At 37.7% G+C, this 143,417-nt stretch overlaps 12 protein-coding genes across 15 annotated transcripts in view; 1 reads left to right on the top strand and 11 right to left on the bottom strand.

Annotated features, from left to right (window-relative positions):
- LOC113049571 (sodium/calcium exchanger 2-like) overlaps positions 1-9,572 on the bottom strand; it is a 15,552-nt gene extending 5,980 nt beyond the window's left edge. Inside the window, exons 1-7 of the mRNA XM_026212011.1 lie at positions 9,466-9,572; positions 4,952-5,197; positions 4,218-4,355; positions 3,260-3,487; positions 2,178-2,432; positions 1,166-1,609; positions 1-26 (exon numbers count right to left, since the gene is read on the bottom strand). The exon at positions 1-26 is cut by the window's left edge and continues 324 nt beyond it. Of these exons, the coding sequence (XP_026067796.1) occupies positions 1-26; positions 1,166-1,609; positions 2,178-2,432; positions 3,260-3,487; positions 4,218-4,355; positions 4,952-5,062 (1,202 nt within the window). The 5' untranslated portion in view covers positions 5,063-5,197; positions 9,466-9,572. The remainder of the gene's footprint in view (positions 27-1,165; positions 1,610-2,177; positions 2,433-3,259; positions 3,488-4,217; positions 4,356-4,951; positions 5,198-9,465) is intronic.
- Positions 9,573-14,833: 5,261 nt separating this feature from the next.
- On the bottom strand, positions 14,834-17,457 carry LOC113049570 (F-box only protein 50). The gene is made up of 6 exons (XM_026212010.1): positions 17,202-17,457; positions 16,294-16,380; positions 16,023-16,119; positions 15,723-15,818; positions 15,235-15,373; positions 14,834-15,139 (listed from the first exon to the last, which is right to left on the bottom strand). Exons 1-6 carry the CDS (start codon positions 17,344-17,346, stop codon positions 14,990-14,992), a joined length of 714 nt encoding a protein of 237 aa, XP_026067795.1. The 5' UTR covers positions 17,347-17,457; the 3' UTR covers positions 14,834-14,989.
- Positions 17,458-23,044: 5,587 nt separating this feature from the next.
- On the top strand, positions 23,045-27,075 carry LOC113049569 (creatine kinase M-type). Its single transcript, XM_026212008.1, has 8 exons — positions 23,045-23,211; positions 24,598-24,806; positions 24,921-25,075; positions 25,311-25,443; positions 25,682-25,853; positions 26,051-26,174; positions 26,264-26,453; positions 26,558-27,075. The coding sequence occupies exons 2-8, from the start codon at positions 24,614-24,616 to the stop codon at positions 26,734-26,736; spliced, it is 1,146 nt and encodes a 381-aa protein (XP_026067793.1). The 5' UTR covers positions 23,045-23,211; positions 24,598-24,613; the 3' UTR covers positions 26,737-27,075.
- A 519-nt stretch (positions 27,076-27,594) lies between these two features.
- mark4a (MAP/microtubule affinity-regulating kinase 4a) lies at positions 27,595-45,070 on the bottom strand. 2 transcript variants are annotated; one of them, XM_026212007.1, is made up of 18 exons: positions 44,369-45,068; positions 41,927-42,124; positions 40,241-40,294; positions 38,261-38,309; positions 38,086-38,151; positions 37,792-37,862; positions 37,558-37,614; positions 36,887-37,123; positions 35,748-35,867; positions 35,402-35,501; positions 35,150-35,259; positions 34,847-35,021; positions 34,564-34,775; positions 34,159-34,262; positions 33,783-34,067; positions 32,262-32,344; positions 31,797-31,841; positions 31,230-31,429 (listed from the first exon to the last, which is right to left on the bottom strand). In XM_026212007.1, the coding sequence occupies exons 1-18, from the start codon at positions 44,417-44,419 to the stop codon at positions 31,365-31,367; spliced, it is 2,082 nt and encodes a 693-aa protein (XP_026067792.1). In that variant the 5' UTR covers positions 44,420-45,068; the 3' UTR covers positions 31,230-31,364. The 2 variants fall into 2 exon arrangements, with proteins under 2 accessions (XP_026067791.1, XP_026067792.1); XM_026212006.1 differs by lacking the exon at positions 32,262-32,344 and having other exon boundaries at positions 27,595-31,429; positions 44,369-45,070.
- A 12,321-nt stretch (positions 45,071-57,391) lies between these two features.
- Positions 57,392-69,635, bottom strand: exoc3l2a (exocyst complex component 3-like 2a). The gene is made up of 13 exons (XM_026212005.1): positions 69,466-69,635; positions 65,620-66,149; positions 65,116-65,336; positions 64,004-64,778; positions 62,565-62,679; positions 62,346-62,456; positions 62,112-62,212; positions 61,778-61,888; positions 61,218-61,353; positions 60,834-60,956; positions 60,599-60,754; positions 60,259-60,380; positions 57,392-58,504 (listed from the first exon to the last, which is right to left on the bottom strand). Exons 2-13 carry the CDS (start codon positions 66,132-66,134, stop codon positions 58,186-58,188), a joined length of 2,805 nt encoding a protein of 934 aa, XP_026067790.1. The 5' UTR covers positions 66,135-66,149; positions 69,466-69,635; the 3' UTR covers positions 57,392-58,185.
- A 1,446-nt stretch (positions 69,636-71,081) lies between these two features.
- On the bottom strand, positions 71,082-75,293 carry LOC113049566 (protein phosphatase 1 regulatory subunit 14A). 2 transcript variants are annotated; one of them, XM_026212004.1, is made up of 4 exons: positions 75,025-75,293; positions 73,857-73,974; positions 73,131-73,163; positions 71,082-71,636 (listed from the first exon to the last, which is right to left on the bottom strand). In XM_026212004.1, the coding sequence occupies exons 1-4, from the start codon at positions 75,072-75,074 to the stop codon at positions 71,472-71,474; spliced, it is 366 nt and encodes a 121-aa protein (XP_026067789.1). In that variant the 5' UTR covers positions 75,075-75,293; the 3' UTR covers positions 71,082-71,471. The 2 variants fall into 2 exon arrangements, with proteins under 2 accessions (XP_026067789.1, XP_026067788.1); XM_026212003.1 differs by having other exon boundaries at positions 73,857-73,931; positions 75,025-75,292.
- A 431-nt stretch (positions 75,294-75,724) lies between these two features.
- Positions 75,725-80,729, bottom strand: dlb (deltaB). Its single transcript, XM_026212002.1, has 7 exons — positions 80,477-80,729; positions 80,124-80,363; positions 79,491-79,557; positions 79,125-79,382; positions 78,271-78,632; positions 77,654-77,870; positions 75,725-77,147 (listed from the first exon to the last, which is right to left on the bottom strand). Exons 1-7 carry the CDS (start codon positions 80,525-80,527, stop codon positions 76,495-76,497), a joined length of 1,848 nt encoding a protein of 615 aa, XP_026067787.1. The 5' UTR covers positions 80,528-80,729; the 3' UTR covers positions 75,725-76,494.
- Positions 80,730-87,936: 7,207 nt separating this feature from the next.
- LOC113049562 (nuclear apoptosis-inducing factor 1) lies at positions 87,937-92,504 on the bottom strand. Its single transcript, XM_026211998.1, has 4 exons — positions 92,308-92,504; positions 90,938-91,106; positions 90,340-90,807; positions 87,937-89,188 (listed from the first exon to the last, which is right to left on the bottom strand). Exons 2-4 carry the CDS (start codon positions 91,065-91,067, stop codon positions 88,746-88,748), a joined length of 1,041 nt encoding a protein of 346 aa, XP_026067783.1. The 5' UTR covers positions 91,068-91,106; positions 92,308-92,504; the 3' UTR covers positions 87,937-88,745.
- Positions 92,505-92,700: 196 nt separating this feature from the next.
- capns1a (calpain, small subunit 1 a) lies at positions 92,701-100,101 on the bottom strand. Its single transcript, XM_026212000.1, has 11 exons — positions 99,976-100,101; positions 98,199-98,271; positions 97,717-97,753; positions 96,694-96,786; positions 96,551-96,608; positions 96,400-96,464; positions 95,916-95,984; positions 95,587-95,665; positions 95,158-95,274; positions 93,269-93,327; positions 92,701-93,167 (listed from the first exon to the last, which is right to left on the bottom strand). Exons 2-11 carry the CDS (start codon positions 98,243-98,245, stop codon positions 93,141-93,143), a joined length of 651 nt encoding a protein of 216 aa, XP_026067785.1. The 5' UTR covers positions 98,246-98,271; positions 99,976-100,101; the 3' UTR covers positions 92,701-93,140.
- A 121-nt stretch (positions 100,102-100,222) lies between these two features.
- On the bottom strand, positions 100,223-104,666 carry alkbh6 (alkB homolog 6). The gene is made up of 7 exons (XM_026211999.1): positions 104,523-104,666; positions 103,408-104,222; positions 103,267-103,335; positions 103,105-103,165; positions 101,069-101,220; positions 100,897-100,995; positions 100,223-100,812 (listed from the first exon to the last, which is right to left on the bottom strand). The coding sequence occupies exons 2-7, from the start codon at positions 103,468-103,470 to the stop codon at positions 100,543-100,545; spliced, it is 714 nt and encodes a 237-aa protein (XP_026067784.1). The 5' UTR covers positions 103,471-104,222; positions 104,523-104,666; the 3' UTR covers positions 100,223-100,542.
- A 9,126-nt stretch (positions 104,667-113,792) lies between these two features.
- Positions 113,793-132,487, bottom strand: LOC113049561 (RNA-binding protein Nova-1-like). 2 transcript variants are annotated; one of them, XM_026211996.1, is made up of 4 exons: positions 131,760-132,487; positions 124,315-124,458; positions 121,062-121,228; positions 113,793-120,189 (listed from the first exon to the last, which is right to left on the bottom strand). In XM_026211996.1, exons 1-4 carry the CDS (start codon positions 131,914-131,916, stop codon positions 119,170-119,172), a joined length of 1,488 nt encoding a protein of 495 aa, XP_026067781.1. In that variant the 5' UTR covers positions 131,917-132,487; the 3' UTR covers positions 113,793-119,169. The 2 variants fall into 2 exon arrangements, with proteins under 2 accessions (XP_026067781.1, XP_026067782.1); XM_026211997.1 differs by lacking the exon at positions 131,760-132,487 and adding an exon at positions 128,424-128,961.
- Positions 132,488-132,877: 390 nt separating this feature from the next.
- On the bottom strand, positions 132,878-142,536 carry micu2 (mitochondrial calcium uptake 2). The gene is made up of 12 exons (XM_026211995.1): positions 142,282-142,536; positions 138,515-138,650; positions 137,832-137,863; positions 137,646-137,721; positions 137,402-137,449; positions 136,367-136,449; positions 135,767-135,820; positions 135,568-135,662; positions 135,081-135,252; positions 134,416-134,524; positions 134,114-134,271; positions 132,878-133,820 (listed from the first exon to the last, which is right to left on the bottom strand). The coding sequence occupies exons 1-12, from the start codon at positions 142,474-142,476 to the stop codon at positions 133,719-133,721; spliced, it is 1,260 nt and encodes a 419-aa protein (XP_026067780.1). The 5' UTR covers positions 142,477-142,536; the 3' UTR covers positions 132,878-133,718.
- Between the last annotated feature and the right edge of the window lie 881 nt (positions 142,537-143,417).

Raw genomic sequence — 143,417 nt, 5'->3', positions numbered from 1 at the left:
AACACATCATCATCGATAATTCCCACCTACAAAACATACGCACATCCATCTTAAGACAACTGAATCATATTAAACTCAAACGCAAACACTACTGTTCAAAAGTTTTAGAATGTTTTTGAATAAGGCCTAAATTGTCATCACTTCAAAACAGTAATATTCTAAAATATTATTATAACTTTAAATAGTTTTCTATTTCAATGTATTTTAAAGTCTTCAGTGTCACATGAACCTTTGGAAATTATGCTAATATGCTGATTTGATGCTTATAATTAATCACTGTTGATAACAGTTGTGCTGCTTTTTAAAATTCAAAAGAACAGCATTTTATTTAAATATACACCTGCTCGACCCACCGGTCTCGAGTCCCACGGAGGAGATGGAGGGATATAAAACCGGAGCGTCGACAGTGACGGACGAGAAAGGACCAGGCCTGGGTTTTAGTTTGTTTGGTTTTTATTTGTGCGCGTCAGTCATCCGTGAGGGGCTGACACACTGTTTTGTCTTTATTTTGATTATTAAAGTTTCTATTTGATTGTCCACCGGTTCCCGCCTCCTTCTTCCCATGATCATGGAGTTTTAATTCGTTACAGGTGCTTCTACTAAATACTGAGCAAAGGGTCTGAATACTTAGGACCATGTGTTATTTCATTTTTTCTTTTTTAATAAATCTGCAAAAATGTCAACAATTCTGTGTTTTTCTGTCAATATGGGGTGCTGTATGTACATTGAGGAAAAAAAAGAACTTTAGCAAATGGCTGCAATATAACAGAGTGAAAATTAAGGGGGTCTGAATACGTACTCACTATATATATATATATTGTTTTCACTTGCTCTTTAAATTTTTATATTACCATTTTATGTTATAAAATATTTATTTAAATATTTATCAGATTATTTTAAAATTTTAAAATCACTTACAAATTATTCACTTATTAATCTGAATTTATGATGAATATTTTAGCATCATATTCTGTTTATTGCTGTGTTGGACTATATTATCAATGTGTGTGTTAACTGAGAAAGTATAGATTCATTTTCAGAATACAATATGTAATAACATGATGATTCACTCTGCACATTGAATTGGTTGAATTAATCTAAGAGATGTATTTCAAAATAATATTCTGTTCATGGATCAGACATCGCCACTGTGTGTTTCTCTCACCTTTATTTCTTTGCGTGTCTCTCCAGGCTGAAATATGATTGTTCCCTCACAATACTCATAATCTGCCCCAGAACTGGCTGATCCGTTCTCTGTCCTGTAATCGACATGGAAGGTTCTGGTGCCGGTTCCCCCCTGTAAGCAGACCCACACACTTACGTTCCCACAGTTCTCACTGCACTGGTACTGTGCCTGCTCAAAAGCAATGTGAGAACAGGTGGCCAGGTCATTCTCCGCTGAATCTCCAGCGGCACGTTTTGCCTGTTCAGCTGCTGCATGTTTCTTCAGTATGTTCCCGGCACCGATCATCATGCGTGTTGCCTGCACCCTGTAAAAGGCCCGGCTCTTACGTTGTTTCTGCATGGTGGCGTAGTTTGCCATCTCGATTAGCTGGTCCAGGTCTTTATCTGGATGCTTCTCTCTCAGTTCCTTAAGCATGCGGATCACCTGCAACCACAGACAGTCATGGTTACCTCCAAACCCTTTTTTTTATTTCATTTTCTGCTCATCATCTTTAAATGTAAGAGACCACATCCAACTGGGTGACCAAGTCTGGTCAGGTGAACAGGATGGTATTAACCTGTTTGTTTTGCAAACTCTTATTATTACAGACTGACTGTACAATATCCCAATTAATATACGACTACAGTAGTACTGCTATTACTATACTAAAAACTGCTATATTGAAAGAAGTATCAAGTATTTATTTCTTTGATCAATAATACAAAAATCATTAATAATTGGAAGTATTTGTACAATTTAAATAATCGGTTTCTATTTTATTTTAAAAGTTATTTTATTCCTGTGATGGCAAAGCTAAATTTTCACCAGCCACTATTCCAGTCTTCAATGTCACATGATCTCTCTCTATCTCTCTCTCTATCTATCTATATATATATGTATATGTATATGTTTATTGGAATTATGCCACTGGAACACAAGAACATTCACCAAAATTTGACTCATAGAAGAAAGATCTGATTAGGTTTTGCTCTGTTTTGATTTGCTCTCTCACCTCCTCTCTGTCCTGTTCAGCTTCTTTGGTTTTCTCCATATTGACGCTTGTGGTGCTGTTTTGATATTTTTCTCCCATAATGGCATCAATGCCTCTGGGTGCTAGCTCACCCTCCATCTCCACAATGATACCATGACGTTTATCAGCACGGTAACGCTTGTGCAAGTACTTGTAAAAGAGCAGGCGCCGGTCAGCTACCCAAGCCATTAAGACACACACAGGGAAGAAGAAAAGAGTGACCAGAGCCTCCCAGACCTCTCTCAGACACACACACACACACACACACACACATAGACACAAGAAAATAAGTTAATTGAATTGGCCTAGAGATTTACCTAAAAAAATATATATATATATTAGTGCTGGGCAACCATTAATCGTGATTAATAGCATCCAAAATAAACATTTGTGTGTACATAATATATGTGTGTGTACTGTGTTTATTTATTATGTGTATATATAAATACACACACATGCATGAATATATATATATATATATATATATATATATATATATATATATATATATATATATATATATATATATATATATATATATATATATATATATATATATATATATTTAATGTCAGACCTACGAATCGGACTTATAACCTGAAGGTCGCAGGTTCGAGGCTCAGTGCCAGCAGGAGTTGTAGGTTAGGGGAGTGAATCAACAGCTCTCTCTTCCATCCTCAATACCCATGGCTAAAGTGCCCTTGAGCAAGGCACTGAACCCCCAATTGCTCCCTGGGCGCTGAAGCAAATAGCTGCCCACTGCTCTGAGTGTGTGTTCACGGTGTGTGTGTGTGTGTGTGTGTGCGCACTTGGATTTGTTAAATACAGATACTAATTCCAAGTACAGGTTACCATATGTGGCAAATGTCACTACTTTCACTTTCATATACATGTAAATATTTTCAAAATATAAACTGTATGTGCATGTCTTTATGCATACATAATAAATAGACACATTACACACGCAAACACACACACACACACGTATTATATAAAAACTTTTGGTTGCAATTAATCACGATAAATCGTTGCCCATTATGCAAACATATTCTGATTACACACACCTGTACAATGCCAGGGCTTATGACTGCCAGGATGAGGTAGAGCCAGATATAGGCAAAGATGCTCCAGGATGCAGTCACAAAGAAAACTCTGAGGTGTTTAATCTTCCTCACCTCTCCATCAGGTATCACCCACACACACACCCCGATTATCACAAACATGTTAAATGCAGCACTGCCGACAATGGTGCCGGGACCCAGTTCTCCTGACTCAAAACCATGTCCACACACCTGTCAAACACAGAAGGAGAACAACACTACCATGTTTCGCAAGTAATAATGTGTAATTTAATATACAATATGTTTTCAAGTGACACATACATTTCAGGTGTTAGTTATTAATTTAGGAAAAACTGGTCCTTGACTGATGTAGAGCCCTGGCTCAAAATGTTACCTTTGGTGAGAACAAGTGGAGCTATGGTGTGGCAACTTTTTCTACCTTTTTTATTTTATGTGGTTGAGCACCCTTGTCAAGCTTTTTTGTCTGCTAGATGTGTGAACTTTTTGTTAAGTTCTAGTAAGCATTTTAGGGACTTTTTTAACTGGAATTTAAACCAATGGCAGTTGAATGCCACTGAATGATGTACAGTAATATTATTTTTACTACACTGTATGTTGCTATATTTCTTAATGGTTTAGGAAAGACCGAATCTTGCAATAATGTGACATTTCTGGGGAATCATTTCTTAAATCTCCAAATGCAATTACAAAGAATTAAAAAGAGCCCTTTCTGACATCTGAAATATTTAACTGATGGCTTTGGTGTTAAACCACATCGAGTTAAATTATGCTTTTAAATGGAAGAATAGCAGCTGAAGTCATCATTGTGATGAGGTGACTTTGTGTGTGTCAGTTGTTTAATAATTAACCCGAAAAAAAAAAACCCCTCACACTTCACGCCTCTTGTGCTAAACTACTGGATGATGGGAGTTGCTGGTTTGTTTTGGAAATGTGTGCGTACCTCTATTACTGACAGCAATATCTCAGGGGCTGATGAACCCAGGGCCATCAGAGTGAGATTGGATACAGTTTCGTTCCAGATTCTAACTGTCATTACTGTCTTTTCTCCATTTGCACCTGTCACAGTCACCTCTTTCTCCTATATGACACATCAAGTATATAAAAACATAATATTTTGGTCATTTTGGCCACCAATATATCACATCACGCTACAAGTCAATTTAAGCAGTCAATTTAGCAGTCTTTTTAGCTGGAAAATCATACATACAAAAAAAAAAAAAAAAAAAAAAAAAAATTATATATATATATATATATATATATATATATATATATATATACATAAAACATGACGTATTGCCTATTTGTATTTAAATAAACTAATACTTTCATACAGCTAAGATGCATTAAATTGAACAAAAGTGACAGTAAAGACATTTATAATGTAAAAAAAAAAAAAGAAAAAAAAAAGAAAAAGATATTTCAAATGATTGTGGAACTTAACACAGATTCCACAAAAATATTAAGCAGGACAACTGTTTTCAACTTTTATAATAAGAAACACATTTCTCTTTAGCAGTAAAACAGCATATTAGAATAATTTCTAAGCAATGTGATTTCTATTTTTTGGCAGAGCATTTTTGCCTTATTGTTATGATAGGACGGTGAGTAGACAGAGACCTACCTACCTACCTGTCTATCTATCTATCATTGTGTCTACTTTGTGTTGCTGTGCACCTGTGAGGTGATGACCTCGATGGCAGCCATGAAGCGATCAGCAATGATGGACACACCCAGGAACATGTAGAGAAGACATGAAAAGTAGATCACTGCTCTTACTGACTGCATTGCCAGGGAGGGGTCTTGTGGCAGCCACACAGGAAGTAAAATCCCTGGTTGACATTTGACTTTCTCGGCACAGGATCTTTTGGGGCCATCTGCGCTACTGTTGCTGTTCCCATGAGCACTTCCACCCGCACACACCTGTGGAGAGAGGAGGAGGAGGAGGAGAAGGTGGAAGAGTAGAGGAGGAGCCATGGCCAGATATGGTGACAAGAATGGCTCTCCTCTTGAGGTTGAGAGATTGACAGACATAAAAAAAGAAGAGTGGTATTATTTCCTACAAAGCATGCTCAATCAATTATGATATGTATTTTGTTATATAATGCCACAATTAACATAAGAATGGTTTTACAAATTATTATACAGAACTTTTGCTTTGCTTTTTTGAGCTTAATGCCTATATGTGGTTACCACATGGATAACAACGTGAACGAGGCCATCTCAGTCCTAATCTAAACCACAGGCCTTACCAGTGGTTCATTAGTCATGCCTGGCCTACACTGGACACAAGCAGTCAAACCTAGTGGATGCAGGAGACTTATACAACTACAACTGGACTGGCAGCAGTGGTACTATTAAAATGAAAGAAAGACATAAAAACACACAGCATGCTTTCAGATTGAAATAAGTAAGACATGTTTAAGCTAATAAATAAAGTAAATGCCAATTTTTGAAAATCGGAAAAAGACATTTATTTTTTAAAAAAATGACCATAAAAAAGTAACTTAAATCCAAACAGAGGGAGAAAGAGAGCAACCGACAGTAATATTAGGATAAAAAAAAAAACTAAGGGGTCAGTAAGTTTTTTTTTTATTATTAATGCTGAAAAAGAGTTCAAAGACTTCTAAAAAAAATGCACTAAAATATTAAGCAGCACAATTATTTTCAACATTGATCATACTAAGAATTGTTTCTTAAGCACCACATCAGCGTAAATGATGTCTGAAGGATCACGCGATTCTTCAGTTATAGTGTCACAGAAATAAATGTAAAAAAAATCTAATAGAAAACAGTTATGTAACAAATGTTTCCAATTTAATCTGAATTTTCCTAAAATGTACATATTAAACAGATAGAATGTGAAGAATTTTTCAATAGAGTGCTGACATGCATCAAAAGCTCTGACATAACATGTCCATTTATACATTTTTAATCTTGATTTCTCCCTTTCTTATTTTCCTGTAATCGTTTCTCCATTTCACCCGTCACCTGTGTGGTGTGTGGTAGAGATTGAGAGTGACATGCTGGACTGAACCATGTGGTCATATTTCACTTTCTTAGCTGTGCTATGGTTACCTGGACATCAGCTTTACTGTGCTACTCTACACCACTGTCCAAAAATAACCTGACCATCACATCTGGCCCTACAACACAAACACAAATGCACGTGTATGAAAGTATTTGTATGTTTCTGTAGATGTTGGGTGATGGTATATGTGTTTGTTTGGGTGTGTGTCTAAGTGAGCATGTATGCATTTACTCCCTTACAGTTATGTTTGTAGGTAAGAGTGTGTGTGCCGAAACTGAAGTGTCTCCGATTACCACGATGACACTGTTTCAGTCTGTCAGTGCTGCTGATAAGTGATTGGCCGTATTGGCTTACACACAGAGCTCTGACAGCTTAATAGGAGTTAGCACCTTTTAGTGGTTAAGATTACCACCACCAGAGAGAGAAAGTGACAGACGGAGACAGGGAGGGAGAGGAGGAGAGGATCCGTTCTAAGAAACGTGAGAGTGACAAAGGAGAATGAAGAGGATGGTTAGCTAAAGTGAAAGAAGAGGGAACATCCACAATTTAACTAAATCCCTCATTTTTATATTTAACAATGAACTACTTCAAATAATAATACAAATAATTAATTAAATTACAGTTGAAATATTGACACCACTCTTAGGTATATATATATATATATATATATATATATAAAAGGTAAACCACAATTCAGTTAAACTTAATTTATCAATTTTAAGTTTAGTCAGCATCCATCAGATCTTCAATATAAATTCCATGAATTAATTTAAATTTCTTAGCCTCAGCATCCATTCCTGCACACTGACAACTACTGAGCTGCTGTTACCCTGTGGATTGAGAGGAGTTTATGAGAGTGAGTGTGCTTTAACACCTTCTCTCTCTTTAAGAGGCTCTATCGTATTTGCCACCCAATACTGATTACACACACTCACAAGGACTTGGCTACATAATAGTGGAAGGACAACGTGAAACAGTTGACCTCGAACTGTGTAAGACAGCCACATTCAAACACAAACACTCACAGAATACACTGTATATACCTCAACCATAGGATCAATGATGCAGTGATTTCCTTTATTAAAACTTACACAAATACAAATCCAAACAAACAACAACAAAAAACTCAAACTAATTTTATGCAGTTACTATGATAGTTAGGATCAGTCCAGTATTCAAAGATACTGTATAAGTCTGCCAGTATTCTAATTTTTTAACCAATTAGTCAATAAAGAACCCATTCACAGAATTCTTTCATAACATTTATCAGTCACAATAGCAATTAACCATAGCCACTAGCCAGTCAACTTTACTTGAACCTGTCCATGTGTGACCCACTAACAAAACAGCATTTAAGCCAGTCTTTTAAAAGCGAGTCCTAGAACAGTGTTCCAGCTGTCTCCAAGGAACACACATACACACACACACACACACTCACAAACAGACACACACACACACACACACACACACACACACAGTGATCAGAGATCTGCTTTCAGTATCAATACACTATAATCTCAGTAAATTCCCCTAGCTCTTTTCTCCACTCTGACTATTCACCACTAGCACACACACACCTCCAGTTAGCACCAGCTTATGGTCATCTATAGCTGTCATTAAACACACTAAACTAAAACTGTAACAACTTACAAATTTCAAGAAGGCAGAATTGATATGCCACAAAACCTATAAAGTTTGTTAGATACCATAAAATATAAATTACATTTACAATAACATTCTGGGATCAGTATGCTGATGTGACTCAGAATTTTTTTTTTTTTACTACTATAAATATTAAAAACAGCTGTGCTGCTTTTTTTGTGTGGAAAGCCTGATATAATTTCAAAAGAACAATCTTTTGTCCCATTATAAATGTCTTTACTGTCACTTTTAATACATTTTGAATCAATTCAATAGATCCTTGCTGAAGTGGGGGGCCTTCAGGACCACTAATGAGAACCTATGTCCTAGACAATAAGTGAAAATAGTGTACATATAATGGTATATAATAGTGTGTATGTATATATATATATATTTTTTTTTTTACATGTCTTTTAATACTACAAAACAAACATATGAAAGTTAAATATGACATCAGCTTGTAACATTGTCATTAAAGATTTTTTATTTATACATTATTTTTGATACATTTTATATACATTATACAAATGTCTGCCCTTGGGCCTGTGTGACCTGGTATTTTAAACAGAACACACAGTCACGTGTACACTCACTGGAGCACATGCACACAGACGGTGCAAGTGACTGATACACTAACATGGGCATTTGGATTGAGAAACTCTACTCTTGCTTTCATGGTCTCCATCCATGCATTAAATAATTAAAATGTTGCAGATCGATCTAAGATCAGGTGGTTAACTAATGACAGGTTTAGATCAAGTGTTCGGATCAGAGACTGTGTGTGATCATTTGACCTGGAATCACGTGATTAGCCTGCTGCAGTTTTGCATGTTGCATATTACATGCTCCTCTATACGTAAAACGTACCAAACCGAGACCAGCAGATTACTTTACAGATCCAACATAAGACAAAAGCAAAGTAGATTGACAAATGTGTGCACATGTGAGGAGGAATGCATGCTCACACATACAGAGAGACAAACAAACCAGACTGCATTAGACTGAGTGAGACACAGATGCATACACACTCATCAGACTGCAGTGGGAAGGCTGAGAGCTCAGGTCTTGTGGTGTGTGTTACAGTGGCCCCTCATCCTGGCCTGCGTTACTCTAGAAGGATCCGCAGTCTCAACTTCACCCGCCACTCATCACGACACAGCCGTTATGCAATATTTAGCACAGCACACACATACACACACAAGATACACGCTATTGCTCAAACAAATGTTGTCTAAATCATATTTTGTCTGACCAATACACATGAACATAAACACTTCTGTACTGGAAGTTTGAAAGGACTGGAATAATAAAATATACTAAACATCTGTGGTGGGATGGCACTTTTTAGTGAATGATGACTGCGGATCTAGGCTGATATTCATTTGCACCTATACAGGAGTTGTTGACCGTTTCGTTTAGAGGACAGACATTTTGATTTCCTTTCAAATTCATCAATGAAACATAGAATATGTGAATGCAGTGTAGGCAGCTCAAGTCAAAATATTCTCAAATGACGTACTAGTGCCTCATGGGGTGGTATTTTGAGGTGGGTGGACTCAGGTGACCTCAGGAGGCCAGATTCTGATAGAGCTCTGTGTGAGAGCCAAAGCGATGGCAAGTCTTCAGGAGCAGCTGGAGAGCTTCAGCTCAGGACCTGCAGAGTTTCGTCATTATCCCACTCTGAAAGACATGAACTCAAAGTCAAAAGTGTGTATAAATATATATATTTAACCAAAGCCTGCATGTTGAATACATTGTAACAAAGAATGATGCAGCAAGAATGCATAAAATTTATCAAAAGTTACAGTAAAAGCTTTTATTTTAAAAATAAATTCATTTCATATAAACACTATACATTTGAACTTTTCTGAATGATTTCTATAGGATCATTACTTGATATTTATGTAAAGACTGTTGAAAATTTAGCTTTTTAAAGGGACAATAAGTAACTTTTTAGGTATTTTATTATCTAAAATCAATATTTTTATTCATAAATATGCCCTCAATGGTGTACAAATACCTAAGCCAATGTTTAAACTAACCCTTGTAAATGAAGAATTTATTATCTTTATATACATGGGACGGGTAGGTCGACGGAGGCTTCCATGTAGTTCCGCCATCTTGCAAAACTATAATAGCAGAGAGGGACAAAAAGTACTAAGCCAACGCGTTTCCACAACGCGTTTTCGGTCAGAGCCAGAAACGCAGGTGCAGAGCAGTGAGAGGCGCTTGAAACTGCACCGGCAAGTTTAAAAGTCTGGATTGCATTCTTATTATGGACCATACATATGCCGCGCCACAGGAGAAGAAAACATCGTTGCCAAAACAGTCAAAAATAGAACGTAAAAGGAAACGTGACCGTAGATTACAGAAAACAAGAGTTAATGTCGGGGAAGCTTTTTCTAGGTGGAAAGAGCTAATGTTTGATAAAGATTTCAAAAGAGACGCTGAAGTGGCCAGTTTTCTTCTCGACAGGTAAGTCAGTGTTACAATCTATATTACAATATTTTTTTATATCTAACAATGCACATTATTCAGAAAATATAACGAATAAAGAAGACATAACTACTAATTACAATATTTCATGTTTTCCACAGTCAGTAATTCATACTGTAACATTCGTTTGTTTATGGTCATGTTGCTGTTTGTTTGAAATAACACACCTGTTCACCTGAAGGAAAACTCGACGAAGTGCTATTAGAAGACATCCCGTCAAAGCTTTTTGGTACATATCGCCTACCGTAGATGCAACGCGCATTTGAAAAAAGCGAGGCGCTGGAGAGCAAAATTAGTTTGAATGCAAAATACAATTTCACCACTAGATGGGAGTAATTCCTACTTAGTGTCCCTTTAAATAACAACTCTACAATATATCAGTTTTTACTGTATCAAATAAAGCCTTGCTTTAAGGGACTTCTTTCAAATTTAGTACTAAGCACGTCTCTCCTTCTCTTTAAGTTAGTGCCGGATAATAATGTTCTATGTCTGGAAATAAGCAGAAACAATTAAATGTCCAATATAAAGTAAAAGTAGTAAAAAAAAAATCCCATTACAGACAGATGTAATAACTGTAATTTAATAATAATAAAACAGTCTTCCTGACAATCATATCTATAGAAGGAGCACAATTCAATAGTAAAGACTATCGCATTCATCACACATGCAGACACACACACTTCTTCGACAACAAGCATGGTGAATCACAGTACACAAATTCTATCACAGAACACCATTTTTTCATGTATTTTTATTAGCTATTTGAGTGTATTTTGTGAGCCAAACCACCACTGATGTCCTCTCATTTATACATAACATCTATCTCAACCCTTCTGTTCATATTTCTTCCAGTGCAAACCAACTCTACAGAGTTACATTTCACTCTTACCTCACTCCAAGAGTATCACATTCTAAAGGCAATGCAAACACTGCATTACCTGTCCAAAGAGCAGAAAAAACACCTGTCTGGCTGTGTGCTCAGGGCTAATTAACAAACCACATCCCATTTACCAACCTGAACACAGAGAAATGAGGAGTGTGTGTGCAAGTGAGTGAGAAAGAGGGAAAGAGAGAGAAAAGACTATAGGAGATTAGTTTTGTGAAAGCATCAGTACATAGAAGTAGTAAAACATCTGCAGCATTGTTCAAATGTATTTAATATCATAAACCCTTTTGTACCAAAACAGATACATTTTTATTGGTTAAAAGAAAGCAAGTGAAATTGAAACTAAAGCAAAATACACCAAACGCACACCAAATGAACATATATATATATATATATATATATATATATATATATATATATATATATATATATATATATATATATATATATATATATACTGTAAAAATGTGTTTGTATATATTTATAATTTGAAATGACTGTTTTCTATTTTACTATATTTTCAAATGTCATTTATTCCTCTAAAGGCACAGCTGAATTTTCAGCAGCCATGATTGCAGCCTTCAGTGTCATATAATCCTTCAGAAATCTTTTTATTATACTGATTTGCTGCAAATATGCTGCTCAAAAAAACATTTGTTATTATTAAGTGTGTTGAAAACAGATGTGCAGCCTTTGAATGCTAGTGTCTGCACATCCTTTACTCAGCATGTTTAATGTCAACATGCTGCTGTAAAGCTGGTCTGCTATACTGAACTCATGCCGAGTCTCATGTTTCAGTCTCTCACATAACTTCATACCCCTCCATCCCAGGGAGGTTAACCTCTAACCTGTGTGTTTGTTTGTGTGTCTGTCTATGTACATGCACCCATTTGGGAGATGCTGCTATTAGATAGTCTCTGTTGTGCTTGTATTTCCATGTTATTGCTCTGTATACATTTTTGAGAAACAAAGCAAGGAAAAATGGAAAACAGAACATTCAATTGGGAATGCAAATTCTGGGATTGGAAGATGTTGAAGTAACAGGAGTAGGTGAATGGATAAATGAGTTACTTTCTCCTGCATGGATCTTCTGTCACGTGATCCTGCATTCATTTACCCACACTTCTGTAAGACTCTCTCTTCAGGACAGAAACACCTCTGCTCAACCTTCATCATTCTCATCACCATCATCATCATCGTCATCATCATCACCCTCACCTCTACACAATAATGTGTGCATTCTCCCTGCAGACATGTTTACCCACATTACTGACTGCACCAAGGATTGTAACTAAATATTCTGTTTCTTTTTTTCCATTTCGAAAGACAACACCTATTCTGTGCTAGACGGGTTACCGGTTAATCAGTTCCACTTTGACTGCACACAGACTTCCACCAGACATTCATGACTTTCGTGTAATCTAAGACTTTAAGTATTACTCTGCTGCAGAATTTTTTAACAGTCCACTTTATCAGATGATCTATTGAGACTAGCTGAAAGGACATGACGTGTTTTTTCAGTAGATAATAGCAGAATATATAATATGAATACATTTAAATATATATTTTTGACATATTCAATAGTATTTAGGTTGTGCTGGTAAACCTAGTAAAAATGTGTTACAAATATTGGTGTGCCAGTCATATTATTTTTATTCTCTAAATAAGGTAAGCTAATAATGTGCTTTAAAGATAAATGATCTCATTCACAGTCAAAACAATAGCCTATAAATTTGATTGAATCAACCTAAATACAGGTTATAGCACAGAATGTTATTTTTAAGAGTCGGCTCAGTTAAAGTTATCAACTGCTGATTTTCAGTATTTACATTGTAGTTTCAGTTGCATTTACTATCATTAAGATCATTATTGTATCACATTAGATCGCATAGAGAATTAACTTGGTGGACTGAAAAAGGTAATTTGATCTATGCTTTTGCTACAATTAAATTATAATAGATTAAAAGGCAAGCAGTGAGTGTCAGAGCTGAATGGGGGTATCTCAGGCCATCACTGGGTCTGAAAAGTACTATTAAGGGAGATGCATTAAACACCCCTCAACTCCTGCTCGTACTGAGACTCGAAACCTTGACCTTCGGGTTACAAGTCTGACTTTCCAACCATTGGGCCACGACTGCTAAAAAACATTGGATTAAGGTAAATAACAGGTTATGCCTAGTTACACGTGTTTACATCACGATTTTTTAGAATCAATGCCAGGAGAAATAACTGCCCTTTTGCTCTTTTTCCTGTAGACTATAATCCGAATCCTAAATAACACGAAAGAAACCTAACAGACCTAAGATTGTGCGGCTCATTAATAACTTGGTAAAGCGCCACAGACCGAACTGCACATGTGACTGGCAACAGGTGCGACTTTGTGAATTAACAGTCCAAAAAAAAGCTAGACACTCACAAACATTCATTTTATTCGTCAGTTTACGATAAACACATACGTAGATGCTGTCAAGAGCGTAGTCGGTCCTGACAGATAGAGTGGCAATTAGTCAACCAATGTGCATTCCAGGCATAATCCCCGGTAAAAGTATTACTCTATTTTATTTAACAAAACTTACCTCTATGGCAGAGCTCAGAATTGACAGACATGGCCGGGAGGCAGCAGAGGATGTTGCTCCAGTTCTCATGAGACTCGTGCCATTAGTTTTCGTGGTGTGTCGGTTTCTGTCCTGAACTATGCGCGCATCCCAAACAAGCGCGCATCCTCCGAACGCACAGCACGCGACAGACTGCGCAACAGCTCAACGCGACGCCCTGATTGGTGCGTCAATGCATGTCGCCCTCAAAAATACCCATAAAAACTGGAGCAGAGCCATATCGTACATCATCTATATTCAACTGTAATAATTACTTTAAATAATTAAAAACCATAATGATAATAATAATAATAATAATTAAAAGCTTTTGAAAACAGAGATACTTTAAAGGGATCGCTATTTTTTTCTTACCACAGCATAATTGTTGCATGCAAAAATAGATACAGCTATATTTATGGTTATAAATTAAAGGTTAGATAAATGTTATATAGTAATTATATAGTTTAAGTGTTATTAAAAATTGTTACACTGTTTGTGAATTGCCCTTAACAATAATTTACCATAGTTACCATAATTACTGTCGACACCAAAAAGTCATACAAAAATAAATAAAAGTCATCAAATAACGCAAAATGATTACTAGTTCTGAATTAGGAACAGAGTTCTGATTCCATATTCGCTATGATTTTACAGTGGTAAAATAACTGTTGGAACTATTGTATTTTCACCGAGGTTTTTTTTTTTTTTTTACTTTTTTTTTTTACCAATGTGTAAAATTTACCTTTTTTTTTTTGTAATGTGTAATGTGTACAGGTCACAGCGTCTTGTTTGCAAATCAGTGAGTTATATCGCCATCTGCTGGCCTTAAATACTAAAATATGATAATATAATACCAACTGTACATTTCTAGTGCTATTGCGAATACATAAAAAAAAAACACTGACACAAAACGAATGAGGAATGTTTTATTACATTATAAGCCTGCTAGATACATCTTGCGAAATGGCAGTCAATTTATAAACACATTCGAGACATTTGCTTTGTTAAAAAAAAACTAAGTCTAGAGAGTGCATAAACTCCTACCAGTTTTTTTTTTTTTACTACCATTATTCCACACTGGCTTTGCTGGTCTTGATGGTAATGGAGCTGTCTGTGACTTTAGTATTAAAGAATTCAATCATGAACTGGTTCTTCAGTCTGTGGAGAAAGTGAATGTACCTCACTCCTGACCCATACTTGGAGAATACATGGGAGACCTATACACATAAACACACGTCATGTGGGCACATGAACATAAAATACTTACTAATATAAATACAAAAATACAGATGTGCGTGTACGTGTGTACTACCTTTTTCCAGGTGTGTGAGTAGCAGTCCAGGTTCTCTTCAGGGTTATATGTATGCTGCTTGATAACCGTTTTACCATCAGCACCCAAGAGCTTCACATCAAGCTGATAGATAGATTTATGAAGCTGGCTTTCCTCATACCTACACATCAGGAGAAACACCCAGGCATTTTAGGTGAATATTAGTCTTCATTAAACCTTAGATTTTGCCTGAAATTAGACAAGTCCCTTCAACCAATTATAAACTGTTATTTGTCACAGATTAAATTGTCCAGCTATGCCAGAAATTAATTCAGATTCCTTGATGCTTTTTTATGTAGCTGCAAATCATTAGAAAATCCGATGAAAGACAGGAAGACACTGCATTACAGCAAACTTCCTTTTAACTGACATCCATTTCAATGTTTGACTCTTCTGTGCAACTCAGTTTGCAATTACTGTTAGAAGATTGCTTACACTGCAAACTATTTTTATAACAGGTCGTAACTCACCAGTCCTCAATGATGATCTCAGGCTGAAAGTCATCCAGCAGCTGGTCCCACAGACCCTCTGCCTTCAGGTCCACAAGCTGCTCTAAAGAGAACCACCTGAGATTAAGAAACACAAAGACCATGTCAGAGAGATTATATATACTTTTTCTCACCCTGAAGAACTGACAAGCTTTTTCTAGAGTACTGTAAGGAGCACTGTATCAAAGTTTTCTGACAAGGAAAAGTATCTCTATTGTATTGGAACATGACCGATTTATATGTTTTTGTAAAAAATATTTTTCTTACAGAAGTGAGACTCACCTAAACTGAGGCAGATGGCAGACCACAACCCCAGGGGGAATTCCACTAGTGTCATATGGTAAAACTTCTGTACTACTTTTCCAGCCAGAGAAGTTACCTACAATTAACATCCAGGTACAAGATTCAATCTCCTTTTTATTAGCAACCAAAGATATTTAGAACAGCAAAGGTTTGGGGTCTAAAGTTCAACACATTTACATTGAATTGAGCAGAAATGAGCTCATGGGGAGATTTTTAGGCTGCGAACATACTGTTTTGGTTTTTGACTCACCATCGGGCTCAAACTGAGGTGGTTGATTTGGAGGAGGAGGCATTCCCGATCGAGGGGGCTCAGGTGGTGGGATGGTGTGGTTTACACCTGGATGTTGAACGAGATAAAATTATGATTTTAAAATATTTAGCTGAATGCAATGGTTCAGTTTCTATTGCAGTAAAATTGAATTCCAAATAGGCCTACTGTTTTTCAAATATTAATGTCAAATATCTATTTAGCCGAATAACAAAAAACATCCATATAACTTAAAGACATCTTTTGCTGTAGTATTTTAACAACCAGTCCACAAGAGAGGCACATTTTGGTGGTACATTTCGGCATTGTTTCAGCACTGCACAAATTCATTTATTATATTCACTTTAAAATAACTAAATAATAACTAGTAGCCTATCTTGTTTATCTCACCTCTTCACCCACAAAATTAAAACATAATTTTTCCACAAAATGACAACAAAGGCATGACATTCCATTTTAGCATCTTACACAAAGTATGTTAGTCGAATTCATATAAGTTCAAAAGTACTATGCCTTATATTCACTGTGTGGTGTTTTGTTGTTGTTGTTTATTTCATATTAATAAAAAATAAATAAATAAATAAACATTTTATTTTAAAACACAAATCAAGTCGGCAGTACATAAAATTAATAACAACAAGAAAATAACACACAATTTATATATAGATTAACGTTCATGGATGAGTCACCATATTTCTCAATAGTTAAACTAACGGTGTGACAACTAGCCTGTGTAACAGCCATATCCTCGATCTCCTCTACTCTATCTCAACATAATACTGTTTCTTTATACACTTACAACAAAGTTTAAGCAGAGATATAATTAAATGACACAGTGCGAAGTAGCGCTAGCTAGCCACTAGCCAGCCAGATTGGTGTGACGTCATTACCGTAAGGCGAGGGGTTCTGCAGTAGGTTGCGTTCAAACGGTTTCTTCTCAAACACCGATTTCCAGTCCACGTTGTCGGGCATGGGGACATCGTGAGCCCCCAGCTGCCACTGAGAGTCACACTTCTTTTTCCAGTCATCCGCCATTTCAGACTGTTTTCCTCGCAGTCCACGCACAGCAGACACGAGGAAGTGCTTTATTGTGTTCTGCCCCACCCAGAAAATTGCTCAGAAGGGCCTTTACGCAAGTTTCTTAACTGCACATTACTCAGAAGTGAGTCACTACAAACACGAATGACAGACCACCTGAAATTGACACATATTTGATCGTTTTGATCAATACACAGGGACAGATGTCATTCCGCAATTATACATTAGGAGAGAACGAAGAAAAAAAATTAGTTCATAGCTTTTCAAACACTTCATTTTTATCACAATAGATAAGAGAACAGGCTGAGGGGCGAAATAGTACAATTCATAAGCAGCACTAACTTACATATAGCCCACCACACCCAAAGACAAACATCAAGGACTTACAATGTCAGCAAAGATTTAAAGTTCAGTCCAAGGCTGCCTGAACAAGAAGGGTTGCATCAAGCAAATCAGTATCTTTCAAATAAATGTGACTTAATACTATTTTGAAAATGCATATGCATAAACCCAGGACTAGTTCAATACATAATCATACAAATATTTTAATCTACTAATCTATTGAAATAAAAAAAGTGAATATTTGCTTTAAAAAACATATCTCTACGAACAAATACATTTTTAGTATTGAGTTTAATTAAATTATGTTTAGATTTACACATGTAAAGATTTCATTTACTTTATTAATTTAATATTTTGATAATTAAAATGTTAATATCCATAGCCACTTAATAATTAGATGCATATAATTTATTACATATTCTGAATTCATCTATTTCTGTCTTTCTGCTCAACATCCCCATCCAAACTAAAATATAATTGAAATGTGTTTAATGAATTTCTGTTTCATGAAACATTCAGTTTGATGCAACAATGTACATAAAAGTATTTTCCAAACAATTTAAACAGAAATCTCTTCTGCTTGTGTTGCATGAATTAAGCCCAATGAATGTACACAGATTTTAAGAATTTTCTTCCTTATTTACCCTTAGGACCTGTGATATTGTAAACAGATTAAAAAAAAGAGCAGAGTTAAGCCAGTGTCTCAAAAACGTATCTGGATGACCCTTCTCAACCACATCCCCCTAAATTGCTGTGGATTACAAAAGTACTGACTTCTTAAGATCAAACGCTCTTTATGAAATCCTGAGCCTTGCCAAATAAATAAAGGCCGGGACTTTTTAAACAATCTAAAGACAAACACCAAACCAGTTGCTCCCACAAGCACCCACCCAGTATCTCCTATTAATCATATATGAAACAAGCATTCCAGAGAATAGAACAGTCTCAGAAACTCCTTCGTTGTTGCAGTGTTTGGTCAGCTTCCTGTGTTGCACACTGTTGTCACAACTCAATAATATACCAAGAGTCAAGGTTAGTTTTGCACGCTGTATTTTATGAACTGAGCTGGTGAATTTTCTAAAGCTAAGAAAATGCTTGTAGAGAAAAATGGGACAAAAAATCCTATGAACCACAGATTATGTTCTGGTGTCAGTGTTGTGGTAGTCAACTCAGAACACAACAGCGCTTCAAGTGGAAACATACTGATACTGCTCTCTGAGCAATAGCACATAAAGACCAGTAACACGGCACTGGTACTGGTTGGATTAGAAAATACATTTTAGATAAATAACAAAAAATAATATACATAAGCAATGTACTGAGAAAAGATATGGAAAATATGAATGCTTTGTAGCCAGTTCATTCAAAACAGTTCAACAACACAACTCCCTCGTCATTTAATTAATTTATCATTTATTGTATAATGATTGCTTAACAACATATACTATCATCTTATTTCTTGTTTTAACACATTCTCAGAATCCTGACAGCAATCTCCTTTCTTGTTTTCAGATTGCAGTGGCAGCAGGTGGCCATCAGGGAGAGTTGTTGGTTGTTCTGTCTCTACTGATGGGCAGAATTCTGTATCTACAGGATCTGAAACACAAATAATAACAATGCATCACCTTATATGGTGTACATCTGCTTCCTGAGCACAGAACAACATTCTGCATGCAACTGAAGTCACACAAACATCAGTAAATCTACATAAATGTGCTGGACCAGCAATTGCAGTTTAGTCAGGTACTCATTTCAAAAAAAGAGAATGATAAAAAGAATGCGTCACAAAATAAATACTGTTGGGTTAACTATATTTTTCTTTGAAATAGACTTTTCAGACATTTTCAATTATGCTGTCAATATTTTTATTTATAACACACAGCATTAAAATATTCTGTCTGAAATATATCAGGGATTTCTTACTAAGCTTCATAAATGCACATCAACAATCCAGTAAAATATTTACCAAATCTACAAAAGTAGTAGAGTAAGTATTTCATATGCACTGTATAATTTTTAGATAGAGAAATCCTCCATAATTATTTAAATAATGTGTTAAATTGACCAGGCACACTGTGTACTGTTGGACTCACTGAGCTGCACATTAATACATTCAGTCATATCATATTTTATGCAGCACATGCCAAATGTACACACGATACACTTTTTTATATACTTATGTAAGAATCTAGATTGCAGTCACACACTTAGAGAGTGAAACAGTATGAACCAAGGTGTCAGAATAATTATCTGTGGTTCCATTAGCAGGCTGACAGTACAATGGATATGAATATGGGAAAGTCTGTAATTATATTATAGTCATGTATAAGATATAAAGAAGTTTGAGTTGGATTGTACGGTTCTCAAGTTCATGTGGCATTCTCACATAGAGTGAAACTCATTAAACTCATTAAAAACAACAGAAATATAATGCAGTTCAGTTATTGAAAAGTTTTATAGTGTACAATCAATTTACTTTTGTAAACTACTCGTTTACTTAATCTGTGTTCACATGCATCATGCTAAGTTCTGACATTAATCATTAACATCAAATTCTGATTTATATCAACTTCACTGATCGAGTTCTTTGCTGAGTCAATGCAATACAACCCAGAGAGACAGAGGGAGAGACGGAGGATGGAATGTAGGAGTGTTGAAAAGAGAGGGAGATGAGGGTCATGAGAGTTTAACAAAAACATACACATAAACTCATAAAAACAGGTCTTCCTTTCTGGCATCACCACATACTTGATTCGGTAACAAACTTCTTAGGTACTGCTGCAGTTTTTTGGTAGCGTAACAAGTTAGTATTGGTTGATTAGCTAATGTTTCATATGTTCTTTGCAATCTTAGACTCAACTGGACAAACTGTACCATCATTTTATTGGACATATGCCATTCTGAAACATAACAGACCTGCAGAGTTGCATTTTCCATGCATTTAGCTATCAGTTGCATTGCAGTCAATTCAATTAATTAATGTAATTAGACACTATTAGTGAAAAGTGTTGTGCATCATTCAGGAATACCAAATATAATAACTGTCAGACTATTATATGAATTGAAAATTAAATTCCACACCACTTCAGGTGACCTGCGAGACCTCCTCCCTTTCCCACTCCCTAACACTTCTTGCAAGCATGCAAGCACTTATTCATATTTACATGTATTCAAATGCAACATAAAATATGCAGCAAGTAAAACCTAGGAGATAAAATAAAATTTGTGCAGATAAGTACGAGCTGTAACAGACGTGCACACACTGTACCTTAAAAACCCGCTTTGGCTGAAGGTCATATGGAGTGTTTAGACTCATGTTACCTTCTACCCTGCCAAAGGCCTAGTATATTATTAGCCACTGCTGCTTGTTAACTTGCTATGCTTACCAAGACTTCTGAACATGATCATGACATGGCAGACCCACAGAGTCATGCAGACAACATATACTTCTCCATGGAGTTCCTGTGCAAGACATTTCGAATTCCAAGTCTCACTTCCACTTCCACATTCTTTGTGTGTGTTTTAAATGAGACTTGGTAGTTTTCATTCTAGTTCGTTAGTAGTTAACTAACCATGCATCTTACACCACTCCCTGACTGTATTTCTTAACAGGACATTGTTTAACAGATGATTTAAGGCATTAGTGTGGTTCCTCTTTCCTCTGTTTAATTTAAAATAAATGTATAATCAGATTTATTGCACAGTATGCAATAAATGCTAATGAGTAAGAAGACTTTTTAAAACTATCACAACTTCTTCTCTTTGTGTTGTGCAACTGTACTGTAGTAGCTGGAGTTGAGTGTCTGTTGTTTCACTACATACGCAAACACACTTATGTTACACGACCTTCCTCCTCTTCCACTTGCACACCATTCTGACACCACCTAACAGACCTTGAAAGATAAGACACGATTATACACACCCAACTGAAAGGAAAAATGTTCAAAGATTGGAAGGCTTTTATTGCATTCACTGCCGTTCTATTTTAAAATAAATGCTGTTCTTTTAAACGTTCCATTCATCAAAGAATCCTGAAAAAAATGTGTCATGGTTTGCTCAACAATATTCGTGTACTACTTCTAAAAAATACTGCTCTGTATTTTTTTTTAAACTACTTCTAGATAGATCGTTATAGCGGCAAACTTACTGTTTGTACAGGGACAAACAGAAGACAGCTGTTTGAGTAAGGGCACATGAGGTGACTCCTCAGGGCACAACCCCTCCCATTTGTATATCCAGTACTGGACATAGATACTACACCCTCCCCAACCAACCAGTTCTCAAATATTATTATATCTTAAATCTGTGTTTGAAACACATGCCTGGAGCCACACTAAATCTTCAAGTCAGAGTAACGAATTGAGCATAATTGAGAGTTTATCTCTGTATGATAAGCTGTCCTGACATGTGTGTGCATACATGACAACTGCTGATAAGCATGAAGTTTTTTTTAATTCTTAATGCATTACATAACAAAATGTATCAATGTGTTAGACAAGTTGCAGCTGAATGGATTGCTAGACAGACACATTGGGGGAGGGTGGTTACCCATAATATCCACAGACAGACAGACACTCACGGGGCCTCCCTGAGTGAGAACATGTATGTGTACGCGTGACCGAAACTGGAGATGGAAATACCTCATTTTGAATTGCATAAATAGGAAAAAGATGACACAACAGTAAACATACACACATGGCAACGTAATTAGAAATGTAATGATTCTGGCAAAATCATGCAACTTGGATCAAACTAAAGTTTTAATGGGGTTGGGCTTTATGGTTAAGATTAGATCTGAGTTTAACATTTTTCAAATTATAACGACTTTTCATGAGATGGAACTGTTGATGCACAATTGAAAATCTATCAATTTGACTTTCACATCAACTGTCTTCCTTAATTCACGTTCAATTCATACTAAAGTGGCAGCTGATGGTCTTTTACCCTATTGCATAAATATGCCATCTTACATGAACAAATACATGAAGTAAATATGACACTGCAGCAGACTTCACCCGCAAAACCGCTAAGTGGATTTGCACTGAGAATGATGTGATGGACAGAGCCTACCAGCTGATTTTTTCCAAAGCCATCGGCCTGACGTGAGCACTTCTAATATCTGTGGTATGTTTGGCAAAAGTGTTGCTCAGCCTTTTTAGCATGGTAGACCCTCCATGCCCCATCACCCCTCCTCTAACCTAGACCCTACTTGAAAGCTATGTATGGGGCGGGAAGTGAAAAGGGATATGGGAGGGGAGGGGGGCACGACCCACAGCTGCCACCTCATCTAAGATGCCTGGGATCTAAATTGAAGCCTTTCCTACACTAAAGAGGGCATAAAAGAGTGTGTCCAGCCAATCAGAATTCAGTGGCCTCTAAAATGGGCTAGCCAATGACTGCAGGGGTTGGAGGTATATAAATCCAAATCAACCTCTTCTTACTTGGGTGACCCCTATTTCGGCTTTGGTGAACAGGATCTGATCCCAAGGACTGTTACCACTTTTATTGTCTTGTGTGCAGGTAAAGAGAATATTCTTGAATAACCGTTTTTCAGTGAGCGGAGTGAGAAAGCTTAAGAAAAAATATCTTAAAAATGAAAAATAAATAAAATAAAAAAAATTACATGAGATCAAATAATTTAGAAAAAAAATGCAAGCTAGTGGAATTCTCCCCGACAAAGAAGAAAAACAAAAACGTCTAAAGTAAAATGGAAGTGGTTTGTGGGGCTGCATACATTTTCCAATTTCATATGTATGATGTTTCATATGCAGATGTATGTTCTTTTTCATGACAGAAGTACTGGAGTGAAAAAGTGTGAAAGGCATCGGTTGATATATTTTACATTTTGTGCATGTTCAAATATTTTGGGTGAGAAACTAGTTTGATTGACCTTTGCTATGAAATGTGGGAGCATATATCAAATGTGTGATATGCAACTGCTCTGAGAGCATAATCTAATAACAGCTATATATATATATATATATATATATATATATATATATATATATATATATATGTATATAAACCCTCCCTTGGATATGCTTCTGTTTCTCCTACTGATACGTATGGGACAGGTTCCCTCTGCTGGCTTTAAAAAAATAAGATCCCGTGGTAAACAAGTGAGAAACTTCTGATAGCTGTTTTTCGCAGAAATGAATTCTACCGACTGACAGTTCAGACCACCACAAGTTAATAACAGTGTTAGGATTTGTATGTGGTAAATTGTAAAATAACAAAGATGTGATTAACGTGAGTCTAAGGAAACTCTCAAAAGTCAGTCTGTGTAGGAACACTTTAATAAAGTATAAAACATTAAGTGACGATATAGACAGAACACTCTGCAATATGTCCATAACATTTTGGGAAAATTTGAGATTATGTGGAAGTAAATGGGAGGGAGTGGAGTCCTTATTAAAAATAGTCCAGTCTACATTTAGATCTGAGAGCATCTCTCCCATTCTTGGACCAATTACAAATATCATATAACAAATGAGGATCTCAAGTGCAGTTTGCTAGGATACCAGACAGAATGTTTTAATGTGTGCAGCTGTGTTTCACAGGTTATCAGTTATCACAATCCAGTGGAAGCTGAAGTTTTAGCAGTTATGTTTTTGCACATTGATTTCAGTCAGCATCCATCTGGATATACTAAAATGGTCATTTTTTTTTTACAAATTTTCAACATAAACATAATGCTATAGTCAGTCTGTGCAGCTGTTGTTGACACAATCATGCTGCCAGATTTTACATACTTGGTTTAGAGAACTCAATCCTAACTGATTTAAGAGAATTAGTCAAACTTATGGTCCAATAGTTAGACAGTTGGAAAATGTATATGTAGAAGTAATATATGATTATTCAAAGTATCAAATTGAAAATATTCTTTCTCACTTGTCAAATCTTCAGTGTTAGAAACGCAACCATGCCTTTCGGAAACACCCACAACAACTTCAAGCTGAACTATTCAGCTGAAGAGGAGTATCCAGACCTTACCAAGCACAACAACCACATGGCCAAGGTGCTGACTAAGGAAATGTATGCCAAGCTCAGGGACAAGCAGACCCCCACTGGATTCACCCTGGACGATGTCATCCAGACCGGAGTTGACAACCCAGGTGAGTAAAGACATCAGTGTCACATCCTTACCACATATTTCAAACCTGGATCACTTTAGAGAGAACAACATGTTTCCTTCCTTCATATACTGACGAGACAACATTTGTTCCCAGGTCACCCCTTCATCATGACCGTGGGCTGTGTTGCTGGTGATGAGGAGTCCTATGAAGTGTTCAAGGATCTTCTTGACCCTGTAATTTCTGACCGCCACAATGGATACAAGGCAACTGACAAGCACAAGACTGACCTCAACTTTGAGAACCTGAAGGTACAAAACAGAAATAAGAAATAGTTTATGAAATGCTAGAAATCTATGGACATAGGCAATATATGGAACAATAAACTGTCTCCTTGAATTCAATTATTTATTTACTTGAATAATGTGAAATGTGAGTTAGTAAATAAATATGAAAAACAATCCATATTGGTATGCTTTATATCCAGAATCTACTGTTTAACAATACTTGGGAATGTTATGAAATGAATTAAATCCCTACTTGTAGGGTGGAGATGATCTGGACCCCAACTATGTGCTCAGTAGCCGCGTGCGCACTGGCCGCAGCATTAAGGGATATGCCCTGCCCCCCCACAACAGCCGCGGAGAGCGCAGAGCTGTGGAGAAGCTGTCCATTGAAGGTATACTGTCATTACAGTACATGTGTGCACAAATCAGTGGAATTAAGTGTTGATATTCTGAATGCACTTCTATTTACAGTTTTCATTTTAAAGTTTTAGTAATTTTTTGTGCTTTTGTCATTTTTACTAGTTTAGATTTTTATTATTAAGGGTCTATAGCACAGAAATTCAATGTTATCTGTAGAACGAGAGTATGCATTAGTATCAGTATAAGTTTAAGCACTACTTTGTTCTCTAGCCCTGAACAGCTTGGACGGAGAATTCAAGGGCAAGTACTACCCCCTGAAATCCATGAGCGATGCTGAGCAGGAGCAGCTGATCGCTGACCACTTCCTCTTTGACAAACCCGTCTCCCCCCTGCTGTTGGCTGCTGGTATGGCCCGCGACTGGCCCGATGCCAGAGGCATTTGGTGAGTCAAATCATAATCATCAATTGTCGTCTCATTTCAAAGGCTGCACCCTTAATGGGTTACATTTGTCAGTCACATACATAATCAAGGTTGTCTCATTTCAGGACAGTAAACATTATAAAATTGACTGTTATGTTTTTAGAATAGTAAACTGCTGCAGAATTCCGTTTTAAGTGAGGCCTATGCTTTAAATACAGGCACAATGAGAACAAGACCTTCCTGGTCTGGGTGAACGAGGAGGATCACCTGCGTGTCATTTCCATGCAGCCGGGAGGCAACATGAAGGAAGTGTTCAGGCGCTTCTGCGTTGGTCTTCAGAGGGTATGGAGAACCTGTACACATAAATGCACATTCATGGTCCTCTGACTTTGCCCGCAGTGAGTAAGCATGTATATGTTCTGCTTCAACAGATTGAGGAGATTTTCAAGAAGCACAACCATGGATTCATGTGGAACGAGCATCTTGGTTTCATTCTGACCTGCCCCTCCAACTTGGGCACAGGCCTGCGTGGTGGTGTCCACGTCAAGCTGCCCAAGCTGAGCACACATGCCAAGTTTGAGGAGATCCTGACCAGACTGCGCCTGCAGAAGCGTGGCACAGGTATATAAAGCCGGATGAACACACTGTACAAATGTTGATTGATGATATGAACATCATGAAGATCTGCTCCATTTGTTGACCTCCATCCTCATTTATTTTCTCAGGTGGTGTGGACACCGCTTCCGTTGGTGGAGTGTTTGACATTTCCAATGCTGACCGTATTGGCTCTTCAGAGGTTGAGCAAGTGCAGTGTGTGGTTGATGGCGTCAAGCTTATGGTTGAGATGGAGAAGAAGCTGGAGAAGGGCGAGTCCATCGACAGCATGATCCCTGCCCAGAAATAAAGCGGGAGCCCTTCCCTTTTTTTCCCCTCGTCTTTGTCTCTCTTTTTTTTTACAGTCCATCGTGCAATCTGACATCAATGCAGAGGAAACTGCTGCTGAAAAAGACAGTCTCTCCTTTGCATCTGTCTTGCTTTCCTTTTTTCCCCTCCTTCTTTATTCTCCATGTCATTTCGCCATCACTTTTTTCCACTTTTCTGTTCAATTGGTAACATCTTGGGATCAGATTCCCGGCGCAGGTGTGAGCGCCTGTCGTCGAGGCTTCACCTTCATTTCAGTCTTGGTTGTAAAAAGTGAATCAATCAAGTTGTATTAAAATAAAAATACCCCATAAAACAGAAACATGTCTTCAATTTTTTTTTTCAAATTATATACATTATATACATTTATAAATGTGTGTGTGTGTATACATATAAGTATATGTATAAACTATTAACTTTGTAATGAGTTCGCTTGTTTAAAGTTTAGATGAAACAGTTAATTAATAATTTTACATATATTATGATAAAAAAAAACATAAATTATGTTATTTATCTTTTCCAACCAGGCAACAAATAAAGTACCCCCAAAAAAGAAGAGGGATAGAATTTTGCACACCATGACATTACCGTACATCTGGATAGAAATGACACAATAATCAAACACAAGCAAAAATGCCAACATCAGTGAAGTTTATTTCTCTCAAGATCTTTTGTTTCCATTATTTATATTTGGCCAGAGGTGCAAACACCTCTGGGGGAAATGACTTTCTGCAAACAGCATCAAAGTTTCTATCTCTCTGTCTCTCTCTTGCTCACTCTCATATATATATATATATATATATATATATATATATATATATATATATATATATATATATATGTGAAGTTTGTCAGCCTGAGTTCTCTCTTTTCATGTTGCATATTAGCTAAATGCATCATGACAACCCAATGTCATAGTAGATAGTTTACATCACAGACAGCACAACACTGAACTGGAGGGATTTACCATTCAGATGTGACGCGCCTGACTTGCGATTCTCTCTAATACTCAGCTTTTTTAATGCCTTGGACATTAAAAAAGCTCATTCATACTGACACACTTTCACTCCAGGTCAAGTATGGCTGTCAGAGCAAAAATCTGCCCTAATCCTCTCACACAAACAAACATTTCCTACCAGCAGAGAGAGGGAGGCAGAGCAACAGAGTAGCGCAGTACACAGACGCACACATTCACACATACATGCACACGCATAAACACTCTCTCTCCCTCAAATTCTTTTTCTTTTGCCCGTCCTGTTATTTCACATTTGTCTTCCCTCTTTCTCCATCTTTGCTCTGAATCATGCAGGATTGCAGGTTAGTGTTTGACTTCAGCACACATAGAAACGTTTGGAGAGCTAGCAGAGAGTCTCTGCTCTAGCTATGATTTAACCTGGAGTTCTAAGATACTGTATATACTATACTCACAATATTATCATCAGTATCATAATCTTTATATACAGCCAGAGTCTGACTGATATAAACCATGATTTTTTTTTCTCCCAAGATTATTATTCTAGAAAATAAATTAAGTACCTGTGCAAATATACACAAATTGACGTGTTCACATTTAAGACATTGGCGCCTTCCGGTGGCCAAACATGGGTACAGACCCACAGAGCCATAGGATGCAGCTGATTCAAGTCAACATGGGTGCACAGAGGTCTTAATGGACATCAAACAGATACGGATCTCAGCAGTCCAAACCAGATAGAGCCAGTCTGATGTGGAGACTGGTTCAGACTGGTCCAGGACGTCCAGTCCTTACCCTGATCAGTTTGAAACAGGAAGCGTCTCCACAAGAGGAGTCCAGTCACAGAGCAGACAGAACAATGACACAAGGATTTCCAGGGATTCGGCAATCGGATGAGGAGAAACTGGGTGTGTCTGCGAATGTGTGGCACAAAGGGAGAGGATAAAGTCAACAAGACAACAAAAAAGTGGATGGATAAAGAGATGGCAGACTTGTGGTCTGGGGGCTCACTGTGTGGCTAAAGGTCAAAGGTGACAGGCCACAGTGATTCCTGTGGAGTCAGTCATCACAAGTAAACTTTCAAGCATCTTGAAGTATTTGACCTACTTGACGCAGACAATCAAAATCAAGAACAAAGCTTATTTTCTGTATGATAATCTGACACCCTCTCATGAACGGAGGGAGATGCCATCACAAACATGGAGAAAGTGGAATATAATCCTTTAGTAACTACTATATATTTCACACATGATAGCACAATGACTCTCCATTCAAAACTTAACAGACCCATCCAATTAAACCAACCTGTTTATTCAAACTGAAATAGCAAGCTGTGTCCTATCCACCTTTATGACTAAAAAAAAAAGAAAAAAAAGGAAAAAAAACTCATTACTCAAACCCATTTATCTGCTCAGTATCTCACTGTCTACAAGCTGGCATCACCAACAGGGCCGAAGCATGGCTTTACATTAAGATAGAAACAACTTCTAAACCTGACAGTAACATCTATTGCTATTGCACAATTATCACCACTCACAGTTACATTTTGATCCACTCGCCTGTGAATTGCTGTTTATTTTATGCTTGCCAAATTGACAACTATTGCAAAGTTTGGATTTGTTATACAACAAATGACCAGAACTGGTTCGGTCAAAAAGCAAGCCAAGAGTATTATTTGAATAAAGAACAGAAAAGCTCCAAACAAACCTATTTCTACTCATGAAAAATAATCTTCAGCAGCGTATTTCTTTTATTCAGGTGTCAAACCTGCATATGAAATCCCTGTTAAGTCGATAATTACATGCTTCCCCATCTGTTAAAGATACAAACTCGCATATGGCTAAAAACCTACGAGCTACAGCAGAAACATGGCCTGTCCATGGCACTATGTCTATGGTCCAATCTTAAACTGCAACTCTATTTATGTTACACAGCATTGTTAAGACTTTGCAATGGAAACTGTCATATATAATGTTATTTTATCATAAGACTGCATGTGCAAATGACTTTGAATCAAAACCCTGTTGGTGCACTTGCCCCTAAAATATATTCTAGCAGTAAGAGCACTGAACTTCTTCCTGCACTCCTGCATGATACCATCCTGCATTTTAGATATCTGGTGATTTTTAAGTAAACATACAATAACATACATGTGCTATTGAATGTGACTCTATGGCATAATGTTGGCAATTACTAAGCCACAACATAATTTGCAATGCCAACACCATTTCTGTATTTGTTATTTATTGATAGCGATCTGCTCGTGTTTATTACTGGACATGGATAGAATAAATTTTAAATACATAAAAGTTTTAGTTTGACAATTAAATAATATCCGATATGATCCAATATATTATAGGTATTTTTTCAAAATTATACAGATATCTACAATGCACGAAACGTGTCTTCAATAACACTGAACACTAAAACAATCTCTCTTTGTAAAATCACTTTTGTGGTAACCTCAACTCCACTCTGACCAAGTAAAGGGAGAGGTGACTATACTTGCAAAGGATCACTGAATAGGAGTTGAAAAAAAGGATTAATATCTAGAACTAACCAATCACAGAGCCTGTTCGCAAATGGGCAGGGAAAGTCATTTGGCATTAAATGTCTCTTCTAAATTAAAATTGGTAAGAACTAAGTCAACTGGCACTATACATCGGAGAAAAAGATCTAGGGAACAAAATTTAGCTTGGACAATCTCAAAAACAAAGTGTGGATGGATGGCTTAAAGCCTGGTCAAATTTGCGGTCGCCAGCGATGTAGATTTGGTTGTGCACCGTGAGCTATGATGAAGTTAGGATAAACTTGCCAACTTCACATTTGTGCATATAGTTCATTGGCAGCTACAGTCCTACATTGTCAGTGACTCAGTATTAAGAAATGTAAGACACATTAAATCACAAGAACCTAAAAATGATGACCCGTTTAAAATGTCAAGACTTGTTGAAAACATACAAAAGTGGTAAAAAAAAAAGAATGACATCAATTATTTAAGTAAGAATTTCATGACTAGAATGAGAATAAAAATACTAAACTGGATTCAATCCAGATCCGGTGAATGAGGCTTTTCAGAGTGTGTGTGAATCCATGTTAAGAAGTGCTCAGGTTTATGCTGTGCATGGAAGGGGTGTGCTTGTTTTTGTACTTTAGGTTTCCATATTGTCAGGGTTGAGTTTCCCATGCTTTTAAGGTGACTGTGTTTGTGTATGTGTATGTGTGTTTGGTTTCGGTGTGTGTTGAGTGTTGACTGGAGGAGGGATCAGATGTTTTAAGTCTATAACACATAGGTGGGTTGGTCAACGTCAGTTCGCTATAATGACGGAAATAGTGAGGGGACATCTCCTCCCCGTCCCCTCAGAGCTCCACCTCTTTAGAGATCTGCGATGCGATGTGCCTGAAGGCGAGGGGGGCCCCCCACAGGCGTGTGTAGCGTACTCCGTTTGCCTCTGTGGGACCCACACTCAGTTGGCACACCTCAGCTTGGAAAGTGACTTTTGACCCTGCCGCCCCATGACTGCAGCACAGCAGAAACGGACCAGCGTGCCGGACCTGGCAGCCGCATCCCCTCGCCGCCTCACGCAAGGCCAGTACCACTTCTGCAGGGGCCCGGGGGGGACGGGAGAGACAACCCCTTACATCCCACCCCCCTCCCCCGCTCCAGGGCTTGGGCGCTTTCTGATACCCAGATAAATGGCCACTGGGAAAGATAAAGAAATACTATCAGTGAAATTTATAAAAGAAAGAAAAGAAAAACGTTTTTTTTTTAGATTCACATATTCAGAAAGCAAACACTGATTTACTGCTTTTATTAGAATTTTTTTTTGTGACTTTTTTTTTTTTTTTTTAAATAATAAAATTACAAATGTTGGATGACAGCATAAATACCAATACAAGAAAAAAAACAAAACACACAAAGGACACAAGTAAGGGTAACTTAAAGGGAACATACAAATAAACCCTGGCCAGTAATGTTTAATCAAAATGTCATAACATGGTCTTCCGGTTGCTTGGCCCAAACCAGTTTTAAAAGCACCATAATGTTAAAAGTTCCTAAGCGGACTCACCCTGTGACCGAAGATCTGCTGACTCTCTCAGATTCATTTGTGATCCTGCAAAGAAACACACACTTTTCACATGGTCTGCATTACCTTAACAGTCTGTCTGCTTCATGCGACACATCTCCACCATAACTAACAACAAATAAAAAATACAATACAAACACACATTTTTGGATCTCTCAGTCCTGTCCAACTGCTAGCAGGTCATAATAACTGGCTGACCCGATGTTGACCTGAGCAATGTGTAATGGATCATATAAAATAAAAAAAAATGTGTTCCTGGATGCATGCAAACCGATAAGAGACAAAACCTCCATGCATCATCATCCAGCCTTTCCTCAACCTTACATCCTGTTTACCAGACACACGTTCTGCAAAGGAGACTGCATGCAGACAGGCATGCCATGTGCAGAGACAGACGGACGTGCAGCGGCAACAGGCAAACACACCGAGGCAGACAGGGGAACTTACTAACTGTTTTGGATCCCTGTGGAAGAGTACAACCCGACACTGATTTATTAGAGCCCTGGCGTTTAGAGGGGTCAAGATTGACCCTAGGAGAGAGAGACACAATGAGGAGAGCAAGAGCAAGAAGAGATGCAGAAAGTCAAAGAAGGATAATGAGAGCAAATGCAATTGAGAGAAATAAAAGCAAAGAGGGAGAGACTAGGAAAGGTACACATTAGTATGCTTGAAAAAGAGAGGCAATAAGCCAAGGAAAGATGAATTTGTGAAGTGTGATTGTAAAACCAACTTTTAGGCTGAAAGAATTCCCCGGTGGGACATGTGTGTTACTGCAAAGGCAGTACTCTGCACTTTTTTTTTTAAAGGAATGGCATTTTTTGTTGCAGTAATGCGTTTTATAAATCAAGTCTACGCATTTATTTGTTGCAAGAATGTGTCTGACAAAAGCATATTTATAAATGTAACCATTTAAAATTCCCCTAAAAGCAAACCGCTGCCTGAGGCCCCATTCACACTGACAGCAACTTGGAGTGACACAAAGTAATAAGTAATATTTTCATTAACAATTGTTGATTTCCACTGACAGGAGTGACACTGGTCTTTGGCGAAGTGTTGTGTGTTTGTCCAATGAGAAAAATTTACATTTATGACAATGAGCAGTGATAAAATGTGATGATCACCAATAAGAGTCAAGACAGTGAAGCACATGATCTGTCTCCTGTAAGATACTGTAGTTTAGTCTGCCTTACTGATTATTTTCAAATTTGGTTTGTTTAGGTTTCATTTAGTTTTGTTATTTGATATATTTCAATTTCACAAAGAAATGTGCAGCATTTTGTCCAAGCTATAATAAAAAGACACCTTCTCATTTATAATTTGTCTTAAATCTAATTTTGTAAAAAAAAATGATATTGGAAAAATCATTACCGTGAATCATATCACATTATGAGTTGAGTGATTTGTTGCATCTCTACATTTATAGTATTAAAGTGTAGTGTTGTTCACAAAATCAGAACCTATTGTGCATCGTTGTTTTGCTTTGTTGCTAAATTATGAACTTACACCAACACAGAGGTCACTACTGAACCAAGACTATTGATCATTGCAAATCTGTGTCTAAGTTCACACAACTTATGATATAAAATCTGCATAAGAAAATTACTTTGTTGTCAGATGTCTATCAGGCAAACATCTTCATTGAGCTGGTTATGACATGACTTCATAAAACAATCGTAAATTCTGTACCTATTGTTGTTTTATTGAGCATTCTGATGTCTATCAACTCTACTCAACTGAAAAGCTGCCATATGAAGCATAACAGGCTTTTTCCCATGAATTCATCATCTTGTTCATATGATATGATAATTGTACGTACACTGCTGGATCCACCAGCACAAATGTCTGATACTGAGTTACGACCTGCCAATATCTTGCAAAAAAAGGAGCTTTAGAATAATTAATTTTTTTTACATGACAATCAACATCTGTGGATGTTTTTATTTATATGATGAGAGTCTCTCCTCTTACCTGCGTGTGAGTTTGGAGGTGAGTTTGCTGAACAGGTTAGAAGTGGCCCGGCTACGCACATTTGTTGGCAGGGCTCCAGCATCATGGCTAAGGGTGGGCGATGTGGGCGGAGGTCCATAGGTGGGCGGGACACGGTCACGGAGCTGACCCCCATGGAAGGTGCTCCGGATGGTGGATCCACGTGTCAGCCTACAGCGCTCACCTGAGGAAGAAGAGGAGGATGCTCCTGCTCCGACAATACTAAGAGTGGAGGGAGAGGTGGGAGGGAGGCGGTGAGACAGGGAGCTGAAAAGAGACAGAAACAGACTCGGTGAATGAGAGGCAGACAGCACAGTGATAGAGCGTGTCTGTGTTTGTGAATGTATGCATTTGTCACCTGTTGTCCTTGCCGTTCTGCAGCAGCGTGTGTCGGTCAGTGCTGGCACGATCTGTACATACGTACGTGTTTCTGCGGGTCATAGTACTTCCTGGGATATTATTCTACAGCAAAAATGGGACACAACATTTTATTAACCCCCAAAAATTTAGTGTATGGGATCTAAAAAAAAAAAGGTTACTTTAATTTAAATGTTTAATTATAATTATTATTTGTAGTTTTATAACTGTGCAACACTTTTTTTCTGGATTCTTCGAAAAATAAAAAGTTCAAAAGTATTTGAAGTACTAATATATTATGATTTTACAATCACTTTTGATCAATTTAACGAATCTTTGCTCGATAAAAGTATACTTTTTAATTAATTAAAAATACATATAAGAAAATGAAAAAATGATCTCTCACAGTGGTGGCAGTCATCTCCTTGCGTCGATCAGGTATCTCAGCCTTATTGGGGTTGTTGGCGGTGCTGACCATTGGACTAGATGGTGGTAGGGTCCGACTGCCCATTACGCTACAGCTGGCCTTCCTTGGCGGCATGCGGCTCTCACGCAGCTCACGGTCTCCGCCACTGGTCGGGCTACGCTTAGGGTGCATCACAGGCATGCTGGGACCACCTACAGAAGAAACTAATAATTATTATAATCATTCACAATTGAAAGCAAGTTTAAGCTGAGGCGACTCGTACAGAAGTCACTGTGCCGTCGCTGGCGGTGGTAGGTCGAGGCGCTGCGCTGAGTCTTGCTGTGTGAGGTTGAGGAAGATGATGAAGAAGAGGAGTGTTTGTTGGTTCCGTTGGTAACTGGGCTTGGACGCACCCGTGGCAAAGTCATACTGCCACTAACTCGTGACTCAGTGCCATCCTATGACCAGATGCCAATAGAGAGTATGAGTACAAAGTCAACTATCAGAGTCTAGGTGCAAGTAGTATTTTCAAGTAGAAAATTTCTAGTAACACCGTGTGTCTGTGTTTGTGTGTGCAATGTATTACCTCAGTCTTCAGGCCCAACAATAGATATGTAGCCGTGACTTCATTGTATGTCTGATTGAGTAAAGAGTCTTTAATCTCTTCTGTAGTAAAACCCATTCCGACCATAATCTCTGGAAAGACAAAGAAATGAGACAACATGAGGAATATTTGTCAACACAACCAATCTTTTCACTCTAAGGATAATTTGGACATTAAATAGTAGCAAAATACATAGTAAAACACAACCAGTTCCCAACTGGTCTACATGCTCACCAATTCGATTGGCATCACTGTAGTCCTCCGCTGGCTCAATGTGGGGCTTTAGCTCATCGCCCTCATACCCTGCATTCATCCACTTATCCTTCATCACTTGCTGTGGAGGAAATACCAGCATCGTGATTACACAGAAACTTCCCAGCTCAGTCATTTAACTGCAGTGGCTACATAACCCGATTAACACACAAGTAATAGTTTAATCAATTTCCATCAAATGCATGCTATATGCATTCTACAGCACAGAAGCTTTACAGAGCTATAACGTAGCACAGTGGCATAATATAATGTATCTGGTACATGATTTGGTATAGCAGAGTGTATCTATGTATCTGCAAGTATCCACCTCCAGAGTGCAACGTTTGCTGGGATTGAGCACAAGAAACCTGCGCAGAATCCCCTCACAGTCTGTGGACATGTAGAAGGGGACACGGTACTTCCCCCTCAACACTCGCTCACGCAGCTCCTGGAAAACACACATGCACAAGTAAACCGTGTGACAAACAGATAGCAGTGTGGTCTTTAGACAGTAAATTACTACAGAATTAAAAAATGTGAGTTTAAAGAACTTTTTAGGCCCAAAGTTAAGACACATTCAATGTAATGTAAAAACAAAAAACAAAAACAGTGCACTAATTCTAAATTAATTTCCCTCAATGTGCACTACTGACTAAAAGTTTTGGATTAGTAAGATTTAAAAAATTACTTATTTATTTAGCAGTATTTATTATTTAGCAGTATTTAGCAGGGGTGTATCAAACCGCAATACTTTTATAGTATATTGTTAAAAAATTGCTGTTTGTTGGAGCATTTTTATTCATAAAATAATCCTGAAAAACACAGTTTCCTCAAAAAGCTGTTTTCAACATTAATAATAATAAGAAAGGATTCTTTAGCACCAAATCAGCATATAAGGACAAGCATATGCAGCATATAAGACAGCATATAAGGACAATTTCCTCCAAGAATTGAGGAATGGGTGCTGAAATTCAGATTTGCCAGCACAGGAATAAATTTCATTAAAAAAAAAACACACACACTATTGGAAGAAAACTGAACTGAACTGATCTAGGCTGAGCTGGATGATGACATCACTGTGTTCTACAGAGCTGCTTTATAGATTAAATTGAACTCATTCCATAATTGATGAACTTCACCCAGCCATTAACCTAAATAAACAATGAATTGATTTGAACTGAAAAATCCTCTAAAACTCTTTAGAGCTGTTTTAAAGAGGACCTGAATTTTGAAACTGAAACATTATTTTCATGGTAAAGCTGATTTGACAATCTGTACTGCATAAAGCACTATATATAAGAAATTGACTTGACTTGTATTTTTTTGTAAATACCAAAGTAACTGTCAATATCACAATCAGAGAATATTGCAATAAGACACTGTATTGATTCTTTCCCAGGGTCCAGTAAGTAAGGTGTAAAGAGGCTGGAACGGATCATAGTGGGTGTAGAAACAGAGTAACTGTACCTTGAGGTTCTGTCCATCAAAAGGAAGTGACCCGCTGACCAGCGTGTACAGGATGACCCCCAGGCTCCAGATGTCCACCTCTGGCCCATCATACTTTTTTCCTTGAAACAACTCTGGAGCTGCGTAAGGTGGGGAACCGCAGAAGGTGTCCAACTTATTCCCCAACGTAAACTCGTTACTAAAACCAAAATCTGCTATCTTTATGTTAGCATCTGCATCCAATAGCAAATTCTCTGCCTATAAAGACAGAAATAGTAAAGGAGAGAGAAATTATTAGGCTGTACAGAACTGTGTGAAGGCGAGGAAAAACAAAGAGAAAAATCAAGACAGAAAGAGATGCAAACAAACAATACCAACACTTAACACTCCTTTATACTTTTATAGTATAGTGCAATATATACACACACACATATACATATACCTTCATACAGTATATACTGTATATATCGCATTATACAATCAATATACTATAAAATGAACATACATATATATATATATATATATGTATATATTTGCGTGTGTTCAAATATGTTTTTGAGTATCAAAACTGCATAAGATAAGGTTTAACGGGGTTTGAAAAATCTGCATAATTCAAGATACATTTCCTTATGCAGTTTTGCTTCTCATGTGGATTTATATTGTGTAAATTTTTTGGAGATTGTAGCTCATACCTTCAGATCTCTGTGAACTATATTCTTCTTATGACAGTAATGAACGGCTGACACAATCTGAAACGAAACAAAAAATAACACAACCTAGTTACAAACACATGAACGCATAAAAAATAACAAGTTGATCACAAAAAAGCATGAACGCTGAAACTGTAAACCAGAGGCTTCATGTGATGCAATACCTTGATCTTTAATCCTGCACTCTGTGCTGAAGCGATAACGTAAATGTCTCACCTGTCTGAATTTGGCTCTAGCCTCAATTTCTTTCATTCTCCCATGAGACACCAGGTAATCAAACACCTCGCCTGGAAAACCAAATCACACATGAATAATATCCCAAATATCATAGTTGTACCTAGAAATATTATGTTGAGCATCAAGTCTTTTTGGATTATATTGCATCTCTGGAGAGAAACACATTACGCTAATCACCATATAGTAAACACACACACATCCCACCCAAGGCCACAACAGTATTAAACAAAGTCATATTACATAGTCCTGTATGTACAGTACATCAGAGCTCACCTCCACTTGCATATTCCATCACAAGATAAAGCGTCTTCTCTGTTTCAATAACCTCAAAGAGTTGGACTGTAATATATGAGTAGCTGGCATTTAGTACGTTTGGCAAGCTTACATTTAAACAGAATTATTTTTGTAAAAAGCAAGCATGCATTTATTGCATTTCAGTGCATCTTACCAATGTTGGGGTGACGGAGAGTCTTCATGATCCGCACCTCTCTAAACAGCTACAAAAAAAGAGAGTAAGAAAGAAAAAGAGGGTAATGCTCCCTCCATCTGTACAAATTACCCAATATACAATCCCTGTTGCTGTGGCAACCCCATGATGGAGTCTTGCAGCTGCATCTGTCCCATAATACATCTCACAGGCATGTGTTCAGAAGAAATGCCTTCAATACACCCCTCATTTCTTTAATTCACGTTATCAGATGATACATATACACTTACACATGAAGGGACACCCACAATGTTGAAAACATAAAGATTAAAACAACTCAATACATCTTCTAGTCAATATAGATGTCTCATCAAACGTTTGGCGGGAGCTTGAACAGCAAATCCTTTCAATCATAACAAGAATATATGAGCAGCTGTTCTCCTCACCCATGTGGCCTACCAAGGCTTGTCGATTCGTGTATGTATGAACTCGTGTATGTATGAACGAATATAAACACCACCAATTTCTTACAACCACCAATTTACAACTTACAAGTTCATAATCAGATCCATTCATAGAAAAACAGAGATATAGGACAAAGTCCCTGTCTTTATTGTTTTATTTTTGGTATTTTTATGACTTTAAGTAGAATAAAAATGTAAAAAAAATTGTGTGTTGACACAAGAGCTCAGAAATGTTTGAATAAACTGCTAGTCAGAAGACCAGAAGAAAATCCCTCAGAACTATCAGAAAAGACTAGCTGCTGACACAGCCACAGAAAATAATGCTATGAGCCATGTCACATGTAGACATACTTCATTTTTTACATCTATTTTATATCACCTATATAGTAAAGTATAGGAGTTATCATCTAGCAAACATAACATGAGACACAACTCCTTTCTCTATGTGCAACACAAAAAAGAGAGATAAGACAAACACTTACTCTGACAACTGACAAATGCACCACAGAACAGTGATTCCAGCATTACTATAACAGCTTATATCAGCCATATGAGTGATCAAGGAGCCATACTATGGTCTATGGATTGTCTACAGTTAACTGTGTGTGTTACAGAGCCAGGATTGAATCACAGTGGGACATTCTGAGCATGTGGAGAACCACAGCTATCGACCTCTCCTCTCCAACACACACACACTAAGCACACAAACAAAGGTCCCACTTTATATCAGGTGGCCTTAACTAGTATGTACTTACATTTAAGTTAATCATTTAATACAATGGCATTATTGCATACATACATGCTTTTGCATTGTACTTATATATTTTTTAAATACCTGCATGTAAATACATCTGTAACTAATTTCTGAATTACATTTATAATTACACTGTTGACCCATCCCTTAGACCTAAACCCAACCTTAAACCTACCCATACCATCAAACCTGTCCCTAACTTGAACCATATCCCACCTTAGTACATGGAAATGTGTACTTATTTTTTGACATAAGTACATAGTAGTTAAGGCCACCTAATATAAAGTGTAAAAAGACATTGTATATTTCACTGATATCCAATGGTTATGGCACTACAAATTTTGCACACAAAAGGGCCACTGTTGGCAAAATGGCGACATAGTTGTGAGTGCTAAGATTTAATGTAAGATTCATCCAGATGAGTTTTTATAAGTGTATTCAAAGCCTATCATGCGTAGCTTTGTCAATAATCAATAAAAATCTTGACATATGTTCAAACTCTAAGCCGTGTTTGAGTGGTGGGCTTCAGTGGGAGGAATGAAGGCCGGTGATAATCTATTATGAGACAGATGAGTCACTGTTGTACAGGAGAGAGCACAAACTCAACAACGAAACTAAATACTAATATCACATGTGTGTGTGTGTGTCTGGACACTGGGTGAAGTTTATGTAAAATGTAATTTTTTTCTTTTTCTTTTATATACTATGTCAAAATGACATAATTGCATAGCATTGTGACAGTTGTCTTAATAAAGAAAATAAATTCTTAAAAACTGGTCTTACCTTTTGTAGGCTGGTTGGGTTCAACTGAGTTTTGTCGATAATCTTTATTGCAACCTAAATATACAATGCACAATTAGTAATTGAGGCTCCTATGCCAGATAGAACCCCCCCCCACACACACACACACCCTCACACATACACACACACACACACACACACACACACAGTATACAGTATCATCTGACATTTATTAGCAGATGCTTTTATCAAAAGAAACTTGCTTGGTTACAATAAATGAAAATATATATACACCACTGTTCAAAAAGATATTTTTTTTATCAAAAATACTGAAAAAAATTATTATAAAATATTATTACAGTTTAAAATAATAATTGCTTTGATGGCAAAGATGAATTTTAAGCAGCCCTTTTTTCCAGTCATTAGTGATCCTTAAGTAATTATTCTAATATGTTAATTTGGTGCTTAATGGCATTCTTATTTTTTTTATAAAACTGACATTTTTATAGGATTCTTTAGTGAATAAAAATATGTAAAAACATTTGTTTGAAATATTTTTTTCTTAATTTCTATCATAAATATCTATAATATCATGTTTGATTCATTTAATGCATCCTTGCTGAATAAAAGTATTACTTGCCTTCAAAAAGAACCCATATTTCTGAACAGTAGTGTATTTGACACCATTACAGAATACACGAGAGGGAAAAACAAACAAACAAGAAACCATCATAATAATACAGTATATGAAAAGAAATCTGTGTCAGGATGTTAAAAGTACTCTTTGTTTCAGTGTTTTATTTGTTTACAGGAGTGACAAGCACATTCAACAGATTAAAGTTTCAGGTAGTGATAACCAAATTTATTCAAGAATAGTGTTCGTAGAACCAAACTGTTAATGCTGTGATGTAATTAAAAGTGCATCTATGTCTCTTTTCTTCTTGTGTGGCACTAGTCAGAGACAGAGCCATGTGTCTTGACTCATTCGCAAATTCATATGCCAGTCTGTCTCTCTCCACCGTATCTGCTCCCACCAGCCATGTGGTCTAAAGGCAACTCACACTGTACCGTTCAATCAGAGCACATGCTGTTAGAGCATAAACAAAACACTCTGTTGATGGGTATTTTATTAGAACCTGTACTTTGGTCAAAAATAGATGGCACAAAACTTTTAGCATCCATGTTACCTATTTATAGCCACAATCACGTTGTCAACCATAATGAATCTGGGAGTGACGATTGTATTCTGTATACACATACACTCACAACTATAATTTACGAGGTTTCCATCTGCATTTAAATGCAGTCGTCATTCCCAAAAGTGTATACGTGGGTCCGGACTACCACACATGAGTTCACTATTATTGGTCCAAGGGTATTTCAGTTCTCTCTTATGGTATTTAAACATAATTCAAAAAATTCTAGAACTTTAAAGGTTTTAACATTATGATTCTTTCAACATCACAATTTATTAATGCTCTCTGCTGCCCAATAAGAAGTTAATCTAAAATCACACTATATCAGCTTTGGTTTATAAAAAGTAAACGTGGGTGTGGAAATTTTCGCACTTAAGTTGGACCACTTTAAAAATATACAACCAAAAGAATTACAGCTCACAAGTGATCTGGTGAGAATGAGACACAATAGCCAGTTCCTGTGCCAACAGCTTATCACACGCTTCTGGTTTTACCTATGTAAACGCTCTCTCTCGCAGTCTTTATCTCTCACCTCTTTGCCTGTGAGGATGTGGCGGGCTAGTTTGACTTTGGCAAAGTTGCCCTTGCCGATGGTTTTAAGGAGCCGGTAGTTTCCAATGTGTGGAAGCTCATCTGAGCAAGAGGCCATAGAGTTACGACATCTCGCACCCAGTGAACGACTCGACACATTCGTTCCTTTCTCTGAACGACTCGCCACCAGAGACGCATGCTGGACAGAGAAACAGACACAGAGAACATTTATTAAGATTGATTAAATTCAGTTTGGGAATAAAAAAATGGATTAGACTAAACTGGAGAATACATGTTGATGCTGAAGCAACCAGAAGGAAGAAAAACCTGCCTGTGACTCTAGCCAGTCCAAAGGACTAAAGTGATTATCCCATATTACAGAAACTGCATGTAGAAACAAAAAAATTCATTGTAGAATTGAAGCGTTAGGAGGGTTAAGAAAGAAACTAAATGGGAGCGTTTCAAATAGGAAACTGTGGTGAAAAAGACTAATGCTTCAGCACTGACCTATTGCACCAGATTTCAGAATTAAATCCTCATTTACTGTGATAAGCTCTTACTTTACACACAAAAATCAGTCTACATTTATGTAGATGAGCCACACAACTGTTGTAGCATCTCGCAGTTAGAATTGATTGATTGATTGATTTTGAGGGCCAAAACAGTTACATTTAATTAACACTTCACCAACGGTATATGCGCATTTAAATGTCTAAATTATTAAGAAATACATAAATGTAAAGGGAAATTAAGATAATTCAGCTTGCTTATAATAAACATGAAAACTAAATTTTAAAGAGCATGTTAATTATCATTTAGATTGTTAATGTAATGATGGTAGATGAGAGTGTGCAGGAAAACTGTGGTCATTATTGGAGTGTGAGTAATTCTGCCCTATAATACAGGATTAACTTACTTTGCCATGGGGTTTTAGTCTGGCGCCCTGAAACTAAACTTTCTATTTAGATTAGCACATTTAAACCTGACTGAGCCCTGGACACTCAGGCTAACATCTGGTAAAGTTTTCTGAATGGCTCCAACTGTCCCCTTAAGAGGGGATAGGAAGGAGCTCACACAGAAATCAAATCATGCCCAGGTCCCCATCTGCATCGTTGACCACAGGATTACAGCTCAGGGATTGAAGAAATTACTCACGATGCCCTGCCCTGCTGGATTCTACCTAACCTCACACACACTATATACAAAACATGCCAAATAGCACATACTGTGCACTAGCTCTTATTCTTATTTTTTTATGTAACGGAAGAAAGAAAGAAAGAAAGAAAGAAAGAAAGAAAGAAAGAAAGAAAGAAAGAAAGAAAGGTGTCTGAAGGATTTAATTAAAATTAAAAGACAACATTAATAACAATAGGAAATGTTTCTTGAGCACCATATCAACATATTACAATAATTTCTGAAGCATCATGACACTGAAGATTCTGAAATGGTCGCTGAAATTAAAGCTTTGCAATCACTTAAGTTAAGATCTAATAATATTACTGTTTTACTTTATTTTGTTACTGTTTTACTGTATGTTTGATTAAATGCAGCATTTGTAAGCATAAGGGACTTATTTCAAAAACTTTAAAAAAAATCTACATCAAGAACCTGGACCATTATATAAAAATGGGTTAGTTTAACACACTATTGAATTACATGAAAAATGTATTTTGGTGCTAGCTTTGAAATTTACAGTGAGTGATAAATTTACTGAGTGTTACCATCACATGAGTGTTTTTTTTAAAGCAGTTACAATAAAAAAGAAACAATAATTGTTTTAAATATGGTTGACTAATAAAGCAACATTAAATACATAATAGTAATAATAATAGATTAGCAAACAAAAGTCTATCAGCTGATGAACCACGGTGTAATTTGTTGGCGCAGAACTGGTAGGCCACTACACCAGCCAGTGCGTCTGTTTATAGAGCGCGGTGCTATACGCGAACGGCAGATCACAGCTAACAGTGAAACCTCCCTCCGCACTCTCGAGTTGATTCCGGTGCCATTTAATTTCCTAATCTGCAGAGACAGAACGTTTCCTAGATTTTCTCCCGCAAATTCTGCCAATGAAGCAAAACCGTTCTCTGGGAGAGGAGCGCGCTGAGAGCGCTTGGCTCGTGCGCAGATGATGCGCTGATGTACACACTATGCGGATGGCCTGAGCTCTACTGCCTGCGCGTTTCGCAGCAACTCTTTTGCTGCTTTGCACATTCAAGGATGCGGCCCATTTTGCCAAAGAACCTGCTACGCGTACATGGGCCACTGTACGCGTACATCCTGCCTCTCCATCCTCTCATGAACGATACCAAGCAATGAATGTATCAGGCTGCAAAAATGACGGTCCATCTGACGTTAAATACTGGGCGTTGTAGGATATGAGTGGGGCGCTGAGATGATATATTACAACTAAAAAAAATTCATTTGAAATGATGATACTTACATGATCTGTGCTCCGGTCGTTCGCAGACGGTAAAGCAGACCGAGAGGACATTTTCCCTGAGAATGCACACAATTTAAGAGGAATAACGCGAACAGTATTTACAGATTTAATCTCCTCCGGTAAACGCAGCCCACATCGGCCGTGCTGCTGCAGCTGGGGCCGTGCTTCTCTCACACCGCCTGCTCGGTAAAGCCTGCGTCTGTCATGGCAGCAGCAACAGCAGTCCGCGAATCTCACAGATGTCCTCGAGACAGCTGCATTATTTTTCTGCGATGCAAACCGTGACGATCAAACGAGTCAGTTGACGATGGAAACGCAAGCGCGGCGCTAAATAGGTGCTAAAACAGAGCAATGCTTGGCCGGAGCCCAACGATTTTGTAGCGACTCGCTACCCCCCGCCTCATCTCCGCGAGCAAAACAAATACGGCACCGAAAACCCCGTCCTCTTTTCTCATAATAATACCGAGGACCTCTCAGCGCCCCATGTACCGTTCACTCTCGCGCGCGCGCTCGCTCTCTTCTCGCATCTGTTTGTCATGGGAAAACAGAAGCTTTGGCCGGTGACGAGGCCGAGACCCGTTCACATCCTACAGCAGCCGTTATATTCCAGCGGCGGATATGTGAGATGCGCCACTGCTGCCTCCTCTAGCGCTCGTCTCAGCACTGACACAGGCGCACGCGCACGCACTGACGGACGATTTAAAGAGCTCCACACAAGCAGACTGACAGACTGCACGTATCAAAACTCACCTCTCATCACTGCGCTTTTTCCTCATAGTCATTTACTTATTCGGGAGTATTTGAAGGTCTCAAGGGGAAATACCATAACCTAGCTACTGCAGTTGTAGGTGTCTAAAACTGCCCAAAGCTAGAATAGGCCATACCTTTGAAAACTTGGGATTGGTGAGATTTTTAATAAAGTTTCTGAAAATGTTAGATTAAAATATTTACATTGAAACATTAAAGAAAAGTCTGTTGATGGTAACAATTAATATATTTTTCCTCACTGTACATTTTAAACAACTAAGAAAAAATATTTTACATAATTCATACTATAATTCATTAGAGTATGTTTTACATAAAATAAATTTTATATAATGGATCAGGTTGTTGAAATCTTGAAACTCCTGTGTCTGCCTCGCTATTTATGATTTATATATATATATGTATGTATGTATGTATATATATATATGGAAAATGTCATATTGTGAAAGATTTTACAATTTAAAATAACTTTATTTCACCCAAAAATGAAAATTCTGTCATATATTTATTCACCTTCAAATTGTTCCCTTTAAGGAAAGATAAGTCTGAACTGATTTACAGTACTATGTCAAACATTTCAGTGAGATCTCAAACAATAGCAGGTCCAGGGAACTATTGTATAGACAACAGTAAATTAATCAGTGGAAAATATGTCAAAATGCTGTAGCCAGAATTACAATCCATCTAAAAGTTAAAAGTAGTGATTATTTCACAGAAATAAAGTGGACTACACAGCTTTGCTCAGGACATCCCATTAACTTGCCATTTAAACATTACAAACTTTGTCTTGTCCAATTAATACTTCCTAGAAGTCCTGATTAGTACCTCGTAAACATTTTTTTTTTCAGCAGCAGAACTATAAAAACCTGTGAACCAGGAAATCCAATCATACGGCCTGGCAATTTGGGAAACCTTTTGCCATTTCTGTGTGTTATATAGACCTAGACCTAACAGTCAGATATGTTACAAAACACTTTATGCCATTATGTCTATGTGAATTTAAAGTTATGACCTATTTTACCTTATTGTGGCATATTTATGAGTCAAACAAAACACTGAAGAAGAAAACAGAGGGCAGGGCTTGATCTTAACACACCTCCTCAGCATCTCTATCTTGCAGACGACTGGCAGTTGGAGGGGAATAATTAAAGGATGATTGTAAAGGACAGTATGAAGAGTAGAAAGCAGGCCACAGCTATACGAAGCACTTGGCACTATAGACAAAAAAGTAAACTTGAAGCATCCTACAACAAAGATGAAAAGAGCAAAGCTTCTTTTGGAAGTATTGATTTTTTTTAAAGATATTTTAAAGGCGTAATTCACCAAAAAACTAAATAATTACTTACCCTCAGGCCATCCCAGATGTAGAAATTTAGCATTCCAATACTTGTTCACCAGTGGCTCCTTTGCAGTAAATGGGTGCTATCAGAATAAACAACTGAAAATAATATCACAATAATCCATTGAAAGCCAGAGCTTGCTGCTATTTGCTAATTTCAAGACACTAAACAGTCTTGAAATCAACAAATCAGCTGCCAAAAGCCTTGTCCTGCTCTACACTCAATGCTTCATCAAGCCACACACCCCATCTAAACACTATTCAGATCACAGCCCTCTTATCTGTCCACAATATCCACCGCAGTAGCACCACAATCACATCAGACTTCTTAGAAAGTTACTATACTAATGTCTATATAATACTAAACACCACAACTCAGGACTGCAAGACCCTGCAGAGATCGAAATGCTCCACTAAGCGAATCATCAGGGATGCTCTCTCCACCTTACAGGACATTTAATTCGAGAGGTGCAGGACAAGAACCAGAAAAATCATTAAGGACCCTAACCATCCCCACAATGATCTCTCTTCACTGCTGCACTCAGGTAAACACTATCCAGCTCTAAAAACACAAAAACATCATTAAGCTCAGGCTTAATACAAACACAATCCGATGTTTTCATACATTTAATTATACACAGTATCTTCTTAATAAGACAATTAATGATAATTAATTCACACATATTGCTTTAAGCATTTACAACTTAATTACAACAAGAGACTCATGTCCATCTCAGATGTAAAGTTGGTTGATATATACATTTTACAATAATGAAGTCGCCCTTTTTCGAGGCTCAAAAATTAGAAGAATTCAAAATGATCAGGAAATACAGCTCATGTGATTTCATGAAGACCACCAGAAATTGGTTAACACAACCTCAGTTGAACCAAATAGCTTTTTCTAATCTGAGCCACTAGTCTGAAAATGCTTGTTATTGTATATATGTTGCTTGTATATATATATATATATAATGAAATTAATAGATAAAAAGACATGGCATATCGGTCATATTAAGTTTAGACCATCACAGACCACTAGATGGAGTTCTAACATCTGATTAAAAAATAATCCAACCTGGTGTTTTTTTTTTTTTTTTTTTTTTTTGTCCATGGAGTCTCATGGCTTCTGTTCGGAGATAAATCAGAGACTATCACTTTATTTTTGTAAAAGCAGCAGTGCTCACTGTAACTAATTTTCAAATCTCATCGTTAAATTAATGACATATAAACAGTGACGGTGATCTGATTTCTTGACCACAGCCTGCATTAGCCCACATTTTTCAATGTAATCTTTGTGGAAATCATATGTTTACTTGCCTGTTCTTAACGTAATTGCAACTGATAAAGACTGCATCCAGAGGACGACTTGCTCTCTCCACTGAAGAGAGCTACTAGATGTTCCCAGAGATCCATTTTCTTCTCTGTAACGACGTGAGTGTCAGTAAAAACCTCAATAGAAACACTGGGAGCGGCTTAATCGCCGATAATGTCCTGAATAATGACCTTAACAAGTATTAAAACATTTTTATTTAGATCCCAAATCGTAGGAATTATTCAATCTGAAGTCCACTTCAAACGCCATATAGGAAACAAGTATGGATCACTTTACAGAAAAGGGAGACGGACATTTACATTCATTTATTCAAATATACAGTCATTACGCGCCACTTCAATACTCAGTGAAGTTAAAACAAACACAGTGAATCATTTTAATAAATATTAATTCACTCCGAGGGCTTTTATCCACATGGCACACAACCTTAATCTATTAAATTTAAGGGTTTCGTGTTTTACACATCAAGTATCAATTGAAATACATACACATTGTGAATATTTATATGTCATATGAGAGCATGGTGTTGTAATCAATTTCTTCATCCAGAATCACTCCAGACCATTTAGATTCCCAGCTCCATGCTGGGAATCTCCTCTTCAGTTCACTCCTCTCATTTTCTATAGGGTTCAAGTCAGAGGACTGGAATGGTCAGAGCAGAAGCTTGATTTTTAGCTCAGTGACCCATTTTTGTGTTGTTTTTGAGGTTTGTGTTTGGGTTATTGTACAGTTGGAAGATCCAAACATGGTCCATTATAAGATTTTTAACAGAGTCAGTCACTTACTGATTTTTTATATGTTGATATTTGATAGAATCCATGATGCCATGTGTCTACACAGATGTCCAGGACCTCCAGCAGAATTATAGGCCCACGACATAAAAAATACAGCTGTATATTTCATTGTACACATGGGATACTTTTTATCTCTGTGTTCACCAAACCCATCTTGAGGGTTTGCTGCTAAAAAGCTAATTTTTAGTTTCATCTGACCATAGAAGCCAGTCCTATTTGCAGTTCCAGTCATGTCTGATAACTGAATATGCTTTAGTTTGTTTTTGGATGAGCAAGTAGAATTTTTTTGTAACCCTCCCAAACAACATGTGGTGATGTAGGTTCTGTTTGACGATTGTTTTTAAGGTTTTCTGAACCAGAAACTCAACTATTTTCTGAAATTCTCCAGCTGTGGTCCTTGGAGAGTCTTGAGCCACTTAAACTCTCCTTCTCACCATGCATTAGGATGATATAGGCACACGTCCTCTTCCAGGCAGATTCATAACATTTTCAGTTGATTGGAAATTCTTAATTATTGCCCTGATGGTGGAAATGGGAATTTTCACTGCTCTAACACTTTTTTTTAAAGCCACTTCACCAATTTTTGAAGCTCCGTTATCTTTTGCTGCACATCATAAATATATTCTTTGGTTTTTCTCATTGTGATGGATGATTTGTTTTCCCTCCTCTTTATATTTCTTTGAAACAGGTATCCATGGCTAGATAATTTCATGTTTATAATCACGCTGAAGTGCTCAAAATTATGAATATGAATGGGAATTTTCCTCAAGATATTTTACTCATAAGAATTTCTGGGGGGGGGGGGGGCAATAATTGTGTCCAAAGAGTATTTGAGAAAAACCTTTATTTCATAATGGTATTCCCCCCATTTTAAATGCTTATTATCCAATAAGAGGATACATTTTTGTGAATTTTTGAAATAAAAGATCAAAATGATTAACAATGCAGATGTATTTTCACAGTCTTCTTTAATCATATTTACCAAGGGGGCTGATATTTTTGGCCACGACTGTACATAATTCTTTCATATATTAAGTTTGCACAGTTGCACACATATTTCAATCGACTTGTCTTGATAGGTTGCATTCATGAGTAAGGGCAGGACTGGCCTGCAGGAAGCCCTCTTCATCATCCAAGGGTTAAGTGCCTTGCTCTGGGCCGCAATGACAGTGAACAAAGGAAGGGCAGTGACATTAGAACCAACCATTCTCGCCTGCAAATCTGCAATCTTTGTGGGCACACAATGTCAACATCCTCAGAAGGCTCATTTGGGATTAGAACTAGTAAGCTCTGCTGTGAACTGTATGCTTTAAGGTTAAAAGAGAGTGTTTTTGACTAGATAAAAAATGAGAGAATGACGTGTGTAGCTGTATCCGCTCTACTTTTGTGATCAACTGTATCTTTACACATGGGCTTGTGCATAGTGGCAGTTTTTGTATGTTTCCAGTTGTAGTGATCTGTAAATGTGTGTGTGTGTGCTTGGGTGTGTGTGCCTGATGTCTTGAGTTTTGTACTGTTTCAGACCCACGCTACAGTTTCCTGCGGGACGTCCTTTCTAACTGGTTGGCTGATGAAGCAAGGGCCTGTTTGCGTAAATATCCATGAAGTCATGTGTGATGGGGCAGAGGTCAACTGACCAATGCAATATTTCAGAATGCATGCTATTGTTTCTTTTTCTCGTTTACTCTCTCTCCTTCTCCCATGTCCTCCCTGTTCCTCTGTTTCCTAACTTCTTTTCAGGAAGGCTTTCCTTCTCCTTCTACCCTAGAGACATTATAAATTAACGCATGCCTCTAAGTCGCAGACATGTTTTTGGCTGTGCTCAGCTCTCAGGTGGACTGTCAAAGGTCATGAAAATGGCATATGTGTTTAAGTTAGTGTCTGTTTACATGCAATTTTTCAGCCTCTTGAATTCATCCAAGGCAACTAAACAAAAGGTCTTTGTCAGGATAAGAGCTCTTCCAAGTTTATGCTTGTATATTTGAATAATAGGTCCTAGATTGTTCAAAGGACAGTACAAAAGAACCACCCAAAATACAAATCTCCCGCTGACCCCTCTTGACCAACTATATGAAATCACATCAAAATGAACCATATTAACCAATCAGATTGCTCCTTTAAGGTTTAACAAGCTTATTATCCTCAGTATCTTTATTATCTATATATATATCTAAATTAGTTTTCTGTAATCATTCATGTTTACACACTCAAGTCCAGCCTTTAAACCATAATAAACAAATTTTGTTAAATTCTGTTCCTTGGAATTCATCTGCTTCTAGACAGCTGTCATCAGCCAGGGGCCTGGGGCCCAATGGAGGGCCTCAGCAGTCTTCCAAGTGGGCCTCATGTTGACATAATTATTTAGAATAAGAAAAATCTAGAATTTAACCAAAACAATTACAAATCAAAATATTTAGTTAATAAAATATTAGTTTTTTGTCTTTAAAGAACCAGGATGTCTACATTTTGAAACCTGTGAATACACGAGGAAGCCTTATAAGTTAAAAGTGTGATTTCTAGACTCGGTGGGCATTTGTATAATAATTTACACTTACATATACAGTACAGAGCAAAAGATTGGACACACCTTCTCATTCAAAGAGTTTTCTTTATTTTCATGACTATGAAAATTGTAGAGTCACACTGAAGGCATCAAGGGCTATTTGACCAAGAAAGAGAGTGATGGAGTGCTGCGCCAGATGACCTGGCCTCCACAGTCACCGAACCTGAACCCAATCGAGATGGTTTAGGGGTGAGCTGGACCGCAGACAGAAGGCAAAAGGGCCAACAAGTGCTAAGCATCTCTCGGGGAACTCCTTCAAGACTGTTGGAAGACCATTTCAGGTGACTACCTCCTGAAGCTCATCAAGAGAATGCCAAGAGTGTGCAAAGCAGTAATCAAAGCAAAAGGTGGCTACTTTGAAGAACCTAGAATATGACATATTTTCAGTTGTTTCACACTTTTTTGTTATGTATATAATTCCATATATAATTCCACATGTGTTAATTCATAGTTTTGATGCCTTCAGTGTGAATCTACAATTTTCATAGTCAAGAAAATAAAGGAAACTCTTTGAAACTTTTGGTCTGTACTGTAAGTATAAATGTAATTGATATTATAACGGGTAGAAACTGTAGTAAAACTGTACTACATATATTTTACAAATATATTACAAATATATTACATACACACTGATCCTTCACCCTTTCCAGTAAATATCAAACAACTGGAAACAAATATTGTTGTGGTCTTTCAGGTCAAAATAGTTTGTTAACCTCTGCTTTAGACTTTAACTTCCTATAACAGCATTTATATTTCAGATAAATTATCTCTGTTTAATCTCGTCTAGTATACATTCTGTATTTCAATTCATGTATTTGCTAGTTTGTTAAAACTCTGAATCAAAATCAATGATTTGACATGAAAACAAACATAAAACATTAAAACATACAGATAGTTGTTGTGCTTGGCAACATTAAATAACTGACTGCCCGTCTGAGAAGCCTGTGTCCTATAACGCTGTGCTCTCGTTACACCAAGTAAATTCCACTTAAATCAATATTTCATTTCACTTTATTTATTTGGTAAGTAGCCATTTAAAAAAGGGAGTTAATAGGCTGTACAGTCAACCCCCAATTTGGTTCTAAGGTCCTGATCGCACCTCATTTGACGGTAATGATTGCATGACTGCATTATTCCAGACATATTATTGTATGATTCTATAAAAATTATACTATGGTCTGCTAGAGTTCAGGTAACTTTAACATACAGTCAGCTTTAACAGTACACTCTCTTCTGGCAAGAGTTCAGTGGGTTTAGATGTTTTCGAGTTGTGCTGATGACGCGGTCCGACTTCCTGTAGATTGACAGCCTAAGACAAACACTACACACACATTCATCTGCCTACAGGTGTAAAAGGGGCAAAGTTCAGAGCACAGAAAGGAAAGGGGAGATAAGAGAGTGCATGTTGTCTTGAGTCTGAGAGAAAAGAAGGGAAGTTGTACCAGTGCTCGTGTGTGTGAGAAGTACAGTGAGAGTTTAAGAGCACTGTGCTCTCCTCACAAAATTGACCTCTATAACTTCCTGTTGACTTTAAACTAATGTGAAACTGACTTCAGGGCAATATATTTAAGATGATCTATTGCTCAGTTATGTAATATTAAGAGTATTCAGTCGTAAAAGGAAGAGAGAGATTATTCAATTGTTTGTCTATTCTAAGAAATTTCAACAGTGGGAATTTCTGTTCTCCGTTAAACCCACCAAACACACTCACCCACCCTCAGCTTCTTTCTGCAGCTATAGAATACCTATTAATAGGACCGTCTAGCCTTTTTTTCCTTTTTCTTGGAGCTCTCAAGTTGTTTTGCTGTAAGTCATACACTCTGACATCCTATACCCATAGTGTTTGTGCATTGTTGTACAGTTGGTTTGTATTAAAATAGTATGTGGCATATTTCAGATACATGTTTTACATCCTGTGTGTATATAAGTCTGTTGCCTGCCAGGTTGACTTTGGGGATGTGTTGTCATAAATAAAGCACTTTGTGCGCACTCAGAGACATAAACCATTTGTGTGCTGTATTCCCATGGTTATTCAGATGTCACCAGTGTTTATTCCAAGGAAGAGCCTCATCAGCCACCTCACCGTCTGTTTATGGTGTCTCTGACATCACTATCAGGATTTCTGGAGCTCTTTTCAGCTTTACGCCCAAGGAAGATGTGCTGGTATTAGTCACTAATATTCCTGTCTCTTAAATGTAATGTTTCATAAAAGGATGTGTCTCATTCATGAGCATTAAATCAGAATTAAAGGAAGCCCTGAAAAAATTACCAGATTCAAATGGTTTCCAAACAAAAAAAAAAACACAGAAGAATTAAACAAATGTGTATGTTTATTTTGAAACACCCTTTCTCTCTCAGAAACTGCTTGTACATTTTTGTAAGAATTACAAAGAAATAGCAGGTAACACACTTAATTAAGCATTACATTTAGAAGTAGAAAGACTGAAATAATATTTTCTTGTGAAACATAATCTGTGTTTTATTTACAACTTTGAAAAATCTTTTTTAACATTACATCCCTGAAAAAAAGTTATATATTTAAAATGTATTTGTATACAGTTCAAAACTATTAACATATTTATTGACATATCACTTGAGACTCACTGATATAAAAAAAATATAATTAAACTTTACTTGGAGTATTTGTGCACAATGCATATTTCTTAATATTTAGCCTAAAATGTGTTTTAATGTCACTATTGAGGAGGACTATATGATCTTTGGATAATATTGGTCTTTAAATGCATATTTATATTGCATATTATTTTTTTAAACACTTTGTAAAGCAGTAACACAGTACACTGTACATAACACACAACGTGTATGTGTGTGTGCAAGTGATGTTTTTTTCTGATAAATAAGGATGTCCTGTTTGCTTAAATACACACCTCCATTGTTCACCATAAGTGGTGGCACAGAGGTGAATAACTGACTGACTTTTTATCCTCAGGAGAGAGGAATGCATGAGTGTATGTTTGTGTGTGTGTGTGTGTGTGTGTGTGCACGAGCACACATGTGTAGTTGGTTGTTATGTCATGTCATGTTATTCAACAAGCTTGTTTGGGTGTTCATGTGTGTCTACATCACATATGTCTATAGGGCTCTGATACAAATCATTTTCCAAAACACTCAAACAAACAGCTAAAAAAAATATGTGTGTGTACCGTTGGGCAGAAGGGAAGGAGAGTTCATGACCAAGCCTAAAGGTGAGCAGCACTCCCAAAACAAACACACGGTTAGGTACTGACAGTTCCTACAGCCATCTGTAATGAAAGGAAAGCTGCTTCTGGGAAATCCATTGTAATATTCCTATATTCCGTTGCCACTGATTAGAATGTCTGATGAAGTAATTAAGTTGTTGTCAGCTGGAGCCTGGAGCCAATAGCAGGTGTCCATTACAGAGGGCGGGACTTATCACTTCAGGGACGAAAGGTTTCTTTAGTTTAATCAACATCACACGACAAAAATTAGATGCTGGATAGACTAGATAGACCACTACAATTTGATATTTACATTGAATACAGGGAAATATTTTTCATGTTGTCTATTTTTTTTTTTTTATTAAATGCCTCCAAAATAATGTAGTTTACTGAAATCATCAATAAAGCAATAGTTCACCCAAAATTGAAAATGTACTCACCCTTAGGCCATCCAAGATGGATCATTTTCAAAATCAAGGGAAAATTATATTTTTTAAAAATCACATTTGCATATTGTTCTAAATACAGTTTCATTGTTAAGCAATGTTTTTGGCATAAGTATGCATTTTTTGTATAAAATAGAAATAATTTTATTGGTGTCCCCTGATTTCATGTCAGCCCTGTTACCCTCATCTAAAAACCTTTGTAAAATAAAGTACATTCAAGTGACATCATTTCTAGGAGGCTATATCATCTCTCAATGAGGATTCCAACACTTCAAACACAAGTATATTTCCCTCACTCCTCTCTATATATTTTTTTTTGTGTGATTATTTATGAAGCTTGACTGAGGGTGGCCATCAGGCATAGTCAATACTCTTACCATTTTTAAAATGTGAATTTAAACAATTTTTTCTTACATTTAATATGATCAATATCTACAAGTAAAATCCTTTCAAAATGTACAATATGTGCTTTTGTGAACTTGACTATTAGCTAGGAATTATCAATAGTCAAATCATGAAACCTGTTCGGCCCTGTTACTTTTTTCAGGGTAACAGGTTTTGACATTTGGGTAACAGGGATGACATAGATTAGGTGTCACCCTGTTTTTAAAGATTGTCTGTGAAAAATGCAAACATGTTTAAAGGTCACCCTGGCTGTATTGTTGAGCTAATGCCTCTATTATTCAGTGGCATATGAGCATGAGTTACATTTTAATCTGTATTATTGTTATTGGTAAACTTTTACCGGGATAGTATAATCAGTCTCAATAAAACTCTGTTTTCCCCTAACTCACTGTCAATAATGCATCATGTAAATTAAATTACAAATAAGAGAATGTTCAAGAAAGTCAAGATTTTGGTCTGGTTTCAGATGACCACAGAAAGACCAAGATCTGATCATCTTCCTTGCCTAATAATTGAACCAGATCAGTATATTTGAAGTTCTGTGAGGGAACACAGACAAACAGAATCAGAATCAGATGGACGCATTATTTAATTACAACAACCTTAAAACATTAGCTCGTCTAGAAATGTAATGCGCTAATAAATTAATGATGAACTGAACTGCTATTGTCATACAACTATGCCAGGTGCAAAACAATATAATGCAATTTAAAATGGTAAAACTGTACAGCATAATGTAAACGCATATGTGCAGTGTGCTGAAAAATGTGTGTCCTATCATCCTTGTTACTCTAATCAGTCCTGTGACTATGACGTCAATCCTGTTACTGTCGTCAATTTCATAAAAACTGTAAAAAATTATATTTGATACAGCTTTCCAGGTTTTTCCCTTGTTGTAACTTGAACTATATTTTATTTTGGACAAATCCTTTTTTAAATATATCTCTTGTAAAAAAAAGATATATATATTCTTAATTGACATGAATTTCTCCAAAATTATGATGTTCTTGGTCATATGAATGACAAATATAAAAAGAAAAAAAGAAAATCTAAACTATGAAACAATCCTGGAGAAAAGAGGGACTAAAATGTTGCTCATGTATGTGGAAACATAGTTAGTTCTAATTAAACTATAGCCTAACACTTTGGTAACATGTCAGTAACAGGGTTGACAAAAATACCAAAACATGAGGTAGAAAAATAGTCATAAAATAATAAATTACATAGTCTGAGATGGCACAGTGCAATTTCTTGTCATTTTAATGTGACTTAATTTCATGGGTTTTTACATTTTTTTTTTTTTACTTATTTTTTTATTTTCAACGTTCAAAAGGAACCAATTTTGTGGAATGACCTTTATCTACCCTCATGTTGTTTCCTTGTTTCAACTTTTTTTTTTTTCGCACAATGAAAGTCAACAGAACAACAAAACAACACTGGACTACACTGACTTTTACTATATAAACATACATAAATACATTTTCGGGATGCACTGAAAAGAAGAAAGTCAATGATATGTAAATAATGATCAAATCTGTGATGTTTTGTGCTGAACTACATCAGTGGCATTCGAGAAAATCCAGCAGACTTCACTTACCTTATTCACATGTGTCTTTTGTACAAGTGTGTGCGTCCTTCTCCGAATATAGTTTGTTTGGGATAAAACAGGGTTGTTGTGTTGGAAAGGAAGTGGCCGCCTGTGGTGGTGTGTATACTTGGCTCTGATAAGAGGACTCGTTTGGCACCTCTCAGAACAACAGGAATAGACCAGTTACCCAAAACATCCCTAAGGTGACGGACAGGAGAGCTCAACCGCAGCTCAAGCCAAACCCAAACTGCACACAGCTCAGTGAAACCTGAGAGGAACCTAACTGTCACTGAAAATCTAGAATTAACCGCACTTACTCATAGAACATTTATCATGTAAATGGCAAAGAGTGAAAAAGATATTAGCACTCCAGTTTGGGGTCAGTAGTATTAATAACAAGGAAATATAAATTATATTTAAAAAAATATTTCAATTGAAAAACTGTATTATTTCATTTTGGATCAAATAAATGCAGCCTTGGTGGGAAATAAAGACATCAAAAGCATTTAGAAAAGCTTACTGACCCACACTTCTGAGAACAAAAACCAAAGAAAAGTCTTAAAGAGAACAATAGCAATTTTATTACAATATAATTAGTTTCCCAGTCAATGGGGCTTTATTTCTTATTTACCTGAAACAAAATCACACAAGCATTTAATTCATGACAGATTTCAGATCTCAACTCAGATTTGAACAGTGATGAGACGTGAAAAGAAATGAGATGTACAGAATCCTAAACTTTAGTACAAAAAAAAAGAACTAAATCGGAGGAATTAACATTCACATTCTTTAAATGTTGCACTCTCAAAATCTGAAATGTAGCTGTTTATGCACTGTAGAACTGTACCTGGTGTTTGACATCATGTACATGCATCTGCTCTGTGTGTGGTTTCATGTTAAGCTAAAGCAGTGTTCTGAACACAGCCTGCACTAATGAAAATTTCAGCATGTGCCCACTCTACAGTGATGAGTTTCCTGCCGCTCCTTTCAAATCATGTGGCTGTTCACACGACAGAGGTCCAGCTAGTCAGTATACAGCAGTCCACTAACAGCCTGTATAAAGCGAGGGAGAATTATAGATCATTTCCCATCCTTTGAAGTGTTCACCGACTTATTCCGCTCCAGCTGTGCTCTGAAGGACAAGTATTGTTGTGATTTTACTTTTGCTGTCATAACCTCATGTTATCCTGCTTTTTGACTGGGATCTGACCACATTTATCTAGTCTGGATGAACTGACTCAGGGCACTTTTTATGCCATTTTTTGCTAAATATAATACTGAGTTTATTATGTAATACAAAGTGATGCTGTGTATTAATCGTTTATTGTGTCTTTTTTAAATATCAGGATGCTATGTGTTGTAGTTATGCTGCACTTCTTTATTTTTAAGGTTCAGTAAAGGACTTTGCATGGCTTGAATGTGGTCTGTCGTCCACATGTTTCTCATTTCGACTCCTGCTGCGGTGACGGTGCGGCCGGGCACTGGCGACCCACGATGACACAGTCAGACCGAAACGGATCAGAACCAACCCCAGACAGGACATGTCTTTGGCCACTGCGATTTCAGAGAAGAGGGCACGATCTCGGGGCAGATTGATGGAGCTGTCGCTGTTCTCCAAGTCACGGACAACAGCTAAAATCTCCTGACGATCTGTCTGATGCACCATCCCACGGACATTCAACATCGCAGAGATGTGTTTCCTCCTGTGAGGAGGTGAAAAGAGAGAGCGAGGGTCAAATATGTATATGAAATGAACAGCACGAAAAAATATCCAATATCCAAATTTTGCAATACATTACAAAAACTCTAATATTGTCTGATAAATATGGTACAGATATATCATGCATCAAAAAAGATCAGTTTGACTTGATCATATTGTCTTGTCAGTTACATTCATAAATTTGTTCTGATGACGCTTTTTTTAAAGAATCATTTAAACCAAAGTTCGATCAGTTTCCTTTCAAGCCATTATTTAGATCAAGGGACAAAGAGAAAAATTGAGATCAAAACAAACAACAAATCCTGTAATATTTCTAAAAGAGCAGTCTGGCATTGATTCAGAGAAAAGTCACGTGAGAAATTTAAGCCAAATGTGTTTCTTTGTAATGATCCCTTGACAGCACTCACGGCTCAAAAAGCAAACTCAGAGTCAGCGCCCTATACTGAGAGGATGGCATGTCCTGCCTATAGATGTGATAGTGTGAGTCTTTGACAGACTTTCACAAAGATAGATAGTTGAAAACAGGAAGCACCACAGCTAAGCACAAAGAGAAGTTAAGTAGCCTCCACTTTTTGGCTTTTGATCTCTAGTTGGTGTGTGTGTTTGTATTCGATTGGAGTGTGGCACCAGTCAGTCTCCTGTGACCTGGCAGGAACAGGAAGTACTCCACAGCCACTTCCTGTCTGCTGAGGAGGGTAGTGCGTCAGCAAGCAGGAGCACTGCCAGCCAGTGACTGACTGCACACACACACACACACACACACACACACACCTTCATTCAAACAAAAACACTGGACTAAAGTGGGGTCACATCTCATCCATTCCCCTGTTTACTGTCTGCTGTTCCCTCCCGTCCACATAAAGGAAAGTTGGCACTGAGATGGAGCACCACGGTAACTATTTTCAGTCAGACATTCTTAAAATGACCTCAGGAAACAGAGAGGTGTTGTGAAAAATAGTCCTCAAGGAAATGAGAGGGAAACATGTCAGATTTTTCATGAATGAAAGCACTAAGATGACAGAGTTCAGACTCTACCCTTCCGTATGTCTGAAGTGTTCAGCAAAACTGTATTAATGTAATAGTTATGTAAATGGACAAAGTTACATATTAATATACCGAGTTATGTAATAAAGCTAATAAAACATTTCCTTTACAGTTCTATGCTATATAAAATCTACATCCTGTTCTATATTTGGCTTCTGTTTTATAGCGGTTTTTAAAAAAACACATGGTTCCGGTCTTTAAAGTTTATTGGTCTAGTTGCTAAAGGGCCACTCATATAGAATGCATTTTTGAATTCCACCATCACTTTTCTTTGAAAAAGTTTTGCTCATATCTTTTGCAGAATTTCGCGGAACACAGTGTGTTAAAAATGCTAGTAGATGTTGTTCAACTTCTACGCCTCGTCTCTACATGTTGCGTTTTTTCACATTCCACAGCTTTCCATCATTGTGTGTGAAGTATTATACAGAGCATGTGGTACAGAATGGAAGTCGAGCAGTTAGTGGATTTGTCTGGAGTGAGATGTGGGTCAGAGTATCTTTGTTTTCTCTCACTCCATGAATGTTTTCATAATTTCAGAGGACATGATAAACCCGGACTGGAGCTGATCAGAGGGTATGTTAGAACCCAAACCATACACTTGCCATTTCTGTGTATTCCTGCTGGTTTTGGAACCCTTATAGTTGTGACAAACCTCTGCAAGTGGTTTTGATTCATTCTCCTTGGTGGTCTTACCGTATATCTGGAAATTCCTTCACCAAAACCCCGACTTCCATCTGAATAGAGGGAGTGTCCTCCAAAACTATGATGTCAGCAAGGTGAACAATCACACTGTCCAACCAAGAGGAAGTTGATTCCTTAGGAAAGAAAAATAAAAAAATAATAATAAAATAAAGTTTCAATTTGATTTGTAATGGCTTGTTGCAAATCATTTATTTTTTTCTATTGACAGAAAAAGCTGATTTCTTTACCTAACAGTACAGTACCTAAAGGTCCCTCTCAAGGGGATTATCATATTTGGATATCATTTAAGATAGTGTATGGCATAATCTTTATCAAACTTAGTGTCACTGACCAGATCTTTAAAAAGCGCCTTCAGCTGTTTGGCCTCATCCTGCAGACGGAATGCCACTCTCTTCCTCATTTTGAGTGATGTACAGATGACCCGTCCCCTCATGATGGCACGAACATATTCAACCAGGACCCGCCTGTGCACCTCATTCACCAGTGCCTGTTGTCAATCGGATGATCGATTAATCACTCAACCAAACCGTGAGTGTGTGAGATTGCATGTGTGCTCTAAATCGTACCTGATATGGAGGGCAGTCCATTCTGCGGAACTTTTTAAAGTGCTGTTTAATAGTCATCTCAATGCTCTCATAGGCCTCAGTGTTTTCCAGCCACTTCCTCTTCACCAGCTTATCAAAGAATGGCTGGAATCATGTCAGAAAATCATCAGTGAATGCTTTAAGTCAGACATGTTTCATAACGTCTTTAATTGATTTTTCTATTTCTACTATATGTACATTAACAGACATAGTCACCACTGAAAAGCTACTACTAAATATATTGTAGAAACTACATTTTCTGTAAAGCTGCTTTGCAACAATTTGTATCATGAAAAATGCTATACAGATAAACTTGAATTGAAAAATCGGGGCCAGATGTGAAAACATCATGTGCAAGGGTCTCACCCTGATGTTTTCAAACAGTATGTCCGAGAGAACTTGCACTGACTGGTTAACAATTCGCTCCAGAGATGATTGAGCTCGCTGGGAGACATCCTCACTGCCAAGGGCATCACACAGATGACAGCGCTCCACAAAATTCCTGTAGAGTTGAACACAGGATTTAAAGCCTCCAGTGTTAAATCAACTTCTTCTTTTTTTTTGTCCCATTTCATTTAAAATATTATTTTTAGATTATTTATATTATCCTTGGAAGTCTTTCGTGAACATTGTTTTGAATTACACATTAAGGGTTGAAGGAAATGTCTGTAATAGAACTTAACAGATAATGTTTTTGCAGTAAATTACTGGTAGCTTTTTTTTTCTGATAGTGTTTTTTTATATAATAATTAACCCAGTGTTTTCTAGCAAGGTACCTGCATTTTTAGTCAAGGACCTCCAATCTCCAAAACATTAATATGAAAAATATACAGTTCTAAAGACGTTTACACATTTTTATCAGTCCTTAAAAACAGCCAGGCTGGGAGAAGATGGAATAGATAGATACAGTGAATGAGATGTAAAACCTGAAAGGTGGAACACAGTTGACCAGAGCAATGGTCCTGGAGACATAACCATCCCCATGATCCCCGAACTCTGACTGTGTGTCATGGAACACCTCAACCTTTCTCTGGAAACTAAATACCACACAGACAAACAAATTTCATAATTTTAGACTTCCCTATTCAAAAGGCAGATTCTTTGAATATAATGTAGGGACAACACAATATCAAAAAGTGGCCAGCCATAGTTGTGAACATGATCTTTATAAAGTAAATATCATTAGATAAATGATATGAGTGCATAAATATTTTTGCTCTGGCTTTTGTCATCCTCAGCATTATAATGTCCCCATCTCACCTGTGCAGGAAATCTGCAAGTCCATTCAAGGTACAGCGAGCAACACGAGCACCTAGTGGCTGACTGACAGCTGTCGATCTGTCCAAATCTACCTTCAGCCTCTGAAACAGAATAAGACACACGGATATTAAAAGACCTTATAAATACACCAACACCAACGTTCATTGCCAAATATACAAAGTGGAAGGCATGCATACAGTAATGACTGTCCATGTGTGGGATTGATGGTTTTACCTGTATAACAGAACCGGCGAGGCCAGACTGGTACTCTTCAATGTGCAGCGTCTGAGCCCATCGCTTTTCTTCATCATTCAAAACTTGCGAGAGCTCCGTAGTCATCTTGTCCTGCATACACACATAATGGATATTATTTTAACACATTGGATATTATGTTGTTTCCAGAGATTAATTATTGATGCATAATTTGACTAAAAATTTCTCTAAAAGTGTTACCCAAACGGTTTCGACGCAGTCCTGTTCCAGCCGGTCTATGACATCTTCAGGCAGTAGAGGTTCAAGAGCTTCACACACTATAGTGCCCATTGCTCCAACTGTAGCCAGGACGTCCCTATGGGACACTAACCATCAGAACTAGTGCATGTTTGTGTGTCCATAAGTGTCCAGCATGTCCAAGTTCTTTTGTGTATTTATGTTGTTCAGTGTTGGGAAATTAACAACCTAATTACAATCCACCAACAATTCCTGCCGGTACTGGGACTCAAACCCACAACCTTCTGGTTATAAATCCTTATGACTCTCAAACCATTAGGCCACAACTGTACAAATCAATAAATAAAATTTAACAGTCTAATGATATAATATTTAATTGAATCAGAGTTGTATGTTTGCTGGCACCAAAACAACATGGGGTTTGAATGAATGAACAATCTTAATTAGGGTGATGTCTACTCTTAAAAATAAAGGTCCCAAAAAGGAAAAAAAAATCCTTAGTCTGAAGAACATTTTAATAATGTAAGGAAATTTTTTCCCACCTTGTGTGCCATGGAAAGGTTTCAGGGATGTTCAAGGTTCTTTGTGGAACCATAAATGCTAATAAATAAATGTTATTTTTAAGAGGGTCTCAAACTAGAACAGCCAAATACAACAACAGCTTCCTATTTTACATAACTGAGTCAAAAACTGAGGGCCATACATGATTAGCTGATTCATTAGTCTAATAGTCAAGGGGCTTATTTCCACATAAAATTAAAGAACACTGTGACAAGCTCTTCTTTACATTTTTTTTTGTTAATTTCCAGAAACTCTTCTTAACTGCACACGCTGACCTTTATTTTTTCAAGCAGTGCCAAAATAAAAGTGTTATATTCCATTACTAAAATACAGGAAAATATCTCTTTAATTTAGTAATATTAACTTACCAAAAAAAATTTATATATATATTTTTTTTTAATATTTAGCTCTTTATGCTTTCAACTCTTATGTTAGAATGAATCCATCTCTTCAATGTCACAAATGAGATAAAGAGAGATGACCATATATGTAGGTGTGTCCATTTGATTATTCCCTTAGCTGAGACATTACTTTAAAAAAAAAGTTATGTACAGCAGTATTTTTGTCTACTTGTTCTATTTTCAAATCATGCATTCAATTTTCATTTAAGTGCTATCAAGCTACTGAAAAATACAGGAAAACTTAGTAGTGTGGCTACTTTTAGTATACAAGACTGACCGGTGTTGTGGCTGTGCACAGTAATTCTCCCAGGTATTCAGTACCGTTGTTGAGCATTCTAATAAACAATGCATCTGATATTAATAGACCTGAGCTCATTCTTCCACTGGGTCATTAAACCAAGTGGAATGTGACTGCAGGAAAGGTGTGTGTAAAACTAGAAAACACACCTCAACGTGTATGTGTACATGTGCAAAAAATACCTGTTGTAAATATTGTAGATCCAGTCCAGCAGTGAGTATGTGTCTGTGATCTGAATGGGTCCACTAGTGATGGTCTTCAGTCGTTTAGCAACAGCCCTGTGGTAACTCTGCATGTAGACCTGAAACACACCAAACTCCTCGGGATAAACCGCCACCACATTTCGACGTGCCGCATCCATATCCTCCACCAGTCTTCCCCTCAGTCGCTCCAAATACATGCCCATCTGCCCTGCGGCGATGCCCCCTGGTTGTGGAAGACACCAGTCAGCTGCCTCTCCCACAGCCTCCACCCACCTTTGACGCAGTCTCCTGGGACGCTTGGAAGGCCGGCAATGGTCTTCAGATTGGTTACCAGTCTGGACATTGGACTGGGCCTCTTGCCGCAGGGCCCAAACCTTGTCAGCCTGTTCTTCCTGTTGAATGACCAGCACCACTAGGCCAAGCTGAGGCCCGCTGCAGGGTTGACGTAGCGACTCCCTCACCACATCCCACATCTCTGTCTGAAGAGCCTCGTAAAGCAGCTCAACATCTTTCACTTTGCGCAGCCCAGCGTCCCACATGCTTGGGCCTGAATCCTTACTGCCTGAACCAGCCAACAGGGGGAGCCAGGGAGATGACATGAGTGTAGGAGGAGGTATGTTACTGGGTGTGGTTGAAGTGGGTGTGGTTTGTGTCAAGAGGGAGGGGTCAAGTTCACACTCCCTCTCAAGCTCTTGGATGTGCGTGTCGGCAAGCAGTAGGTCTCTCTGATTAACTAACTGTAAGATCTCCAGCACTGTGAGAGAAAGCGAGAGGTTGAGTAGTGTTACTTATCATTTACAGCCATGTGTTTAATCACTTGATGTTTTGTTGTCTTTGGAACAGGCTGTACAATGACATGGTTATCAGGTAGGATCTGCTGCACAAAGAAAGTGTATCATTTCCTGACTCTGTAAAAGTTTTTCTTGATTGCCAGTGACTCACAGGGACTTTTGGATCCTGATACTGCTCATTAAGAGCTAGGTGTTATGGGTCAGATATGGAGACCCCTGACTGTGAACAGTTACACTTTCTACATGCCATAAAAAATACAAACAAGTACAGACATAACAAAAGCAAAAATGTGGTTGTACCTGATAGTGGCTCCCTGCGTTTGACTGGTGGTTCTTCTTCTACTGACTCTTCGTCGTCTTCCTGTGAACTGCGGTTTGTTAGCGAGTCCCCTCTGAGTTTGCTCAGACTGACTATTCGTAGGAATGAGGGACGTCTGCGACTGTCTTCTTCATTTTCAGTGGACAGATCACCTGTAGGTAGACTATCTCTACGGTCACTCTCCTTGCGACGGCCGGCCAACCTGAGGAGAGAAGATGCATTTTAAAAAATGTCCTTTCGAATACCTTCACAACAACTGCAGAAATAATGATCTCTGCCACACTGATTCTCAACTGGTTGGTTTCAGTTATGGTCTGAAAAAAAATGCTACATAATTTCATATAAATGAGACATTCCTCACTATAGTATCATTAATACAATAAAATAAAATAATAAAAACAATGTTTTAATTTAGTGTGGGAAACAATTTGGAAGCATAACTACTGAGATCCACTTCTAAATAATATGCATATTACCATTCTCACCTCAGTAAAGTCATGATCTCCTCTGAGGCTCGTCGATAGTTCGTTTTTTTCTTTCCTGAGGCGGGTGTTGCTGGGAGAGTGGCACTCCGTAATGATGGAGTGGTGCCCCACATGTTTCTTCCGGTCATACGCAGGCCTTTGCCTAATTTGCCAAGGGTCTTCAGTGGTGACGAGCCACAGAATCGTTCCAGAGTTCCTCTCTTTTCTTTCGATCCCTCAGTGACCTTTGACCCTCCATGCTGTTCTGCGTTTGCCTCATTCTCCAGTGCTTCGCTCACCTGAGATGATCTCTGGTAGTCTTGTCCATTCTCCCAGACCCCACCTTCTTCATTATTCCACCCCATGCTTGCCCACGCCCCCTCAAATGGATTCAGATCGGATGGTGGTAGAATGAGTTCCCCGTTGCTGTGGTTACTCTTTAGGACGAGTTCACCATTAGTGAAATTACTCTTTTGGAGATCACCATTGCTGTGGTTACTTTTGATCCTCCTGGGCAGCCTTTTGAGGATGGGCATCCTGTCACTGATTAACTAGAAGACAAAACGGACGTTGTAACATAGGTCTCTGTAAAATCTGATCTCATGTAATTGAAAAACATTGGTTGTGAGCATGTCAGAATTAATGCTGCAGCTCACATGATATATGGACTAATCCCCATAGCATAAATCAATTACCACATATCAGATCAACAGTATACAGGTGGAGCTGGGGAAGGTGAAGGGTATCGTATTTTTCGGACTATAAGTTGCACCTAAGTATAAGTCGCATCAGTCCAAAAATATGTCATGACGTGGAAAAAAACATATATAAGTCGCACTGGACTATAAGTCGCATTTATTTAGAACTAAGAACAAAGAGAAAACATTACAGTCTACAGCTGCGAGAAGGCGCTCTATGTTTTCAGTGGTCGGCTACAGGAGCACTTTTGAGCAGCATAGAGCGCCCTCTCATGGCTGTAGTCTGTAATGTTTTCTCTTGGTTCATTTCTCTTGGTTCATGTCAAATTAATTTTGATAAATAAGTCGCACCTGACAATAAATCGCAGGACCAGCCAAATTATGAAAAAAGTGCGACTTATAGTCGGGAAAATACGGTATATGAATCACCCTGTAGCAGATCTATACAGGTGGAGCTGGGGAAGGTGAACGGTACATGAATCCCGTAGCAGATCTATACAGGTGGAGCTGTGGAAGGTGAACGGTACATGAATCCCAAAGCAGATCTATACAGGTGGAGCTGGGGAAGGTGAAGGATTTCTGAAGGGTGCTGCAACTGTTACAGTAAGCAAGAGCCAAGTATTTGAATGTTAAGCAGCGAGCTCATTGGCTTCTGATACAAAAAGAACCAATCATCTGAACCATGTGATAATGTCATTATATCCAATTGAGCTACACCTATTGGACTGCACAATCCCAGAGTTTATTGACAGAACATTGAATTTCTATTATGTATCCTGTAGATGTCATATTACAGGTTTTTTCAAACAGTTTGTGTCACATCAGTTACTTATGCTAATTATATTACATTTGAAAATATATATTTTATTGATTATAAATATAGAAATTACTATTAATTTTTATTACATTTACTTGTTAAATTAATTTTAACAAGAATTTCTTGTATATTGTATCATGCCAATAAGCCTTTGTGTCCTGCTTAAAGGTAACCAGAGCTAAACTCTGTTCTTTCTTAAATTACTTTGCCTTGTTGCATTTCCTCATTGTTCAGTATTCTGCTGAGCTGAGTGCATTAACAGCATATGTATGTTTATGTTCTTTAAGGACATTAGCAGTTTTTAAGCTCCTATAATGGAAGCTTCCATCCAGATAGTTTCCTGTCCTCAGTTTCTCAGAACATACACACTCCTTACTCAAACACAAACACCACCACACAAATTCACTTTCTGCAAAGTCTCTCAGGGATTAATAAAGTATTCAACAACAAATTCTACAAAATCTGCCAACTACATGTTAAAAAGGTCAGTACTTTAGTAGTAAATCTATCAACAGGTCAACGTTAGGAGCATTCCTTGTACAATTTGAACAAAGACTCCTGAAATATATATTTTAAGATAAAGAGGCGAAGAGAAAGAAGAGAGAGAGCGAGGGAGGAAGGGAGAGGGAGGAAGGTGCTGTTGTGTTGCACACAGTGACCCCTGTGATTGTATTTCAGCATCCCTGCTTTGCATTATTTCTGAGCAGAGTTCCCGTTGTGGTGGTTAAAGACCTGGGCTGGGAACCAAAAGGTTCTAGGTTCAAACTCTTTAGTTTCATCAATCACAAGCATCACCATTGTACTCTTCAGCAAGGCATGTGCGTCAGCTGAATGAATACTTGCATCTTTCACCTAAATCAAAATGACCTATTTGCTTATTTATTGTCTGAATTCCAGGTGGACCTTCTGCAAATATTTTTGTTCTTACATAATTCACGGTACAAGATGGGAAAACATCACTTGTTCATGTTTAGAAAGGAACAATATGTGTATTTCTCTAATAATATGTATGTGTTTAGAGACAGACAAGAATTAAACAAACATTAACAAATGAAAAAAAGTGCACTGCAAAAAATGTCTTTTTCCAGCCAAAAAATTTTTTTCTAGAGGAGTAAAAATGATTGTCGTTTTCAGAAAAAAAAGTCCAAATTAAGTGAGCTTTTGCTTAGAACAAACAAAATAATCTGCCATCAGGGCAAGCTAAATCATTTTTTTTCAAACAGAAAACGATTATTTATCTTACCCCATTGGCAAATTATTTTGCTTGTTTCAGGCAAAACTCAATTAAATTTGACTTGTTTTTTTTTTTCAGAAGACAAGACAGTATTTTTTTCTTTTAAAGAAAACCCTTCTTGATTTAAGAATTTTCAGATTTTTGGCTGGAACGAGACAAAAAAAAAAGTGAAGAAACAGGACTGCAACATAATCTAATAGTCTGGGCCAGCACTTAATTATCTATATAAAGGAAATGAAGCACAATGAATTGCTGAGTTTTAGCAAGAACATTTTTTTTGCTTGACAAAAGATTTCAGTCAGCATCAGATAAATATCAGATGAACAATTAATCAGTAAAATTAACAAGTTAAAAACAAACTAACAAGCAAGCAAACTGAATAATGTAAAGTGATGATCCCTACAGTAGTTATAGATGAATTTCAATAGCATCAACAACAATAACTTGGACTTCTGATGACCCTTCAGAAATATATTGGACAGTTGTTACACATCTGAGAATAGAATCTGACACAGAGTAGTCTGCAGGACATTGGATTATTGTTTTTTTTGTAAAAGCTATAGTCTACAAAATACCTGAGTTGTTTAGTTTGCCAAGCACTAGATGAGGCATTTGGAGTCCATTTTGTTATAAATTAACATTTACATACTTAACTGATTAATTAAACTCAGGATCATCAGTACCTATAATTATTAAATTAATAAAAAATAATAGACTTAAATATTTTTCACATAATTCATATCGTATTTGAGATCAGATCAGGGAACAACAGTACAGTGTATGTGAATAACTAATTAAAATTGTCCTTAAGAGTTTTAGACTCATGTGATGCATTTTTTTTTTCATTTACTGTTCTGTCAAAATATGTTCTTACATACTTAGTATAGTGACTTTTACTTTTTCTCCTTTTTAATTTCATTAGTTTTAATTTTGATATCATGTTGAAGTACATATATAAATCTTAATCTGAAACAATTTTGTGACTAATTTATCATCTCGATTTAGAAAGAAAACTGTAAAACTTAATTTGATTGATTATACAACGAATAATAAAAATCTTAATATATGTATTGATAATAACCCAAACATTTAAGCACAAGGACATATGCATCGCTTACCTTACGCTGCAGTGGGCAGTCAGCTCAGGGCAAATCCATTCCAGTGTCTGTGAGAGTGACAGAGAGCCTATCAGTAAGAGTGTGTGTGTCTGTCTCAAAGATTTTGGGGCCTTGTATTGGAATGTCGGAGGCAGCCATTCAGTTTGCTACCAGATGATGATGCATTTTCCTGAGGAAAAAGAGACACCCTCCCTAAATAAACAGAAACACACACATACAACTGTGTGTGTGTGTGTATATATATATATATATATATGTGTGTGTGTGTGTGTGTGTGTGTGTGTGGGTATGTTTTTGTCACATATCAGGACACAACTCTGTATAAGGACATGGGTATGACACAGGTATTACAAGGAGAGGGTGACTTTTGAGGACATAACCCATGTCCCCATTTTTCAAAACTCTTTTTTTTTTTGTTGGAAAAATTAAAAATGCACAAACAGACACACACACACACAGAGACAAACACAACCAACAAAACTTAGTTTCAAATATAGTTTTGACAAACAGTTCAACAGTTACTTAATCATAATATTCTTATGTGTCAATAACCTTAATCTTAAAACAGTTGACATACTAAAACGGTCCTATTAGAAGGGATGGAATGGGCTATTCCTGTAATTGTCAACTATGAATGCTTTGCATTTGTCGCCAAGAATTAGTTATTGGCAGTTGCTTTATTTCAGAGCTCCTTTAACTTGGTTACAGATAAAAATGAACAAAAATAATATATGTGTGACTTATCAAAATCCTTCCTTGTGCAAGGCACTTAACCCCAGGTTCTATACCTCAAATGTAAGATTTCAATAGTTTGAAAGCAAAATCCTTACATTCCCGTGAATTTAATGATAGTCACCTCAACTATTTTTATACATTCCAAAGTACAAAAAATAATGCCACATGATGTCCCTGTCAATACATACTTTTGCACCTATGATATAAGATGATCCCATATAAAAATATACTTTTATAGCACTAAGGAGGAACAGGGTTTTGGATTCATTTTGTGTAATTGTTCTTGAAAAATGTCAAGAACTCAACATTTTGGATGCTTTAGGAATGGTTTTTAAATTGTATTATTCTGCACAAAGCCCACTGGCCTCTTAGATTAGTGCTCAAGAACATCTTGTGCCCATTAGGGGGGCTTAGCAAACTTCCTTGGGGGTGGGGGGCAAATATTAACTCAATATTAATTAAGAATCTTTACAGACAAGTTTTGCGTAACCTAAAAATACAACTACTTTCATATTTTCCCACTGAGCTGTAGAAGCAAAAACACAGACATAAATAGAAGCCACCACCATCGATATCTGCCTTAGTGTCACGTAGACCTAGATCTTTAATGTGTATCTAGAAGTGAGAGGCACAAAAATTTGGACAGAAGTGCATGTGTCAGCCTCTGTATTACTTCTCCCTCTGGTGGACGATCCACTATAGCACACCCCAGCTCATCTAGATGCTCTTTCACCTGCCATTAACACAACACACAAATTCAAAATAATTGTTACTTTTATTAAACACTTATTACATGAAATCTTCAATTCATGAACATTATTAAATTTGACAATATGAATTATATATATATATATATATATATATATATATATATATATATATATATATAATGACTACTCAGATTTGGTACTTCCCTGTGGTTGTTAACATGTTTTAGTATAGTATTTTGAATTTGTGGGGAAGAAGATACCTGAAGACAACCAATATGACCATGTTAAACTTGCATACTGTTAGTTTCATTAAACAACCCAAACCGGGAACAGGCAACAAAAAAACCCTGCAAACAAATTAATGCTACTGCATAGATTTAGTTGTCAACAGTAATGAAGAATTTTACAACTGAACACTGTTAATATACCACTCACATGAGTTTGTAAACAAACACCTTACAGTTACAGAGTTGCTAAACTAGCTGGATACATCATATGCGTGTCCTGAGTCTGTGTTAGGGAGCTCAGTCCAGTGAGTGCAATTATCTAAACTGGATGAAATCACAGTGTCTGATGTGTTGGATGTTGATGGTTGCCTCTGTGATGATGGATGTTTCCATGGTGATGGGGATAAGTGTGGAGACAGGGATGCTCAATTCCTTCATTCTGCAGCTCTTCCTGTTTATGGAGACCATGCAGCTTCTGCAAAAGCTCAGCAATAAAAGCCTGAATACACACACACACACACACACATACACACACACACAGAATAACCTTAATCTAAGTGAACATGCTTGAAGAAATCGTGCATAATAAGCATGAAAAAATTTGTAAATGTAATTGTAAATAAATGTACATTGCAATTCAGGACAATGTACTGTAAAACTTTGTAAGTTCTCAAATTATAGTCAAGTGTTTCTGTTAAACAAACTAGTTTATTCAAAATACTAATTACATAGTCAATTTAATGTTTGATCATAATCTTGTGTAATATTAGGTATGTTCCATACCGTGCTGTCAAAGGATTAATCGCATCCAAAATAAGTTTTTTACGTAATGTATGTGTACTGTATGTATTTATTATGTATATATAAACACACATATAGAATACTGTATATTTTGAAACTATACAAATGCATGTGTTTGCATTTATATATAAATAATAATTATACACAGCACACCCACATATTTTATATATTTATATATTATGTAAACAAAAACTTTTATTTTGGATTCGATTAACCACAATTAATCATTACACAGCACTAGTTACATAATTAGAGCACGTTGAAAAACAAAATATAGAAAATGCTGTAAAATATATAACATGCAGAAATTCTCTTGACTTAATTTTCCTGGTGGTTCAGAGTTAACTATCAAAAACACTTAAATGTATTATGCAGATGCCTGTGTACCAATCAGCAGTTTTTGTTTACACTAAGTGGCCATTCACACGAAATTATTTTTTCCATTCCAGTGCACAACTCTTCCATTGTTTTTCTATGTAAACAAGCCAGACAGATGTGCATGTCTCGTGTCTTTTGCAGCATCTAATGACACAGCATTCTAAAATTAAAGCTAAGTTATCTCTCCTTATGTCATCTCTCCAAAATGCATTATTTTTTCCCCATTCCTCTGGCTGTCTTGCATGTGTCAAAGCAAAAACATGTTCCTAATCAAACTGAAAATGTTGAGAATTGTGCCCTGGTAGGTTTCAAATGTGAAAACGGATTGTGTTTTTCAGATGTTTATGTGTCTGAGCTAAATGCCATGATCCTCTCTACTGATTTTCCATGGTGTGTCAGCAGTTCAATACTAGCTTACCCAGAGGCACACAATCTTCTGCGCATGCATGCATAGAAACAATCAAGTACATACACTAATCAAAAGGCTGTGAGTGAACATCGTTAAAGAGCCCCAATGAAAGAATGGCATTGTACTAACTGAGAGAAGTAGGGGCATGGGGAAAGAAAGAGAACAAATCATTAATTCATTGTGATCATTGTGAGAAATGCGTGGAAGGGAGTGTCAGCCACTGCAGCGTTCCTCAGAGAGAAAGGGAGAGAGCGGGAAAGAGAGATGAAGAGGTAGAGTAACAAAAGAATGCAAAAAAAGAGGGGTACTAAAGATGAGTAGACAAAGATAGAAAAAATTCAAGAAAAAAAAAAATGTTTGGAAAGCAAATAAGATTTTTTGGATGGAAGGATTGCAGAAAAGTACCTCAGTACTGTTGGTGCAGGTCTGCAGAAGAACCTGTAAAACAAACGGAAAGAAATTCATTCTTGACTGTCATTTTCAATGACTTTATCTTAACGTAATTTTATTAAATTCGTCAATTTTACTAAGAGTATTTACAACTCTGTAAACTAGTGTGCCTGCAGTAGAGGATATAAAGCCTTAAATGGTTCTGTATTGTCAGTCAGATAAATTATAGTAGGCCTCATTTCGGAGACATTTAAAAAAAAAGGGGGTCCCTGCAAATACTTAGGTCAAGGGACATCCACTCACCATCTTCATCTAAAAGTAGAATGTCAGGCCGCTGACTTCAAGGTCAATGGTATTATCTTCTACATGTTATTTACATAGGAGATACAAACTTTAAAAATTGAAAAAAATAGCTAATATTTTGAATAAATTAATAAATCTATTATCAGAGCACTACTCTGTAATGGGGCACACAATCAGAAATGTTTAATAAAGCGGTTTTATTCTTCTCTAGAAGTTATTTTAATTTAATTTTCCTGCCATTTGTGAGAGATTTTTCCAATGCATTGGGAAAAAAACACTTCTATTTCTTTTTGCTGGCTCTTTGACAAATAGCTTTTGTCACTCTTTTGTAAGTCACCTTGGACAAAAGCATTAGTTTAATGCATAAATGTAAACCTAAATATGGCAAGGCCTAAGCACAGGATGTGGTGTGTGAGAGAGAGAAGAGGATTATGGGACCTGTAGTTTGTGCGTTCGATCTTCATCACTTGGGAGATCCAACAAATCATCAATGTTCACTTCGTCTGGCATGCCCTCCAAAATAAACAAAACAAAGCAACAAAAATGACTCACGGTCCTGAAATTAACCAGTCCAGAAAAGAAACACCATAAATTTGACATAACCACACAGTATTCATGCACATATTTCAGCTCTGTCCGTTATATCTCATTGACCTTTCAGCAGCCCACAGTTTCAGTATCTCAGAAAATCTTCTCAATATTCCATCATTTCAGTGGGAAACATTCTCCTACACAAGCGGAGGAGGAAATTGAGATAACAGATCACATAGCACAATTCTCGAGAGACATCTCTGCCATCTCTTACTGTGGGACAGCGTCTCCCTACACACAGCTTGTTTAAACTTCCTGTCTGCTGCTGCCGTTGACTGTTTTTCGGGGGTGCCCATGTAAGGTAGTGATAGAACCAAGTGATCTCCTCTGTAAATGAGGGAGAGAAAGCAGACCCTGCACTAGTACCTCCAGAGGCCCGGTCTTTCTCAATTTTTACAGGCAGCCAACATATTTAACATTATCCAACAACTAAGATTGTTTTGTCTGATATATTATTGTCACAGCATCCATCTAACACTTACATTAACAATGTCTTCCCTCATTACATTTAAAATTGCATAAGGAGATGTAAATACACACTTTAAAGACCTTTCATTTCATTGAGTGGTGTATAATGTGTGTATTTCATGTACTTATTTTTCATGCTTTGATGTATAATTCTTATTCTTTAGATACTTATGATCTTTACAAGCATTTGTAAAGCAAAAGCTGAGCCGTGCATACATACATTCAACTATTCAGAAATGAAAACACTTATTATGAATTTACTTGAGAAAAGTAAGTGAATATTAGTATTTGAACATGATTTTAAGAGTTACTTGTACAAAACGTTTGTGGTCAACTTCTTAGAGAAGGAACTGTGCCACATTTCACCAGTCAAACATTTCAAAATAACGAATGACACAGCATGTGTCTCCACAGCATTTGGAAAGGCATCGCTTTCGTTTAGATTTCCATAAAAATATGTTTTTTTTTTTTCTCTAGAGGGAATTAACCTGTAGCGAGTATCAACTCTGCCACAGCTGCAGCTGTGAGGATGCGAGTGGACACTCACCTTGCCCTCGTACAGTTTGTCCAGCCCTTCGTCGATCCATTTCTCCACATCCAACCTTTTCTGAAGCTGTTTACGGTTGTATTTTATCGTAACGCGCGATTGGCGCTTATGCAAGTTCATCCCGTTCTCTCGAGCGTTGTCTAAATCCGAGGAATTTCCAGTATCTATCTCGTCAGCCATGTTACTTGTGCCTTTGCTTGTCTGAGAAAGAATGAGCGCTTGGAGGAGCGCGCCGCGCGGACATAAGAAGCTGAACTCTGAATGGCACGCGCTCAGCTTGATTGGATGTACAAAGTCAGATGCTCGTTTTTTTTTTTTTTTTTTTTTTTTTTACTAAATTTCTGCTATTCATGACATCTCTGCGATTGAATGCTGTATTTAAAGATACATTAAAATGAAGTGGGAAAAATGTATATTAAATACTTTAAAAGTTAGAAAACGAAATGGTGTTCTAATGATCAATCAGTCAAAGAACAAAGAATGAGGTGTTTCTCATATAATTTATTTCTTTCATTAAAGTAACAAAGACATATACAAAATAAATTAACATAAATTCTTTACAAAGACAAGACAATGATTGAAAGCAAAAGTACAAAAATGCAAAATAGAAACTTAGGCATACATTTAGGATTAAATTAATAGGAAACATCTGGCAAAAGAAATAAACATTCATTAGACATAAAACCCACTGAAGAAAATCTGAATTTTTTATTTTTTATTTAACATTTAAGAACCAATGACACATTTCCCCATGTCAGTCGAGGAAGAAAACACACTGCTTAATACGCAATACAAAACTGGAGCAAAATCTTACCATTTGGTCTTAAGAACATAGTGTAATCCTATTCCTGACTGGTGCTTGCTTCCTTTCTCGTCAAATTTTATTCACAAAGTTTATTATTACTATTTTTATTAAAACATTCTGCCAAATAAACAAAAGTGATACTCATTCTTAAAAGAGAAAAGGTTGTTTTAATGAGTCCTATACAAAGCCCAGAATTTGACTAGAGAACACCTATTTCTGCCCTTCAGTTTAACTTCTTTCTCTTTCAATAGAGGTATTTCCTTACTTAGCTCTCTTTGTATAGAGTTATTTTTACTTCTTTATCTTTGTATAAAGATATCAGTTCTCTGTGTATAGAGTTCTGCAAACTAAGTCTGTATCAGCGTTCAGGGCTTGTGTCTGTCTTCATATGGAAATATAGATTCACAAAGCCCAGCGCAACAATGTGCTTGTTTATTTCTTTTGGTTTTTGGTTTACAGACTCTTCCACCTACACAGATGGCAAAGGTCCAGTCCCTTATTCAGTCATTACATACTTCATTCATTCTTTCATTCATTCATTCATTAATAATAATTAAGATAAAAGCAAGTGCTACATCCAAATTCTTATCCCTGCATGTGAGTTTGTGTATCTGTTTATTCTCACTTGTCTACATTCGTGTATGCATGTACAAGTGTGTGCTGCCTTATCTAAGACCTCCTCCAGCACTCCACAGGAAGTCCTGCCCGGCAGGCAGTGTGTGAGAAGCTGCCAATGAAATTCTGCCCTCAGTGTTGCAGGGTTTCACCTGACGGTAGTCTCTGTCATAGGGATAGAGCTGCCGGTCTAAATTATTCACCGTCTCCAAATCATTAAACACTGAATCGCATAACTGCTGTCTGCGCAGTCTATGCCTTCTCCTCCTGATCACAACCAGTCCCACACACACTCCCAAAAACACAGCCAGCACACCTAACACACATGACACCGCCACCGCTGAAGGTGAGGTCCGTCCAACCCGGGGGGCCATCAGCTCCATACCTCCCTGAACAGGAAACTCACAGTTTGGACCCATGAACCCAGGCACACACTGACACACTGGGCCGGAGAAGTGTGTGTAGCATGTTCCCCCATGGAGGCATGGGTTTGTGAGACAAGCGTCTGTTCGGAGGCTGCAGTTTTTACCGGTGAAACCTAGTGTACAGATGCAGGTGTAATCGTTAAAGCCATCTTGGCATGTTCCGGCATTTTGACACGGGTAGCGGGCACAGTCGTCGATGTTCGTCTCACAGCGAGGGCCGGTGAAACCAGGGCGACAGCGGCACAGAGCACTAGCCCCCAGATCCACACACTCACCACCTACAACAGAAGAGAGGAGAGGTTACATATGAGCAGGTGTAGTAGAGAGGAAGTGTAACAGATACTGTAACAGTAGCACATGTACATGTGTGTAGTTGGGTAACAATATTTAAAACTGAAACAGCTTAAAGGGATGTTTAGGCTGGTTTTTTTTATCAAAGCAAAGTGAATGGTGACCACAACTGTCAAGCAAGGTAGAGTACTTAAATTGCAGTTTTTCCCCCTCACATAAAACAACTGTTAGAATACTTAGTGTAAGGGTAATATGTGCTACTTCACTGATTTTGTTTATTTGTATTATTTTTTAGTTCTTTTATTTATTTTCCTTTTCGGAGCTTGAGAGTCTGAGCAGTGTGAACATTCTTTGAAATCTCTCCTTTTGTGTTCCACAAAGGTAAGAAACCCAGCGTGAGGGTTAGAAATGGACATAATTTTTACCTTTGGGTGAACTACCACTTTAAAATAAAATACACTTTGTCGATGCATTGTCCAACGCAAACACTTACCATTAGCACAAGGTTTGTGGCTGCAGCGGTCTAGTCTTTTCTCACAGTTGGATCCAGTGAAGGTTGGGGGGCAGCGGCAGACGTAGCCACCAGTGAATTTTTCCTCACACGTCCCTCCGTTAAAGCAGGGGTCATCCGCACATGTCATTGCAATGATCTCACAGTTCTTCCCATAGAATCCCTGAGGACATGTACAGGAGTAATCGTTCTCCAAATCCTACAGAGAAGGAGAAAGATATAGATATTAGCAAAGTGTAAACATAATACAGGTCTCAAATCATTTTTGACCTTCAAAAGCCACTGTGCACATAAAAAACATCAGAGGATATTTACTTAACCTAAATCATAACATTAATCATGATTTTTTATTAATATTATTTTTAATTAAAGTACATTAAATCAAAGCTAAGTGTGCAATTTTTTCTATTTTTGAACAAACATGCAACATGCTGCATCTACTACAACAGCATGTTATATAAAATGTAGTATATATGCAGTATTTAAAATATTCTAAATTGATTTATATGTTAATGTTCTACTATTATGTATATACTTTTAACTGATGACCGTTTATATATAAATATGGTTATACTATTCTCATGTGAGCATGGTCTTACATTGCAACTGCCACCATTCTTGCAGGGATTGCAATCACACTCGTTAATCTCCAGCTCACAGTTTGTGCCCCCATATCCTGGCCGGCAGGTGCAAGTATAGCTGCCCTGTCCAGTGTTTGTGCAGGTGGCGCCATTAGCACAGGGTTTGTGGTTAGTGCAGTAGTTGAGGTCCTGGTTACAGAAGAGGCCTCCCCAGCCCTCCTTACACACACACTGCCATGGCTGCGAGCAGGTTCCATGTAGGCATCCCGGGTAATGTACACACTCGCTGCAGGATGGCCCCTGCCATCCCAGACGACACTTGCACTCACCAGGTGACTCGCAGTAACCGTGCCGCTCGCTGCAGTCCGAAGAGCAGATGGCTATGAGAGGAGACAGAGAGGGGGGTTACACACACCACATCCACACACACACCACGCCCCCTGGAGAGAGCAGATGAATGGGTGTGTTAAGTGTTGGGGCCAGCAGCTGGTGAGCTGACAGAGGTAATGCACTCTTTTGTATTTTGAGCTGTGGCAAGCGTGCACGCACGCACGCACACACACACACACACACACACACACACAGAACGGCCCTCTAGTATGTATCTGTTGGGTTTCTTTGTTCAGCTGAACAAAAGAAGTGTAGAAGCTCTAGAGAAGCAGCTCAGCTTCCATCAGACACACATGCACACAAAGATAGGAGAGATAAGGGGATGTATTGCTGCTCAGGTTCCAACACACAAACCACAATCACGCATAAATATAGAGTGATCAGGAAAGGGAGTGGGACTGCTTCTTTTCAGAGTCCTAGACATACAATCCCAAAGGGCTAAGCAGACCCCTGAGCATCTGACACACACAGGTGGTACTTACGGTCAGAGCAGTAGTCTCCCTGCCATCCCTCCAGGCATTCCCTGTTTCCGTTCTCATCGCAGGTGTAGTGTCCCAGTGTATCGTCACGAGGACGGCAGTAATCCGAACACGCCTCGCCGAAGTAAAACTCATCACAGAAAACATGGTACGAGTAACGGAGCTCACTCTGGTCTCCAAAATGAACATCCTGAGACCAGTCTTCTCCAATCGCCAAGCGTCTTCGTGTTGCTAAACGACTGATCAGGTTGTTTTGATTCTCTGTTGTGGAAAAATATCAAAAATCTTAAGCTTGAATAAATAATTGAATAATGATAAAAATAAACTCTTATGTCATATGTTTGCTTTCCATCACATTGTGTAGCCCACCTGTGTAATCATGATGCTCTTTTGGTGACTCAGCATTCCATGCCTCAATAATAAGAGAAAATGTCCCCTAAAAAAGAAAAAAAAAATGTTATTTTAAATGTAAAAAATTTCATTTCATCTTTGCTGAAACTGAGAAGCAAACATTTTCAATTGTCTTCCATTTATATTTGACCCTGGTCCACAAAACCAGTCATAAACCGCACAGGTAGGCCTATATTTGTATCACTAGCCAACAATAAATTCCATGGGTCAAAAGTTTGCTGTTGTTGTTGTTGCTGTTTTTAATGCCAAAAATCATTAGGATCAAGTAAAGATCATGTTCCATGAAGATATTTTGTAAATTTCCTATACTCTAAATACATCAAAACTTAATATTTGATTAGTAATATGCATGGTTAAAAAATTAATTTGGACAATTTTAAAGGCGACTCTCTCAATATCAGGTCATATTTGTTATGAACTGACAGTTCCAGACTGTTGCATGTTCTTGTTTATGGTCTTACAGTAGGTGTTAAACTTAAGGGCATCTGAGGTTTATAGACAGTGACGTAAAGAACATTCATTTTCCTAAATACACCATGAAGCACTGGAATATTGTTTACTAAAGTCAATCTAGTGCGTAAAGAACTTTACCGGCCACTTGAAGTGGAAAGGCACCCGGATGGCCGCGCTGCTGGCTATTGAGCTCTGGTCCGCTCGCAGAACATTTGTCTGTCCGGTTCCGAAGGTGCACGGAGGCTCAGCGGAGATGACGTCTTCTGAATGCTTCAGACAAATCCTGAAAAAGATGTTGCAGTCTCGTGTCCTCCTGCAGTAAAGGCGTGTCGTGCTGAACGAGTGAACTTTCAATTCAAATACACCCGATGAAGCCACCTGTTCACGAATAGAGAAACCCATAGGACTTCTGAAACTTTTGGAAATAAACAGAACACTAGGCTAGAAAATGAAATGATAAACGAAGTATAAGCCCAGAACTGGCTCCTTACCAACTGCAAAAGTGACACAGACAGCAGGCAGTAGAGAGACAGATGCGCCATCTCGCTCAGTTAATACTAAACTTTACAATAACACACCGGTATCTTCATCCGTTACTTCCCCAGCTTCAAAGTGTTTGGAAATTAAGAAAAAAAAAACGTTAGATGTCCTGGTACAAAATCTTTGTCAGGTCCATAAAAGTCCACTGTGTAGGCTATTCAGAGGAAAAGCGCACTTGTCCTCTTCGTTCTTCAGCGCGTGCGGTTGGTCTTCATTGAATGTCTTGATGAATGGATGCCGTTATATACGCCTTGCCCCCCTGCATGTGACGTCAGCGGGGACATATGGCATAATATTGGCCTGATTAAATTGATCTGCTGCATGTGGCAGTGATGTTGATGGAGTTAAGAGTTGAAGTTAGCCTCACTCCTGCCCTGCCTGTATTAAAACAGGGAATTTTAATTACAGTGATACAGACCAGATGGACAGAGTTCTCGAGTGTGAAAACCAGATGAATCTTACTTTATTTGTAAGGTTTTAAAAACAAATATTGCAAACAGCAAGTTTTCCACTTATGTCGAATTTTAGAAATGGTTTATTATTCGTACGCCTTGAATATATGCACATAATTATATAGATTAGCCTAATGTGTTGCTGTATTAGACGGACTATCTGTAGCCTAGTATTTACAGTAAAAGGTATAAACAATTAGGACTATACCATGGGCAATTTATTAAATTAGCCTATTATATTTTTATCATTCAGTGAAAATATATCCCGTTTTCATATTTTCAATTTTTATAGTTCCTGAGTGGTATACTGTAGGATACTTCTATCCAGCACATGTTTCTGTTCTTAACTATTTCCTCTGTCCCCTAAACATACACACACACACACACACACACACAATCAGTGTGGTCGCTGTGGCACATGGGTAGGGGGAGGCCATAAGTTTTTATTTGCCATGTTCTTTGTGTCTGCAGGCACAAGTGTGTGTGTGTGTGTGTGTGTGTGTGTGTGTGTGTGTGTGTGTGTGTGTGTGTGTGTGTGTCTTTTGTTGTGCACCAGAGACGCTCAGGCTGCTCTGGAGGATGGGTGGGGAAATATCATGATGACGCTTTTGTGTGGGTCAGCTCCAACAGCTGTATGTTAACAGGCGGCACATGGTCACTTATTGTCCGCCACAAACCGTCCGAACTCACCCAACCGGCATCTGTTGCAGCCATTCCACTTTTTTTTTTTTTTTTTTTAAACAACTTACAGGCTAGTATTTTCTGCCATATAAATCTCTTTATTATTTCCCCACCGTATTATGCCTGCGGGATTAATATAAAATATTGGAATATCGAATATAAGAACAACTGCACCTACATTTTTATGTCATTCAGTGTTGGAAACTAAATGGAATTAATGGAATACATATCCATTCATTGTTACTTATGGTTGTGTGTGTGTGTGTGTGTGTGTGTGTGTGTGTGTGTTTGAGGTTGGTCACGCTCGTGAGAGCTCTGCTGTTATTATGGTAATGAATGGCGCGTGCCTCAGAACCCTTTCAATAAGCCATAATCACAATGCCTCACTTATAATGTCTTTTAAAATTCATCATATATAATGTACGTGTAAATGAATCTTCAAAGTGTGAAGACAACAGTCAATAAGGAAAAATACCCCGACACTGTAAGCAAACAAAATCACTTTATTCAACTAATATGATTGGATTAAGTTGATGCTGTGGGAACAAAGGTCCATTTTATGCCACACACTGTGTTGTATCTCATATAGCCTATTGGTAGAGATAAACTTTGTCATGTTGGTGAAAGGACAGGTGACCAGGTGAGGAAAACAAGCCTGCAAGTTTGTGATCAGTAGCCTATTAATACATAGGCTTGTGCCATTGTCCCATTGATGTTCCGCACCTGTTTTATTATAAAGAAGGTCTTAAAGTTAATGATGACCCAAACTCAAGACTTAAACTTCAAACTGTTGTCCATGAACAAAGTCTATTTATGATAAATGTCATGTAGTAATGAGTAAATCTCAGGTGTCAAAAATAGATCCTGATTCAAAACACAAAAAAATCTTCATGCAGGCACTCGCATAGTAAGTGAATAAAAAGCCTTTATTCTAAGACAAGGCTACATATTAAATATACATCATCGGATAAAATGTGTTTTACTTATCCCATCCACATAATGTGCAAAACAACTAAAATCACACAAAAATGAAATAGAGATAGATGTGACTCGCATGCAAGGTTGTTTAAAATCTGAAATGAAAGCTATGCAAGTTAAGACTTGACACATATGGCCTGGGCTAAAGTCTGGTATCAGGAATTAGGCTTTTGAGATCCCTGACATCTGCACAGACAAGAGAAAATAAGCACTCATCCAAAGAGAAAAACTCAATATAGCATTCAAAAGTGCTTAGCTTAAGAGTCAATAAAATAGGAAAAACACTTACTTCAGAAAACAGTGAAAGTGATGCTTACTCTTACCATTTACAGACACAATTCAATTGTTGTTTCTGAGACAACAATCCCCCCCCCCCCAAAAAAAGAAAAACTATAATTTACTAATGTTGCTCAAAGCTGTATGACTTTCTCTATCTCTCTCTTTTTCTGAATATGAAGATAGATATTTTGAGAAATGCCTCTCTGTTTTTTGTCCATCCATAAGTTAGTGCTCACCAAAACTGTTTGGTATACCGGCATTCTTTAAAATATGAACTTTTGTGTTCAGCAGAAGTATTGTTCAGAAAAGAATGACATCAGGCTGAAGAAATGATTATAGATTCATGAGTGAACCATCACTTTAATGGAGTCTGTGTCACTTTACTTCACATGTAGCAGGTGAAATATGAATGACTAATGTTGTTTTCATAAATATCATGTTAATAAGAAGTTAAGGGCACACCTGTAAAATCAATATACGTATTTTCCGCCATGACATAGAATTATAAATACGTAACACATTAGTAATTTAAACAAACAGAAACACATTTACATATAGTCCACAAGAGACAAGAGAATACTAAGTGAATTTATAAAAATTATCCTATTCAAAAGTTTATGCTTGATTCTTCAGAAAAATCTGAAAAAAAAAAAATCTGGTCCCACAAATCCACTAGTTTTCCAGCATATTTTGCATTTTTCAGCCTTTTCCAACAATGATTGTTATATTTATAGATCCATCTTTTCACACGGAAGACAACTGACAGGCAGCTATTACAAAAGGTTAAAACGCTCACTGATTTTGTAATAGTTGCTTGTAAGTCTCTGAGTTATCCTCAGTGTGAAAAGACATATCTCAAAATCATAGTCATTGTTGGAAAGGGTTAAAATATGCAAAAGATGCTAAAAGGAAAAAGCTGTGGATCATCCAGGTAACAACACAGTATTAATAATCAAGTGTATGTAAACTTTTGAACAGGGTCATCTATTATTTTTTCTTGTGGACTGTATGTCATCGCATTTTGTGTCAAATATCTTATTCAGGTCAGTACTAAATAGAAAACAATATGCATTTAGCATAATAATTGTAACATAATTAACATATTTTGCAGATACTGTAAAGTGTAAAATTTTGACCACAATTGTTTGTGTCTGCTTCTGTTTCTCTTAAAGGTGACATATCATAAAAAATCAGACTTTTCCAGGTTTTAAGTGTTATAATCAGGTCCTCCGTGCATCAACCAACCAAGAAAACATTAAAAAAAGATTAAACCAGTAACTTTGTTTTGACAAGCCTTTTTCTGCAAGCCCCTGAGAAATGGAGCGCATCAGATTTCGCTCCCCTAGTGATGTGGCAAAGGGATCTCATTATAATATTACCGTCCCTTAATCTGTAAGTTTCCACTCATGCCATCATTTTGACTTCGCAAGCGACAACGGTATAATGCCATGGAGAAAGTTTGAGCAAAACAAACTAACTATTCTGTCTTTGGCTGCACAGAACACTGTTTAGAGTCCCAGCCTCAGAGGAGACAAGAGACCAGTGGATTTATTCATTTATTTTCTGTATATTGCTGTTGCCAAACAGATCTGAAATAAACAAGTGGTTTATTTCACAGCTGTTTACCTTCACAAATTTTCGATTATGACAGACACATTCTGGGGACACCAAAGACTTATACTACACCATAATAGGGGCATAATATGTCTCCTTTAAGTTTAATATTTTTCATGTTTTTTCATTTTTATAATCTGAGGACAGGTGGTTTTAGGGAATTTGAGTGATAATACATTTTTTTTTATATATAATAACAAGAAAGACAATGAAATAGTGACAACATTTTTTTTTTTTTTCATGTCTCAAGAACCAGTGTTTTTATTTAATCAAAATCAGAAGATCCTATAATGGATGCATTTTAATAATATTAGACACTTATTCCTATTCCTAATCTAATCACACGTCATCTGTTAATCTTATTATTTTAGTAAGAGAATGATTGTGTGTTTGTATACTTGTTTGCATTAAATTATTGCATGTGTTGACTCATTGTCTGTGCAGTGCAGATGGGCAATGACTGATTTGTGTCTTGTAATGTGGTTGTTGGGGGATGGTGGTCCCTTGAGGTGGGACACAAGCGTGGCAGGAGCATGGGAACCCCAGAACACCCTTCACTCCACATGCATACATCCATATTTATGAACCCACATCCAGACACCTCAAATCTCACATATGTGCAGGCCTGCAAATAGGCACATACACACAGACCTTCCTCTCAGTCATTTTTAGTCAGCCAGTACCTCAAACACCATCATGTTCATCTTAATGAAGAAGATTTCACTAATCATTTAAAATAATACAAATGAAAACCCCTTCATAAATGAAATTAACTTGCACATTCATTGCCCATTCACAATCCTCAGTCTCAAAATATCGGACTTTACACAAATAAAACTCACTCTTATTCACTTACATGGCCATATCCTCTTTCGAGCCTTTAGATGACACCCGACCCAGGATTTCTGCACACGTCATGACATCTGCTTGCCCTGGAGACCAGCTCCCATAGGGCACTCACACACACACACACACACACACACACACACACACACACACACAGTTCATCTGCCTACATTAGTGACCCACACCGGACCAGCGTCCTGAGGACAGAGACTCTCTAACTGCATCTGTTGGGCCTTGAGCCCTTTGGGACGACAGACCAGTCCTTTCACACACACACACACACACACACACACACGTACAAAATCTGCTGGCCTTGAGGGAAGTAATGACCTTTGCCCGATGATCAAACTATGTAAATGTGCGTAGGATCGGAGCTGCTGTGCGTGTTTATGTATGTGCAGCTGCTGTGTTCAAGTAAAATGACAGGGATAATCTCACAGAAACAGATCTCATATATTCAGACAAGCGCTCTGTTGAAAACACAGTAAGACAGAGCAGTGTTCTTGAGGTCAGTGTGAGTGGTGAGGGGGGACTCGCATTTGAATCTGGGCCATACATTTTCTCAACCTATTCCCTTCACTCTTTTTACATCTGTGTCAATGAAAAATTAATTCTAAAAAAATAACAAAAACAAACAAATCTATAATGCAATAGTACATAATTTGCTGCATTAAATATTAAATACAAAGCATAATATATATATATATAAATATTTATTCTTTACTGGAATTTTCCCAAGGTGTGGACATCTCATTCAGAAAAAAAAAAAAAAAAAAATTTGGCTCAACTCAACAACTAAAACACTTGAACCTATCAGTAGGTGAAAGTGAGAAACATTAATATGAATATGTCTTAGACAGTACATGTCAGAACAGGTGCACTGAACACACGACTGGCTCATGCAGTTGAATAAACTGGAATGACATGGGCCCCACCGTGAAGCTCTGAACCTCTGAGGAGAAAAAGAGGGCCTCACAGCAGAGGTAGCGTTGGGTTATTAGAGAACCCAGAGTGACAGATGTAGGATAAAAGAGAGGGCAGGAGAATCAGCAGGGGTGAAAGAAAGAGAAGAAAAGGTGAAGAGGTCAGCAGAACAACAGAAGAAGGGGAGGAAAAACAGAGATGTACTTGAAAAAGAAGAAGGATCGATAAATCTATCCGCTGTTGCTTCGCAGTCTGCCTCTTTTGTTCCAGATGGCAACTGATAGAGGCAGGTTTGATGGAGAAATCACGTCGAACCACACATACACTAACGTTTGGGGTCAGCAAGATTTTTTTTATGTTTTTGAAAGACATCTCTTATGCTCACCAAGGCTGCAGTTATTTGATCAAAAATACAATAAAAGTTGTTATATTGTGAAATATAACAATTGTAAATGATCATTTTAATGTGCTGATTTGCTGCATTTTTTTTCAGGATTCGAGTAATAGAAGTTTAAAAGAAAAGCATTTTTTTGAAATACAAATATTTGTAACAAAATAAATGTCTTTACTATTTAATGTGTCCTTGCTGAATGTGCTAAATGTTCTCTTTTTATACGTACAGTACACAAAAACTTATGGAAAATGTTCTTTTCATTGTTTGTTTCACTTGAACAAAAAAGTATTCTTAAAATCAAGAGCAGCTTTAACACGGACCTGAAAGTTTCAAGTTACAAACTTCAACAGGTATACAGGTTACCTATCTTATTGATCTGCCTAATAACTTAAAATAAATGCAAGAGAAACGGTTTTCAAAGACCCAAATGTCACAACAGCAGTGTAATGTAACCTAAACCAAAACCTATTATTGTGTATCCGGTGTGCGGTCCATTAGATGGCCTTTATGATGAATGACTGGTACATTATACAGACATATTCACAATCTGCAGACAGACACAATACAATACTTTTTTTAGCAGAATTCCCTAACCACACAATAGAGGTACCAGCTGCCGTCTTACACACACACAAAGCATTCTCAACCACAGCCCTACATCACACACACCCAACACCACAAGGCATCAGACACACACACACACGCCAGCAGCTGTTTAAGCAGAGCTCTTCAGCCCTGGAGAGCCGGAGAACAATGCTTGAGTTTTAATCACTTCTCCTTCACTCCTGCCTGCAACATCCACTAAGAAGCTGGGTGTCCATGTCAGTATTTCAATATATAGTACAGAAACAAAAACGTGTCCAAAAAAGGAACATAAAATCAGTAGATCTTAAAATACACACTAAACTTTCAATTAAAATTTATTGAAATATCTGACTCACTTATGGAGCTTTAGAAAACAAATTTAGAACCATTTTATTAACCAAACACACACAAAACTCAAACTACTGGAAAACCCAATGACTTTGAAGAAACAAGTGCAGAAAAAAAATCAAATCAATCTTGTGTAAATTCAGACACACACTGCCCTCTAGTGACAAAACTACAGCATTAACAGCTTCGAATATGAAATTCAGTTCCTGAAGATGTACATTTGTCCCAGTTTCTTAAATCATTATACACAAGCATGGGGAATATATATATATATATATATATATATATATATATATATATATATATATATATATATATATATATATATATAAAATACATAAAATATATTAAAAAGATCCACTGGAAAAGAATGTCCCAATAAACAATATTAAACCCATTTTAATGAGATCCAGATGCCTCAAACCTTTACACTTTATACTGGTTTTAGAACAGTTTTAATTGTCCTTATTTAAACACCATTTAATGTGACTGCATGTACTCGTGTATATATAATGTTTCCTGTCGGTGAAAGCTAATAACATCAAATATCACAGAAGCATTGTCTCTCAGAGTTGTAATATGAAACGTGTCTGTGAATAAATATAACAAACTCCTTGCAGCAGCATTAGGATGATTAAATTGCTACAAATACACCTCATTCTCATAACAATCAAGAAATTATTGTGAATGATTACAGGATTTTTAAACTTTTTTTTTCACCAAAACTGGTTACCAATATCCTCAAAATCTCTTGGAATGATATGGGGGTGAGAAAATGATAACAGAATTTTCATTTTGCGGTATTTTTGGGCTCTTCGACTCGTCGACAGATGTTACATAAATGTATACATCAGTGTCGGTCCTGTGAATCTCTATTTGTTGTTGTGGAAGATGATATTACTATAGGCACAAAATAAATCATAATAAAAAAAGCATCTTTAAAACAGTCGTCTTTGTCTTCGCACTTAAATCACAGTATTTTGGCACCCTGACATTGTGCCCTCTGATGGTCACCAAGGTTCCAGTGAGAAGATGTGTCTGTGTTATGTCACACATTTGTAGCCATCCTATCAACAAGCATCACACACTGCACCATCATTTGAATGCTACACATAAATTTCACAATGCAGGTTTGCCGTTGACCTTTTCCTGCAGAATTGTTAGTGTGCCGGAGGCAAAATCTCGCAACACTTGCACAGTGTCCCTCTGTAGCTGCAGTGATTCTCGTGCAAACTCCTGTTGCGTCTCTGCTAGCTGCTGCACTGACTCTGCAAGCAGCTCAAGCGAATGGGAGACGGTGGCTAGAAGAGCATTAGCAGTGTGCTGCTCCTGCACGCTGAGGCTTGCGTTGTGCACTAACTGCCCACGTGAACTGTCTGGCTCCATCCCTGAGAAAGGTGGGGGTCTTTTAATAGAAGGGGTGGCTGTTGAGGAAACGTGTCCAGCACTGCCTCTAGTTGCAATTCCATCCTCCTCAGAGTATGAGTTAGTGACCGATGCCATAGAGGATGATGGGAAGAGGTCACGGTTGTCCTCATCTGAGTCTAAATGGGATTCGGGATCTGTGATCAAACAAGTAAACAGCGTACATCGTATGATCATTTGCTTTTGATAGACATATACAAACAAATATATATATATATATATATATATATATATATATATATATATATATATATATATATATATATATATAGCTTTCATAGAGCTTATAGAGAAAAATGGGCATGAAAAACATAATGTGACTGAAGAAAAGAAAAAAAGAAGCCTGTCATCAAAATGACTGGCTCCATTTAACACCAGAACTGTATGACATGTTGTTAATATCAGACACTAGGCATCTGCCAGCACCGAGAAATTTTGTCTGCTCACTTTAAAAAGTAATGTATTTAATTTATTAAAATAGCAACTGTGAATTCCCCAAGGGCATAGACTTCCTTTCATGTCAGTTTTCCAAGAAGATTTGGGTTTTTTTTTTTGAACAGATGGGATGAAATTATTGCTTTAAATGCAAATTGTTTTTGTAATATTCAGACATTTTACAGAAATTCAATTTACAATGTAATGCAATCAGGAGTCAGGTTAATTTATTATTATTATTTTTTGGAAGAAATGAATACTTGTATTAAGCAAGGATGCATTAAGTTGATCAAAAGTGATTGTAAAAACATGCATAACAAAATATTTATATTTTAAATAAGTGCTGTTCTTGGAATGTTTTAAAAATGTTTTATTCACCTTTGAATTTTTTTTTTTTAAGTATAACTATTTTCAGTGTTTCAGTATATCAGAATGATTTCTGAAGGATCACGTGATACTGAAGACTGAAGTAATGGCCATGGTATATAAGGAATAAATTAAATTTGATATTAAAATAGAAAACAGTTCATTTAAATTGCTATAATAATGTATCGTTTTACTGTATTTTTTGATAGAGTAAATAGTCTTAATGAGTGCAAGAAACTTCTTTCAAACAAATCCTACGAACCCCAAACTTTATAACATTAGTGTTGCTTTTGAAAACATGGCTGATGGTTCATTATTGAGATCAGAGGAAAATATGGGAATCCTTTTTTCAGTTAACTTTTCCTGGTATCAGGTTTGCTGATGTGTACAAAATCATTATTAAACATCAGCAATAATTATCCACTGAAATGCTAAATCTATTGAAATGTTTAACATGATCAAACTGGAATATTTTGAGTTTGTTTACCTCCAGGTTTGGAGCCAGCGTACTGCATCTCACCCCCAGATCCACTTGTAGTAGCAGGCATCCCTCCCACATCCATTCCTCCGCTCGGGGAACTGTTGACCGACTTCATCCCCATAAATCCTCCATCCTCCTCTTCCTCATCCTCACCCACAGTCTCTTGATCATCACCGTGACTGCGAGATCTGGACTGCTGTGTCACTTCCCACGGCCTCTTGTCCAGTTCGAGGATGGATTCTACGATGACTTCCATCGGGGACAGTTCAATATTGGACCGTGCCAATCTTAGGGACACCGAAGCACCGGTCCTCAGGGCGGCCAGTTTACGTTTTGTGTCGCATTTAAGGTCTGACCATTTCTTGATCACCTCCATGATCTCTCTGTCACACTCTCCAATCTCATTAACACGCGCCGTGATCTCAGCCCATTTCCTGCGCTTCACGTCAGAGGGAACGCCGGCGTTAAACTTACCTATGCACACAAAAACAAAATTATTGGAACATTTTAATTGACCATTTATTGGTTTTATAGGGACAACTACTAATTACTGGTGGTTTGCTGAACTAGGCCTAAGTGCTTGTCAAAACGAGGTAAAACTCACCCACAACAATGTGGCGGTTCTTTCGCACTTCGTCCAGCAGGATGTGCACTTCACTGAAGGAGAAACGTGCCTTTCTCCTCTTGAAGCGCACCATGTTGTCTTGTTTGAGGTAGAGCGAAGACACAGACATCTTCACAGCAGAATATCACTCTTTCCAGCTAAAGGGAGTCTGTATTCAGTGTAGAGATGACATATATATATATATATATATATATATATATATATATATATATATATATATATATATATAAACTGCCTTTCAATTAGTTCTACAAACTGCACTGTACAATATTTTAATTTCATTTTACTTTTTGGCCATATAACAATACATATAACAGTATCTGAATACATATTTTCTTTTTTCCTAAACCAATATTTCATATGTCAGGCTTTACAGAAACATTTACTTGTGTTTTATGAAGCCTACTTAGAAACGTGAGCGATTATCTACAACAATTTCTTCACAATTTGTGTTGCAGAATTGACAACATGATCATAAAACCGAATATATAGCAATAACTTAAAAATACCTAAAAAAAAAAAAAAACTATAAATCTCAACACTAACGGAAAATAAAATATTGGGAGTTCACTTAATTTATCTATTTACAACTGTATTATAATTATATAGACATTCAAGCGATCTTTTTGATTAATGTCAGAATGGAAACATTGGCATTTAAAAAAGAATAATGGCATTGTAAATTTAGGTATTTTCTCTGTTAATCTGTTAAATCTGTAAATAAATCACGAAACGTTACAACTAAACATCCATATCCCTCTGTAAGGTGAACGACAGCGTCACCGTGAGTGCCAAATAGTTCAAATTAATTATTCACATCAATAATTCACTTTGTTTTTAGCTACAAGGTGATCTTAACACATGATGAATGTGACGGAAAAAAGAGCGACTAAAACACAGGCTCACTAATTCATTCATTCAATCAATCAAGACCACATTTTCCATCGAGGTGTAACGTTACTATTAACGTACATCTGTAGTTACATAAATACATCGACATAACAAGCACGCGTTCCGTCTTTGTGCCGAGAAGCAGCGCCGTCGTTGTAAAGCAACTGAATTACGTTAAGATTAAACCACAACTACTGGTCGAGTACAAATACTTAATGTTTGTCTCCATAGAATATCATTTTTGTCATAACGAAACAAAACGCTTGGATGCGGAAGTACATTTCGCCCTCATTTTCTAGACACCTACCTTCATCAGTGTCTAGCTATTTAAGCTAGCTAACGTTAGCTATTTTACACGATATATGGCATCACAGTCACTTTATCGGTCAGTTTGTAAACTCATGAAACGCCGTAAGCATATAAAAGTACTTAAGACGGCAACTGCGTGGCATAAATACCTCAGAATGGTCAAATGTAATCAATTTTTTGCGTTGCGCCCCGATATCCAGAAACTTCGTAGAAAGCAGCGTATGCGCTGCGCCTGCGCACTTGCTCGCCTGTTCTCCGTGGCGTAGAAGGGTGGGTGTAGTTACCAGGTCTGACCGCTCCTGTACCAGTGGCGCTGGTGCTCACTAACCCCAATACAATCAGTACACACGCTTTAGCTAAAACGGACGGTAATAGTCCATTTGCTAAAAATTTCGCGTTTTTATCAATACATTTAGGTTTTATTTATAGCTGTTGGAATTAAATATATGCCGGATATAGAATATATAGGAAATAAATATTACAGCAATAAAACATCACTGATCATCAAAAAATTAAACTGATTAAAAACATCAACAAGTTTATCACTTTATACTTTTTATTTAATATAAAATTGCATTTGACACCAGATTTCCATGATGAATTTATGGACATTTATTTTTTTACCCCATTGGCTTCATGCACAAATGGCACCAACTGGCATGAGTATGTAATACAGGTTTGCATATTTAACTGCGCCTAGACTCTTCATTAGAGCATATTTGTTAATTTTCTTTCTTTGGCTAGTTTTCTGATGAACAATGCTACCAATGGGCTAAACGCACTTAAAAAAAATTTAAAAGTAAAACATAAGAGAAGAAAATGCATAAGTGACCCACAAAACCCCAGTGGCTGACCAGCTGCATGCTGGTGTTTCTCTGGAGTTAGTGCTATACTGTGTGAGAAACAAGAGAGCGAGAGCGGTGTAAAGCATAAAGTAATTATTGCGTATAAGCAATGAACTGACTGCAGGCCTTCACATCGCTTAAGAGTACATTGTCAGCTGCAACCACTGTGAAGAGACAAGAGTTCATTTTATAATTACATATAACAGAACATTTTATCCTCAGTAAATTTGATACTAATTTTAAGAGAATGTCAACTTTTTCTTACCTCCTGAACATTGACCTTGATTGTGCCATCATTGTCTTTGTCAAGAGTCTTGAAGGCACCTGGTGTCGAAATATGACACGAGTCAATATGTTTAAATGCTTCATTAATAAAATAATTTAATTTATTCTGTATACATTTACTGACACATAGTTTAAAATCCCATTAAAATCACTAAGCATTTAAAGATAGTTTAAACTGCGCAAACACACTTTAACTTGCAGATCCAAAGAGACATCCCAGAGTCTAAAACAACAATTGATTTAAACCATGCTGAAAAACACCTAATTCCAAAATTACAGGGTTTTTCGACCTAATAAAACTCTTTAAAGCCCCTTTCACACTGCGATTCCGGCAAATACACAGGTAATGTGTCCCAGCAACTGTTCCCGGGTCGCTAGATTTTGCACTTTCACACTGCCAGTGATTACCCGGAATATGTGCATGCTTTCACACACAACCCGTAAAGATCCTGTAACGACACATGACAAAAGGGCGTGACGTGTAATGTACGAGTCGAAAACATTAGACACATTATACTTTCACTGAAACTGGCAAACGGTCTCGGCGTCAGCGCGGAAAGTGAGTAACTAACTGGTCTCTGCTTCATTACAGTTTGCACATATTTTTTCATCAGGAATGTTGATCTTCCTTCAAAACACCTGGTAAAAGAGTTGCGCGATAACATGCGTCATCACTACGACTACGTTCACACAGCGCTCGTTCCGGGACTGAACCCGGCAATGTTACTAGGTCCCCGACCCGGGATCAGTCCCAGAATCAATCCCGGGACATGTTTGCTTTCACACAGAAGGCGACCCAGCAATGTTCCGGCAATTATCCGGGTCCGACATGCAGTGTGAAAGGGGCTTAATAAACATAGTCAAAGAATTAACAAAATGTGAAATTTCCCAAAGCCTGCAGGGGGAGCAAGAAGTAACTGAATTGAGTAAATTTGACAAAATACCCTCAAATCCTCATCAGCTGCCCTTTAAAATGCATGAAAATTGATTAACGAACACGATTTTCTTTCTTGTTTTGACATCCCTATAGCCTTTAAGTTACACCAGAGAGTTTTAATACTTGCAATGGACCTTTTTCACATTTCCGGGTTTCTCAGCAGCGGAAGTTGTGTTAACTTATATAATTTATAAAAAATAAAACATTTTTTTTTTGCATTCCCATTTGCTCAAATAGCAAAAGAAACACTCAATGACACTGTTTTCATGACTTTCAATAAAAGGAAAAAAAAACACGTCACATTTACCATCCCTCCTGTGGCCTTTCAATTATTATTATTTTTTTTTTTTGATACAAAGGTGATATAATACAAATTATTTTATTACATTACATTATTATGTTTTGTTGTTACAAATGTGCACATATTTAAAAAAACTAAAAACTTTTAAAGGCTTTACGATACTGATGACTGTTAAGCGTGTCATTCCATCAGTCTTGTGGAAAGGGTCGACTGCTAGTCAGAGACATGTGGCAATGGGGGAGGGGGAATTCTGATTTTCGAAAGCATTTTGTTGGACAAACATTTGTAGTGCTTGAGTTTGCAAGCTGAGTCATAATTCAACTCGAGCTGTACACTACTGCATGGTTTCAAAGCAGACACTGACTAAAGAGCACAAAACTTATATAAAGTGCCTGCATATCTTAAGAGTGAACAAGAAGTTAACCAAGTAGCTGTCATTTTATTAAGTGGCTACAAAACAAGCCATCTTTTAGATTCAAGAAAACAAGACAAGTCAATGCATACATTTCCAGATCCTGTTACTCCCTTATTTCCTTTTCTTTGCTCACTATACTTTATGTACTCCAGAAAGAAACTAATTAAACTATGAACTATAAACATAAAAAAAGACCTGATTCTAGAATCAACTTACGGCACATGGCATCAAGTCTCACAAGGCAACCAATGTAATTGTCAAAGTCCATGTTTCCACTCTCATCGCTATACCGGCGAATAATCATCTGAAAGAGCTGATCATTCAAAGGGAAACCTGTCAGAGTTACAAGAGGCAGAAAATTATTTTGAGTACGAATAAAGTTCAAATGTAAACAAAGGTGTATGTTTGCAGTGTAATTTACAACAGCTTCAAACGCAGCTCAGCCAATCAGAATCAAGGACCGGAACTTTCCGTTTCATAATATCTTATTTTTACCAATAAATTCTCATGCTATCTTATTAAGACCTTTATGTTATTAATATACACACTGATCCAATGAAGACTACATTAACTTTTTAATGTATTTTTGATTTATTAATGTCCCCAGTACAGATGGTGATAATGTGATGCACAATGGGTGTTTACCTGCAGCTCTGAAGGCAGCTGGAAGCTCATCTGCTCCAATAGTTCCTGATTGATCCCTGTCATAACTCTTATAAACTCCCTATAAAACAGACACTCAATTATGTAAACTGGGTTATCCGAATGTCTCAATGTTTCAGTCTTTCATCTATTTAGTCTTAATACAGAGTTTCTGTTTTACAGTCATAGCGAAACATTTAACTCTTTAATTAGCAATATGAACCAAACCAAAACACCGAAACTAACAAATACACAGCTTAGTAAATCAAAACTCTATTTGAAAATCACACAAAGGCAAATCTTCCAGCTGTGGTGTTACATCTTCTACTCACCTGCCATTTCTTGATGTTGTTCCAGAGGTGTTTAAACTCATGGAAGCCCAGTTTACCCGTGCTGTCACTCTGGGGCACAGTGTCAAGATCAAACTCCATCAAGCAATCGCAATACCAGCTTCAAAGACTATTGGTATGGGTATTCATTGGTTAATTTATATTACATTTGATGTCACTTAATATCTGTCTTTCATACCTTACATTATAATATTGTGTTGCCTAAATTCACTTGTAGCATCTAAAAACAGTCTTCAAACTGAATGGAAACTTCCAGGTAGTCCCCTCTAGGACGCTGGCCCTTTAGACACCTCTGATCTAAAATGACTGATTTTATGCTTTAGTTTTATTAAAATTATACAGCCATTTACAAGTTATCCGCCATGACAATAATTATTGCTTTATCAGTATTCACCAGAATTGTTGTAATAGATTTTCTAGTAAAATCACTGTCTTTGTTGTGTTCAGATCAAATGAGGCAGGATACATCCATGACAGCCACCATACTTCTACATGACTCGATGGTAAAGCCATCTGTCTTCAGATCACCATCTGCAACAACACAAAGGCCAGAGAGAGTTAGCATCATATAGCAGCAAACAACAGGCTACACACACATACACACATAAACCACTCACGTTTGGAAATGATTTTGTTGAGGATATTCATCAGTTCAGTGGGACTTACTTCCATGTCCTGAAACCAAAGGAAATGTTTGCGATTGCCAGTGTTTAATGTAGGTACTGGTGTTTATAGAAATAATTGTCTGTCAAATACTAACATCTCCAGCGAGCTGCTGGAACACTCTGCGGAACTGCTTCTCCTCTTCAGACTCATTGGCCTCAGCATAAGCCAGTGGTCTGCGGGGTGGGGGCTGGGGAGGGATGGCAATATTATCAGCATCTCTCCACACATAAAAAATCCACTGACTGTATAACCACAACCCTAATGCAAATATTCGTAATGTTGAAAGAACTCTTGATCTCTCATATTTTGACTAAGTAATCCAATGTCTCTCTAGATGACATAATGGACCAATGTGTGTTACTCTACAGCATCTTTAAGATACAGACATTACTTCCATGAATGTTAAGCAGTTTGCTTTATTTATTGAAACATCAAAAAGGCATTAAACTAGATAACTCTACATGGTGTTTCTCTAACTCAGTTTTTAGCAAGAACATGCACTTCTATCACTATAAGGGTCAAATATGTGACACTCAATAATCTTTCAAGAAATGGATCAATCGGTTAATAATAAATCAACAGAGACTGAGCAATATGCATGTGCATATCTATTGCCCTATTATCGGTTTATCAACAAACAATTTAATTGTTTAATCAATATTTCTTTATCAGTTATTGGTAAACTTGTATATCTAATAATAATATGTTTTAATATAAAATGTATTTTAAATTATTTACATTTCTTTTTTATTAAAAAACTGATAATTTATTTATTGATTATTTTGATTTATTATATATTTACTTGCTGATAACTGATAGTTTGATTGATTTATAGATTTTTTAAAATTAATTTATAAAAAATTTTATTGATCAAATTTTGACTGAGTAAATAAATATCACAAATGATTACGGAGTGGCAACTGTGGGACATATATTTATATCCATTAATTATTGAATTTTCAAAGAATTCAAAGAAATTATGTAATTCTGCAGCAATAATACATATTTATCTCACAATTATACTGAATGTAAACATTGGAGCTTTTTTGAAATGGGTCAGTTATGACTGACAACAAGCATCAGACACACTTATGTATAATACTACACTGTTACTCACAGGATCTGAAGGCACAAACTGGCCAGGGTCAATATTGCTGTGGGAACAAGATAAGAAGGCATAGTTATGCTTTCATATTAATTTCACATACACAAGAAGTCACAGCTGTATAAGTACATAAAGCTGGTTCCGTGATTGGTAGTAAATCGCCATCACCTGCTTTCAGATGGAGCGGCATTCAATACACAAAGCTGTAGTTCACTGACAAGCTATGCAATATCGCGTTCATAATCAGATGTTATTCATCTGCAATTATGAATGTGATATATGGCTCTGTGTAGTAAATGCCACTCCACCTGAAAGCAGGTGATGGCGATTTACTACCAATCACGGAACCGGCTTTACTGACGAGATGTGCTAGACAATCGCATATGATTAATTGCACAGCCCTAACACTAAATAAATTAAATGGCAGTATAATATAAACTGTTTTATGTACTGAAGAAGGAAGAGAAAGAGTCTGTAGTGAAATATTGCCTCACCTGACCACATCAATAATGCCTCCAAGAAGTTTCTTGGCTAGAAACATTTTGTGGCACAAATGGTTCAGTCACTCTAAAGGAAAAAGAGAGAAAGAATTGTTATACAACACACATACAGTGGAAATCTAAATCAGACCTACCTACAGTTTTCTAAATTTCAAGGTCACTGCTAAGTCCTATCAGAAGTCATGCTAAAAGGAGGATATTTTTTTTCTTAGGCATATTGTAAAGTACAGTATAGAAAACCTATGTAAGATATATATATAGAACTCGAGAACAATTACAGATACCTCAAAGTTATTGGTGTTAATCTGGTCCCTGGTCCTAATTTCTTCAATTACATGACAACCCCTATTTATCTGACAACCCCTATTGCAAGATTGTGGGCTGCTCTAAGGTGACTGAAACCCTGTGACATAAGGCTGTCCAGATGAAGGCTAAAGGGGTGACTCTTTCGGACATTGCAATAGAAGCTAGTCTTCCAAGTCTTTGATTTCTTGAATTTTATAACTTTACATTTACATTACTAATTAAAGTCTCCCAAATAGGCTGGTCGTCCACATAAGACAAATGCATGAGAAGACAGGATAATGCAGAGTCAGACTAAAAGTGCACTCTGCAGCGACAAAGCCACTCATCAGCAGAAAGAATCAAAATACTAAGATCACTTTTGCTGAGGAGCATGTTGTGTGGATAAAGGACGACTGGTCCAAGGTTCACTTTAGTGATGAGAGCAGATTTCATTTATTTGGGGCAGATGGGATGCATTATATTCGGAGTCGATATCAGTGAAAGGTGGAGGAGGAAGTATCATGCTTTGGGGAATGTTTTCTCATACAGATGAATGGCAGTGTGAATGCAAATGTTTTATCAGAACCTCCTGTGGTAACCTGCAGTTTCTATTCTGCAATCATCTCCCAATCAGCCTGCAATTTTCCCTGTTACACTACAAAATTGGTAAAGCAGTTCCTTGAAACTAAGAAATAAAATGGCGAGCCCATAGTGTTGATTTTAGCAACAAAGTTATGTCTAAGAACCCCATTACAGCTACCAAACTATGAAACAGAGTGGAAGAAGAGTGTATCAAGATGTGTGTGTGTGTGTGTGTGTTTATGTATGTACATATATTGTAACTAACTGCACCAAACCAACCTTAAATCAGTTAATACATAATTGTTGAAACGTTTAATACAAAAAAGTGAGCACACTGGGGGTTGCCAATGTTAATCATCTCAGTGTTGACTCAATGCGGACACACCTATTACAAATATGTCTGTCCCCCGTCCATCCACCACCCAGACCGCAGATGAAGAAAAACCTCAATTTCAACGCGAAGAACGTATAAACTGGCATTAAATTACTCTTAGATAACCGTTTGCAGCAGATTGAAGGGTGTAGGGGTAATTTAGGGGCGTTTTCAACTTTTCAGATCGCTTTAAATACGAACTGTACACGGCGTAATTTTCTTGCCGAATATCTGTTTTGTAGGCAGAAATCTTGTCCAGAAAACAGCATTTGTAAGTCCTTTTAAAAATGGTTGGCATTTAACTAATAATCTGAGCAATCAAGTATGAACGTATTATTAGATACTCAACTAAATTTGGATGGGAGTTAAAATGCTAACACGCTAAACCAGCTAACGTTCTCAATCATGACTCCGCATTAAACAAGGAAAAGTAGTAAGTAACATGAATTTACCTGACAATATTTTTTGCTACTACACGTGTTAATATATTTGTTATCTTGCTGTTAAGGGCGTACAAAAGATTAAACTCACCAGTTAGCAGCTGAAGGTAATGTAAACTGTCGTCTGTCACACGGCAGTGGCAGTACACATCTGACAGGATACGCAAACGGCGTAAAGCCAGAGTGAAACCACCAACACCCATAAGAACGACCATATTTCCATGAATTTAAGGAGGGGAAGACTTATTAAAACCTGAGCGACGAGTTCTATTTTGCATGTCAGACTGGTACAGAATTATACAAGTGTGTAAAAAATAAATAAAGTCAACAACAGTACATAAATACAGCAATTTATTCATGTTGCAAAACATCCATTTATTACCTTTAAGCTAAAAATGGTCAATGTAGATCCATCTGTAAAAGATTAGACAACCCTGTATAGACTTAGCTTAGAGAGGACAAATATTTCAAAGGCTGTCACATACATGCCACCCAGTAAGGTATCTATAGTAAAATATCCTTACAGACACTAATGCTCTGCATGTACAATAATATATTGTAGTCACTTTGTGTATTGCATTTTCACACTTTGCTTTGAGGGTGTAAACATGTATAACTTGTTTGTCTGGTTCAAAGTTCAGGCAAGTCTCTGAATGTATTACTTCTTGCCAAGCAACAAACTGGCCCGGATGACTTTGGGAACGTTGCGAATGGTAAGAGAGACTCTGGTGCTACGGGTCAGCGTGTCCCCCAGCTGAGCCCCTGTTGATGAGAGGTTCACCACATGATCTGACAAAATATCCTCACAAACTCCCTGAATACCGTGCAGATAAAGCTTGTACATGTCATCCTGGAGAATCAGCAGACTTCTTTGTTGTACCAACAGTGATAGCATGTAGCGACTTTCTTCTGTTTGAGGAATTTCAGACTACAGAGAGAAGAGGAGAACGTAAGAGACTGGTGCGCTTGTGTTTGATAGTTTAATTGTTTACCTGAGCTTGTCTGCTGCTACCTGAGTCTGACAAATAGGCTTGTAGAAATCCAGAAGTGTATGAGAACCCAGACTGATAGTTGTTACAGTGGGGTGGTACAGTGGTCCATCCTCATGAGGCTGAGGAAGGCGGAACGAAGGTTAAAATGAAAATAGGTGTGTTGGAATTTAAAAGGTAATGCACTCTCTTTACCATAATTCCCTCCCCTGGCCTGTATTCATTTACAAGCACATGATTAGCTGTCTTTCCAGCAAAAGCTCCAAGAGACGATATTTTCTCTGTGTACTTTAGAAGCCAATCAGGGAGTTTCTCAGCAAGCATTCCTTTGGGATTTGGCAATCCACCTGGGAAAAATCAACCAATCAATCAATTTATTTTGTTTTGTTTCTTTGTTTTTTAAAGGGGTCATCGGATGCCCGTTTTCCACAAAGTGATATGATTCTTTAGGACCTTAATAAAAAGTCTATTACATACTTTGATTACAATTTCTCAATGGCAGTGTAAAAAAAACAAAAAAACACCCATTTTACCCTGTGAAAATCAGCTCTGTTTTCAGCATGCAGTTCTAGTCCATATTGTTTTAAATGCTAAAGCAAAAGTAACGTTAATCCTCTGTGACTTCATCAGTTTAGATGTTGCGAGTAAATGATGACTGCTATGTTCGTTATAACATCCAGCAACAGAACACCTCAATCACTAAATCTGAGACATTCTTGTCTTCTTCTAATGAGTCGACACAATGATGGACAGCTCACACTCAGGGCAGGTGTATGGTAAGACAGCCTTGTCAATCAACTATTGTAGGAGGGGCCTGTGCAGAATTCTGACAAGAACCTGATTTCAGAAAGGGGATTTTAAAATAGGGATTTTTAAAAAAGCAGTCGGTGGATTTTTATCATTATAGGGTGTATGTGTAAAAATACTTCCAACACACATTTATGTTCAAAGTAAAAAAAAAAAGTGCATTTTGCATCCGATGATCCCGTTATATATCCCCTTCAGCTCAGCTACTTACCCTGAAATCTTGTTAAAGTGAGAAGTACTGAATCTATGTCAAGAATTAAAGAGTTACAAGTACACAGGCCACAGCTTCTAACAAATAATTTGTGAAGAAATATTTCCAGTACATGAACAGGCTAACATTTTTTATACCATCAAACAGAAAAAGATAAAGTAAATCAGACACTAGGGATTAACCCTATAATATAGCATACGGTGTCATATTTGATAGATTATAATATATATATATATATATATATATGAATTCTAAAAATATCCATCTTCAGGTTGTGGTACACATCTTTTTGCTGAGAAAACTTTGATCATTTTTATAAAATAAAAAAAAACATAAGCATAACTTTTATATCGTTCGTAATATTCTAAAATGAAAATATTTTAAGTCATACTACTAAGACATATTAAGATTTTTGCTCAGTTTGAGTCTCTGAACAAATTTTTTTTTGAAGTTACTGTATAGGCCGTAAAAGCATGACACATCAAATATGATACAAAACATTAAAGGGATTGTTCACCCAAAAATTAAAATACAGAATAAGGTCAGAGAGTGCTAGAGTTAGAGGGTCAAAATAAAGATGTAAGAGATATGTGTTTATCATATTTTTGAAGATGGCTGAGGACTCAGCTGCTCTCATCGAGTTGGGCAGGTAATTCCACCAGAAGGGAACATTTAATTCAAAAGTCCTTTTAAGTGATTTTTTGCCTCTTCGGGATGGCACAATAAAGCGAAGTTCACTTGCAGAACACACAGACAAAAAATAAATAAAAAATAAAATTCACTTTTGACAACAAAAAGTATTCTCGTAGCTTTGTGAAATAAAGGTTGAACCACTGATGCCACATGAAGAATTTTAAAGATGTCCTCCTTACTACATTTCTGGGCCTTGTGTAAGTGAGATCTGTTGCTGTCTATGTAGGGCCAGAAAGCTCTTGGATTTCATCCAAAATAGCTTAATTTGTGTTCCAAAGATAAACGAAGGTCTTGTATACGGGTTTGGAAAGACATGATGGGGAGAAATCAATGACAAAGTTGTAATTTTTAGGTGAACTATCCCTTTAAACTTTATTCTTATTATCACTGAAATAAAAGTTCCAGTGATAAATAATAAATTGTTCTATTGGAAAAAAAAAAGGGGGGGGGGGGGTTGACTATTTCAGACTTCACATGGTTAAGTAAGTATTTGCATTGATTAATTGCGTTTGTTACTGACCCCAGTTCTGTAGCCTCCTCCCTGACAACTGGGTCCACTTGGGCTTGGGAGCTCTGTATACCTTGCAAAAGAGACACAGACCAGTGTATAAAGCACTACTGATATGTTATATAGGTGCAGATTGCAGCATTACAGGAAAATCGGGCCATTTAAAAGTCCTACCTGCTGCAACAGACACTCCTCCTCAGCCTCCGTTATAAAATTTGGAACATAATAAACAGTTGGAGGAGCCTAAATATAAATCACGTGATTAAAAACAATAACATCCGTTCATTTCAAAATAAAAAATGTCAAATCTCTTACCTCCGTCACAATGAACTTTTCCAGGTCAGCAGAAATGTTACACGGATTTGCCGTCGCTGTCATCACGTCAATATTTAACCATTACAGATTTATCGGCAATGCAAGAAACTGTCATGACACACGCGAGTCTCTAAGCAAGCATTCTATGACTAAACCTTAGTTTAAAAAGTGCTTCGTTAATATTTACAGTAGCATCTAAGTTTTAAATCACTGAACTGTTGCTGAATGAGCGGGATTGTTCATCGACGTGAGTGGTTTCCTCGTGTACTCTAGTAGTGATAAGTGTGACTCACCGTCGCCCTCTACAGGTTTGGAGCGGAAGCGCACATTAACAGAGGGCGCTGTGACCATCAACATGAATCGTCAAGATTGTAACGTTACGCATGTAGCATAATTTGGATCAACAGCAGACCATGGCGTGCAGGGAGTAGCTACACGAACGCCTCCAAAAGACTTAAGACAAAATTTATTTACTTAATCAAATACATTTATTTATACTATTATATGTTTTGCATTTAAGTAAAGTAGGTTATAAAATAGGTTACCTGTGTTTATGGGTTCTAACTATATGGACTACCTTTCTCCCCAGTTCCAGCTGAAAGACCCCCTCCTTCTCGATCTCTTCTTTTCAAATCAACTCCCAATTCGAGCCTGCAGCTCTGCAGCTCTGGTTTCCATGGCAACGCAGAGCAAGAGCCACGTCTTGAATCAGCCATGGTTTCCTTCATTAATAGTTATTGATCAAGTGTGATAATGCTAACCACATCAACCCAGGAGCACAGTGCATGACTGCATATGCCTGTCGCTCTTGACCACTGGAAGCAGAGAAAGAAACAGCAAAGCATGTAAATGTTGATACTGGCCACTGCAGTGTGTGTTGCATAAACTGAGCAAGACCAACAACTGTGAAGCACAACATATAAATGTGTAGCATAATAAACAACGTACACGTTTCAAATGTATATTTCATGCATACTCCTGCAAAAAAACACAGTGATTTAATGTTTTAGCTGACGGGGTTGCCAGATATGCTGCTCAGTGCTTCATGCATCATTAGAAATGCTGTGAATCATTCTGAAAAAGCAGCTAGAGTGAGTGGGGTAATATGTATTTACCTGGTAGTAGTGTTGCGGTTTTTGGGGGAGTTTGGGTTGCCAGGGTTACGCAGAAATAGTGATGAGATCGTGACAGGAATACGCCTGTGTTCTGACACTCTCCTCAAAGCCATGCTCCACACAAACTTGTCGCCTTGACAACATGATTTAATGATGAGATCCTCCCCTACAACTATCTTTGAAAACCAGACACCTCTATACAGTAATCTCACAGATTACTTCAGTACATCCTTCTCCTATGATTAGACGAGACACAGTTCTGCCATTTCAAAAGGGGAAGACTGGATTGTATTGCGCACAAACGGTCTGCATTTCTGATGACCTTGAATGCAGATGAAGGTGACACAGCATCACATTTGTAACTAAAAATCACAGTTACAGCTAAACAGTCCAGAGGAAACTGGACCATTGTGTAATGTTCTTATTATTCATTCATTATCTGTTATTAATGAGATCTTATGCACTGTGTTTTAAATGTTTAACTGGTGTTGCATAAATAATCACAAATATCCATATTAATAAAGAGATTTTGAAATTTGAAGATGTTGCACTGAAATTGCTGCAGCATTGTACAAGTCACTTGATAATATCCACTACTAATGAAGTAGTGTCATGAACTCGTGACATGTTCAGTATTGCCTTAATGTTTTGTACTGCTACAGGGAAGTCGTGACCTAGTGGTTAGAGAGTTTGACTCCTAGGGTTGTGGGTTTGAGTCTCGGGCCGGCAATACCATGACTTAGGTGCCCTTGAGCAGGGCACTGAACCCCCATCTGCTGCCCACTGCTCTGGGTGTGTGTTCACGATTTGCCTGTGTGCACTTTGGATGGGTTAAATGCAGAGCACAAATTCTACATACTTGGCTGTATGTCATGTCACTTTCACGTAATCATGTCTTATCTATAAATGTATGCAGTACTGCCAACATACTGGACCCTCTGTGTAAGCATATAAAATGTAAGACAGTAGTGAATTTAAAAGCTGCTACAGTGCAGACAGCACACTGAATGAATGCGAGGACATGCAAATCCCTTTTTGCTTAAAAGGCATTACCTTTCAGAGCTTTGGAGGGTTGAACATGCATTTTCAAATCATTTTGTTTAGAATTTGCAACAATATTTGTGCACTGTAAAAGAGATTGATATAGAGAGGCATAAAAATACTGAATAAGAAATTGTTTTGGAATCAACATATATAATGATTTTTTGCTGCTGATTCCGATTTCCAAAATCAAAAAAAATAAATAAATAAATAAAAATCTTAACACAGATACGCAGAATTAAAAACAAACAAGCAAACTCACAACATGCGTACATATGCAGAATGAAAATAATTTGGATCTTAAAAAAAAAAAAAACATAAGCATCTTGACACATAACCAATCAACCATGTTCCAATACAACAGGTGCTGAAATATCAACAAGTTTAAAAATTCATGTCCGTGAAACATTACACTCTCTAGTAGGCCCTTTTTCTGTCACAGCAGATGCCTGATTTATCGGGTGAGTAAGACACGCTTTTAATGAGGTGTTGTGTGCAAAGGAAATATGTACTTGTCTCCTGTGGGACCTGTGAAGTCACTCTGACCTGTATTACATGGTAAAATAACACATCGGCATATGCAAGTTTGAGACCTCACACCCTGACATTAGACTACCGACCTGTTACATTCCTTTTGTCTGCTTTGTGGATATTTTCTTGCATTATTGGACATTTTTACATGAATTTCTTAAAACACATGCTGCTATGAGACCGAAAGTATCCAAATGCAAAGGTCATAATGATCAAAATCTGAATTCTGAAGTTACAAAGGACTGGAAACTAGATATCTTCATGGTAAAATAACCTCCCTTTGATCTTTTATTTTCATCAAACATTGAATTTAATAAGTTGTCATGAGCCTTGTGTAGAGAAAATTAGCCCTTGGGTCTGGTATAATGAAATGTGCTGCTACTAAACACCAACAGAAAACAACTGATTTTATTACTCACAGAGTTGGTACTCAGGGCCTATAAATTAGTTTTATTTCTCTAGAATAATTGGCTAGGGTACCAATAAATTATAATTATTATTATTAAAAGTAAAAAAAAATTACAGTCAGAGGACAAATGAACAGTAAAAAAAAAACATTTGTTACAAAACCTAGTCTTTAATTGATACACTGTACAACTATATAGCCTAGCATTTGGGGAGCAATTAACTAACATCATTTGTAGCTGCCGTGTTTTAATAATGTCAGAGCTGAGGGTATGGTCAAATGCTTTCACTTTAACAGTCCTTTTCTGTCTGTCATTAAGCACTGGAAAGTTAATCGTTCATCCTTAATAATCCTATTTTCCGTAAGTATCATTGGGAATTCCAAATTAGTGAATTCTATTCAATCCTAAACAGTAATTTTATTATAGGTTCGTTTGAAAATTCTGAAATTATAGTGAATCGGTTCAATCTTAATGGTGTGTTCCCTCAAAGTCCGATGCATTAGAGAATAAAAATATTTCCCTGATTCAAATCCCTGTATTGTTTACTGTTTTCACCTCAGTTAGCCTTAAGGATGTTTTTGTTGTATCACTCTATTGTTCATGCGTTTAGTCTTTTTGTGCCAGAAATTCTTTTCAGTATGAACTATTTAAAATATCATTAGATCGTTTTATTATTTATTTAAAAAGTATGCTCAAATGCAGTTTTTTTTGTTTGTAGCTTGTAGTGTAGCTAAATCTTTTATCACTACGAATAAGTATAGGCATATAGCTTGGCAAGGTACAATTTCAAAGTAGCAATAAGAACAATCAGTAGTATCTGAGGTGTGTCTTCAACGTATCAAATATGGGTAGCACTTTATTTTACAGTCCTGTTCCTCATGTACATACTATGTACTTATTATAGTAATTACAATAACTATGTAATAACTAGGTACTAACCCTGTACCTACCCCTAAACCTAATCCTACCCCATGAAGTTACCTTGTGTTACCAGAACTTTCTTAGATAAATACACTGTAAGTACACTATAAGTACATGTTAGTAAACGTAATGTAAAATAAAGTGCAACCCAAATATGTATGTGTCTCTGAGTGTGTGTGTGTGTGTGTATAGCAGGCACACAACACACATTTATAGTAATAATAATTTGTTACATTACATAGTGCTTTTCTAGGCACTCAAAAGGCTTTACATTGTAAAAGGGGGTAACTCCTCCACACCAGCTTGTTGGGGAGTGATAAAGCCAATCAGCAGATATGGGGTTTTTTAGGAGGCCAAGATGATCAGAGGCCAATTGGCAAATTTAGCTAGGATGCTGAGGTCACACCTCTACTCTTTTCGAAAGAGATCATGGGATTTTCTAATGACCACAGAGAGTCAGGACCTTGTTTAATGTCTCATCTGAAGGAAGGTGCTTGTTGAAAGTATAATGTCCCCATCACTACACTGGGGTGCTGGGACCCGCTGGGATGGCTGAACACCCCTGCTGGCCTCACTAGCATCTCTTCCAGCAGCAACCTAGTTTTCCCGGGAGGTCTCCCATCCAGGTACTGACCAGGCTTTAGCTTCAGTGGGTGAACAGTCTTGGGCTACAGGATGACATTGCTGTTGGATATTGATCTTTAACGTAGGCTGTAGCACTGAGGTCTAGAATGGCATCTTTTGATTCATTGTTTACAGGCATAATCAAGGAAACATACCACGTATGAACATCCACACAGAATGCAATTTACAGCAGTCTCACTGCCATGGCAACTGCTGAGGCGGTCGAGAAGCGATCACTTTAAATTCTTACCTTATGGATCTCTCTTCATTATTATTTTAAAGATTTGGTGAAAATGGTTGAGGAAATGTTAATAACGATAATAATAATACACATTTAATGTTTTTTTTTTTATTACATAAAATCTTATACAATGTCATCCCTTTACAATTTTTTTATATAATTTATTCTTATATCCTAACACTGCAAAATTAGATAATTTATTTTTTAATATCTTTCTGCAGATTTATTCAATGTTAGCATAAAATGTGTCAACAAGAAATAAGCTGTAAAATAGCTAAGACTGGGATTCATCAGATATACGAGTGTGTGAGAGGTAAGGGATGAAGAACAGGACAATTGAGGTACGGCTGCAAGAGGTATCCAAGGCAACCAGGTAACCACATCAGCTCAACAGTACAAAGATACAGGTCCTTCTAAAAAAATTAGCATATTGTGATAAAAGTTCATTATTTTCCATAATGTAATGATAAAAATTAAACTTTCATATATTTTAGATTCATTGCACACCAACTGAAATATTTCAGGTCTTTTATTGTTTTAATACTGATGATTCTGGCAAACAACTCATGAAAACCCAAAATGCCTGTCTCAAAAAATTAGCATATTTCATCCGACCAATAAAAGAAAAGTGTTTTTAATACAAAAAAAGTCAACCTTCAAATAATTCTGTTCAGTTATGCACTCAATACTTGGTCGGGAATCCTTTTGCAGAAATGACTACTTCAATGCGGCGTGGCATGGAGGCAATCAGCCTGTGGCACTGCTGAGGTGTTATGGAGGCCTTAAGCTCATCCAGAGTGTTGGGTCTTGCGTCTCTCAACTTTCTCTTCACAATATCCCACAGATTCTCTATGGGGTTCAGGTCAGGAGAGGAGTTGTCAGGCCAATTGAGCACAGTAATACCATGGTCAATAAACCATTTACCAGTGGTTTTGGCACTGTGAGCAGGTGCCAGATCGTGCTGAAAAACAAAATCTTCATCTCCATAAAGCTTTTCAGCAGATGGAAGCATGAAGTGCTCCAAAATCTCCTGATAGCTAGCTGATTTGACCCTGCCCTTGATAAAACACAGTGGACCAACACCAGCAGCTGACATGGCACCCCAGACCATCACTGACTGTGGGTACTTGACACTGGACTTCAGGTATTTTGGCATTCCCTTCTCCCCAGTCTTCCTCCAGACTCTGGCACCTTGATTTCCGAATGACATGCAAAATTTGTCCAAAAGTCCAGTGCTGCTTCTCTGTATCCCAGGTCAGGCGCTTCTGCTGCTGTTTCTGGTTCAAAAGTGGCTTGACCTGGGGAGTGCGGCACCTGTAGCCCATTTCCTGCACACGCCTGTGCACGGTGGCTCTGGATGTTTCTACTCCAGACTCAGTCCACTGCTTCGCAGGTCCCCCAAGGTCTGGAATCGGTCCTTCTCCACAATCTTCCTCAGGGTCCGGTCACCTCTTCTCGTTGTGCAACGTTTTTTGCCACACTTTTTCCTTCCCACAGACTTCCCACTGAGGTGCCTTGATACAGCACTCTGGGAACAGCCTATTCGTTCAGAAATTTCTTTCTGTGTCTTACCCTCTCGCTTGAGGGTGTCAATGATGGCCTTCTGGACAGCAGTCAGGTCGGCAGTCTTACCCATGATTGCGGTTTTGAGTAATGAACCAGGCTGGGAGTTTTTAAAAGCCTCAGGAATCTTTTGCAGGATTTTAGAGTTAATTAGTTGATTCAGATGATTAGGTTAATAGCTTGTTTAGGGAACCTTTTCATGATATGCTAATTTTTTGAGATAGGAATTTTGGGTTTTCAAGAGCTGTATGCCAAAATCATCAGTATTAAAACAATAAAAGACCTGAAATATTTTAGTTGGTGTGCAATGAATCTAAAATATATCTAAAAACTTTAATCATTTACATTCTCTTCTGCTATTGCCCAAATTTATTCAACCTAGTCTTAACACCCATAGAGTTGTTTTCTGGGCTATAATCTGTGTCAGTGCATTACATAAATGTTGTTTTGCATTTCTTATTGCTTATGAGCCTCACACATACACACACATTTTTGCTCTTAGCGACCTAACAGCATCACAGGCAGGCGTTATGATTCATACTGATCTTGCCATTCATCATAATGACACTTCAACCACGCCGTCAGACTGCAGCACTGCAGGACCATACCGCTTCCACACAGCATCACCACAACCAACAGTGTGTGTGTGTGTGTGTGTGTGTGTGTGTGTATGTGTGAGAGTGTGTGTGAGAATGAAAGAGAGAAGAAAGGAGCTTCAAAATCAGCTCCTTTTGGCTCTGCTACACATGCAGTATGCTGTGTGATGCTATTTGGATAAACTGTTTGTTTACGTGTAATATAACAGTTAAATATAGTAGCCTATAATTTTAAACAGTAGTAAATATAATAGTTAAATATAGGCTACAATCATCTTCAACACCACAAAGACTAATAAGAATTATTGCAAAAAAAAGTAAAAGAAAAGAAAAAAGAATAACAATTCATTAAAAAAAAAAAAAGTATATTAAGAAATCTTGTTTAGACAATGTTAATTGTAAATCAGTGATCCCAAAGATAACTGGACATATTTGCTTTATTAATAAACCTATAAGAAAAACAGCTAAATTAAAACCACTAAATATGACGAAAAAAAAAAACATTTAACAATTTAAAGGCTGTATGTGTAAGACTTTTATGTATTAATTGTTAGTGCTGAAAGAGCTACTTTGTATTGTAAGTTCAATATGTCATGTAAAAAAAAAAGGGATTCATTGAAACTAAAATCTCACATAGCCAGATCTATATATCAGGGATGCCCAACCCTGCTCCTGGCGCTCGACTGTCTTGCAAACTTTAGTTCCAATCCTAATCAAACACACCTTAAGCAACTAGTTAAGGTCTTCAGGCTCTTAAAAATTAAAGGCAGGTGTGTTTGATTAGGGTTGGAGCCAAACTTTGCAGGACAGTCGATCGCCAGGAGCAGGGTTGGGCACCCCTTATATACGATATAATCAAACATCATAAAAGTCTAATTTTAATTACCTCATATGTCGACATGATGTCGGAAATTTGCAGAGCTGGTACTTAACTGCTGTTTTCGCACAGCGGTATATTTTGTTACATATTTACATCTAACCATCACTCTCAGTAGTGTAGATGGCGCCTGCCATATTATGCATTGGCACACAATTTAAGATATTTTGGATGAAAACCAGGAGGCTTGTAACTCTCCCATAAATATTTACAAAGTAAATTACACTGTCAAAGTCCAGAAAAATAGGACAAGCATCGTCAGAATAGTCCATCTTCCATCAGTGGTTCAACTGTAATGTTATGAAATGACGAGAATACTTTTTGTATGTGAATAAAACAAAAATAACGCTTTATTCAACAATTTGTCTCCTCTGCAGCGTATGCTCTTCTGTGTCAGCCGTGCCACAAGGATTTGACGCTCACAAGCCTCCTGATATGGGGGTATGTGATAAATGTTAAAATTAAAATTTTGGGGTGAAGTAACCCTTTAAGTAAAACTGTTTTATTATTATTTTGTATTATGAAAGTCTTGGTGGTTTCAAGGTTTTGGACTTGCGATCACATTCTTCCAGGTTTGAAGAGTGATGAATTCCAAAGATGTTCTGACTTGATGGTGATTGGGAATTTCTTCCTAGTGGAAAGTGCAAAAGAGCTAAGAGAAACATCAGCTGAAGACCTAGGATCCTTGGTGAATGGAAAGTCAAGGCCGAAGCCTGGCATAAACTTAGAGTGTCCTTAGAAGACTAGCTGAGCATCTTCTCAGAATCTAACAGAACCACAGACTCAAGGCGGGTAACTGATCTAAGGCCTTTATCTTCTGTCGAGGTCACTCCTCTTGGATTTCAAAGAGCCAATGGTGTCTTGAACTTTTGGAGGTTTACGACTCTGTCTCAGAGCATGGTATTTTGCACATGTAATTCAAATTGTTGATGCAAAACTACTAAAGATTTTTTGAACACTAATATATTGCCTACCAACATATAATATACAATCTCGTTTAGATCATCAGAATAAAAATTCATAGATCCTAAACATGGTACAGGTAAGATTAAATGAGTGGTCCTATCATAAGCATGCATAAAACAGTATACAATACAAAAGACAATATACAAGAACGGAAACAACATACACAATGACCTGAAGGATATATGTGTGCTCATTCAAAGAAAGTCCATTTTTATTAGCCTGGTAATACCGAAACTCTGCAACTTCACTTTACTTCGTAGACAGAAGGGAACTGAAATTGAGTGGAAGCAGGAAGTCTGATGTAGTCAGTATTATGTTTTTCCTATGGTTAAAGATGGTGACAGGGAGAACTCTCACAATGTCATTAAGATATAAAGTTTATCTGGTCTGGCTGAGGTGTCTTGGTTGCCATGGTAAGCAGGGGCCTGGGGACATTCCCAGACATGCTGGCATACAGTATGTTTATTGGGTGAGGGGTCTGAGATTATTTCTTATCTAATAAATAATTGATTTGTTAAACCTAATAAAAAAATGTATGTCTGATTGGTCCAAATGCCATAATTGTGTAGGTTGGAGCTCACTGTAGCTATAATTTCTCTGTTACCCATATACAATTATATTTCACGATATATTTTTATCCAAATAAATCACATAAATTCATAAGAAAATGTATCATTTTCTAAAAAGATTTTTAATTATATATTAGGATCAGAGGGATGTGGGTGGGCAAGCCGTGTAATGCCAGAGTAACGTAATGCCACGACTTACACATTGGTGTTCAGATCTTTTCTCCTAACAAAATTGATGCAAGCTTTTCCATATTCCATGCTTGCCTGCTGCACTGGTGACTTCATGTGCCTGTGCTAGTCATGACATTTTTAACGAGCTGTTTTATAACAGCTGTGAAATCGAATTAGTAACTAATTTCAATACTACTGCAAAAAGTAATATTACAACTGTAACTAGTTATTAGGAGCTAGTTACTGCCTAACAGTGTCAGGAGTTCAGAACGCAGAATAGGACACATGCTTATCCGATAACAGTTTTATGTCCTATTTGGGTTTATGTAAATGCTTTTCCGTTGAAAACAATTGGTAGAAATTTAGAAATGTAATCAAATGTAAACAGTTACATTACTTTAATAAAGTAATTGAAATAGCCACACTACTTAATACATTTTAAATAGGGTAATTTGTAATCTGTTACCATATTACATTTTCAAAGTAACCTTCCCAACACTGGTGTACGGTTTATCGGCTGAAACACTTTCATTCTCTTGTACTTGCACAAGTGCGAGCTCAAGCAGTAAGTTGCTACACCAGTGTCACTAATAACAAGGGTTTTTCTCAATCCTACAAATAGCCCCTTAAATATTAGAATAAAATAACTCACTTTTTAATGAAAAAACAATGAATTTTATTTATTTGGATGGCAGAATATATGTGCTGCTTGACTGGTCTACTTATCAGACAGAAAATGTTGGAATCAATTGAGAAGACAAACTTTTCAGAGGTTTCTGCAATTTATTTTCCATTCCTCTAAACTGAACAGAAGGTACAGTTTTGAAAATCAAAAATAACACCTTTCACTTTCAAAGCAGTTCAGCTTCACACAGTTGGCAATTACAATGGTAACAAGAGTTTCTGCGTGTCATTATCTAGACACTCACAAACACGCACCCATGCAAACGTTCTCACTCGCACTCTCTCTCTCACACACACACACACAGAAGGGAATGTAGTAGGAGAGACAGTGGAATGCAGGACAGATTTCACACACTCTCCTTCTGACCTCTCCTCCCCAAAATGAACAGAAATACAAAAATAAACACCCTTAAAAAAATTACAACTCATTTACAAACACCAAAAAAGGAAAAGAATTAAAACAACAACAGGAAAAACAACAATATATCTGTCAAAGTTGTTAAAAACAGGTTGCTTGGTTCAGTTTTGCATCCAGTAGGTTACACTGTGTGTGTTTTTGATGGGACCTAATGCTCAGTAAAGTGCATTTGATGCATCAGTAGACAGGAAGAGAGAGAAATGAATTTGGGTGCTAATGTGGCTCTGGGCCTTCCTAACACTGACAGATATGATCGAGCTACATGAACTTTACAACCTCCGCCGTAAACATCACACCTAAAAGACATTTAACATTGAAATAACATTTTGTTTCAGTTTATGCAAATGTAAATACATTCATAAATTACATGTGGGGTTAGGAGAATCAAGCTGAGAAACTAGAGAAGTCTGAAACCGATGAGCGCAACTCCTCATGTGAATAAACACGACCGTAGCCAAATAAACTGAACTTAAAATGACGTTTCCATGCATGGGTATTTCCCCCTGAAAGTAGAGGCTGAGAGATGGAGTCTCACACGTACGTACACATTCCGCCGTCGTAAACTGGAATCCTCTCGCTTTTATGAATTCCTGATTGACTCCAGTTCCCATGGTTACGCTGCAGTTCTTAGGCCTATGTGTACTGGCCTTTAGAAGACCACACCTATCTGACCGAGAAAAACAGAAGCGGTACAAACCAGAGTAACACAAATGAAGTGGTAGAAAGAAAGAGCGCTCCGTTCGTGACACATGCAGGAGTGTGTCTCGGAGCGACGCAAGTCGTTTATTTTTCATTTTTTTCATGTTTGTCTGTTTTGATTTCCCACCCCTCAAGAATTCACTTGGATATCATGCAATAGAGACGTGCAAAAAGATAACACCTAAATCCACAAAACACACTTTCATAAATGGCTGTGTTATGAATGCGTATAACGTGTATGCCTACTCCATGCCGACCTACAGAGACAATATGACTTAAAAGCAGTGCGGAAGCCACAGGTCAAACGAATGCACAGGATGCCTCTACTGAGTGTATTAAAACCATATAGATGCAGAAAACAATTCTTCTCTTAGTCTATGCAGCTCTGGGGTAAAAAACAATGCTAACATTGCGTTATGTCTTTTTTTTTCCCTTCGCTGATTATCTTTTCATTGGAACTAAAAGATATTGATTGATTGGCACTTGTTCAATGCTTCTAAATAAGTTATCGATATCTAATGTTTCATCACACACCTACATGTCGAGAAGCTGTGAAGGTCTAGTTTGGCACAGGTTGACTATTATTACTGCGTCTATGTAATTAATATTGATACACCTCGTTTATACCCCTGTCGAAAAACGAGCACAATCCTAATCAACAGACCAGACGGTTTTTTTTTTCCTCAACTAAAATATTTCTGTATATTTCACTTATCAAATAGCAGCATTTTTTAATTTTTTTTCAAACTTTACAAAAAAGTACATGTAAACCTATTCATTCAAAATTTGTAGTAAATCCAAAGGCTCATACAACAGACATAACAAAACACAAAACTTGACAACATGCTACAATATTGCTTCCAATAGTTCTTTACATTTTAAGTCGATCTAAAATTATCAATGACGTAGATATGGACACCAGCACTCCAAAGAGAGCAAATCTAATGCACAAACAAATCGCAAAGCTAATCTTAACCAGGCTTGATTGGCACTTTCATCATCCACACGAGTATAACGGATAATCACACACTGAAACCAACAGCGCAAGACTGCATTTAGACCACAAACTAGAGGAACTACACCAAAATACACAAAGAACATGAGACGCGACGGATTACACAGTTTCATTTTTAAAAAAATGAGGGAAAAATGCTGAAATAATCTTCGATAGTTCTCAGAGAGAGGAGAGAGAACACAGCACAAACGACAGTCATGCCATCGTTTGAGTTTGAGGTGGCTTTCACACCCATCTCCCATAGGTTATTGTTTTTTTGTTCGTTTGTTTGTTCGTTTTTTCTTACCCAGAGTTCTTGGGTTTACAAACCTCTACGTTCTCTCAGAGCACAGATTCCCTGTTCTAGCCAGTTTAAGGTAGAATACTGAATCAATCAGGCAGAGAGCACGAGAATCTGATCGAATGTATTAATGTTAGACTATGTGGCGTATTAATCCAGAGGTATGGTGTTCACGACAGGGCAGAATACCCATCGGCCCCTCTGGAGACACACACCCCCTGCAATAAACACACACACACACACACAACACATCCGTGGCGACCGGCAGCCTGGAGGGGAAGAAAGCGAAAGTGGAAAGGAGAGACAACAGAAAGCTGGAAAAGTGAGCAAGACAAAAGGGAAGAAAAAGAGGTAGTGCAAAGACAGAGAGAGACGACACAGAGAAAGTGAGAGACAGAATTAATCCTAATGTCATGAGTGTCAACAAGCGGTTTTTCTCCAAATATAAATGACATCTCCTTCTCTGTAATCATATTACCCTCATATTGCTGCACCAAGTGCTTGTGCTTCTGAAATCAGGTACACAGTTTGATTCCAAACAGTATTGAATAATAATTTATACTCTGAGAACCTGATGTCTCACGGCTGGTACTGAAACATAGTAAATAGTTCAGGAGTACATTAAGCGTATGGCATGTTAAATGGTATGTTGAACGGTATTTAAACAGCAATCATGAGAGATGTGGAAATGGTAATATTCCTCACAATTATGTAATGGATATAAATAGGTTACTCTCTCGCCCTTTCTCTCTCCATCTCTCTCTCTCTTCCCTCCTTTTTCTACGTTTCCGCTTCCTCTCTAGCGAGTAGATTAGAGGGTTTGTAGTTGGAGGGAGATGATGAATGTCTTTTAGAGTGTGTATGTAGGTCAGCAGTAGATTGGGCTGTGCAGTGTTGTTATATATAGAAGTCGAGGGTTCAGATGGAGATCTGCTAATTAATGACAGGCCTGGGCGCCGGTGGGGAATCGGACCCTCTGCGACCTCTGGTCTTGCGAAGGTAAACTACAGGTAGACGTTCCTACACCAGAGCCTCATGGCCCGTGTACTTGTGCTCGCTCGGTTTCATTGCTTTATTCCGTTATGCCGGGTCTCAGAATACACGCTCTCGATGGTGTGAAATATGTACAGTACATTCCATAGTTGCGATGGCGTCAGGCCGCTGGATTCACAGTGTGGTTCAGAGACGATCACTCGCCCTGTATGGGAGCTCTTGCTTACTCTCCATGCAAGAGCCAATTGCTGGCAAGACCGAAAATGCTGTTAGCAGCAAACGTTTTGATGCAGTGTACAACTGTGGAATTAACTAATGAGTAACTATCACCAGCAGTCTGTGAAACTGATGACCTGTTGATCAGTGGAAAATGTTGAGGGCTCGTGAAACTCTCCGCCAATGCTTTAGAACGTTGGGCAAACAGAGCTGTGTATCTGACGCTACGGCCTGGAGTTTGGTTTCTCAAAGGAAGCAGAATTATGATCGGTTAGCCTGCCTCGCAGCGACGCCGCTTTACTGAAGAAGGCTGAAGGTCGACAGTCATTACAGTAGCATCCCCCGGCCACATCGAATGACTTCAGACAGGTTACAAAAGCTGTGTCGTTTTAGTCTCTCGTTCACTACCTCAAGCGCACCTCTGCTGCCAGTCTGACGCAAACAGGGATTAACTGTGACGTGAACGAGGTGGCATCTGTAATGCACCAAAGACTTTGCTGCACTGCATACAAACTGGAAATCTTTCTCCTTCTTCACAAACATGAGGTATGACAACCTGAGCTCCTTTCAAACAAAACAGGCACAGACATTGCCTGGCTCCTCCATTCAGAGGAAGAGGAGAAGTTAGAGGTACATCTGTCTAAACAGGTCCAATTATTTTTCAAGTTCAGGATTCTAAGGACTTTAATTCCTTGGTAGAGTGTCCAAAGATTTTCTGTAGTAAGAGTTAAAAGTCAATGAGACAAAACAGACAGCTTTTAATATCTTACTGTTGTGTCTTAGCTCTGGTGGGATCTTTTGAATATCCACTTGCTTTTGTGAGTAAATCGCAAAATGCCCCCAAAAATTCATGACGGCTCAGAAATTCTCCCATTAATACTAAAATCAGTAGATATGACAACAAATCTCTTCAAATGTGTTTTCTTATAGCACCAAAGTGGGATCCTGTGACTAAACTGCACTTGTATGTATGTGTATTACATTCCAGTTCTCTAATGCTGAGTATCTGAACTTTGATGTATGATGTCGGTCTCTGTCTGTCTGTGTCTGAAGGTTAGTTGTCTTCTCTCAACAGCATCTCAATTTGATACTCTATTTACATTTTTTTTTAAATATCAGGAAGTACTTTTACATTCAGGTTAACCTGGAATCGCAGGTTTGAGTAAATCTAAAAAGAGACTGATTGTGAATTGACCATAATGGAGAATTAAAGAGATATTAGTAATGTAATGCAGACTGAAATCTTTCAGCAGGTGTTCGATATTAAGTCTCAGTTTAAAACAATAAGGGGAGAAACCAAGAGTACCTATGGAAATGGTTCATAGGTATCTTTCTTTTCATTTCAGGCCTACACTATGGTTTCGGAAACTGAATTCACTGATATCAAAAGGGGGACTGCTTCGAACTCCAATCTCCTTGCTCAGGGTGTGGATTAGGTGTGAACTAAACTGTGAGGGTTCTGCAATGCAAGCCAAAAATTTAACATAGAATCCAAAAGACCCTGGCTATGATAGAGGAAGTGAGGTTTGATCTCCTCCTCCTCTGAGTGCCCCAGGGCACGGTACTCGGACCTGGACAATGTAACACAACTTTAAAAACACAGCAGAATTTCAGTCGCAAAATATCACATTTCTCCCCAAACAGATTATCTATCCACAGTTCCATCAGATTTTTTTCATTTGTTTTGTAATCGTCCTTATTTTTTGTTTAAATATTTGGACATGTTTCTCGCTCCAACCCATCCATTTCTCCCTCGATTTCATTCATTCAGTCACCTTTTCATTCTCTCTGGTTTCCTTCGCTTTCGTCATTCCCCTCCCCACTCCTGTCCATCCCTAGCCCACTTTCTGAGGGTTGGTGGCACGGACGCCTTGCTCGTATGTGATTCGCTGGCTGATAAGATACTGGGCGGCCTGCGTTGCTGCCGGTGACCCTGTGATGGTCACCTTGCGATTGCGTGTGCCTGGAATGAACTCTCCCTTTTTGGAGATCTGAATACGTGCACCTGTCAGCTCCTGATACTCCACGAGAGTTTTGCCGCCTTTTCCTAAGATGGCGCCGACCAAGTTCTCTGGAACAGCGATCTCCACCACTTCCTTCCCACCTTCTGCTAGCTTATCTGTGCCCAGCAGAGATGATGCCACCAGTGGGGATGAGGGATTCAGGTAACCGTTAGATGCCCCTGTGGCGGCCGCTAGGGAGCCCAGTGAAAAGCCCCCTAAGCTAGGTGCGACAGGGTGACCGCCCCCTCCAGAGGCCTCACTGGCGTATGTAGCAAGCAGATTGGCAGCAGCTGCAGCCGCTGGATTGGCGCTAGCTGCAACAGCAGCAAGCACCCCAGATGCAGCGGCCGGGTTGAGGCCAAGCCCCAGTGTATTGGTATTGTAGCCATAACTGGCTAGAGTGTTCAGAGCAGATGTAATGGCAAGCAGATCATTACCGGAAAGACTTGACATGGCGGAAGGGAAGCCACCCATGCCCGCGAGACCCACCTGGCCAAGGAGCGTGGAGGCTGTAGCTGCCGCTGCGGCGTTGGGTAACACCTCTGTAGAGTTGGCGAAGGGGGATCCGGTTGGGTTGGAGTTGGCCACAGGGCCTGTGATGTTGGAGTAACTGATATTGAGACAGCTGCTGCTCTGTGGGTCCTCCTGAATCTTCTGAACAATGATCTCCACGGCCTTGCGGTTTTGCTCTGGCTCCCCGCTCACTGTCACAACACGCTCCTGCAGATTGATGCCCTCAGGCTTCTGAGAAAGCTGTACCCATGCTCCTGACTGTTCCATCACAGCCTTAACTGTTGCCCCACCCTTACCGATGATGAGTCCTGCTGTGCTGTTGGGCACGATCAGTTTAGCCTGTGGAGGAGGGGGAGTGTCACTTTGATTGAGGAACAGAATAACATGCATGAGACTGCACACAACCCCAAAAATAGATACTGCAATAAGCTCAAGTAAGTCTATGCTGGTTATGTAGATGTTTGTTTTCTGTCCACAATTCTACATTAAAAAAATTATTGTTGTATATTTTATATTTTACAATATAAACCCCTGTATGTTTATATATGTTTAATAGTGTATAACAGTGTGTGTGTGTGTGTGTGTGCGTGTATGTCTGTGTAAGGTCTGGCTCTTAAGTCAGTGCTTATATCAGCCATTTGTTGATCCCCAGTCTTACATTGCAGCTGCTCTCTCTCTCTCACTCCCTCTCTGTTTCTCATTCTGCAAGGATCATGCAGGTAAAAATAACCCACTGCTCTAACACTTTGCTGCCCCTCTCAGCCACTCTTTCCCTGGGGAACGACCACCAGCCTGCCCTGCCCTCTGCCTCCTCTGGGCTGGTATATTTGCCTGTCTTCAGTGTTGCTTATCACTGTCAGATAGATGATTTACATGCACTTTAGAAATTGATTTCAGTAAGACTAAAGGAATAATTCACCTTTTTAAAATGTCATGTAAATGCTCATGTACAGATGAAAACTGTAGCTTGACTATACACTCAATTATATTCATGTAAATGAACTCACTGTCTGTGCTCTCATTCCGTAAGCTAACTAATCAAACTGTTGCAATACTATGAACTAAGCTGTAGTTTAGTTGAACAACTAATGTGCATGTTTAATTCTTAAACTGCAAAGTCTAATATGATTAACTCTACATCATACATTTAATAACTAAAAACTGGTACAACTGTTTGGATTTGGTGTGGTAGATCAACCTCACAAACTAACCTGTTTAACACGGTCAGGGTTAACAGTAGTCTGTGGCTGGAGAATGCTGACTGGTTCGGTCTTCTGACTGCTTTGAGGCATCTCACGAACTTTTTCAGCAATGAAGTTATGAACTCCATTCAGAGCTTCCACCGTACCTTGAATCAAACAAACACGCTCTGTCGTACCTGGCCAAGCACACACACACACAAAAAAACAGAATGTTAGCATATAGAGTTTGCACGCAAAATAAAAAAAATGCTAAATATCTAAACACATTAAATGAGATGATGTATGTATCAGCATATACTGTATGTATGTAATTACACTACCTACAAACAAAGTTTAGAGTCTGTATGCTTTTCCAATGTTTTTGAAAGAAGTCTATTATGCTCACATAGGCTGCATTTATTTGATGAAAAATAGACTAAAATTTTTAGTTTTGTAAAATATTATTACAATTTAAAACAACTGATATCTATTTGAATATACTTTAAATTGTTACATTTTAAATTGTTAAAACTGTTACATTTGACATTTTCAGGAGCCATTACTCCACTCTTTGAACTTCACACAATCCTTCAGAAATCATTCTTATATGTTGATTTGGTGAGCATTTCTTCTTATTATCAATTACATTTCTAAATATGGTTTTCTATCCAAAGCAACTTGCAACTTAAAGCTGTATTCAAGGTGTACATTTGATAATTTCATGAATTTGGTGGAAGCTTAACCCATGACCTTGGAGCTGTAAGCACCATGCTCTATATATTTAAGGTCATGGAAACATACATTACATTTTCAAAGAAGCTATTTGTCCTTTCTGTATAAATCCATCTATCAGAACGCATGAATGTATGCATGATGTAATTAATTCTGAATGCACAGAATTCTGAACCTGTCCTCTCTATCCACATCCCTCCCACGGGACATGCCAAATAAATGTCCAGAACACACACACACACACACACACACACTATGTACTAATCTTTGCCATATCACTATCTTTACTGCTGTAACTGTGAGAACCCAAAGTACCTCTGCTTGGCTGGACCTGTTTTACCATGACTAGCAAAGTCTAAAATTATTTATTGTTACAAAGTCTTCTGCGTATTGTGTCAATGTGAATTCAAGTAAGGATTTGTTTAGTCTTGTGGTGGAAAATATCATTTGATGTCCTAAATATATTTTCATGACCATCTTCCATTTCATTTGAAGAGAGAGCTGTGGGAAGCTAAGGCATGTAGGTTGTTGGTAGTGTGTGTTTGTTTCCGGGCAACAGTGCAGAGATATAGCTGCACGTGTGTGTTTGCTCCAGCACACATGCATACTTGACCAAGTGTTTGCTCCTCGGCTGTGATTTCTTTTTGTTGTTACCACTAGATTGAATATCACACACTTATTCATATCTGAAACACAGCACACACACTGAAGCAACAAATTCTCCCAGATTTTCAACATTTGCTTTTCAAGATGTCAAAGGATTATGGATAAAATATGCTCTTATAAAGTACGCAGAAGAGAGAGTGTGTGTGTGCTATTTTAATTTCAGTCCTTCTCTTGTTCAGTAGGTGTGTTTTGTGGTAAACGTCTGCAGTTAAATGAGTTTTAGGAAAAGACTGATTATAATTTCCATGTGTGACAGGCTACAGTGCGTGTGGTGAAACCGCTGGAGTAAAACAGCTCAGCTGTAGGTGAATTCTTTTTATAGCTCTCTTGCGAGCCAGAGAGAATTTAAATGTTTCCCTTTCAATGTCTCATAAGATAAATAAGGTCTGGAAGAGAAGCTATTTTATCAGAGACCAGTATGATTGAAGATGTGCTGGTGTTTGTGCCAGAGCAGCACTGCTTGTAATAAGAGTTTGGCAAAATTCAGAATCAAAGATTGAACTTCCTTTCCATTTATGAGTTGGAATTTTAATGTAATTAAACTGGTCAAAGCAAACACAGGAAGTTGAATTTGAAAAATGAAAAATTAATAATTAAGGTCAAAAAAAAAAAAGCTTTGTCAAGGCAACATGCAAACTTTGCTTTTTTTATCAGATTTATAAGAGTTATATTAGTTATATGGATTTTCTTGTAGAACCGTTTAATTAAAAATCAATTGAAAGTAAAATGGCAATTTTGCATCCTGTTAGCTGAATTACACATCGATTCAAATTTAGGATTCATTTCAAATTCAGGAACTAAAATGGAGCTTGAAGGTATTCTCAATTCTGAATAGAGCACAACCCTGGTTGTATATATAACTTTGTGTGCTACGATGACGTTGTGCTCTAATGATAAACGCACTGAAAAAGAATGGTTAGATTCATTGAAATCTGTAAAATATAAAAAAAAATGATGGAATGGTGGAAGGTGAGTTTGCAGGACAATAAAACTGCACAAGCAAATGAGAAGACAAGCGAGAATGTGTGTTTGTATGTGTTAGTAGGATAAGTAAGGGTGAACGACAGAACAGGTGGTCTAGGATAGTTTTAGTTGTAACGGGTGTGTTTAATGAATGAAAACATAACTATTCACAGACAAATTATGCTCATAATATTCAGCTTTACGCTTCACAGTTGTGACACACACACTTTCTCTCTCTCTTTCTCACATATTTTCTCTCCCTATGGGCACATTTTCTACTGTCATTCTCTGCCGATTTTATTTTTCACGTTACAACAAAGCAGCTTCTTAATGGCACATGGTGGAAAAGATACTATAGTCAATGACACGAACAGGCCAACACCTGTAAAAGGACTCGTTCACATTAATCTACCATGGTGTAGCTCTCTGTCAGACCTTCTGCATAATATTCAGAAAACATATTCTAGCTTTTCAGCTTGCAAAAATATACGGGTGTTAATAAAAGTTTATCAGTGGAATTGAAGATTGCATAAAAAATGCAAATGTAAAACTCATCCCTCATTACTAAAAATAAAGACTCCAGTTATGACCAAAAATAATGTCACAAAACAACCTCAAACATTTTTTTAATCTCTAAAAATCCAGTATAAAATTGTTACTGATACTTTGAATGATCTTTTTTTCAAGAGTGTTTAGTGTGAAAGAGATTTATGCATGGCACCATTAGCTCTGCCATCTGTTGCACAGTAAATAAAATGATTTAACTGTGAGGATTTATAACACAGATCTAATAACATAAATTATAAATAGATGAGGTAAAGTGAACTGTTTCAATTAAAACAAAACAAAAAGCAATCTGTGCTAAGCTCTGAAATAAGTAATGTTCATCTTTATTTAAGCCAGATAGATATTTGATTCATACCTGGGTAGAAGTCTTTAGATTTGGAGAGTTTGATGGTGGCTCCAGTCTCTTTCTGAAGCTGGACGATGGTTTGCCCCCCTTTACCGATGATTGAACCAGCGGCATAGCTGGGAATCAACACCTTCAGGAAATATTCACCCTCCTCTGCATTTACACACAAAAAAACAAACAAACACAAAGTTAGAGATAAAAGCATCACAGTTCAAATATTTTTTTTTAGAAATCAGGCTTATGTCATATGGTCTATTTCCATTGGAAGAAGTAACAGCGTCACAGAAAGGTCTGAGGTGTACATTCACTGTATATAGCAGTTAATAATTATACATTTATTTTACAGTGCTGTTTCACTTGTACATACTATGTACTTATTATAGGATTCAAATAACTGGGTAATAACTACGTACTAACCCTGAACCTACAACTAATCCTGATCTCAAACCATGTAGTTACCCTTATTTTACCCATTCATCTCTTAGGGTAAGTACATTGTACATACAAAATAAGGTACAACCATAATACTGTTTAAATATAATTGAATATTCCTTTATGTTTCTGTGCAATCTGCAGTCATGTTTAATTCAGAGGATTTTTGGGATGTGTAACACATTTCTGTAAAACCGTAGTAAGATTATGTAACAGTTTGAAAACCTAAAGCCAACCAGAGTGCACAATCATTACTTCACTACGGCTCCTCCTTTTGAAACAATCAACAAACTAAACATGAAAAGTACTGTCTGGTTCTTTTGTTCACTTCCTTGCCTTTTTCATTTCACTATATTTCTTTCTTAATTTTTTCTCACTCTATTTCTCTCCCTGATGAGTTCCACTGATTCTGCCTGTGTCCCACTTTTTCCCCATGCAGAGTTAAAGTGACCTGCTTTGGGTTGGTAGAGGTCTAAATTTAACCAAACTATCTCTGTGTTGTGTGTCCTTCACTATCTTCTTCGCCATCTTTCTCTCTCTCACACACAAATGGTCGGCCACCCGATAATCCGCTCAGATGCTCAGCATGGAGGTTCAGTGTCACAGTCAGAAGTTGAGGTTTAAGTGAGAGTGTGTCGCGGGTGGTGTGTAGGCAGTCTCTAGCGCTGCACTATACTGAGGACGTGGGCTTGTGGGTAATTGCCTGGAAGGCTGTTCAGGCAGGAGCATATGGATGCTAAATCCTCAGATTTGTCCTGAAGAACCCAGCCAACAGCATGCAAGTCACTCCGAGGTTCCCAGGGGGGACGAGGCTTCCCTCTCCAACCACAATATTACACATCCTAAGCACAACATATGGCCCAGAGTCCACTGATAAAGCAAGTGAAGAATCAGGTGATTACAACCCCTCAAAAACATTTTTTTTTGCATGAGAGTCGTCAAAATCCCTCACCACTAAACATGCAAATATATTCCATCGTGACATCCTATCAATAACTGTTTTAATTTGATTTGCAGCTAAGATGCCATTTCTTATTTTCAGTACATTAGCGCTTTATGTGACAAAATGGAAGTAGGTACAAAAGTACATTGTGCTTGTGTACTAAAAATGTGTTTTTCAGAGACTGTAGTAAATCCAAGAGATAAGATGGGTTTCGCAGACTCAAATGCCCCCAATCTCCAGCAGCTGACCCTTTACCACTGCAGAGAGGAGGAGAGAGAGTAAGAGATACAAGGAGAGAGAGAGAGAGACTGCAGGATAAGCGCAAACACACTAATAATAAATAGAAAGCATGTAAAGGACGAGAAAAATATAGAAGTAGAAGCAGGGATGAGAACGATTCATTAAAAAGGAAGAAAGAAATATTCGATCTAAAGAAAAAGACTGTTCCAGAGAGTGGTAGAGGAAAACAGCAACTAGGGGGGAGAGGACAGATGAGGAGAAGAGGAGAGGGGAGGGGCAGCAGGAGAAGGTGAAAATATTATGGTCTCTAAGCAACTCTGATTGACTCTCCTGTGGGAATGTTTGATACATTCTAAATAACACCAAAGACCACTACATGGTGTATGTGTCACCGTTTTCACCTATACACTAATGCTGGCGTGAATCTTTGTAGTGAGTGATGTGTGCAGTTCCTCCAGAAATGCAGCACACACTCTCACAATTGGAAGACCAATACGGTCAATATGTGATCAATTGTCCTATCCAGACAAAATCATTAATACCAGAAAATCGCGGAAATCTAGAAAAACATAATTGTTAGCCCAGGCATATACAATCAAGCCAAGAGTGGGAGGGCCAGTTACTAGATGGCACCAGGATCAAAGAGAACATTAGCTTCAGTTGTAATACATTATCTAGTCTAACAGGAACACAGAAAACAGGGAAGAAAGAGGAGAGAAAAAAGAAGGAAAGAAAGAAGCAAGCTCACACGCAGTATAACTCGCTTAAGCGCAGCTGATCGTGCAATGCACAGTTAGAAAGATACTCGAGCAGAATTTAAATTGAAAAGACAATTCGAGAAAAACACAGAGCGACCCAATCACTCTCGTTTCCATACATTCCTAAAGCAATGCATGAAACTGTGGAAAAGGGGGAATAAAAACTGTATTCCCATCTCTGTTATACAGATCTAAAGCTGTTATCTGCAGCACTGCTATTCTTTTGTTCATCCCTATCTTTTCTCTCTCCCTGACTGACTGGCTTTGCTCTGTGCTCAGTCACTCTAAAAAAATTATTTGTTAAATGAATATGTGCAAATGTCAGAAGGTGTGAGATTTATTATTCTCTGCACTGGTACTGACCTCAGGGTTTCTCGATAAAACGCGCAGCGTATGACAAATACTTCATCTTGTGACTACGTCATACACAAACACTAACACAAGGACACTAGCTCCCTTTGTAGGGCCCTGGAGAGAGGTTAGTGGATACAACTGATATCTGGACGGAGCCTTGCAGAGCAGTTCAATCTGTACCTGTCCTCTGCAGCGCTCCAGGTGCGCAGTGGGATATGCATTACATCATTGCCTCACCCGACTCAACTCTCCATGCCACACACACACACACACACACACACGACTGACAGGTAATGATAGGATTCTAGTCCATGATGCTCTCTGTAGCCGAGCAAACACACAGCTGGGCAGATCCCGATCTTATCAATGACCGGTCTGTTAAAGGGGAGGGTGCGAGTGTGAATGGAATGAATGCAGACACTGTTAGAGGGACTGTTTAATGAGGACAGTTTGCAGCGAACGGAGGAAGAGGACAGGACGCAGTGGACACACGCTCAGGAATCCATGATGGAGGTTTTTGAAGAGTGCAGCCAGAGGGGAGATAAGGAAAGAGTGAGCGAGATTATAAGAACGGAAAAGAAAGAGAAAGGGCAATTAGGGCTCTTGCAATCAGTGAAGTACGGCACACCAGCGCACCACAGCGTCACAGAAAAGTGAACCTCCGGCAGTCGTTTTTTACAGAGTGGCGACGTGGGGACCGTTTGACCTTGGCCGATCAGGGGGAATGAAAACTTCACTCTTTCCATCACGGCCGCCTCACAATTATTTCCAAGACGACTCGGAAATATGACATTCCTGAAGGCGCAAAGATCCAACGAGAAGGTCGGCTGCCGCTTACCTGTTGTTAAAAGGAGAACCTAGGGCACATTCTCATGCAGCAGTGATTTGAGAATGGCGGGCACTTTGGGAGCGCTCCTCACCCATGCGCTCCTGCTTGCGGCGATGATGTAAGGAAAGCTGGTGTAACAGGTTTTCAGCAGTGAGTGTCTGAGTAAATAATACAATCTGTTGCTGATGTTTGCCAGTAAGCCATACTTACACAGCCGCTAACGCAGTCAGACAGTTATGGGCTCAAACCTATGATTACAGACAGCACATAGAGTGTGAACAGAGTGTCATGCAAACACACAGAGGGAGCGGGTCAAGTGGGATTGTATTGTTAAAACCCCCCACCCCCATGCCACACACACACACATACTCTGCATGTGAAAAGGAGGGCCTGTCCTAGGCACACTGCAAGGACAAGCAAGCTTCTCCTCACAGAATGAATGAAGAGACGCCAACGGTGGATGGGAAAAGAAAGGGCAAAAGAAGGAGAGACGCAAAGCAAAATGGTCAACTCGTCCACACGCGCATTCAACAAGTCAACAAAAGGGGACGGAATCTCTTACCCATTCTGCTGTACCGTACTGGAGGTGGGGTTCAAATAGCCATGGACGCCGAAAGGCTGGACCGGTGAGCGATGCCCGACTTCAGGCTGATCATAGGAGATCTGCCGCCGTCAAGGAATGTGGCCAGTCAACCTTTTTCCCCAGGTTCGTATCCGAGAGGGGGACAACGTCAGCGCATCCTCCCCTCCATACCCGCAGTCAGCCCCCGTCTCTCTCTCTCTTGCTCTCTCTCCCTCAGTTTCCCTCTCTCTCTTTCTCTGATTGTGTGTGATGGCAATGCAATTGCCGTGTGTGAGTGTGTTTGTGTATGTGTGTGAGTGAGTGTTTGAAGCAGAGAGGCTTGGTATTGTTCAGGCAGAGGCAGACTGACGGGGGGAATCTTCCTACTGCATCACCCTCTGCTTTCCTTCTCATCCATATTCAGCAAGAGCTCCAGCCCTGTGCTGCATTCTACAGAGAGGCACCTAGCGTGTCCAATCACCCCGCACCCCTCCCCAGCGTCATATATACACACACACACACACACGCTCGCACATACACACCAAGGCTTTCTTTCTCGTCGTCCCCCCCCTCGCCACTTTGACGCAGCACTATAAAAGACGTAGCGCCTCGCTCACGTTTGGGTGAAATATGAAAAGGTAGGATGGAGGGAGGCTGCAGAGGGAGAAAAAAGAAAACGAAAGAGAATAAGTGAAAGAAAGTGCGAGGGAGTGACCTTGTGTGAACGGAGAGGAGGTATAGCGCGAAAGCGGGGAGGCGGTGGGCTCCTTGGACGGCCATGTTGAAAACACAACAACAGAGAGAGATTTTTGAAAATGGCAGAAAGGATCTGCCGCAGAGCGCCAAGGGGCCGGCCAACGAAATTACTGCCTATAAATCCAAAGTCGCTATACCCAACCAGCGTGTGCGGGTGTACGTGCCGGGGGAGGGCTATGAGCTTCGTCCCAGGGTCATACTTCATTTGCATAGTAGCTTTTTTCAGCTGAGCTTGATAAATTCTCTACATATCCAATACTAGGTATATTAACGTGCTCTGCTGGGTGTCTCAGATGCAGTATACAGAAGTATGGATGCTTCTGTTCAGGCAAACCGATCACGTTCAACACATCCACTGGACATTCTAGAATACATGAGCCTCTCTTTCTCTCTCTCTAGCCCCTCCTTTCTCCACCACCTGCCCAATTCACAGTCAACTCACGTCACCACACACTGCAAGGGCACCTGTGTCCTTCTCTTGCTCGCTTTCGCTCTCTCTCGCTCGCACCTTTTGATCTAATACAGAACCACACAAAAACACCAACATAAATAGCTCTGCCAAAACCTCCATTAGCAACATTAACATGCCATTTCAATTGCGACTGGTAAGAGGCCACACACACAGAGACACATGCTAAGTAACTAACTGTGTGTGCACTGGTGAAATTAGCATCAGCAATCAATGACTGTTTACAAAAGGGAGGGTATAAAAGGATCTCCATCACTGACCGTTCTTTTTGTCGTTCGCTTCAGGCCAAAGGTCATGCAAGGGGGAAGGGTTCATTCATTGATAGGATTATGTCTTAATTAACAAAGCTAGATAGGTGAACAGAATAAATGATTGTCTGAACTGCTAATGAACAAAAATAAATAACTTACTGACTAAATAAAAGACTAATCTCTAAACTATGCTTAATTACATGCTTTGAAAAAAGCTGTCATACAATCTAGTAAAAATGTTTATCACTATAACAACCTCTTCCCTTCCCTCCATTTAAATTGTAGCAATCTTTTCTGTAATTTCTACTCAATTTCAAAATCAAATAAGAGTTTTTAAAGCTTAATTTATTGCATCATTAGTGGTTAAATTCAAAGTAGCTTAATAATGCAATTAATGTATCACTGCAGGTTGTAAGCTCTTCACTGATTTTATTTTATTTATTTTGATGTAAGTCAGCAATTCACCAAATATTTTTACAGTGCATAACAGGACTTCAGCTAGCTAGTATAGGTTTATTAATGGTTACTAATAATGAACTAAAAAGCTAAGACACTATACAGTCCTTACAGGATTTGTATGATTTTTTTAAATATTATTATTATATGCCTGCAACTTGTCACACTATTTAGCATAATACTACTGCTTCTACTTGTACTACTGTACTACTTTTATGAAAAATGTTAATTGTACCAATTAATTAAATACAAAGCATATTGCACTGTCCGAGTCAAAATATCAATGCATTTATTTACAATTATTTGCAATTATCTACAAAAACAGCAAGTACTAATTAGTTAACCTGCTAATTAATAAAACTGGTTTAGTTCAATTGTCTGTAAAAAAAAATGTTTAGAAGTCGAGGCCTCAACGAATTAAATGCAACAGATTGTTTTGACGAAATACAACCCTAAAAACCAATCCTATATAGGCTAACATATCCGGCTCACCTCTTATTAGTTCTTAACAATGAACAACATAAACTGTGCATAAGCTATCAAACGCGCAGGGCAGTGTGCAGGGTGATAAAACAGTCGCTGGACAGCTGCAGCGGAGCTCCACAGCGGGCACTACCGCCCCGTGAGCACACTCACAGAAATGTTACTATCCGCTTCGCTCCAATTCAAAAGATCAAAATACGCACACGGTAAAACGGGCGCTCCAGAACATAGCTTTATAACCTGACCTTCTCAGCAATTATATTAAGTCGATGACTCAGACCACAGTCCGAAGATATAGGCTATGGTTCAATTTTAAAAGACTATATAAATAAAATTAAAAGCGGGTTTGTTTTAAGCAGAAAGTGATTTATATTACCAGAAACACCCTTAAGGAAACTTTTTTTCTAAATCAAGACGGACCCTAGTGCTCTTTTGGATATGTATTAAAAGCTCCACACGACGCTATAGAGGGGAATTCAATCTTTTGTTTGCACTGGAGTCTTGTTACTGCATATGAATAGGGATTAAACTACAGCAGCATGTGTGCTTTCTCCCTTTCATTCATTTTCTGCTCAATTTAGCTCGAGTCCCAGAGGGACGGCCACCACCACACTGCACATCACCCCACCGGGTCATACAGGGTCAGGCTGGACACATGCGACCCGTTTTAATTGTAGTTTTAATTAACTGTAGCGCTGCTGTAGCATTTCATTTTACAGGTGCTTAAAACTGCCACTTTATAAACTAAAATAAATAAATAATTCGATGGACAAATCTCTCAGACCCAACCTTCTGAACCCCCGCAGAGTTAGAGAGCAGATATTTTAGATAAGCACGCGTAGGCACGCGACTCGCGCTCACAGGAGTCTAGTTTGACTCGACTTATTTGGAGCAGCAGGCCCGAGCGCTGCCAGATTTTACCTCCGGTGTTGGAGCGCTTGGTGCTGCCCGCCTCAGTCGGTGTTTCAAGGGGTCGCTTTCGGGAATCGGAGAGATCCGGGTCCATGTGTGGCGACTGTGAGAGGTGCTGAGGAGAAGAGAAGATCCCGTTCTGCTGAACTGCCCCGCCAACAATCATTTTGTCACCGGCTGGAGTTTACACCGCGTTAGCGCACCGAAAACCGTTGGAAAGCACATAAAAACTGGCCAGCGTCTCCTGTCCGAGTGTTTCTTATCGCTTTAAATGTCATAAAAATGCCATGCTGCGAGGTCGCAGAGATTGTCCGTTTCAGCCTCGCTGTCAACTATTTCCCGTTGGGAGAAGGAGCGCATTAAAGCTCTAAATATAAAAATCCATTCAGTGAAGTCTATTCATTAGCGCGCATCAGACACTTGAGACGTCTGTGTGTTTATTGAGCCCACACGCACACGCGCAGTGCCCTCTCCAAAAAGATCCTCGCAACCATTGCCCGACAAACTACGCAAAGATAAACAAACCAAGATTCACACTCAAAACAAAAAGACAGTTCAAAAGAACATTGTTTCGATGGATCTTTTTCGGTGACCGCGATTCAGCGCCGGGGTTTGGGTATATTGTATCGCTGTAGACGGTGTCAGTCCGTTTGTTTTGGAGTGTATAGGAGAATATTTTGTTTGAGATGCGCGAGTCTTGGTCAGCGCGCGGCGGCGGCGGCTCGGGTGACAGAGCTCTCGCGCAGCATCCCTAGACCAATTGTGAGCCAGAGCGCCAGAGCTCCCCTGACGTCACGGGTCTGATCCTTCAAAAGAGCTTTTCAGCTGCAGCAAGTGTTATACTGACTTGTTAAACAACTTGTTCTTTAACGAAGCTCTCAAAATTATACATGAAAACATAGCACTATGTTATAGAGGTTATTAAATATGGAACAACTTTCAGGTGCTACGAAGTGATAAAAAAAATAATAATAACGTCGATTACCTGAGGCAACACTGCAGATTATTTACGATTACAACAAGACAAAAAACTTATGAAACCTTTCACTTATTGTTCATAATATATTTTGCATAGTTTACAGTAAATCCCTGTAATATTTTAAATAACTGATAGTCATCACTCTTCCCATGATTCGTTTCTTTTATTAATGGAAAATTAATGCAATTTTAACACTACAAAAGTAGTATTTTTAATATAATAAAGTGCCCCAGAAAATAACATGTATACAATACACCAAATACCACCCCCGAAAAAAAACACTGATTCCACAGATTAAACAACTATCCTCACAAATATCACACAGAGTCTAACAATTTAAAGAAATAAACCTGTATTTCACCATCCATCACAATCTGACAAGACTCATTTAAATACAATTACAATGAGCACACTAAAAGTGGAACTGCTCATCTCTTTAACCAAAAAACAGTCCCAAAAGCAATTTGTGGGGATAATTGCATAATTCAAATAATCTGCATTACATGCATCTTATCCACAGGGTAATTTGTTACAAGTTTACATAACAGCAAAGTTTCACATACAGATATGTAAACACCACCACATCCAAAGTAAAATTATGGCTATATGTGATTAAAAACATTTTTCCTATAACCAAAAAAAAAATAAAAAAAAATAACTGACAGTGTTGGACTGTGCAAAGGCCATTTCACAAATTCAAGGTGAAAAAACATTTCACAGATTTTCAATAAAGCTCATAGTCATGTCATTAACTTTTAATATGAATATTGTTTCTTTTTTAGGTTTTGGCCCAAAAGTCATATTGCTTTAAAAGCAATATTTTCTTTGGACCATGTAAACATTTTAAAGGAAAAGTATACTGACAGTACAACTAACAATCCCTGGTGCTTGTATTAATTATGTACCATTCTCCTCCACAGACATACAAGGAATTGCATGCATCACCACATCTGACCAGCGACACGCTCAAAGGCAGACCTCTTCCTGAGTCAGACAGGGCTGCCGGTTTTACGGAGAGCCTCTTGAGCTCCTTGCAGTGTCTCTCTTTTCACACATTTCCAATAACCAGAAATACCATACTGGTGCTGAACCTATACAACACACAGGTGCAATCTACAGTAAGTCTACCGTTTACTGTACTGAGCCACTTACACACAATCACAAAGATTAATAACTACTGTAACAAGATTTGGCTATAATTGCTCCCTCATGTGCATTGTTGTTGGCATAGACATTGGCACATATGTCAGATTTGAGTACCAATAATATTTTTTACACTAATTATATTTATTAAATGATTGATAGCATAACATTGTAAATTAACTAAATGAAACTTTGGAAATTAATAATTAATTATCAGTTAAAGGACTGAATTCTTTCTCACCCGGAGTCCACGAAGAACTCTGTCTTTCATCACAGCGAGGAACTCCTTATGGCTCAGACAGTTGTCCCCGTCCAGGTCAAAGATCTTAAAAACGGTGTCCAGAACATTCTCTGAAAGGTCATGACCCGTCGCTATCTTCACTGCTCGCTTAAACTCAGCTATGGAGCAAAAAATATTGGGAGAGTGCTATGCATTTCAGTTCCTCAATCAATATAATTTTGACCTGTCATTAAAATGCACTGAGGACAATCGATTATTCATTATTAAAAGTTAATAACTACTTGCATCCAGATTAGTCTTACCCATTCCTATTGGCCTGTTGGCTTCATTAATCATTTTGACTGAGAAGGCAAAGTCTTCCAGATGGTAGGTAAAGAGACAGAATTCTTTAAATTCATCAAAGGAGATACTCTGACAAACACATATATAAAAAAGTCAGAAGATTTAAAATATAAGAATGGAATTATAATGCTTTTGCAGGATGCAACGAACGTAACATTTCAAATTACATTTTTTTGCTGTTATAGAAAATATTTACTTTTAACATTATATTACAATTTAAATGCACAATATAAAATGCAACCAGCCATGCTTTTCAGTTGATATCATTTTAGCCAGGTGATGGTTTTCATCATAAACAGCACTTGGCAAACAGGTCAGCAGGCTCCAGAATCCTCTTCATACCAACTCTAGGTGGTTTAATGCTTTGTACTCAGGAGTGACACAAGTTTTGCCCACTCTTCTCTAGAAATATGACTGATGGAGAGCTGAATAGAGCACATTTTTCATCTATATGCTGAAAATCTCTGAAGAGTGGCCACTGGCATATTAGCCACTTACTAGTTACATTTAGAATATATTCCTTCAAACTAGAAAAAATTACCCAAGATCAGTCTTGGTTCGTGTTAAACAGCAGATATGCTAATAATATTCAGGACTATCAGTGTTAGTGTTTAAAAGATGTTACCTCTCCAGTGGGGATCCTCTTTCTCATGTTTTCCCAGTATGCCTCATTGTTCTCTTCATTGGTGTAATGAAGCAGCCACTCAGCAAAGTCCTCCCGCCTCATGGTCTTCATCCCGTTAGAAAACCGCAGGAACTCAACTTCTTGCACTTCTGCCTGCAGGTCTTCCATAAATCTAAAACAAATAATAATAATAATAATAAAAAAAACTCTTGCAATACATCCCTCAAGGCTTAACAAAGTTAAAACACAGGATAGTGTTGTAATTAAAGGGCCATTTTACTTTGAACAATGTTCAGATTTTCAACAGAACGTTTTATTATTTTTACTTGGAGGTCTAAAGTACGTTGCTGTATATCTAATACAAAAACATCCTGATTTTGAAATTCTATTAATTATGCTATTTTTGTAGCATACATAAATACATTTTTAGTTTATATTATACATACACTAACATACTGTATTAAAGTAAACACAGGCAGTACTTTACCTGCAGAAATCTTTGTAATGAAGTTTATTCTTGCCATTTTTCCCAAAAAAGAACACCTCGAGTGTAGTGTTGACATCATCAACAATGTGAGACAGCTGTAAAGAAACAAAGTATAACGACAAAAGTATAATATATAAAAAATAACATATTCTAAATCTCCAAATAACATGCAAAGTTGCTAAACACAACATGTACCCACCTCTGTCCCATCCTGCCTTAGAAGCTCTTTTCTCGGTCTAATTATTTTCTTCAGCTTAAAAAAAAAAAAAAGAACATAGTAGAATGCTGGTAGAAGACATCACATTCCAAAAACGGACTCTTATTCACTCGTTCTCTTGTGTTTATGCAAATGTTTGTTCGTTAAGGTACAGTATGTCATGAGTTTATGACATAGTTTATATTCAAATAGCTTTTTCAGCTTCTGTGAATCTTCTAGACCTTGACCACATGGCAAACTGATACATGTGAATAGACTCAACATTTAAACCCAACTAAATTCAAATTAAATTAAGCATTCATGCACCAATCATGCATCAATTATACCCACATACCTGTTGCACATCTGTCTCATCTCATGCCAGCATTAAAAGACACAAAGCAGACAGACCCTAATGACCACAACACTTACAATCCAGAGTGTTTAAAATCCAGTCAAGAGAACTTTCTAAGCTCTGCAGAGTTCTTCATATAATTACCCTCATTTACATCAAAGGTGTTTTAAAACAACATTTGCACTTATCAGTATGACTGTGAAGGCAACATGGTGTCATATAATCCAATGTGAAAAAGCATTCCATACCTTCTGAAATTCCTTCTTGTCCACATGCTCATTGCCATCAATATCAAGCATTTTGAAAGCAATATGAAATCCTGTTTCAGGTTCTGGAATCACAGTGCAGTTAAACTGAGTAAAGCAATGGATACCGGCTTTCATGAATAATCTGTGACCCCTCAAGTGAGAAAAAAAAAAAAAACCTCACCACACACACAGTATAAAGAAAATGAAGGAGACTGTTTGCTGTATTGCAAATCAGTGTCCGTCAATATCACTAATATTACTTGTGGTATAATTTGGATGTTATTGTACAGTTTCATAGCAAGCTCTTAGTGAACATGCACATGTACGATATGCAATGTATTTGCATGTGTCACTAAATTAAGAAAACTTTATATCAAAAACAAACAGCACAACTGAACTGAAACTGACATTACCAAACAATTTTAATTTGTTTTTTGCATATCTATTCCAGTACACACAACTATAATCAGTGATTGCATTAAAGCAGTTTAAGAATAATAAATTGTGGTGCTGAGACTTCACAGTGATTAAACTGTAGATCAGTTTTCTTCCTACTTGTCTTCTGTGAATTCGATGAGAATGAGAACTTTAAGTACATACTCTGATTTATATTCCACACTTAGTGATTTTATTAACTATTTTTTATTTGTCACAAAACAAGTCGCCAAAATTATAATCCAAACTAGAAGATATACTGTATGTTTGATGCTGCATGCAACCAGTGAGCACAATGATGCATTGACATTTCAATTCAGACTGCAATCTCAGCCAAAGTGAAATTTTCCATGATGCTGTTGATTCACTAGTGGTGCAGCACAGTGCAGACAAATTTTGATACAGTGACAAAGAATCAAATCTCAGGAATGCAAATTGCTAAGTACAAAATAAGTCCTGCTGAAAAGGAAGTGACTTTTTGTCCATTTTTGGCTACCAATGACTAAGACTACAAACCGGTGTCCATCTGATTATCATTCTGGACTGGCACTGATAGGACACGGTGTATGAAATTATATAAAAAGGTTAGGGAATACTTACTTGTAAGAATAGTGAGGAGAAACAGGTACTCCGTGTAAGAGATCAGCCCTGAAACAATGGTTCAAGATATGTATTAATAATGTAATTAATATTAAATGTTAAATCAATGTTTTTATTAACCATACCATTTTAAAAATTACGTTTTCATTATGGCACATGCTCAATGAGTGCACACAAACACAGATACTTTACTAAAGCAGGTGTACTCTGGCATACGTGAGGCATGTGTTTGCTTGACATGTACCTTTGTCTCCGATTCCTCTGAACATGTTATTTCCTGCCTCAGCCCTGGAAGCCACCCTTATCATATCGTCCACATCCTGTCCATGGACCAGTTAGATATTAGGCAAAGCTTTAACTGTTTTTTTTTTTTAACTGCAAAGTCTGTTTTTTGGAGCAACATTCATTTGAGCAAACAAACTTCACTTACTGCTTTAGTCAGCATCTTTTTCTTTAGTTTGCCTGTAAAAGAGAAAGATCAAAGATTGCTTAACAATATTTTGCAGCATAGTGAAAATCAACAGAAAAATAGCTTTGAGGCCTGTAGTGGTTTTTGAAGAGATATTGGGTTACATTACGCCCACTTTATGAACACAAGGCCTAACATGCAGAAGTGATCTGACATGCACTCAGATGCACACTCAAACCGGAAACACGCTTGTATAAATAAGAATGTAAGTGAGAAGAACGTACATGTCAGCATTTTAGGGTCTTTGTGTTGACTGGTCTCTCGCTGTAAGATTTCTTTGATAAGATGCATGTTATTAAATTATCGTTGATAAAAGCCCTCATAAGGAGTTTACATTTACATAAAATCAAATGTGGCTAAGCAGCACTTTATTTTACAGTGTGCTTGCTAGTCATGCAACTAACTCTAAACCAAACCCTAATCATATAGTAAATTCATGTTGTTTTTTTAAATTAATCACCTAATGTTGTGTAATTACACTGTCAAAAGGACACCTTAAAATAAAGTATAGCCCAAATGTCTAATAGAATAAAAATGCAGGCACAATATCACATAATAATTTATACATAATACTGCTTCCCTAGTGTTTTTTTTTTCATTTTTTCCCTGAATGTTCGCACATCCATATGCGGCATGTCACTTACAATCCACATTCTCCATCAGGACTGAATGGAGGAAGTCTCTGGGTGTCATGTATGGCTCTTCTTCATAGATCATAGAGGCAAACTGGTTAAACCGCAGGCGTCTCATGGACACTGGTGGTACTTTGATCTCCTCTTTCTTTACAGATTTACAAAAATGGAGAGAAAGAGCAGATGTTTTATTTACAAGCAGTGCACACTTTTACTTTTATTTTATTTTATCTGTTGATGTACGACGCTTCTGATGTCTTTTCTGGTGCACCCAATAACAAAGATAACACATCAGCAGCGTCGTACATCAACAGTCACAGCAGTCGCACTCACAACAGACCCTGAAGAGAAGACGATGCTGAATAAAGTCGTAATTTTTTGTTATTTTTGGACCAAAGTGTATTTTCGATGCTTCAACAAATTCTAACTGACCCTCTGATGTCACATGGACTACTGTAATGATGTTTTTATTACCTTTCTGGACGTGGACAGTATATCATACACACAGTTTCAATGAAGGGTCAGAAAGCTCTCTAAATCTAAATCTAAAATATCTGTGTAAGGGAGAACGGAGGTCTTACGGGTTTGGAACGACATGAAGGTGAGTTATCAATGACAATTAAAATTTTTGGGTGAACTAACCCTTTAAGTTTGCAGATGACACCACAGTGATTGGCTTCATCAGAGACAATGATGAGACTGCCTACAGGGAGGAGGTACAGCACCTGGCTGCATGGTGCGCTGACAGCAACCTGCTCCTCAACACCAGCAAAACAAAGGAGCTCCTTGTGGACTTCAGGAAGAAGAAAGGAAGCACACATGACCCCATCCACATTAACAGGATGGTTGTTGAATGTGTCTCCAGCATCAAGTTCCTGGGAACCACTATATAGGACCTGTCCTGGACCTCAAACAGTGCCTGTTCAAGAAGTCTCAGCAGTGCCTCTTCTTCCTCAGGACACTGAAGAAAAACCAGCTGTCTTCAGCCATCCTGGTGAACTTTTACCTGTGAGCGATTGAGAGCATCCTGCACAGTTGCATCACAGTCTGGTATGGGAACTGCTCAGTTGCTGACCTCAAGGCACTGCAGAGGTTAGTGAAAACTGCCAAACGCATCACAGGGACACCACTTCCTGCTATTGCAGTCTATGTCAAGCTCGCAGCATTCTTAAGGACTCTTCTCACCCTGACCATATACTGTTTAACCTCTTGCACTTCAGGAGGTGTTCAGAAGCCTCTGGTCAAGGACCAATAGACTCAGGAACACCTTTTTCCCTACAGCTGTCTCCTTACTGAATTCTGCCCTCTGACACCCCCGCCCCAACACGCACCAAACACACACACTTCTCACCCCTCCTCAACACTACATCTGATTTACAAACAAACAAACAAAAAAGGTCACTTGTTATTACTTGCACTACTGTATTCATGTATTCATACTGTATCATCCAGAATACTGAATATTTTCTATGCACTTTTTATGGTCCATTGCACTATTGTAAATGATGATCTAATGTTAAAACTGGAAAGTTGAGTCAAGTTCAGTGTCATTTTAAACAAAAAGTAGGTGACAATTGTCTAACTTTAAGCACAATATCTATCTATCTATCTATATATATATATATATATATATATATATATATATATAGATGAAAAAAGCTGAAATAAAATAAAATATGAATTTAAGATGAAAAACTTTAAAAACCCCAAAATGTTAAATGTTGCCTTGAAAATAATGGAAATAATTAAGATGAAATCAAGTTTAAATTTTAAACTATTTATTAACAAAGTTGTTTAAAAAAATAAAAAAATATATAACTGCACACAAGATTCTAAAACTTATCATTAAAATGTAAATATAAATATTAAAGTAAAAATGAATAAAAAATATCAATAAATATTTTTTATTCATAATTGTATATAAATACTAAAATAATACTTGAAAAGAGAGCCAAATGTGGATTTTATACTTGTTATTTTTTTTGCACAACAATTCTGAAATGTTTTAAAAATATGTTGTTCTTCAGGTGACTTTAGCCCTATTCGCAAGGGATTAGTATTACCTGGTGACCTCCAGTAATAATTGCAGAGGTTGTCTGTGATCTTAATCCCGTGCGAATTGGCCATGTCTGTAATTTGTAAAGTAAAAATTCCCCTGCAAAAGACCTACCATATTTCGCCGAACACCAATGTCCTGTGATAATATTGGTCTCGTGCAAATCGGCATCTCTGCGATTTGGAAGGTTATATATCATTTTTCGAGGTTTTTGTTTTTTTGTGCCTTTTTATCCATCTTTCACAAAAAATAATGCAGCGTTGGAGTGTTTGATAGTATTTTGGGTGCTGTCATCATATCGCTACACCTTACACAAGCCTTGACATCCGGGTATCCAGGAGATAAATCGGTCAATTAAAGTAAAATCACAGGCTTCGCTTATGCCATGCGAATTCACCACACAAAATTCTGATGTGGGGGGTAGGGCTGGGCGATAAATCTAACGATATAATCATGCGCATCTAGTCAGTAAATCTGGTTCCATGATTACCGCTAAATAGCCATCACCTGCTTTCAAATGGAGCAGCCTTTAATAGACAGAGCCATAGATCACTGACAAGCTACACAATATCGCGTTCATTATCAAAGGCGATTCATTTGCAATAATGAATGCAATATTGCATAGCTTGTCAGTCTAGATAATACTAATCCCCTGTGAATAGGCAGCAGAACACAAAGAAAGATTTCTTTTTTACTCAAACTGTTGCAGATAGGTGGCGGTAATGCACTTATAAGTCTGCGATCCACCATGAAGCAAGAAGAAGAAGAAGATATGTCAGGTGCCAGATGTTATCAACACACTCAGGACAGTTCAGACATTGCACTGAAAATCTGAGTAAGAAAAATTATATAAACACTGTTCAGTTTCTTGTACATACCGATCGTTTCGTGTCTTTACCCATCAATGTATTGTCACGAGCCGCAGGGTTTAATTTGGTTTTGTGTATGTTTTTTTTTTTTTTACTCTCAAAGCTGTGATGCCCATTCGCTTCCATTATATGACTGACAGACGGCAATGGTTCGAGTTAAAAATCTTTGTTTGTGTTCTACTGAAGAAACAAAGTGACCTACATCTTGGATGCCCTGGGGGTAAGCAGATAAACATCAATTTTTCATTTTTGGGTGAACTATCCCTTTAAGCTGTTTACCGAATTATCATAACTACACTAATATGTGGTCATGGAGATTTACTTCAATAATAAATTCCAGGCTCTCATTGTAACATATTTCTGTTTAAATTAATTATGTAGATTTTCCAGATTTAATCACATAATGAGGCCATAATCAAACAATTAATTATGCAATCTAGCTGTCACATAGTAGCTACAGTTTGCTATGACACTATACAGACAAGAGCTCCACCTATAATGTGTTGGTAACCGTGCTCCTGTCCAAACCATCTAAAATATGTCTATATAAACATTTGCAACAATAAGACGACATAAGATTTATTGAGACTCCACATACTGTGACACAGGCTACAGTTTAGACACACTTCACTAAAACACGAGCTTATTCGTTTAATAATTGTAAATCTGTTGGTTCCACTTTAATATTTAAATTAAACCGGATACTTAATTGTATCAACATAGTGACTTCAGAGCAAACATACGACTTTACAGTGCGTCTGTCTGTTAAGTATTTAACTTCACAGACAATATGACATTCGAAGTAGTTGAGAAGTCATTTGAAAAGTTGTCTCTAATTAGAGAATTTCGTTTACCTTCGCGTCCTCCGCGTGCACGATGTGTGGCCAAAGTCTCCATCGCGGTTCATTTTTATAGTGAATGAATCCGTTTGCTAAAACAGTGCCCAGAAGACCCGCTCCAATAGCACGACCATACCCTACGTTTCTGAGAGGCCAGAAACGTCTGACTGCATTCCGCAAACTAACGCCTAACTTGGCCCAAGTCGCCATTATTCTACTACTACGGGAAGTTTTTTTTTATCAGTCTACTTTGGTCTATAGTGAAGTTAGAGTGATAAGACGCTGTCGTTTGGCGCCCCCATCAGGCTGACAGCATTTCTTCATCGCTTGCGAACTGGTGACAGTTGATTATAATGCAATGCAGAATAGTCGTACAGATACATTAAACATTGCTAATGTTGTAGTCATTTTTATTCATTGTAGCCACGCCGTGTATATTCTTACGTAATGGAGCATGACGTCTTCTTCGGTTCACTCTAGGGAAGTGATATTAAAAATATGATTTACTTATTTTCTAAAATTTATAAAATATAATTATTTTAAATACCTATAGCAGACATAGTCATTACAGATCAACAACTTTAATATATATATATATATATATATATATATATATATATATATATATAACATGCTTAACTGCTTAGCAGTTTCATGAAATAGTTTAAGTAAAATAATTGTGTGGCTTATGGGACAGTAAAATGCTGTAAATAGGCATAATGTGGGAATTTATGGCTGTTTTGATAGTTCATAATGAGAGATGAAAAGGAGGAAAGGATAGGACGAGGTAAAGTCCACATTCTGAAACAGAGCAGCAGCTTATAGGTGAGAGAGCAGGTAAACACCTTTTACTCACCTATAAGGCACATGCTACATCAAAATAAAAAATCTAATTTTTTACTTTTATCATTTATTAAGTAATTGTTTGTAATTGTCTTGACTTAAGTATAACATTTATATAAAATACAAAACTATATGTATTTTTGAGTAAAATTTAATAACTCTGATGTGAGTCCTATCAGTCTGCTCACCTGAACTGAACAACATTACACGTTATTCGTGATGTAATACCTTTATACATTATTTTTTTAAATTGTGGTTGAGTTGATTCACTGCATACGTCAGTATACGTCGCAAATATTTTCATTTTT

The sequence above is a fragment of the Carassius auratus genome, chromosome 30 (genome assembly GCF_003368295.1).
Source record: "Carassius auratus strain Wakin chromosome 30, ASM336829v1, whole genome shotgun sequence".
Classification (NCBI taxonomy): Eukaryota; Metazoa; Chordata; class Actinopteri; order Cypriniformes; family Cyprinidae; genus Carassius; species Carassius auratus.
This window is presented reverse-complemented; position numbering and strand designations above follow the sequence as displayed.

Excerpts from the sequence above, each read along its gene's own strand:
- LOC113049570 (XM_026212010.1), bottom strand. The coding sequence starts at position 17,346 with ATGGCGGATGACTGGAAAAAGAAGTGTGACTCTCAGTGGCAGCTGGGG. Across the intron at positions 16,381-17,201 it reads GCAGAACCCCTCGCCTTACG|GTGTAAACCACACCATCCCA; the intron begins GTAATGACGTCA and ends TTCAACATCCAG. Across the intron at positions 16,120-16,293 it reads ACCTCAGTTTGAGCCCGATG|GTAACTTCTCTGGCTGGAAA; the intron begins GTGAGTCAAAAA and ends TGTTAATTGTAG.
- LOC113049569 (XM_026212008.1), top strand. The coding sequence starts at position 24,614 with ATGCCTTTCGGAAACACCCACAACAACTTCAAGCTGAACTATTCAGCT. Across the intron at positions 25,444-25,681 it reads GGAGAAGCTGTCCATTGAAG|CCCTGAACAGCTTGGACGGA; the intron begins GTATACTGTCAT and ends TTTGTTCTCTAG. Across the intron at positions 25,854-26,050 it reads CCCGATGCCAGAGGCATTTG|GCACAATGAGAACAAGACCT; the intron begins GTGAGTCAAATC and ends CTTTAAATACAG.
- mark4a (XM_026212006.1), bottom strand. The coding sequence starts at position 44,419 with ATGTCCTCTCGGTCTGCTTTACCGTCTGCGAACGACCGGAGCACAGAT. Across the intron at positions 38,310-40,240 it reads ACCCAACCAGCCTACAAAAG|CTGTTTAGAGAGGTGCGGAT; the intron begins GTAAGACCAGTT and ends CTTTTTTTGTAG. Across the intron at positions 37,124-37,557 it reads TAGTTCACAGAGATCTGAAG|GCAGAGAATTTGCTATTGGA; the intron begins GTATGAGCTACA and ends CTGTCTTTATAG.
- exoc3l2a (XM_026212005.1), bottom strand. The coding sequence starts at position 66,134 with ATGCCCATCCTCAAAAGGCTGCCCAGGAGGATCAAAAGTAACCACAGC. Across the intron at positions 62,680-64,003 it reads ATCTACAATATTTACAACAG|GGACGTCCTGGCTACAGTTG; the intron begins GTATTTTTTGCA and ends AGTGTCCCATAG. Across the intron at positions 58,505-60,258 it reads AAGGAATTTCCAGATATACG|GAGGAAACACATCTCTGCGA; the intron begins GTAAGACCACCA and ends ACCTCCTCACAG.
- LOC113049566 (XM_026212003.1), bottom strand. The coding sequence starts at position 75,204 with ATGGCTGACGAGATAGATACTGGAAATTCCTCGGATTTAGACAACGCT. Across the intron at positions 73,164-73,856 it reads ATCGAACGCACAAACTACAG|GTTCTTCTGCAGACCTGCAC; the intron begins GTCCCATAATCC and ends TTTGTTTTACAG. Across the intron at positions 71,637-73,130 it reads CCTGCACCAACAGTACTGAG|GCTTTTATTGCTGAGCTTTT; the intron begins GTACTTTTCTGC and ends GTGTGTATTCAG.
- dlb (XM_026212002.1), bottom strand. The coding sequence starts at position 80,527 with ATGGCGCATCTGTCTCTCTACTGCCTGCTGTCTGTGTCACTTTTGCAG. Across the intron at positions 78,633-79,124 it reads GGGAGACTACTGCTCTGACC|CCATCTGCTCTTCGGACTGC; the intron begins GTAAGTACCACC and ends CTCCTCTCATAG. Across the intron at positions 77,871-78,270 it reads AGAATGGTGGCAGTTGCAAT|GATTTGGAGAACGATTACTC; the intron begins GTAAGACCATGC and ends CCTTCTCTGTAG.
- LOC113049562 (XM_026211998.1), bottom strand. The coding sequence starts at position 91,067 with ATGTCTGTGTCTTCGCTCTACCTCAAACAAGACAACATGGTGCGCTTC. Across the intron at positions 90,808-90,937 it reads GAACCGCCACATTGTTGTGG|GTAAGTTTAACGCCGGCGTT; the intron begins GTGAGTTTTACC and ends TTGTGTGCATAG. Across the intron at positions 89,189-90,339 it reads CGCTGGCTCCAAACCTGGAG|ATCCCGAATCCCATTTAGAC; the intron begins GTAAACAAACTC and ends GTTTGATCACAG.
- capns1a (XM_026212000.1), bottom strand. The coding sequence starts at position 98,245 with ATGTTTCTAGCCAAGAAACTTCTTGGAGGCATTATTGATGTGGTCAG. Across the intron at positions 96,787-97,716 it reads AGTTTGTGCCTTCAGATCCT|CCCCCACCCCGCAGACCACT; the intron begins GTGAGTAACAGT and ends ATCCCTCCCCAG. Across the intron at positions 95,275-95,586 it reads AGCTGCCTTCAGAGCTGCAG|GTTTCCCTTTGAATGATCAG; the intron begins GTAAACACCCAT and ends TAACTCTGACAG.
- alkbh6 (XM_026211999.1), bottom strand. The coding sequence starts at position 103,470 with ATGACAGCGACGGCAAATCCGTGTAACATTTCTGCTGACCTGGAAAAG. Across the intron at positions 100,996-101,068 it reads GGCCAGGGGAGGGAATTATG|CCTCATGAGGATGGACCACT; the intron begins GTAAAGAGAGTG and ends CGCCTTCCTCAG. Across the intron at positions 100,813-100,896 it reads AGCCTATTTGTCAGACTCAG|TCTGAAATTCCTCAAACAGA; the intron begins GTAGCAGCAGAC and ends TTCTCTCTGTAG.
- LOC113049561 (XM_026211996.1), bottom strand. The coding sequence starts at position 131,916 with ATGATTGTTGGCGGGGCAGTTCAGCAGAACGGGATCTTCTCTTCTCCT. Across the intron at positions 124,459-131,759 it reads CAAGCGCTCCAACACCGGAG|AGGAGGGTGAATATTTCCTG; the intron begins GTAAAATCTGGC and ends GTGTAAATGCAG. Across the intron at positions 121,229-124,314 it reads ATCTAAAGACTTCTACCCAG|GTACGACAGAGCGTGTTTGT; the intron begins GTATGAATCAAA and ends GTGCTTGGCCAG.
- micu2 (XM_026211995.1), bottom strand. The coding sequence starts at position 142,476 with ATGGCGACTTGGGCCAAGTTAGGCGTTAGTTTGCGGAATGCAGTCAGA. Across the intron at positions 135,821-136,366 it reads ACAAGAAGGAATTTCAGAAG|CTGAAGAAAATAATTAGACC; the intron begins GTATGGAATGCT and ends TTTTTTTTTAAG. Across the intron at positions 134,272-134,415 it reads CAACAGGCCAATAGGAATGG|CTGAGTTTAAGCGAGCAGTG; the intron begins GTAAGACTAATC and ends TTTGCTCCATAG.